Below are 143,224 nucleotides of genomic sequence, written 5' to 3'. Positions count from 1 at the left end.
CTGAAGGCAGCTAGAAGACCAAGAGCCTTTCTTGAGTCTTGGCTGCTACGTGTTTAGTATTCACAGCGTGTCTCTTAAAAATGTCCTGAGATCATTCATCAGGCACTGTGCTGTGTGCCTAGCTACTCTCCTCTGGGTGTGCGTGCGTGTGTGTGTGTGTGTGTGTGTGTGTGGTGTGTGTGTGTGTGTGTGTGTCTGCGCAGGACCCTCCCTCCATCTGCTGGCGAACACACATGCACACAAACCTTAACCTCCTTCCCCTCTCACCAAACCAACCTCATGCTCCAAGCGGACCTTTGCCCGCTGGCAGATCGCTCCCTTCCCGAGGTGGGCTCCAGGGCTGGGCCTGGGCTCCAAACAGCTCGCACTCCAGTGCTGAGGAGAGACGCTGCCGGCAGGAGCCGAGCCGAAACTCAAAGTGCGTGTAGATGTTGACAGCGTTGACCTGGAGCGGAGCTGCCGGAAAGGCAACCCCAGCGAAAGGCGAGCAAATGGGAGGCGAGGGGAGCTTGGGGAGGCAAGGTCAGGGGCCAGGGAATAGTGTCCCTAAGCGAGCGTTCCCGTCGCCCCTTCTCCGCAGTTCACTCCCCCACCCCCACCCCCGCACTTTCCCGGGTTCACTTCGGAAATTGGCTTGCCCGGTTAGCTGCCAGCAGTTCCCGGCAGAGCTCAAACCGAACAGTCAGGTTCAAGAAGTGAGGAAGCGCCGGGCTGGGTGGCTGGGTTGCTGGGTTGCTGGGTTGTGTCTTGGGAGATTCTTTCCCCAATTGTCAATTTTGTGCTTATTTTTAGTTGTGACCCTAGCCGGGAGCTGTGCCTTTAAGCCGCGTTCCCAATCGGGGAAACCGACGCCAGCACTCGAGGGTCGGGAGGCTCCTGAGAGGCCCCTCTTTTCTGCACTCCCCCTCCCCCGCCCCCGCCCCCTCCCCCGCCCCTTCTCCCCTCCCCGCCTCTTCTGTCCGGCCGCCTCGCGGCCAGCCGTCACCTTGCCGCCTGCCGCACTCCTGGAGCGAGAGAGCGACGAGCGAGCCACGGCGATGGTGCCGCCCGCGGCGCAGCCATGGAGCCCGCCCGAGGAGCCCGCGCGCGCCGCTGCCAGCCTGCCCGCAGCCCGCTGCCTGCGCGCCAGCTCCCCGTGTCCCGGGCCAGCTGCTGCCGCCCCGCCAGCCTCTGCCCGCCACGCCGCCCGGCGCCACTGAGCCCCACGCTCGTGCCGGGCTCGGGGACACGGGCGCCCTAGTCCCGCCGCCGCCGCCGCCGCCGCCGCCGCCGCCGCGCCGCCGCCGCCGACGAGGAGGAGGAGGAGGAGGAGGAGGAGGAAGAGGAGACGGAGGAGGAAGGTAAGAAGCGCGCTGCCTTGGGCGGGGGGGCGCCCGCGGGCTCAGCCCGGCCAGGGGTGGGTCGCGGCGGCAGCGTGCCGCTCCGGGTCGGCTCGGGGGCGACCGGCGCTTGGGAGCCCCCGGGAGTCGGGGTCAGGGCGGGGGGCGCGGAGTTTGGGCGGGGAGGGCCGGTTGCGCGCCCACTGCCCCGAGAGTCTCCAGCTTAGCAGGCTTGCCTTGGCCGCTGGGGGTGCAGGGTGAGGAGCCGAGTGCAAGGGAGTGCAGCGCGTTCATTATGGGGCCTTTGTGTGTGCGCCAGGGCCCTGGGCACAGTTGGGAGAGCTGGCGAGACTCGGGGCCTGGCTGCTGGGAGGTGGCCACTTAGCTGGGGTGCCCGGAGAAGCCCGAGCCCCAGGGCCGCCAGAAACAGCTGTCTGAAGCATGTGTGTGGTTCTTGGGGCCATGTTCACACGCGGACACGGACGCGCGCGCGCGCACACACGCACACACAGCCGCACCATATACCCGGGGCTCAGCTACAGTCACCCCCATCCAAAGACGAAACACACAGACACACAGAGAAACACACACACAGCTACACTTGCCCCTTCCACCAGGATGCTAATTAAGCAGTCACCCAAACATACACAGCTAGGCGCACCTCCTCCCCAATGCCGAAATACATGTACACACACACACACACATACATACACACACACACACACACACACACATTTCTACTCCCCAGCCTGGTGCTTTGGAGGTTGGAGAGTGTGTATGTGAGTGTGTGTGTGTGTGTGTGTGTGTGTGTGTGTGTGTTGTCTCAGAGTATCCCTGAGAAACTACATGACAGCTGCACATTACTGCAGATCCAATACCTGCTGCCCCCCTTCACACAAACACACAGCCAACCCCCACCCCAAGCTACTGTAGATACCTCCACCAGGGCCCTTGAGAACTCTATTCTGAGGGGGAAAAAGCGTTCCCAACTCTGATAGTTGTGCCCTTCCACGCCTGAGCTCCTGGGTCTCCTGCGCGCGCGCGCACACACACACACACACACACACACACACACACTGAATCCACTGAAGGGGCAAATGCTTGACAACCTTTCCCCAGAAGCAGGTGGCGCCCCTACCCTTGCAGCTGTCACCCAAGAGCCCTTGACCACACTGTACGCTGCGTCCTGTGGACCTGTCCCCTCCCACTGGCATCGGAGTCCAGCTGCAGAGCCCTGGAGTCCAACCGGTGGTCTCAGCATCCTGCAGCTCTTGTGGAGGGCGGGGCAGTCTCTGGACTTCTGCCCATTGGGGAAATTGTTATAAGACCAAGGCTCCCTTGGGGGCGTCCCTCTCAGAGGTGGAGGGTGGGGAATCTATGCTGACTCAGAGAGAAGCCCCAACTGAGTTTTCCCTGCTGGAAAGCTGGGGTGAAAGGCGCACTTTGGCCTGCGGTTCAGCAGCCCCCCCTCCCCGCCCCTGGGGCTTTCAGCTGGGAGACCCTGCCTCTCCCTCCCCTTCCTCTCCTGTCAAGCTCACTGCAGAAGCTGGGAGAATCCAGTTCCTGGCTTCCTCGGAGCTGAGAGAGGCTTCCCAGGAAGCCTTTGCTATTTTCACTGAGCAGAAGGCTCTCAGCTCTCCCTGGGGAGACCTCAACAAGACTTGGCCATGCCCAAGCAGACATGCCGGCTTCTACCCAATTTCATGGCTTATTATTGTTATTTTTTTTCATGTGAGAGAAGCATTTAAACCTCAGCAGTTTGGCATGAGTGAGGGTATCCCTGAGTTGAAATAAAACATAACGCGCGTGGAGGGGGCAGCAAGATTGGAGCAGGGAGGACTGGAGGAGTTGGCTGGTTTAGGTGGAGACACCGAGCCAGACTCCAGCCCTTGGTAAAGTCGTGACAGAGATGGATTCGACGTCAGAGCCCTGTCCCTGCACCCCTCCCATGGGCTGCTCCAGTCGCCTCTGGGTCCCCTCCCCCTCCCCCTTAGACTTTTAGGCGGGGCTTTGCTCCCTGCTCGGCAAATCTGAGGGCAGAATCCCTGCCTGGCCAAGATGTTAATATCTCATAATGTTTTACTGCCTTCACCTCTCAGGTAACATTTGCATTTTTGGAACAAGGCAGAGGAGTGGCTCCATTGGTGGGGCTGTCAAGCACCTGTGGCAGGACCCAGGCTAGAGCATTTGTGGACGGCGTCATCTACTGTCTCTGTCTGGCCCCGAGTTCTGCGTGATGTGTGTGTGGGAGTGGGGATGTGGGAAGGTGGGATGTAATTATGGAGGGCTTTGAGGCCCACGGAGAGAAGGTTTAAATTGACACGAGAGGCAATTGGGAGCCACTGCAGGATTCTGACAAGGGAGGGGATATGATCCAAGCGGGAGAGAAACACTCCTTGCTGCATGTGGAGGGATCCTCCTCTCTCTGCCACTGATACCCACCACCACAATTGCCTTGCAAGTGTGGGCTGATGGCCAACAGAGAGAGAAGAGGCCAGGCGAGGGTAGTGGGAGCCTCAGGCTCCTGGCTCCAAGCATTTTCCAGATCTGAAGTGTCTGCAGACTGGCAGGGCTAGCTGCCCTAAACCAGCAAGTGCCCTCATAAACACTAGCTGGTGATGCTGTTGGTGCTGTGGCTTCTGACAGTGCAATGGAGCTTCTGCCTCCCTGAAAGAGGGGGTTGGGGACTCCTAGGAGGCCACAGGCCACATTTTGAATGAGTCGGAGGACCTGCCCCACCAGTGAGTGGCACAGCCCCAGGGTCTTGGGAAGTGAGCTGTGTGGCCCGAATGGGGTATTTTGCCACCCATGAGATCTTTTGGGAGCAAGAGTGGGTTGAAAAAGTGCAATGGAAAGCCCTGGGATTGCTGACCACAGCAGCAAGCCGGGTAGGGCACGGGGGTGGGGTGAGGCAGTTGAAGTCCCAGGGTTTTTTGGGGGGTAGACTACAGGGGGGCTCAGCGGGGCATGGGCGGAGAAGAGGCATCGGTCTGGCACCGCCCACTGCCATAGTCCCCACCTCTACCCTTGGAGGGAGCATGGGTAGATGTGGGACAGGGTGGATGCTGGACAACAGAAGCACTCTGCTCTCCACCCCCCCCCCCCAGGAATGATTGGGCTTCGAGGAGCGCACTGGACAAGGCACCCTGAGAAGGTAGCACCAATGCAATAGAGAAAGGATCCCGTTCTTGTGGAGCCTCTAGGCTAGTTGAAACCATGAAAGACACACACAGACACACACACACAACTGGAGCAAATTGTGGGAAGGGAGGCTCATACAGATGAGCTTGGCTTATGGGGGTTCATGCCTTCACAAGGCCATAGCAATGATTTCTTTCTAGAGGGGCAGGGACAGTCCCCATCGATTCTGGATGAAGACCCTTAGCTTGGACAGGCCCCTGGGAGGAAGCTGCACCCGCGTTAGCTTCAGCAATGGACCAGCCTTTTGGCTATTAGCATTCGTAGCAGAAAACTCCGTTCTGGCTCTTCTCTCAAGGACTTCTGTTTTCCTTCTTACCATAAATTCAAAAAGAAAAAACATCCTCTTGCATTACCAGCAACCAAAATGAAGGACTCAAAATGGGCTTTACCTTTGCAGCTCTACTGAGAAGGGCCAGGGGCAGAGGGGAGGGAAGCATACCATCTCCCCTCCTATCCAGTGCCCCCTCAGCTGAGCTTTCAAGGAGAGGGCAGGGATCTTGGGGCTCCGTATTATTTCCCAGCAGCGTCCCCCTTTTTAAGGGCACTATCCTTACAATGGATGTGGCACACTAGCAACTTACTCCCCTGGGCAGTCAGAAAATGAGCTTGGAAATCAGAGTGTGTATATGACATGGGGGCAAGGGGAGGAAAAGAGAGACAGAAAGAGAGAGAGAGAGAAGAGGTTGCCTGTTATATGTAGGAGCCGCTGTGCCTGTTGGTGTTGATGAACTTGAGATGAGCAGGTCTCTCTGTATGCATGCCATAGCTAGTGACCTTTCCTGAGCCTCCGGTTCACTTTGGCATTAGCCACACTGCTAGCCATCCCTAGGTCTTTGAAGAGCTCTCTGCCTGGTTGTACTGTTTGTGTCTCCTTCCACCCCAGGGACCCCCTCCTTTTGTCTCGGTTTTGCTCCTTCTCCTCCTACCCCTCAAATCTGGGTGTCTTCCAGCTCCTCTTGCTTTCTACTTCCTCTGTTGCCAAGGACATCCAGCTGTGTCATAGCTTCTCGTCTCACCTCTCTACTGGCCATTCCCTCTTCTCTAGCCCAAACTTAACCCCTCTCTGATAGTTCAGCCTGAGATTTCCAGCTTCTTGCTGAATATTTCCCCTTGGATAGTCTGTTATTGTGTCAGACTCGACGTTCACAAACTCACTCGCTCTTATCTCTGTCACGCAAGCCTTCTAGTTGCCCAGATTAGAAACCTCAGAGCCATCCTACTCTACCCTGGTCCACCCCACCCCCGGCCACCATCTCATATCTATACTGTACTGGTCTCTTTCCATCCCAGTCTGTAATATCAACACCAGCCAGATTCATATTTCTAAATATCCTTTATTCATTATGCTTCTGACCAACATCTTCGAGGGGTAATTACCAGATGGCCTGTAGGATAAATTTCAGCTTCCTTAGCTTGACACTCAGGACTCCCCTTGAGTAGGCCTAATGCTGTATATTCTTAGACCTTCATTTCCCACTCTTTGTCCCCATCACAGATTCTCAAATTTTAATGTTTCTCAAAAATCACTTGCAGATTCCTAGTGAGAAATCTGCTTCGGTACAAACAATCCCACATGGACCCTCTACTCCAGCCAAATTTCTTTCCTCAGGGTCTCCTAAACCTGTCTCCTGTACATGTTTGGTCATCTGTGTTCTTGTTCATGCTATTCCACTCACCAGGTGTCCCCCCTCCTCTTTGCCCATGCTCCTCTCCTGTCCAGTACCACTATACCCATCCTTCAACGCCACATTCAAATTCACCTCCTCTGTCAAGTCTTCTAGACTGAAGTGATCTTTCTCTCCCCACTCTGAACTCATCCTGCATTTACTGGCTGTAAAATACATTTGGCAAGTACATCACTGATACGCCTTACTCTTATTGCTTGAATCATTAATTCATATATGCCTCACATACATATATAACTTCTCATATGCATTTGTCTTGTCTACATTATAAGCTCAATGAAAGAAAGAGCCTGGTGTTTTTTCTCTCTTTTTTAGCCCCATAGCACACAATGCCTCACACATGGTAGGTAATCAATAAACATTTGTTGGGTTGGACTGAATACTTGTTGGGTCATAGTAGACGGGGATTCTATCACGTATCCCCCCTGCATATCAGTTCAAGGAACATTTGCTGAGCACGTGTTGTGTGCAAGGTGCTGTACTGGTTGCCGGGGAGGATGTGAAGATGAAGGAAGTCCCTTGTCTTCCTCGGTCTCAGTCAGGTTTGCATTTACAGTGCCTAGTTTATATAAGAGGTCCTTGATAGATATTTGCTGAGTAAACAAGTAATGAGTAAGTGAAAGGATGAAGTTCAGACAGGAGTCACATGGGCCAGAACATAGAGTAGCCATGTCATAGAGAAGTGAGGTAGGAGAGAAAGATAAAGCTACAAAGGTAGACTGAGGTATGGTGGATTACTGTTGTTTTTGCTTTTTATCATGAACATCTCTCAAAGACATAGAGAAAATCTATAATAACCTATTATTCTCATTAAGTAATTATCAGGGCTTTGCCATACTTGCTTCCTTGATCCATTTTTCCTTTGCTTTGTTTTAAAACAAATTTTGAACATCAAAATTTACCCATTATTCTCATTAAGTAATTATCAGGGCTTTGCAATACTTGCTTCCTTGATCCATTTTTCCTTTGCTTTGTTTTAAAACAAATTTTGAACATCAATCATGTCATTTCACCCCTAAAACTTCTCTACGCATCTCTAAAACACAGACATTTTGGGGCACTTGGGTGGCTCAGTTAAGTGCCTGACTTCGGCTCAGGTCATGATCTCATGGTTCATAAGTTCAAACCCTGTGTCAGGCTCTGTGCTGACAGTTCAGAGCCCGGAGCCTGCTTCAGATTCTGTGCCTCTTTCTCTCTCTGCCCCTCCCCCACTCATGCTCTGTCTCTGTCTCTCTCTCTCTCTCAAAGAAAAATAAACATTAAAAAAATTCAAAACACATTTTCTCACATAACCACAGTGTCATTAACACATTGAACCAAAGCAACAATAATGCTTTTGTACTATCCATTATTCAGTCCATAATTAAATATCCTCAATTATCTCAAAATATGTTTTCACAGTTAGCTTGTTAGAATCAAGACCCCCCCCCAAAAAAAAAAATCCCTACACATTACGTTTGGTCATTATGTCTCTTAAGGACCTTTCAACAGTCCCTTCTCTGTGACTTGTTAGAGAAAGCAGGCTAGTTGTCCCATACCCTGTCTCACATTCTGGTCCCTTTGCTTCCTCTTGTTGTCGTTTAGCTTGTTCCGCTATTTTCTGTATCTCTTATAAGTGGAAATTAGTGCTAGGCTTGATTAGATTCAGGCTCATTTTTCTTGTCCCCCCCCCCCCCTTTGGCAAGTTGATTGAAAGGGGGCCATCCTGGAAGCATGAAGGGGGTAGAAATAGCTGGAAGGGGATAGAAAGAAGGATATGGGTAGATTGATTTTGGAGGTAGAAAAAAACCCAATTTACCTACTAATTGGATGAGTGATGAAGAAGCAAGAAGAGTCAAAGATGATTCTGAGGCTTGGGGCCTGTGTTGATGAGGAGAGTAATAATACCATTATACGTGAAGGATGGGTATTTAATGAGAGCAGCAGGAATCATGGTTAGATTAAGGGAGGACTTTTCTCACAGTAATAAGCCATCTTCTCTGTTGTTGTTGTTTTTTTCCAGGCAACACTACCTTTTCCAGAAAACTTTTGAGTAGTGGTATAGCTAGTTTGGCGCCCCCCAGAAGAAGTTCAGAAAGGGCCTTCTTAGTTTTTCTCAATGGCCAAATAATTTAATTTCCAGACCCAGAGCCTTGGGAAGGAGAATAATCTGTACACCAATGGACAGAGAGAAGGTAATGCTGGTACCACCCTTGCAGATTGGTCAGCTGTCCCATATCATCATGGATATCAGAGTCTCCAGTCTTGAGTGGAAGACTGAAGGATGCCAGAGCTTGGGATTTCTGTAGACCCTGACAATGGGCACAGCTCATGATCCAAGTGTTTCCTTAGGTACCCAGAAGCCTCTGTCCCACACCCACTTCTCCATCCACTATGTAGCCGTTAGCCTCTTAGACTCTCCATGGCCCGTGGCAACTGTGGTCCTGCCAAGGCCAAAGATTGCCCAGCAGCTCTGGGATATTCGCTGGGCTCTGAGAAAGACCTCAGCTTATTTAGTTGCCTCAGCAAGAACTCGCCATTGAATCAGATCAGGTGAGAATGGCTCTCAGCTCCATTCTGTCATATCCCCATTCATAAAAGCTCTCCCTCTTCCTTCCCCCAGCTCATCTTTCTTCCTGCTTTCTCTTTCTTCTCTCTCTCCCTGCTCTGTCTCTTCCAGCATACATGTATTCTCTCGAGTTAATCAAACACTGGCCCCTGCAGCCCATTGTGTCTCAGATTGATCACTTAAGCAGCATTATTGATCGCTCGGAAAGCCTTAGGAGGTGGGAGTGGCCTGAAAAATTAGAGATCCAACAGCTGATTGGCTGGCTAGGCCTCTCTGGGTGGCCTCAGCCCTTCAACTGCCTGGAATATCTTCTGAGAAAGGGGAGGGAATGGACAGAGAAGATCCTCAGAGGCCCTTAATTCATCTCATCCTTCCTTCATTTTGGAGTTAAGCCAAGAGAACAGGAGTCCATTGAGAACCCCTGGGTCTAGCCCAATGCCCATGTTATGATGAGAAGGGGAGAACAAAGGACCCTCTCTTTAGACATTCGTATGTTAATAGAAAAACCATACTTATTCATATGAAGCAACTAAGAATAATAAAAGTTGGGAAACAATTACATACTATGTTATGTGCTTTAAACTGTAAGCACTGTAGGGGTTCAGGACACAGAGAATGAACAGCATGGGCTGGAAAGGAGGGAGAAGGCTTCCCACAAGAGGTTGAACTTGGGTTAGGTTTTGAATAATGTGTGCGATTGAGGTCGTTGACTACAAAAGGAGCAGGCTTCCAAGGGAGAGGCATAGTTAGGGGGAAGACCGTGAGGAAGAAAGGACTTCTGGGTCAGGGGTACTTGGATTTGGAGGACCTTTGATGTCAGCATGGGGAGTTTGGACTTAGACCCTGGGGGGCTTGTGGACAATTAATGAGAAGTATTTTAGGATGGCTAGCCATGCAATAGGAAGCTGACTTGACTGGAGCAAGGAGGGATTGAGACCAGCTTGTAAAACACTACAGCACTCCAAGTGAGATGGAGTTAGAGTGATGGCAGTGGGCATGGAGAGGAGGGTCAAATCTAAAAGTCACTTCAGGCTTTCCCGTGGCTAGTAAACCACCAAGTAGATTGTCTTGACTTGTTTTGGCCTCACCTACTGCTGGTCCCCTTATGAACCTCTACTCACACTTCCTTTGCCCCAGTGCCCTCAGGTTTTTCACCTGGCAGAATTTTGGTGGAGCTAAGAACACCATGAGTTGATCAGTTAACCATCCCAGGTAAAGTAAATTTGCCTCCGGGGCCCTGAAGGAGTGAGCCATAGGGGATCTGGCTGCAGAATCGGGTTGAGATGGGGTGCTAAGTACTATACCCCCAACAGGGAGGTGGGAGGCAGGGGCTGTTTTAAGCTCCCAAGACCTCTGCAGGGCTGCTGAGAGCCAGGAGACACCTTTCAGCTTCCCTGGTAGAATCAGTTTGAAAACGCCTCTCAGCACTTGGGATGGTCCCGGCAGAGGTCACACCTGTGCCTGAGCATGGGGAGAGCTACCACAGCACTTAATGTCAGCTGGAGCCTTGCTGTTCCAGCTGGTAGGAGAGAAAGAAGCGAGGAGCCCACAGGTGGGTTGGAAGGTGATGGTAGAGGCCTCTGCCTGTTCATTTGCTTCCCTACCAGCTCTCCCCTCCCTGCCTAGGCCACCGAAGATCAGCCCTGGGCAGGTGTCTGGGCCGAGCCCCTCGTCCCTGGATTGGAAGAGAATTCAGAACTGCAGATAAAGGGATGTTTGTGGGATTGTAGCCCCCTTTCTCTTAACCGCTTCTCCTTGGGGGAGGGAATGATGTCTTGTAAAGATGGATGCATGCAGAGGAAGTCATCCCAGGCTGTGGTCTCCTAACTGCCAAGGGAGCTCAGCTCTGGGTTAGGACCACCCAAACGGGTCTCTCTTTGCTTCTGATCCAAACCCACTGGGAAAACAGAACAGATGGCTAGACTGGTGGATGAACACTCACACACGCACGCGTACACACACACACACACACACACACACACACACACACACTGAATAGTCTGTCGGCCAGTGGTTTCCGGCATTTCCCTGCTGGAGATTTTTGTTCTGATTTCTGATCAGTCTTGTGGTTGCTGGTTTGAGGGAGGGGTGACTGTTGGCAGGAGGGTGGTTGAAAAGTGGGCAGGTGTCCCAAGTGGAAGATACTCATGGAGGTGGGAGATTGGAAAGAGGGAATGCAAGTCACTGACTAGGGCAGTTGTCCTATTTATGGCCCTTTGTATGGAAAAGCCCATTAGAAGTGGCAAAAAGATGGCACGGTGGTGACAGCGGCGTGGGAGTCAACCAGTCAACCAAGACCTCTCAGGTCGGAAATCCTGGCTGCAGTGTGCGCTCACTGCTTCCCTCCCAAGCTTCATCTTTCATCTGTCATTTTCCTCTTCAGTAAGTGTTCTGTTTATCTTCCCACTTCTAACCCAGACCCAAGCAAGTCTGCTCCCCATGCTTTTCCATTTGACCCAGGGAGAAACTGAGGTACATAGATTATTTCTTAATGGGCCTTGCCTCTCATCCTGTCACAGGATGGCCAGAAGTCTGGACACTGTGAGCTGGGACTCTGGAAACCAGCCCACTCACTCAGGTAGGGGAGGGTGCTGTGTGTCATGCCAGCTGTGTTGCTAAGATCAGTGAAATCACCGAAAATGCAGATATGATTAATAAAGGGAGTGTTGTTTCCATATTCATCTCATCACCTACAGTCGAGCCGTAATCTTTCTAATACATAGGGAAATCACTCACTGACAGAGAAAAAGGAGGGGTTTTTTTTGTTTTTTTTTTTTAACAGGTCCACCAGCCTGCTGTTGCCACACAGTTTAGAGTCTGTCACCGGCAAAGCCCAAATTGGAATTGGCTGTTGGGTCTGCTGTTTTTCCTCCCCGCCCCCCACCCTCAGAGGCTGACACACTCAGTCTAAATACAGCTTGACCTGCTTTGGGATTCTGGGTGATCACTGGAGATGATGAAGGCTGGTCTTTAACCTGAGCTCCAGCTCCATTTCATTGTTACCTTTAAGGACATTTTCTCTGTGGAGTTTACCATCCCTTTAAATTGGCCACAGCTACAACCAAACTCAGGGTGTCTCCTCTGAATCTTACCCTCCACACAGATTGCCAGCCCTGAGCCCTTTCCGGCATCTCTGTCTTTATTAGTGACACCATCGTTCTTTCTAGAGCCGACAGGCTGAGTCTTGGAATCGGTCACCCCCTCCTCATGCCCATCAGTCACCGCCAGGTCTTGGCAGTCCATCTCTCACAAGTGCCTCATGAACCCATGCCTTCTTGACTATTCCCACTGCTGCCATCATAGCCCACACTCTGGTTCCCTCACGCCCGGACTCCTGCAGCAGCATCCCTCCACATGCTGCCTTCCCCTCCCCACCAAGTGATCCTTCAAGCTGCTGCCAAAGGAATCTCCTTAAGACATCTTTCATCATGTCACTTCCCTGCTCAAGAGCCTATAATAGCTCCCTTTTGCTTACAATATCAAATGGAAACTCCTCTCTCTGGTATCCGAGGCCTGCCTTCCACAACAGCTGAACTTCACCATGTATACATATGCTATATACAATCCTGTATATAATTTTATATATGTGTGTGCATGTGTGTTTACACACACACACACACACACACACACACACACACACACACATATATATATATATATATATATATATATATATATATAATCCCTCTGACCTATTTCTTCCTGACCCCCATTTCCATTAGTCTCCTTATCTCCTGCCCCACTTGTACCCCACTCAGAGCTCACTCCTCTCTCTGCATTCATCTTTCTGCTGTCCCCCTAGCCTGTAGTAGCCCCCTTTTTTCCATCTCTGCAAATCCTTCCATCACATCTCTAACAAGCTCAAGTCCAGCCTCTGCCGAGACGCCTTTCTTGATCATTCTAGCCCTCATCGGCTGCCCCTCTTTTTATAAGTTTTCCTTGATTATGAAACGGATACCTGCACATAGTGGAAAACTTCTAGAGTACAGAAAATATAGGGGAAAAAATAGTCACCCATGATTCCCCCTCTTTCATTTTGGAATCCAGACCTTTTTGCCACCACAATTTAGCCCTTGATTATACTGTGTCATGTTGCCTTGACTTCCTGTGCATTCCCCTTTGTCCTCAGCTAGGGAGTGAGCTCTTCAGGGGCCTCTGTGATCTGTGTGTCATGCAGGGCAGTGCCAGCCATGGCTCTGCTACTTCCTCTTCCAGGTGAGGAATGCAACCCAGACACAGAGCTGAGAGTTCAGGGTTCATCATGCCCTGCAATCCTGCTGCCTGATGACACAACCCTCTTGTGCGGTGCTGGTTTCTTTCTCTTCAGGAAGCCTCTGGCTTTGAGGTGACAGCTTTAATTTATCCTTGTGGCCAGAATGAGCTTCTCCTAACCTGTTGTTATTACCTTGCAAGACTCAATAATTGCCCCCTTTGCCCATTGTACCAAATTGAAATCTCTCATCCTGGCCTTCAAAAACCACCTGCCAGTTCACTTACCTTGACTTTCCCATCTGACTAACCTATCTCTCATGGCTTCCAGTTTCTGTAACAGACTCCCTTCACTTGAGCCAAGCCAGCCAGTGTGCTATAACCTCAAAACCTAACTCCCCTAACACCTGACAGTGGGTTATTTGCTACATATTACCCCCCAACTCCAGCCTCAGGCCCTATACAGCCTAGTCCCTCTACCTTGAGTCCTGTCCCTATTGCCTTGTTGCTGTCTGGCACTGAGGTCCACAATCCCATCGACACATGCTGCCACTGACCTCAGACTCAGGGTGCAGCCTTCTCCGTCCTTATGTAATCATTCTGTATTCAAATATTAATATGTGCTTGCTATTCTATTATCATATCAAAGCATTCCCCAGCCAGTTCTCGCCTGGGTTCTGTGAGCAGCATTAGGTAGAGCATGTACTCTGGAGCTGGCCTCACCACATACTGCAATTTCATGGTGTTGAAGACACGATTTTAACATTTTGGAAGTGAAATATTTCTTACAATCCATGGTGCATTGTAATTTAGTTGCCAGCATCTTTTCTGTCTCAGGGAAAACCCAGGGAAGTGTTGTCTCTAACATCTAGAGTCAATGAAATGAAGTAGTAGGTTACTCAGCCTCTCTGAGGCCCAGAGCCTTTACCTGCAAAATACTTAGACATCAGAGGGTTGTTGTGAGGATTCAAAGATAATATCTATATCGTACTTAGCACAGGGCCCCACACTTTGGTAGAGGCTCAATAAATGTCAGTAATTTTAATTTCCCAACTTTATAAACTATAAACCCCTCAAGGGCAGGGACATGTTTTTCCCTCTTCCAGCAGATGGTATGATGTGAAGGGTGGAAAAAGCTTCCTTTTCCAAAAATATCTTCTTTACTAGACTGCCAAACAGCTGAAATTTCAACATTAATCACTCCTTTGAGTTAAGGCATTATCTCCTGAAGACCTCTGTTAAAAATGCAAATATGTCACTTGGGAAGGTAACACATTAATTCATTAGCATTCATGATCCCATTTGTGCAGATGAGTTTATCAGATTAACTAGCTGGCACCAGGCAAAGCCGAGAGCCCTAGCAAGGGGGCTAGTGAGATACATGTCTGTGGGTGGGAGTGGAGGAGCCAGGGGACAGGCAGTCCAGAGTGTGGGGCCACCTCCCATATTCTGGTGCCTTTTGGGGTTTGTTGGCAAGACTGTGACTGCAATAAACAAGGAAGGAGCTCAGCGACAGGGACAGAAACACACTGTTGGGAGGACAGTCCTTACAAGGTCATCTGGTTCAGTCTGCCCCTGAAATTTGTAACTCTCATCAGCAAGGCATTCACTGCCTCCAAAGGGAGTCTGTTCCATTGTTGAGCTGTTCTAATTAGAACATTTTTTGAGATTGAGCTGAAAGCCCTCTCTTTCAGTGACTTCTTTCCTTCCTCTTCCTCTTGGCATATAGCTATCACATTTCCTTAAGTCTGTCTGTCTTTTTTTAAAGTTTATTTATTTATTTTGGGGGGGAGGGGCAGAGAGAGAGAGAGAGAGAGAGAGAGAGAGAGAGATCCCCAAGCAGGCTCCATGCTCAGCGAGGAGCCTGATGTGGGACTCAATCCCACGACTGCAAGATTACAACCTGAGCTGATTCGAAGAGACAGATGCTTAACTGACTGAGCCACCCAGGTACCCCCAGTCTGTATGTCTTTTGACTTTCAATTTATTTTACTTTTTTGGCTAAATCTGCTGTTGGGGAGGATATTTTTCTTCTACTCTGCAAAATTCTTCTAGCCGGTCTAAGAATTAAATTGACATGAGGCAGATTAACAGGAGAAAAAAACCCAAAGTTTAGTTACATGCACACAGAAACCTGGTAATGAAATTGAGACCTAAAGAAATAACCAAGGAAGGCAGTCTTTATACTTTTTAGACAAAGAAACAATAAATCTGTGAAGAATTGACAGGACAAAGAGAACTGATTTCCGGGAGCTTCAATCAGTAAGGAATTCTAAACAGAATTTGGGCTGGGGTAGTAAATTAGTAAAAAGTAACAAAGGCTGTTTCTACAGCCTTCTCAGCCCTGAATTCCCTGTCTCTGGTGATAAGGATGTCTCTTTACATCCTGATCCAGGGAGGGGACCTTTCACATGGGAGATTTATTTCCTTTCTGGAGACAAAGTGGAGGGTCAGAGTGTTCTTTTTGCACTGGCCGTTTCTTTAAGTAATCTTTACTTAAAATAATCAATATGCCAATGTGGCACATTTTTGGGCGGCCTGCCCTTGGCCCCTACACTTCCCAATTTGCTCAGTGATTCCTTGTATGGTGTGATTGCACAGCCGAGCTTCCTCGGAAGGGTCCATGAACCTCCTGGAGTTGGACGCAAAATGCTGGCTAAGTGTACCTGAGTACCTACATGTCTTCCCTCTGGCTCCGTAGCTTCCCGCAGTGGTCCTGGACCTAGAAGAGACCTTAGCCTACTGCCTTATAGTATCTCAGTCCCTTTGCTTTGGTAACGCTCCAGAGTTTGTGAGAATGCTTCTCAGGGGCCCTGCATGGGACCAAACACAGTTCTACTGTAACCAGCACAGAACACAGTGGACACGGCGCTTTTATGAATAGCTTGATAATGCACAGTTCTCATCTTTGGAGAGCACTCAGTTTAATGGATGAGAACATCTTGTTCCCAGGTAACTGACCCTCACCGGGGCTAAGTCCCTCCTTTCAAAGAAGCAGCTGGCTCCCTGCCCCTCAGTTTACCGTCTTGAAGAGCATCTTTATTTTTTTTTTCTCTCTCTCTCTCTCTTGGTAGCCTCCCTTCTAAGCAGGTAGAAAGGGGCTCCTCATTCCAGTTCTTTTTAATTTTTTTTAACGTTTATTCAGTTTTTGAGATACAGAGAGAGCATGAGCAGGGGAGAGGCAGAGAGGGAGAGGGAGACACAGAATCCAAAGCAGGCTCCAGGCTCTGAGCTGTCAGCACAGAGCCCGACTCGGGGCTTGAACTCACGAACTGTGAAATCATGACCTGAGCCAAAGTCGGATGCCTAACCGACTGAGCCACCCAGGCACCCCCTCATCCCAGTTCTTTTGGTAGGAGCCAGTGGGGCGGTCCCTTGTGGCGACCTGTCTGGTCAGGCCACTTAGTAGGCTAGCAGAGGAGCCGTGTGACTGAGCACAGCCCTCGAGTTGTCTCCACTGCCCCCATTTTCCCAGTCCTGTGCACTGTAAAGAAATGATTGGTTCACACATAAAAGAGAACCCAGAGAGAGCACTGAGGCTCACAACTAGCCCTTCTCGAGGCAGTGGGCCTACGAGGCTTTAAAGGATGGAGTTTCGGGTGACTGGTGGTGTCAGTAGAGAACAAGGGAACAAATGTCCAATGCTTTATGAAGGGCCAGCTCTTTTTTTTTCAATGTTTATTTATTTATTTTGAGAGAAAGAGAGTGTGTGCATAAGCAGGGGAGGAGCAGAGGGGGGGAGAGAGAGAGAGAGAGAGAGAGAGAGAGAGAGAGAGAGAATGAGAATCCTAAGCAGGCTTCCGCTGTCAGCACAGAGCCCAATGCAGAGCTCATGAACCATGAGATCATGACCTGAGCCAAATCAAGAGTTGGCCAGTTAACCGGCTGACTCACCCAGGAGTCCCAGGAAGGGCCAGGTCTTAAACATAAGTGTGTCAACATGAGAAATAGACATGTCTTTGGGGAGACAGTCCTCCCTCCATTCCTTCCATTCTAGTCCCCCACACACAGCCCCAAAAGGCTAAATATTAAAGATACTTGCGACTGTGTGGGATAGGAGCAAGCCAACTGATAAGTGGCAATCACCTGTAATGTGTGACATGAAACAGCCATAGCACCAGGGCCCTCTGGTCAAAAATTTCTCCCTTCTAGCCTTGATTATATATATATATATATATATATATATATATATATATATATATATATGTAAATATAGTACTTGATCCAAAGTCACCATCACTGCCTCCACTGACTCTAAGGGTGCCTACCTTCTCACCTTTTATGGTCACTCTTTTAAGTATAGGTATCAAAGCCTGTTGTGAAAATGCACATGTTATCTGAGATGGGAAATACATCAAATAAAACACTTGTCCTGCAAGCTGCTCTGAAGAAATAGAAAGAAAAGATTCTATGGCCGAATACATTTGAGAAGTGCCACATCCACCTCTTAGACCCTCACAGTGCACATTAGTGCATTAAAGGCTCTGAGAAGTCCCGCAGTAGAGAAACCTGCTGATACTGTTTAAGGTTTCCAGTATGTATTTGACCACAGATCACCATCCTTCTGTTTCCCCCTCAAATACAATCTATTAACATCCACACAACAGCTTGGGGGAACTCAGCGTTCAGCCATGACCCGCCGTTTCACACCTGGATACACAAATGACTCAGTGCTCCCAGGGTTCTGCAGAAATGGGACACGGATGAGGGAATATTGCTGTGGGGCAGCTGTACAAGACTCTTGGGGCAGGGAAACACACTTTGGGAACCTGGGCGAGGGCACCTAAAACTGCGGAGGAAAACAAGACAAGGGATGCTGGAGACCAGCTCCCCCCACCTAGCAGTTCTGCTACTGGCCAGCCCTGGTAGATTCTTTGCTTTCAGCTCTGAGCCAACAGTGAGCAGAGCGGAGCAGCTTTGGCCGGCCCAGGACCCTGCAGGGCCATGTGTGGTCATTGGCTTCTCAGCTGGGGCCTTTCCTGTTTCATTCCCTGCCTGCTGTCCTCTATTCCTTCCCCGGGCCTCTGGTGCAATTCAGCCTCTCAGTGTACGTGTTGATACATTTTACTTGGGTCTCGTTCTTTCCTCTTCCCTTCAATGGGACTGAGGAGGCTTTTGAGTTTTGTGACACTACAGGGAAGAATGAGAGCATGGGGTGGGTGGAAAGGCAAGGAAAAGAACATGCCTCTTCTATAGGACCTGGGGCAAAGTCTGTATTTTCTCCTCACCCCATGAGCAGGAAGGGGCATTTCTATAGCTGCTGCTGGGCCCTGGGGAGGTACCAAAGATACTTCTGGAGGCAGAGACTCCTACCTTTTGCCAAGAGAATCTAGGAGGAGATGAGGATCAGAAAGGCAGGGGGGTACATAAAGGCAGAGGCCATAAGGGTTAAAGAAGCTAGCTGCTATCTGGTAAAAGTGGCTTGGGTTGGGGAAGGATGGAGGGGGAACAGAGGGAGGGAGAGAGAGAGGGAAAGAGAGTGAGAGAGGGAGAAAGAAGAGAAAGTATACACACAATAGTGTGTGTGTGTGTGTGTGTGTGTGTGTGTGTGTGTGTGTGAAGGTAAATCTGGTGCAAAGATGGTTGAATCTTTCCTGACTGAGGAGGCCTAGGGGACACCCGGATACTTGGCAGGGGTGCATCAGGATCACAGAAGTGACTTGTCAGTAGGGAAAAGGGATAAGATCTCTATAGTGTGCTAGCTCTTTCATCATCAATGAAACCAAGGAGACAGAGCAGGGTCACTCCCCTCCATACAGGGTGCAAGAGTGTGAGTGTGTCCATTGGAATGCATGCACACCCGGTGGCCTCTGAGGACTAACCCTGCAAAAGGCCTCTCAGGCCTTTTCAAAAGGTTTGAACCCCCACAACTTCCCCCACCACCAAAAGCCAGGGAGGGGTTGCTGGTACTGATGATGCCCCCAGGACCTGATCTCACCTAGTTTCAATGCCTCTAATGCCAGCGAGTCAACCTCATCACTAGGCAGTTTATTCCGCTGCCTAACTGCATTAAGGTTAGGAAATGGGCTGTTTCCCTCTCACTTGATTCTATTTTTAGATATGAAGACCCCAGGCTTTCTCTGTCTCTGTCTCTGTCTGTGCCTCCTCTCCTCTCCCTCTCCCACACCAGATCACCGAGGCCTGCAGTGGCACTCTGTGTCCCTACTCACACAGATATCCCACTTTGGTTTGAAGCCTCAAAATGTCCCAACAAATCTTACAGTTTGGATGCCGAGTGCCACCTCGTGCTCCAGGACCAAATTTCCTTTTCTCTGACATATGTAGACTTCAGCTCTTGCCTGTCAGGGTAGCCCTTTCCATCTTCCCTTTGGATTTTGCTGTACCTTCTCCGCTGCAAAGACCCTCCCCTGACCAGAAACTGCTGAAGGAGAAAACCTACCAACTCCCCGCCCCCTCACCAGCCCCCCTCCACCGTCACCCCTTTGGAAAATTCAAGACTAAAACATTGTGCAGTAAAAAAGCCCTCACTCGCTCTTCATCCCCCCATCCCCAGCAGCCCAGCAAGGCATGGTAGTGTGGTTAATGGATGGAGCATGGGCCAGACGTCTGAACAATTTTACGCTACAAGTGCAGTCTCAGGATTTACTTGTATTCAGTGTAATTCCAGATGCCAAGGGAAGCTGAAGACTATGACTCGGGCCTTGCCCTCAGGACACTTGTTCACCAGCTAGGGAAAAACACACAAAGGAACTTGCAGGTGAAACATCCTTTTCATTCAACCAACAAATTTTCACGGAGTACCTCCTATGCGCTCAGTGCTGTTACAGGTGCTGGGGACACAATGGCAAACAGGACAGAAAAATATCCCTGCCCTCATGGAGCATAGGTTTCTGTGGGAACACATTTGAAAAGCAGAAAAATAGGGGCACCTGGGTGACTCAGTCGGTTAAGTGTCTGACTCTTGATCTCGGCCCAGGTCATGATCTCGTGGTTTGTAAGTTCGAGCCCCACATTGGGCTCTGTGCTGACAGCGTGGAGCTTGCTTGGTATTCTCTCTCTCCCCCTCTCTCTCTGCTCCTCCCCTACTCATGCTCTCTCTCTTCCTCAAAAAATAACTAAACTAAAAAGTGACAAGTAAATGATCACTATTTGTATTGATAAGTGCCAGGAAGAAAAGAAACAAGGGGCTGGGGTAGAGAGTCACAGCTACTTCAGTTGGGGCAGTCAGGAAAGGCTTCTCTGCAGAGGTGACATTTGAGCTGAGAATTGAATGGCTCGAGGACAGTCCACACCATGCTCCTCAGACAGAGAAATCACAGGGGCAGAAAGAAGTAGGGAAGGCTTTCAGAAGCAGATGGGGTTTTGCTGGGTAAAGCACATGGCACAGAGCCTTGACCACTACTTTGGGAGCATTGGTCTCGCTCTGGCAAAACCGAGACATGCATTTCCACTCAGGTAGAGGCTCCATGGTCTTCTTGAAATCTGAGATGGGCACTCTAAGAGGAAAGGCCTTTGAGATTTCTCCAGGGGATCTGGCTATAAAACCCTCTCTATGTCACACCTAGCAGTTCCCAACTAGAAACATCGAGTGTTGCCAGGTAGGACAAAGTCAAAATGATAGCTAACGGGTGAGGGGAAATCAGGGGATTATTGCAGCTAGAAGTAGAAGTTATGTGATGGAAAATAGTGAAAGGTATGTGGGCTGGGGCCAAATTGTGATAAGAGGACTTTGGACTTAATCCAGTAAGCAATAGGAGGCTGCTGTCAGTTTTTGAGCAAAGAAGTATAAGGAAGACGAAAGAAAGTCAAGGTCCTGACAACTTTTGGTAACCAGATGCCCTCCTGCCCAGGACATGTGGGCTCCCCTCAAGAAACATAGTCATGACCATGGGCTCAAATCCCAGTTCTGCCATTTACTGACTCTGAACTTGGACAGTTACTTACCTCCTCTGTGCCTCAGTTTCCTCCTCTGTAGAATGGAATTTTGCAAGGATCAAATGAGTAAATCATTATAAAATACTTAGACAGTGCCTGATATTTAGTTAGTACTCGGTAAACTTTAGCTACCATTATCCAAGGATGAAACTGGTATGAGGGGTTGCAGTCTAGACACTGTCATGAATCTGGAGTTATTTTTGGTCACAGTTTGATCATCTGGGGATTCTAAGAAGCTGTGAACGTTGCCTAGGCTCAGAACCAATGCATACAAAGTAAGTCGGTCCTCTGCCCCAATAATCTTTTCCATTGGCCTTCTACCAGCATCTAAAACCCCCCACTGTTCTTTAGTGGCAATCTGGAGACTCAAGCATGTTTAACTGAATTAAGGTATCCTCTTATCTGGCTGTTAAAAAAAAAAAAACTTGAATATTAGGTCATTGGTCATTGTCACCTGGGATAAAGCAGAGCTTTGAGGGAGTGGGACACAGGATGATACATTAGTTATCTTATTGCCACATAACAAATGATTCCCAAACGTAGCCATTTAAAACAACAAACATTTTGGGGCACCTGGGCGGCTCAGTAGGTTAAGCATTCGACTTCATGATCTCACAGTTCGTGAGTTCGAGCCGCGCCTCCGGCTCTGTGCTGACAGCTCAGAGCCTAAAGCCTGCTTGGGATTCTTTGTCTCCCTCTCTGCCCCTCCCACACTCACACTCTGTCTCTGTCTCTCAGAAATAAATAAATATTAAAAAAATTTAAAAAATAAAACAAACATTTTAACATCTTACGGTTTCTGTGGGTCAGGAGTCTGGGTGCATCTTACCTGTGTGGTTCTGGCTCAAGGCCACTCACGAGGTTGTGGTAAAGCTGCAGGTCAGGGCTGTGGTAACTAAAGACTCAACTGGGGTTGCAGGATTTGTCTCCAAAACTCATTCATGTGGTTGTTAGCAAGCCTTGCAAGTTTCAGCAGTTCCTCGCTGGGTCCTCTCCGTCAGGCTGCTCACAGCATGGCAGCTTGCTCCCTCCAGTGTGAGCAGAGAGAGAGAGAGAGAGAGAGAGAGAGAGAGAGCATGTGACCAAGAGCAGGCCAGCTCAAGGCAGAAGCCACAGTCTTTTTATAACCTTATCTTGGAAGTGAAGCCCCATAACTTCTTCCATACACTTTGCATTAGAAGTGAGCCACGAAGTCCATCTCAAGCTCAGGGGGAAGGGATCCAGAAGGATGTGAATATCGGGGGGTGAAGATTATTGGGACCATTTTAGAGGCCACCCACCACAGATGGATAAGAATTGATGGTACCTGGGGGAAAAAAAAGGCCCTAGTTAAATGGAAACTTGAATACCCTGGCTAATTGGGGGTCAGCATAAACAGTTACTGGACTTAGTGATAGCCAAAGAAACTGGGTACCAAAAAGTTCAAAGAGAAGAACCAGAAGGTAGAATGGATGGTAGCTGGGAGATGTTTGACCCACACCTGGAATTGCCAAATGTCCGAGACCCTCCTGTGATCCAGGCCCCAGTTTGTGCAAAGTTCTCAACCCCCCCCCCCCCCCACATTGCTCTTGCTTTCGAGGCCCAGCCCTGTGGGCGTGGCCAGGAAGAGAGGATGGAGCAGGGATGATGCCCAGGAAGCCCAGTGGCAGCAGAAGCAAGACAAGGGAATGCAGGTTCAGCAACTGCATTTGTTTGCAGTTGGGAAAGTTGTTAATTTTAGCTTCACACAAGGGGCAGAAGCAGGAGGGTTTGTCATTTCTGCTGAGCTAGTCCTTGGCTGCCTCCCACAGGCCACTGCCGCCGTGTCAGCTCCAAGCCTCTGTTTGCAGGCTGGTGCGCTTGGCTAGTAGTAACAAAGGGCTGTGTGGGCTGGGGGTGCCCTGGGGCCCGATGAGTTGGAGGCCTTGGGTAAGGGGGCCCAGCGAGCCCTGGGCAAAACAGTGCTGTGGGCTGGTCACTGCCTGCCTGCACCTCATCATCATTCCTTTTATCACCCCTGTTTTTCCCTTCCTTGCTCTACCACTTGCTGATTTTGTGACCCGGGGCAAGTCACTTTATTTCTCAGTGCCTCCATTTTCTTCTCCGCAAAATGGAGATAAATAGTCCTCAGCTTACAGGGTTGTCGTGAGGAATTGTGGGCTCATGTAGGTAAAGCACCAATAAATGGTGACTGTTATGACTTAGGTACCGAGCTCTGCCTCAGGGCACCCAGCCCAAAGGAGGCAGGTCTCTCCCAGCTCAGGACCCCACTTCCCAAACCAATCAGAATACCTCTCTGGGCATAAGTGGCTTCTTTTGCTGAGGGTTTTACATAGACTTACAAGCATTAGACACTCAAATGATCTCCAGTTTACATAAAACAGGGGCTCAGAGAGGTGAAGTGACTTGCTCAGGGGCACATAGCTAATAATAAGTGGCAGAGTTGGGACCATAACCCAGATCTGTCCTAGTTCCAGATCTGCCCTTTTTCTATCCTACTTGCATACAGTTGGTTGGCCCTAAGCACGATTTCAGGATGAGATAGGGGTAGACAGTGGGGCCAGAGGCTGGTTACGAAGGTAGAAGGCTTTGGGTCCCAATCGTACAACTTTCTGGAGTCTTACAAACTTGATTTTGTACTCTATTTCCACATGGCTGAGCCAGGGGTAGAGGTTCTGGTTTGTTTAATGACACTCTCCCACCCTCACCCCAACACACACACACACACACACACACACACACACGTGTTTTTCTACCAAATGGCTAATTTCCTCTTGATCACATTTCCAAAATGAGGAAACTCAGAAGCAGGTGTGGGTGTGAATGTTTGAGGACCTGTTCAGAACGCAAAGCTCTAAGAGCACAGCCGTCCTCCTGGAGATGCAGATACCCTCTCCTCGTTACCAAGGGAAACCTCGTTCCCCTGCAGCAGGAAGTGGGGGTCTGGGCTGGCCACAGCTTGCCCTGGCCTCACAGCTTAGGGCAGACTCACCCTCTCCTTCATGTGCGATAGCTGCAGAGAGAGAAGAGCTTGAAACCCTTGGAGCTTAAGGGTAAGGAATTAGCAATGGAGACACTTAAGTGAAGCTTGGTCTGGAGACAGGGAGGCCAGGTGAGGACTATGCAGATCTGAGAGGTCGAAAGAGGATAAAGAAGAAAAGGGACAAGGATTGAGAGAAAGGTAAGGGAAAGGGAAGAGAAAATCCAGGAAGAGAGGCGTGTAGGAGACATGAAGAAATGGAGGAAACAGGAGGGCAAACTCAGATCACAAAATGCAGAAATATCCTGAACAAGTGGCCTTCAGAATTACCACACAGCGGGGTGCCTGGGTGGCTCAGTCGGTTAAGTGTCTGGCTCTTGGTTTCGGCTCAGGTCATGATCTCAAGGTTCATGGGTTTGAGCCCCACGTCGGGCTCCTCGCTGACAGTGCTGACAGTTCAGAGCCTCTTGGGATTCTTTCTCCCTCTCTCTCTGCCCCCCCCCCCCAAATAAATAAATAAACTTTAAAAAAGAGTTGTCATACAGGAAGAATGTAGGGGCCACATAGTCTCCCTGGTAGTGGGTTTAGGAGGCTTGTCTGGAAGCTGCCTTTGTATATTTCTTGGGGGTACTCGCAGTGGGCTGGTGTTGTTAGAGATTCATGGGGGAAGGGTGGTTCCTCCCCCCCAGCCATCCCTTGGCACTGCTGCCGCCAACGAGCCACATTTATAAAGTACCTACTGTAGGGGTGCCTGGCTGGCTCAGTAGGTTGAGGGTCCGACTTTGACTCAGGTCATGATCTCACGGTTCAGGAGTTCAAGCCCCACATTGGGCTCTGTGCTGACAGCTCAGAGCCTGGAGCCTGCTTCGGATTCTGTGTCTCCCTCTCTCTCTGCCCCTCCCCTGCTTGTGCTCTGTCTCCCTCTCTTTCTCAAAAATAAACATTTTTTAAAAATTTTTAAAAATAAAGTGCCTACTGTGTGCCAGAGAAGAAGAGATGGAAGAAAATCAAACAGCAGGGAACAAAGGGAGAAAAGCTAAAGGGTCCCCGGAAGGCCACAACAGGTTGAACTTCCCTGAAGTGGGTAGAAGGGCAGGGGCGCTGGGGGCTTTCTGCTCAGCAGCCTGAAGAGGTCAGGTTGACTAAATGAAGGGCCGGTATGGGAGTGGGGGAGGAGCAGAGAGAGAGGGAGACACAGAATCTGAAACAGGCTCCAGGCTCTGAGCTGTCAGCATAGAGTTCGATGCAGGGCTCGAACTCACAAACCGTGAGATCATGACCTGAGCTGAAGTCGGATGCTTACCAACTGAGCCACCCAGGCGCCCCCAGAATCTTATTTTAGAGGACTATAAGGCCCACCTCCACCGGCAGCATGACTAGCTGTGAATTTAGAGTAAGGACACTAAATGCGTCTGAATATATATATATGTGTGTGTGTGTGTGTGTGTGTGTGTGTGTGTGTGTGTGTGTGTGTATATATATATATATATATATATATATACATATGCAGGTACATTCCCAGAGAGGAACCGTTTCTCTCCCAGTGCACAGACGCAGTGCACACGCGTGAATAACACACATGGCATGTGCAAGCGTGATTATGCTGTCTGCTGTCCAGAGGTGGCAGTGGGTCTTCCCTGGGCCTGTGAAGGCCACTTAATCCCAGCTCTCTTTCCACCCTGAGCTCCCTTCAAGTGAGTGCTCTGCCCTGCTCCGTGGAAGAGGGACCCTGGGTGGGAATGTGTTTTTGTTTTCTGTGGTTCCTTCTTTCCTCTGCCCCAACCTTAGCCTGAGCTGCTATTCCCTCAACAACTTCCAAAGGGTGAAGCAATCATTGATTGGTTCGAAAAGAATCTCTGAGCCAATGAAATGAAGGCTCAGCCATTGTTTCCAGATGCCTAAAAGAGAATTATCCAGAGATGGAGCAAAAACCTCGGTTGACCAGAATATTTGGGGATGCGCAGATAACAACTGTTTTCTAGTGGGTCAAGGGCTTTCATTTCAATGCGCTGTGGAAATCCTCTCTCATGTCTGAGGCCTCTTTCTTGCCTTAGGATGTAAGGACCAGTGAAATGGATTCTGTGTTTGTTTGATGCCTTGCTTTCTAAATATCAGCTCCAATGTTTAGGATCACAGGAAGATGGTATGGTAGAGCAGTCAGAACACTGGATTCTAGAAGTCAGGGGTCATGGGTTCCACGTTGCAGGGGAAAATGTGTACTGAACACAGACCATCCCCCTAGAAATGACTTACTTGAATTATTCCCTCATGCAAGCTGAGTTCATTATCCTTTGCCTCTTTCTCAAAACAGCTGAGTGAAGAAAGAAATGTATATGATCAATTGATGGATCGAAAGATTGGACCTTTGTTGGCTGAAATTTTATCACTTGTCCCTTTTCTTCCTTTACCAGAATGGCGACCCCTGAGGACACACTGTGTTCTATCCCAAGCCATTCAAACCCCTTAGCTCCCAGTTTCACTGCAAGCACTTCACCGATGCTTACTCATGTTCAACAAGCTGCCAGTGTTGATGCCTTCACTGGTCCACAATGGGGCCAAGCTGCAGGTTCAGATAGTATCCCTGCCTTGAGACCTCTGAATGAGCACAGGGCCTGGTGTTCAGTGAGTGCTTACTACGTGGTAACTGTTGGTTCTGGTATCATTATTCTTTGGGGGAAGACAGGAGGAACTAACACAGTTCCATTGTGGCTGCTAGAGTTGTATGCATAATCATAGCAAGGGGAATCTCAGAGCTGGAAGAGTCCTTCCAGATGAGGAAATGAAGGTCAGAGCCTCCTAAATGAAGCAGTATGCCAGGGGTAAGTTTAGACTTCAGAGCAGGTAGGAGAGAGGGAAGCTGAGAGGCAAAAGTTGAAGTCCGAGGGCTGGGTTCAGTCCCCTCCCCCACCTCTTTCCCATCTGCTTGATAGCGGGGATTACTTCACCTGGTTAGGCTGAGGGTTTGGGACAGAGGAGGGACTGGCCTCAGGGTCAGGAGTCCAGGCCTAGGTGACTTGGGGGAACTTGGGCCCTTGAGAAAGGAGAGCCTGGATGAGTGGGGCTCCCGTGCTAGAAGGATAATCAGAGGGCATCTAGCCAAGGACTGGGACAGGGGGTGAGAGCAGTGGCATCCATAGCCTACTCCCCAACTTTGCCCTAGGATATCTGAGATAGAGGATGCTGGCCTTGCCCCAGGGAATCCCTTTGGAGCCCCAGGAAAGAGGAAGAGCCAGCTGAGTGCCCCAGGGTGGGCGTCCTGGCTGGTGATTCTGCAGACAGAGCTGAACTTATGGTTTTGCTGGGGGGTGGGGTGTGGGCAGCACCTACTGCAGAGAGAACTGTGGAGAGAGAGGCCAGGCAACCGGCTCACCCAGGATAGGACTGTCATGTAGAAATATTCCCATCTGGATAGTTCTAGAGAAGCAAGTCTGGGTAATGATAAACTATGAATTTTATGCATGAGCTGAACATTGAAAAACTTCAGCCCCAAGCTCCGGGCTAGCATCTGAGCCAAATCCCACTCGCACAGCATTTAATCAGCTTCCTGACAGATCCCAGTAAAAGGGAGATGAATTTACGAGATTGATTAGCTAATACCCAAGTGTTATGCTTACTCTGTGATCCAGGAGCACCAGGCTGGGGCCTCTAGACTTTCTGTTGCTCAGATTCTGCAGCTGCTTTCATGGCAGGTGGGCCTGGACCTGCTCCCCTGGGGAGGGGACTGAGCTGAGCTGTTCCTGCTCTCAGGCTTTCTCCTCAGCCTTTGAGGCCCCCCTGCCCCTCCCCCACCAACCTAGGATGCATCTGGGCCTTGGGAAAGAACTAGTCTCCTCGCTGCTCTCCACCCCCTATATAGTGGCCTCCACCTCCTGCCAAGGATACCTCTCCTGGTCCCTACCAGTCCAAAGCATGCCTGCAGTCTCACCTTCTCTGAGAAGCCTTCCCTGGCTATCAAAGCCCTCAGTGACCTTTCTCTTCTTCCAAAGACTCAGTATTGTGTAAACCACATGTAATCACAGACCATGGTTAGAGCTACACCAGAATTTGGCTGGTCCCATCCATTCCCACTTGTAAATGCTAGATTTATTTAACCACAAAAGTCATACATGCTCATTATAACAAGTCAAAAACACAGGGAGGCTTAAAGGAAAAAAAAAAACCCTAGGATCCCAATATTACCAGTGCCTCCGTACTGTCTCTTTGCTCATACAGACATCCATGCACAGCTCCTTCATTTTACCTGTAAGGAAACTGAGGCCCAGAGAGGCGAGGTCATTTTTTCACCAACCACAGCTGGTGAGCGGTCAGCCACGGGAGTGAGAACCCAGGTGTCCAGGCTCCCAGTTCCCAGGCCAGTGATGTTGTGGTTTAGCTGCCTCCTAAGAGAGTCATGTCTCCCCATGAATTGTAAACTCAACTAAGAATAAGGGGGAAAAAAGTGTTCTCTCTCGCATTTCCCACAACACCTCACAGTTTCGAGCATCTGGTCTAGGGTGTTTACTAAATGTTTGTCTCCTCGTTTTAAATCCTTTCTGAAACAAGACACAGTATAAATAAAGAAAAAGAAAATGTTTGACTCAGTGCCTGGTTGCGCTAGACTGCAAAGCCGAGTCATGCAATCATACAGAAATTGATTGTTAAGCTGGCTGGGAAAAAAAACAGCCAAAAACTCAAGTGATTGGTGACCACTTGCAGATATCTGGAGACAGAGACAAATATGGAGATTGGGGAGCTCAAATGTTTGAGGGCCTTGTGCTCCAAGCTGAGCTAACAGAGCTGAGAACCTGGTTTGGAGGTGGGTGGGAGCGGTGCTGCAGGTGTAGAAGAAGGCCCCTCAACACCCCACTTTTCTTTGGCACCTGTCACACCCAGCGCCAATGGCTGTGCTGGATGCTGTGGTCCTGCAAGTGCTGATGAAGGCACCCACTGGCTGCAGCCAAGGACTTAAGCCTCCTTTCCTGTTATGGCCTTTTCACTCTGTGGAGTCATTAATGGGATTTGCATGGATTAATTCGGTAGAGTTGTGTATTGCTGATCAGGTGTGAGGGTAGAAAAGGCCAGGCTGGAATTGAGGCTCCAGCCCACAGGCATGTGTCCCCCTGCCCTGGGGAGCTCGGGAGGGGTTGCTTGTGGCCTGTGGCACATCAACTGATCTGGAGGCAGAACCCTTTGGAAAATGATAAATACTAATTGAATTTCAGAGCTGAAACAAATTTACAAGATCATCTAATAAGGTTATTAATATCTCACATTTATACAGCACTTCATAGTTTATGAAGTGACTAGATGTGACTCATGCCCCTCATTTTACATGTAGAAACCTTTGTTTATTTAAGAAGACCCTGACAACTGGGTAGTAGATTAATTGTCTTCATTGTGAGAATGGCATTGTGGATATATTGGAATGTTCTAATTTTTAGGAGGTGAATGATGGAAGTATTCAGGGGTGAAGCGTCATGATGTTTGAAGCTTTAAAATGATACAACATTTGAAAAGATACGAATAGGGGCTGGGGAGGATGGGGAGTTAGTATTTAGTGGGTACAGAGATTCTGTTTGGGGTGATGAAAAGTTTGGGATGATAAAGATGGATATTGGTGGTGGACATTGGTGAATGTACTTCATGCCACTGAATTGTACACTTAAAAATGGTTAAAATGGTGGGGTGCCTCGGTGACTCAGTTGGTTAAGCGTCTGACTTCAGCTCAGGTCATGATCTCACAGTTTGTGAATTTGAGTCCTGCATCAGGCTCTGTGCTGACAGCTCAGAGCCTGGAGCCTGCTTCAGATTCTGTGTCTCCCTCTCTCTCTGCCCCTCCCCAACTTGAGCACACACTCTAAAATAAGTGAATATTAAAAAACAGTTAAAATGGTAATTTTATGTTATAATTTGCCACGATAAAAAAATGTATAAACATACCCACAGAGTTAAAGCAAAAATATTAACAAATGTTGATTCTAGGTGTTGAATGTGAAGGTGATTATTGTATTGTTTTTAAGGCTACTTTAGCAGCTCTGTATATTTGAACATATTCATAATAGAGCATAGGGAATAAAAGAAACTCTTCATATGAGCAGGCTTATGGAGAAATGGACACATGGCTGTCTATATTAGCCAAAGATTGTACCAAAGATGAGGCATGGGCCCAAAGGGCATGTGGGAGATTGGAACACATGATGGAAAGGAGGCAACGGATGGAGTGTTGTGTGGTTAGCCACTAATGGTCAGTTGACAGGTAAGATGGTGGAGCTGAGCCAGCTGTCTACTCAGGATGTTACCTGGGGTGGGTTATAGGAAAGTTGTTACATGAAGGGACCTTCGGTTGCAACATGAGACAGCTTACAGTTAGGGGTATCTCAAGAGCTCCATGTTATTCTGGGGCTGACTGACCAGTTTGTGCCTCATACTCCTGTGGCCCATGGTGATGGTCAGGAGACCTCCATGATGGAATGAAGAAGAGAAATAGAAGTTGCTGAAAATGTCATCAGTTTGTTTGGGTTGGCTTTGTGCCACCCAGCTGCAATCTCGAAATCTCATCAACTGCACATCCTCTAGGTGAGGGTCAGAAGGGCTCTCTGTAAGGTGGCCCGTAAGGGCTTGGTGCTTCAGGGTTTGGTGAGAGGAGTAATCAAAAGGAAGGACCTTGTGATTCAGTCACCCAGCCCTACCTACATGTGTTCTATTCCTCATTTGAGCCTTTGCTGATGAGAGGGAAGAGGAGGCTCTGCCCCAGTTCTGCGGCCCTCCAGATGTTCTTGTCTGAAGTATGAAGGTGCCATACATCTCACTGCTGGCAGGGCCTAAGGATCATTTCAGAACTCAACAGAGCCCTTAGGGTGAGGATTGCCCCCCTGAAACCACGTGATGAGCTGTAATTTGTGGGGATCACTTTGTCTCTGCTATTGCCTTGCTGGACCTGCCCAGATTCAGCCCCACCAGGGCCTCATCCCTCTTCAACAGACAGAAGAGCTTTGACTGACCCTCCCAGGGCACAAGGGAAAGGAACAGGGACTTAATTTGTATTTTCCTTTGGCCAGCATTTGCCTGGTGTCTACATCAATCACCATAAAGGATAAATGCCACCAAGAGAATGGAGCAAGCCACGGAGAGCAAGAGCAAGGAAGTGAGAGAGGGAGAGAGAGAGAGAATGAGCAAGAGGGTGAGCACACATGAGCCTGAGCAAGTAGTGGGGCCTAAGGTGGGGGGTGGGGGTGGGGAGCAAGCTGGTCTGGAAAAGAACAGGTTGGAATGAATCCTTGGTGAGCTCTCACTTCCTCTCCTGAGTCTCTGGGGCTTCAGCCTTTGGAAAATTGGATCTACTTCCATGTCATGTTTGATAGCCATATTCCAAACTAATGGAGCCTGGGACTAAAAGAAATCAGGCTGTGAGCAAGGCCGATGCGGTGTCGTCAGAACAAATGAATGTAACGCAGGTGGGAGATTGGATAGATGAGGATAGGGTAAAATGTTAGAGATTATTTACTAGTTCAATTTCCTTCCTAATTTTACACCTAAGGAAATGGAGACTCGGCAAGGGGAAGGGACTTACCCAAGGTCACCCAGTTCATTAGTCCAGGTAGAGCCCCTGAGTCCTAAGCCAGTCCTTTTTTATGGATCATAACACATTGTGCTGGCAAGCAAAAACCCCATGAGCCGAGAGTTCTTTTTCTCTCAAACATCTTTGCGAGGTGGCACTGACAGAAACCCAGTCTTGGAAGAGGCTTGCCCCTCCTCCCTCCCTGTCTTACCCAGCAAGGTGGCCATGCTCTGGAGTCAGGCCAAGCTCCAGTAGGTCCTCACTGTGTCTCCAGACTGCTCCCCCTCCCTCTCCTTTGTCAGCAGAGGCTTACTGGAAAGGCTGCTCTGAAATGAAGACAATGTCAGTGAAGTGCTTGTTAGTAAGTAGCCGCTGGCAGACTACAGACTGGGCCATCCCCCTTGGTCTCCATCTGAGGCTCTTGATCTGTGCTGTATCTGGACCAGCTCCTCTTACCTGTGACGCTGAGCACAGGGGTCACCAGCTAATGCCCTGGGCCCTGTATTTTTTTCCTACCCCAACTTTCAGAGCGGCATGGTCCTTCATTGGGTTGGTGGAGAGGCAGAGCCAGGGAGCAAACCTTGGGGCAGAAGTGATACAGGCTTTTCAGAGTCACAGAACCTCAGATGGGAAGGGACCTTGATCTGTCCCCAAGGTATATATAGGGAAACTGAGGATCACTGTCACCCTAATATAGCCCAGTTTCCACTTGAGAGCACAGCATGAGGGAACAGGGTCCGTAAAGAGTTTCCTTACATAGGACTAGTGATGCCAGTGGGCAGGGCAGTTAAGTGGGAGGTTAAGTGGGGGCTTTTGGGGAGGGGGGTCCAAGGGACAGGTTGGGAGATACAAAAAACATGAGTATTATGTTCATGCCAGAATAAATCACAGTAAAATCAAAAAGTCGCAAAGTCCTTGATGGGCAGAAGGACCTGGAAAATAACTCCCTCAGAAAGGAAAAGACATCTCCACCTCAACCTCACAGTGGGCTTCCTGCTGGTCTGGTTCCACAAGCTGGGTTTACCTACCATCATACCTGTCCAGAGACCCAGCCCTTTCTTTGCTTCTAAGCCAATGAGGATGGAATGGAGTCAAGGCTTTCAGCAGCTCAGTCTCCCTGTACTTCAGTGTGAAGAAGGAGGAGAGTTATTTGCTGCAGTAAGGGCTACCAAACACAGTTGTGCAGGTTGCAAACTACATAAAGGTGTTTAGCCAAGGAGGTAAGTAGTGGCAGAAATCCAGCCCAGCTCTGCTCCTCAAACCATGTGCCGTGGTGCAGGACTGAGTCCACTTGGATGAAGGGGTAGGTTTTTCATCTAACAAAGCCATACTCTTCACGGGGCTGCATTCACCGAGAAGGAGTAGCTTTTTCTAACCTTTTTATACAAAGGCACAGAATAACTACTTGTGGCTCAGGCTGCCATCATCCATGGGCTCCTGTGCTCCATGGTGACCCATCCTTAGACTCCTAGGCTTCCCCACTGAGGTTCTCTCCCTCCCTGCATACCTCCTCATCCCAGACTTTTTGTTCTTGCCAGCCACCTTCTGAGCATGAGGGCGGGAACTCCAGTAAGGTAGGTCTCTTGGAGCCTGGGGCCCACCCCACGAAGACTTGCAGGTTTTGGAGCTCTCTCAGCCCTGTATTTTCTGCCCCTATGCTCTGCCCACCTGTTTGGCTCACCATCCATATCTTGGATGTCTGCTCCCTTCCTGGTAGCCTGGTGCCAACTGTTTGTCTGAATCGTGACACTGACTGCTGTGTCCCCTGTTTTCTGTGTCCTGCCCTCCCAGCTGCCCCTCTGTAGTCAGCTGTCAAAGCTAGAACACATACCCTAGGCTGGGTAGGGGCCATGATGCAGGGGCGGACGGGGTTGGCGGGGGGGGGGGGGGGACAGAGGACTCGCCTGGAGCACAGCAGCTTGTTCTAGCTCCCTGCCTGCTGGTCTAGATGGAAGCCTGCTGTTGGTGCTTTTCACTGCAAAGGAACACACATGCAGGGTAGGCAGGGAGGATGCCAGCAGGGGGAGGGGGTGGAGGGAGGGCTCTCAGCCAGAGAGTTCCATCATGTCCACCTAGTGCCGTGTCAAGACCCCACCAGCCACCTGAGCGTGTTCTCCTTGGGCTTCAGGGGAAAGGCTGTGGCAGGGCCAAGAACAGGCTCTGAACACGCCTCTGAGGCGTGAGGAGGAAGGGGGGGGCAGGTTGGTCCTTGGGATCAGAATAGCTCCCTCTGGCTAGGCTTAAAGTGTCCCCTCCCCCCTCCTGGACCACACAGGCCCAAGGCTTCCAAATGAACTCACTGGGCCTTCCCAGAGGCCAGTGGATTACGGTGCCAGATGGGCCTGAAACAAACCGCCCAGCAGAGTGCTGCTGGGGAAGAAAGGGGCCTCAGGTCAGGACCAGCACTGGGCCAGCCAGACGGGAGGTGACAGGGAGGGAGGCAGGTTCCCCGAAGCCTGTCCACTCTAAGAGGGAGGCCAGCATCTTCTCGGCTGAGCCCCTTCAAGTGAGGACTAGCAAAAGCCCTTGAATCAAGAAGAATGTGGATGAGACAGCTAAGCGGTTTCCCTCTCTGCCTCCCCCCTCCTCTCCAAATCCCAGAGCTGGAAGGAGCCAGACAGTGGAAGAAGGGGTGGGGAAAGAAAGCGTAGGGCTTGCCATCAATCTCCTGCCCCACAAGCTGCATGGTCATGGGCATCGCTGGCTCCAGCTGGCTCCCCTGGGTGGGAGGAGGGGGGGCAGGGAGCCAGGTGTGGGTCCTGGCCAGGAAGATCCCGGGGGGATGGAGACACGGAGCAGTGGCAGTCGGGTTCTGGGTCTTAGAGCCAGGACCAGGGCCAGGTCAGAAGGCTGGGATGCCCATCCAGGGGTACCAAGAGACCCGTCAAACCAGGGCGAGTCCACCTCTGAATGGATACTGGACAGGAGCCAGGCTTCGTAGAGTCCTCTCTATGGTTCCTCTGCTGCTTCTCTGGTTTCCCAGTGCCTGCTTCAGCAACTCCCCTCCAGTGCCGGGACTTCTCACAGCTCAGTCCGCTCCCCAGAGGTGGGTGCAAATCCCAAAGGATATTGTTAGCTAATTTCAAAGGCCAAAGATCTGGTCATGCCAAGATGCGAGGGTTATAAAGAGGAGGGAACCCCAGATCAGTTAGCTCGCAGTCGGAAATGCCTACTTCCCGGTTCTTTGAACTCTCTTGGAAAGAACCACACAGCCTGGGAGAATGTTGCAATTTAGTCATGCCAGTGGTCTAAGCCAACCAAGTAATTTGGTGAGGGGGAAGGAAAGGGGAAGGCACCCTGCAATTGGAAGAGTTTCTGAGAAATGCCATGGAGCTTGGGTTCCCCTGCTGGTGAGGCAGTTCTTTTTCAGGAATGTGATCTGCAGAGACTGGGTGGGTCTCTGCAGGGGCTTCACTGCAGGAACTTTTCAGTTGGGGTTTTCTTGGTGGGGGTGGGGGGGGATGGGGGGGGGCTAGGCAGGGAAGATGGGGAATGCAGGAGAGAAGGTTGAGACAGAGAAGAGAGTTCCCAAACAAGCGTCTACCAGCCCTGGAGAAAGTTCCTGAACCAGATTCAATGTTTAGTCCCGCTCAGATGTAGTGGCTACTTAAATTTTGTTCAGTAGCTTAGAAAATCTACAGGCTCCTTCTAAATTTAATTGGTTTACTAGGTTTTAAAAAAGTACCCTAGTTGTGTGTTCAGTAAGCAAAGAATCCAAATTCTGTGAAGGAAGGGGTTCAGCAGATTAACAAGTCTCCTTCTGATTTAGAGTTTGTAGCCTGTTCAATTCAAGCTCCTACCCCCGGGGGAGCCATGACCACTGCCAACAGGTAGCCCCTGGGACCTCAGGGTCTTTGAAAGCCTCGACTTATCTCAAGCTGTTGTTCCAGTATGGAGGGCAGAGGTGGAGGGAGGGGCACAGAGGAAAGAGAACAATTCCTCCTTGATTGTATCTTGCTTAATGGTTTTCCCACCAAAGAGCACTCATTTGTCACATTTAGCTTCAGGAGGTATGACAGGATGATCCACCCCTCAGGCCGGGGCCTATAAAACCCAGGAATTGGCACCTGCAATCTACCATTCTCTACCTTTACCTTCTCTGGCTCCAGCTAAACTGCCCCTGAAATGCTGACTCCTGCTTCGTCCATGATGGAGTGAGCTTTTAACAGGGTAGCATGGCCTGTAAAGCTTCTTTTATTCAGAGCTGCATAAAATGTTGGAGGTAGTAGAGAGCTAGAAGGGCCAGTGGAGGAGGAGGGGGGAAGACACTGGTGGCTGGATGTGAGAAGAGCCCCATGAGGCTGCAATAGGCCGGGACCTTCCCTGGGTGCCATCTCCAGTCACACCCAAAGAATGGGCCTGGCCAGTCCAGATAGTTCTCAGATGTGGATCTCCAGTAATCAGCTGCATGGGTAACCATCTACCCACGTGATGTGCTTTGAAAGCCTCCACAGCTCCCTTCCAACCACACAAGACGTCCTCCCTGCTTTGCCATCATCCCTGAAAATTATTAACTGTGTGTCAGGTCACTGTCCTCCGAAGACCCTTGTTAAGATGTACATTTGTTTTTTTGTTTTTGTTTTTGTCCTTTTCTGGTCTGAGAGAAGTTTTCATATATCAGATTCATTGGCTCCTACCTGTCAAAAGCAGGTTTACAAATAAACGGAATCCAGGGCAAACGACACCTGAAGGGAAGGGGAATGAGGATATGTTCGCAACAAGGTGGAGCATAATGAGCTGGGTTGGGAGTTATAATTGCTCAGCCAGGGAGAGAGGACTGGGCGGCCCAGGGAAGAAAGCAGACAACTGGCACCCGTTATCCCTGTAATCTGGGTGTCCATGTGTTCTCCCATGCCCTGAAGAGGGAAATAAGATTCCTTCAAGATCCATGCCCTTCCATATCTCCGCATCCCTGGGGAAGGCTTCCCTTCTGGTTCCTCCAACCCTAGGCTGCAAGCACCCAGTTCTCTTGAAGGAGTTCCATCTATACCAGTGGAACAACCTACACCTTGGTTGCTCATTCAGAATCACTTGGGGAGCTTTTAGAAGCTTTGATGCCAGACCCTTCCACAAACTAGTGAGGGGAGGCCCCTGGGGCATCTCAGAGAATCTCGTGTGATTCTAATAGGCAGCCAGCATTAGGAGTGCTGGCTTAGACATTCCACTTGTTGCATCTTGTCATGCCAACCAAAATGTGGAGCTTGCCCTCTTCCTTAATTCTCCCTTCCCCCCACAAATAACCATTCTCCCAAGTAATTGTGGGTAGAAGGGCTTTAGGGGGACAGGGAGTTCACTCACAGCAGCACAGACAATGTAAAATGTGAGGTCAGGGATCCCAGACCTAAGGAATCCTTGGTCATTTTCCCAGCCAGACTCTACCCTCTCATCCTGTTCCCGTTCCCCTCTCTTGCCTCTGTTTACTCCTCTCCTGTCTGTTCCCTCACAACCCAAAGTTCTGTTCATTTTCACCACACAGCGTTATGCTTTCTCCTCTGTTGCCTTGGCGCCTGCCTACCCAGGCTGTCAAGGCAAGCCACTTATCAAAATCTTTCCCTAAAGACAGTCGCAGTTCTCCCCTTAAGAGGGATGCTAGTGCCAGCCGGTGAGATGGTTGAAATTTCTCCCAAGATCCACATGGTTTTGTCAAGGACCCCGGATGGCCTCATCAGTCTAGCCCCACGGGCTCAGAGAACTATCACAGAAGCAAGCTCTGCTATTTCCATCCAAAGAAGCAGGGCCCACATCTTGCAGGGGAGGCCAGAAGTTGGCAAAGCATTTGAAGAGTGGCTGTCTGTGTATCCACTTGAGGGAGTCTTTGTGTACTTGTGGGCGTCCAGCCCTTATGGCTAATATTCAAATTTGGCCCGTTTGCAGACTCACAGGACTTTCCCAAGTGCAGAGAAAAGCATCCCTGATGTATGACCTAAAAGAATATATACTGTCACTACAAAAACACTTTGAGACAAACATATGACATTTTATTCAGTGGACATTTACTGGACATCATTACCTGCCAGCCACTGGGCTTAGGTGCTTTGGATTTGGTGGTGACCTAAACCCATGTGCCTGGTACTTATAGTCTAGTGAGTTCTAGTAATTTCTTCTTTGAGCTCCTCTTTTTGAACTAAAAGGCAGTATTTAAATTTTTTTAAATGTTTATCTATCTTTGAGAGAGACAGACAGAGCACGAGCCAGGGAGGGGCAGAGAGGAGACACAGAATGCAAAGCAGGCTCCAGGCTCTGAGCTGTCAGCACAGAGCCAGATGTGGGGCTTGAATTTATGGACCGCGAGATCATGACCTGAGCCAAAGTCAACCGACTGAGCCACCCAGGCACTCCTAAAAGGCACTATTCAAAAAATAAACCAACAAACCAACCAAACACTAGGCTCTGAGTCAGGAGTTTCTATGCACTGGAAATTGTCCTCAGCAAACAGGTGGCTTTCTGTATATGGGCCTGAACACATTATTTCCTTTTTATGTATGTGATATGTTAATGTTTAAAAGGCACTTCGTGTGTGTGTAAGCCTTTGATAGGCCTGTCTGTGATTCCCAGACTGGACTGTGAGGGTACCTTGACTCCTGAAACTTTGCTTCCCAGGGCTTGGTCAAGTTCTCAGACACTGGATCACTAGCTAGCTGGCTAACACCTGTCAGTGCTTAGGATACCCCAGGCACCAAGCTCATCATTTCACATGCATCATCTCATTCTGTCCTGACAATGGTGAGGTAACTAGAGTCCTCATCCCCATTTTACAACTGGGAAGACTGCTGCTCACATCTGACTTGGTAGCAGAGCTGGAATTCAAACCCAGGACTGTTTGACCCCAAAGCCTTTCAAAACTCACTGCCTCCTGGTGCTAACCGCCAAAGCAGGGAAAGCAAGCTCCCTCATCATCAATAACAACCTCATCATCATGATCATTGTCATCCTGTCATCATATCAGTGATCATTTTTCAAACACCTTCTTTGTGCCAAGCGCTGCTTTTAACAATAATAAAAAGAAACAATATTAACTGCAGTTCGTAGTTATTGAGTTCTTGGGGCACCTGGGTGGCTCAGTCGGTTGAGCATCTGACTTTGGCTCAGGTCATGATCTTGAGGTCCATAAGTTCGAGCCCCATGTCGGACTCTGTGCTGATGGCACATTTAATTTTTTTAATGTTTATTTATTTTTGAGAGAGAGAGAGCAAGAGACAGAGCGTGAGTGGGGGAGGGGTAGAGAGAGAGGGAGACACAGAATCTGAAGCAGGCTCCAGGTTCTGAGCCATCAGCACAGAACCCAACGAGGGGCTCGAACTCACAAGCCGTGAGATCATGTCCTGAGCCCAAGTCAGATGCCCAACCGACTAAGCCACCCAGGTGCCTGCGCCCCCCCCCCCCAATTTTTAAAAAATCGCTATTGAGTTCTTATTATGTGTCAGGCACTGTCCTAACCATCCCCTAATCTTTTCTCGCCATATTGCAGTGAGATTAATCCCATTCTTAGCCCTATTTTAGCAAAGAGAAAACTGAGGTTTTTCAGCTAGTGTTGTAGCAGAGCAAGGGTGTGGGTACGCTGACTCTGTCTGATTGCAGAACCTGAGCTCCTGTGCAGTACAGCCTCCCACGTCAGGGGGTACCTGCCTTTCCTGTGTTTTCCAGTTTGGGAGCACTGTCTGCCACTGGCTTCTGATAATTGGAGAGCTCTCTCAGATCCATCTGCCAACTGGGGGTAGGGACTCTTGGAGTAGCAGATCACTATGAGCATGAGCAGACACCCTTCTACATGAGCCGACACCCCAGACCCTTCAATCAGGTAGCCAATGCCATGAGCATGAGAAATCTGCCCAGAGAGGGCCTCCCGGCCAAACACTTTGTACAGCAGAACTTTGGGGAAAATACGTAGCAGAGGCCTTTGTGTTTTCTCCTCCTCATTCTACCAGGTCTGATTTTACACAGTGTTTATTTTCTCCTCGTTGCACCTCCAGGGCAACCTGCCCACTAGCATCTCTTGTTGATGCCTCCTTCTTCCTCCTTGCCTCAGCTAACCCCTGAGTCCCTTACCTCCTGTCTACTCTCAGTGTTATTTTCTTATCACCCCATTTCATTCCCCTTTTGAAAATACCTTTCCCTCTCTGCTCCAAATCTCCCCGTTTTTTCCTGCTTTCATTTCAGCTCAAGCCACATGAAGGTTGTAAAGCATTTTGGAAAAGAGTGGGTATGGAAGGATGGCAAATAGAGCTTTATGGCATTTTGCTCTCGTTGAGCTCGGAGCCTGAAAACCAACAGCAATTCATAGCCCTGGCATTCCTTTGTCTGTGCAGGGCTATTAAGTAGCCCTAGATGAGGTCTGTGGCCATGACCCACAATGTATACTTCTCAGATGATGCAAAGTCACTCCAGGTAGAGCACTATTAGCTTGAGCAGCACTTCCCAAATCGGCTGCCACAGTACCCTGTGTGTGAAGATTAATAGGTACCATGGAGAGAAAAAGGGTTTCTGAGTACAAATGAGTTTGACAAATGCTGGGTTTGATAAGCTGAACTTTACTACAGGGTTTCTCAGAGCCCTTAACATACTAGTGGGAATCATGAGTCCCCAAGAGGACATTTAGAATCTTGCCACCCAAAGTATGGTCCAAGGATTGCAGCATCGGCATCACCTGGGAGCTTGCTGGAAATGTACAGTCTCAGACCTCTGTCCCACACTTTCCAAGTTCCAATCGGCATCCTTAGATCACAATCCTTAAATTTTGAGAAGTGCTGATTCCAAGTACCCTCCATTTCTCAACGTTTTTTTGTCAGTAGAACACTTTTTGGGGCCTCTTCTGTGACTTGTGTTCCCCACAACATACTTTGAGGGAGAGACTAAGGCTAGAAAGGCCTTCATAGGAATTTCTCACTGTCTAGAGACTGCACAGAAAGACATTAGCCAAAACAGCATTTAGAAATTGGGGAGCTGATTCATTATATGGTACCCAAAGACTCATTTTACAGGAGTTTTCGGGTCTTCCAAGCCTTGTGTTACCAGAAAGTCTTCCCATGACCCCAATTAACTCATTTCCCCAATTAACTCATTTCCTGGGGGCATTTTAAAGCAGTACCACAGTTCTGCTGGTTTGTTCTGTTCTCTGGCCCAGATCAACATATTCGTTTCTGAAACCCAGCAGCTCAGGATCCGAACCTCTAAAGAATGCTGCATGGTTGGTCCCCTGCTATAGAACATTAGAAAGGCAATTGTATAAAAGCTGGGCAACTTTTTGGTCTGGTGTATTATGTTCACTTAAGCTGCCATTGTTAATATTTTATAAGAAAACTCTCATTTTTTTTTCCATTCACATGTGTGATTTTCAAGTGTATTCCTGCATGGCGTTCATAAACGTGATTTTTATTAAGTCTCGGGGCTCCATTTTTTTTTTCTCCTCGGAGAAACACATCTCCAATTTTATGTTAAAAGTTAAATGGAAAATAGTCTTTGATATGTGAAAATTTGATTTGCAAGAAATTTGTCCAGGAGGCAACCATACTGTAGAGCAAGGTGCTGCCATGCCCAAGCTCTGGTTGGTGGCCCCCAGGGCAAAGCTCCCAGCAGTTGGCAGTCGGCAGTCAGCACCTTGTCAGTGACCACTCTCCATGGCTGGCCAAGACTGTCTGCCCAGAGTGCAGGAAGAGGTGATGTGAGCAGCAGGATGGCATGTAGGGATGTGTGGGAGTGGAGAAGACATACACCATTAGGCCCCTCAGGCTGGAGGGCCTGTGACCCCAGAGGTTTTGCACTCTGGGTTTGAAACCATCACTCTGATCTCCCCCGCCCTCCTGCCCGGGGCAGAAGCAACAGAGTAAGAGGGAATTGGACTCGGAAACACCTCTCTATGCTGGTTCAGAAGATCCGAGGCTTCATCTGAATTTCCCAGTTGCTCAGTGATGCTGGGAGCGCTACTGTTTAGAGCCCCCATCGGTTTAAAGATAAATGCAGACCCACCCAGAAAAGGTACCCATTGATGCCAGTGTTCATCCCAACCTCCCTCACGTTACAAATGCCCATTTGTGGGTTAAAAATGTAGGACACTCCCCACGATAGTGATTCTACTTGATTTTTTTTTCTCTTTACTGATGATCTATCATTGATATATTCAAGAATTTTCTTTGCAAGAAACCCATAGGCCTTTTAAGGAAAGGCACACAGATTGTTCTCTATACTATATGCCTGGGTGTGAATGAATAATCGCAGCTACCATTTCCTGAGTGTTTACTACGTGCCAGGCACTCAGCTCAGCATTTTACATGCAGTATCTCATTTAATCCTCATAAAACCTTACTTCTCCATTAAAAAAAATCTTTTTGGGGGCGCCTTGGTAGCTCAGTCGGTTAAGCATCTGACTTCAGCTCAGGTCATGATTTCATGGTTTGTGAGTTCGAGCCCCGTGTCAGGCTCTGTGCTGACAATTCAGAGCCTGGAGCCTACTTCGGATTCTGTGTCTCCTTCTCTGTCTGCCCTTCCTCTGCTCATGCTCTGTCTCTGTCTCTCAAAAATAAATAAATGTTAAAATTTTTTTAAAAATAAAAAAATATATATTTTTTATTTTAGAGAGAGAGCTATAGAGAGAGTATGCATGAGGGAGAGGTGCAGAGGGAAAGAGAAAGATAATCCTTTTTTATTTTTATTTGTTTAGTAAAAAATGTTTTTTAAATGTTTATTTTTGAGAGAGAGACAGAGTTTGAGCAGGGGAGGGGCAGAGAGAGAGGGAGACACAGAATCCACAGCAGGCTCCAGACTCTGAGCTGTCAGCACAGAGCCTGATGTGAGACTTGAACTCATGAACCTCGAAATCATGACCTGAGCCAAAGTCAGGTGCTTAATTGACTGAGCCACCCAGGCGCCCTAAGAGAGAGAATCTTAAGCAGGCTTTGTGCTCAGCATGGAGCCTGATATGGGGCTCAATCCTATGACCCTAGGATCATGACCTGAGCTGAAATCAAGAGTTGGACGTTCAACCGACTGAGTTACCCAGGCACCCCTCCATTTTAAAAATAAGGCAATTGAGGCTTGGAGAAGTAGGTGACTTACCCCAAAAAAGTCACAGCTAGTAAGAGGTGGAACCATGAGGCCAGCCCAGATCTGGGGGGCTCCCAAGTTGTGTTCTTTATTCCTCAGGCTGGGGGACTCGCTTTGATGGCAGGGAGTATTGGAAAGGCTTTGAATTCTGAGGGGGCAAATGGGCTTCTAAAGAAGCAAAATGACCAGGGAGTTGAGGAGTGGCAGAATGTGCATTTGCCTCATAATTTTGCCTAGAGCTAGCCCTGCAAGCTGACCAAGGTTAAGGTGGCCCTCATAAACCACCCAGAGATCTAATGACAGAGCCCACTCCTGGATCCACCTCTACACACACAGCTATTCATTTGTATTCTCACAGACAAACTTCCAGCAGCACTGGACCTCCTTCACAGTCCTTGGTCACTCCAGACACACTCTGTCCCTAGGCCTTACACATGTTTTTCCTTGTGCCTAACAGATTCTTCCCCCAGATAGCTATAGAGCTCCCTCCCTCTCTTCCTTCAAGTCTTTGCTCGGTTGAAGAGCACTGAGGAGTCCCCTGATAACCCTCTTTAATGTTGCAAACACTCATCCAGAAACTGTATCCCCTTACTTTCTTCATTTTTCTCCAAAGCACTTATCATTCCCTAAAATATCAATAATTTCACCTGTTTGTCTGTGTATTGTCATTGGAATACAGGCTCCATGAGGATGGGAATTTGTATCTATTTTGTTCACTACAGTATCCCTGGTGTCTGGAAACCATGTCTAGCACATAGTAGGAGCTCAATAAATATCTGTTGAATGAATGATGAAATATGCAGATAGCTTTAAACATGGCTTCCCACCTGTATTGTATCTACAGAGATACATAGATTCTTTGAGATAAAACCAAAGGTGAGGTGCCTGGGTGGCACAGTCAGTTAAGCATCAGACTCTTGATTTCAGCTCAGGTCATGATCTTGGGGTCATGAGACTGAGCCCCATGTCGGGCTCCACGATGAACATATAGCCTGCTTGGGATTCTCTTCCTCCCTCCCCCTCTGCTGCGCCCCCCACTTCTCTCAAAAATAAAATTAAAAAGTTAAAAAATTAAAAAAATAATGAAATAAAATAAAACCAAAGGTGAACATATAAGAGAATGAGTACCTTTGTAGGTGAGAGGACACAAAATGCCCATGGTTCTCAATCTGGCTGAAATCAAGGAACCATATGGTGGACCTCTCTTGACATCAGTTTTACTTACTCTTTGTATCCATTGATTGAGAAACACAGAATGACCACAAACTAATATAAATGTATGATATTTTAAAATGGATTTTGTTAATCATTGTGACACCTGCCTAATGTTTGGAATATAGCAATACATACATGTGTGAGATGTTTTAGGATAGTGCTTAAATGTCTAGTCTCTGGCACCTGTCAGCCAGGGTTTGATTTCTGGTGTTGCCACTTATTACCTCTGTGATATTGAGCAAGTTGCTTAAGCCTTTGTTTTAGTGTCCTTGTCTGCAAAGCAGGGCTAGTGATATACCAAGTTCATAGAGTTATTACAAAGATTCAATGAGATACTGCATGTCAAGCTCATGTAAAGAGTCTGCCACGTAGTAAATGCTCCTCAAATGGGAACTGTCATCATCATTGTCGTTGTCGTCATCATCATCATCGTCATTATCATCATTATCATCATTGGCTATTGATTGACATAGCCACAGGTGATGCTTCATAGTGTACGGATATGCATCCCCCCTGCAGTGCTCTGCAGTCTCCAGGGTCCTGGATCCATAGTTCTGGGAGCCGGTATGGTAGACACTAAGTGGTTTTGACAGTCAAAGAAGAAGGGTTGACCACTGGGTGAATAGGGGCATAGGCATGGTGAGACTGGGAAGGTAGACAAGAGGGAGGGTGTCCATCTTGGAATGGTGACTCAATGCACACATTCAGAGAGGAAGCCAGCAGCTGCACAGGAAGCCTTTCAACACTTCTGAAATCCCAACTTAGCTAAAGGTTGCTCAGGAAAACAGACAAAGATAGTTATTACCGAATTGCCCTGTAAGTTTAAAGTGTTTTGTCATCTCTGAGTGTTAGCTCTTGGAGAGTGGTGAGGCTGTTCTGTTCTTCACCCTATTTGGCCTTGCATTCCAGAGAATTCTGAGTTCCAGATAGTAGCCCATTAGTGGCAGATTGGGTCTAGGTGACCGGAGCCTTTTCTCTGTGATATTTCTCTGCTCATCTGCCACCCCCAGATGGGGACTCCAGAAAGCTGTTTCTGAGACAATCTGTGGGGCTGCAGCACTAACAGCAACCAACTGTGGGTAGCTGAGCTGAGAGTGGTGGGTAACCAGTGAGTACAGGTACTGTCCGCCATGGTGCTGGATTGCTATGCCCTACAGAGCTGGAAGAACAGGGCAGATTAATCAGGGGGTCCAGTGAGGCCTGGTGGTTCAAGGGATCAAAAAGAAGAAAGTCAGGGATGGAGCTCAATGTGGGGAGTGGGGTGAGGAGAAGTGGTCACCCCCTGAAGCTAAACATGATTAGACAGGAACCAGTCCACCCATGGAGAGAGCATGCAAGCTGTGCCCATAGGCTGACTGATTTGATGAGAGTTGAGTACCGTCTGTGATTTTTTGCTCAAAATGGGCAATTGAGCCAATTAAACCTTCCCAGGGAAGAATAGGGAACCCCAGCTTTCGGTTTTATTTTAGGAAGCTGATCTTTCTGGAAAGACAAAAAACCCCAGTGGCACTTGGCAACATGTCACAGGGAGGCCTCTTCTTCTTGACCTTCAGGTGGGAAGCTCCAACTCTTGTGCAAGTCAGGAATTTTTGTTCTCAAACCAAGGATCTTAAAAAGATAGCTCTGTCAGTCTTGTATGAATTGGCTGGGGCCCCTTTCTCATTTCTCCTGGAAGCCTTGACTTCATTCTTGTCATCATGCAAGTGGACAATTTGAACCTGTCCAGCCCTTTCCTGGACCTTATGGGGAGTTCTGCTTTGGGGTGTTATTTGCATAGACAAATACAAACCGGCATCTGTCAGTTTAGCACCTCAAGCCAACGAGCCGGAGCGGCGATGGGCAACCTTCTGGGCAAATACCCTGGATATTGGATTCAAAAATGATAGTGTCAAATTGGGGCTAATTTGCATAGGCTTATCAGGTTAATTACTACAATGTCTCCAGGAACTTGAAAATCCTTGAATTCTTATGCAACCAGAATGCTCAGAGTCTGTTGCTATGAAACTTGGAGTGTAAATTACCATGAATACCATTAATCTGTTCACCAGGAGGTTAATTTGCAATTTGTTGGCAAATCACATGTGGGTCTTATAGCAAGAGTGTGGGTGGTGTTTTTGTGCCAACGTGTGGCCCTGTCTGTGTCTCTGGGGGTGCGTGCACGTGTGCCTGTGTGTGCGCATGTGGCATTGGGACCGGCACTCTGTGAGAACTCACATCCTAGGTTTTCTCACTGCTTGCTAGGTCTTAGTGGGCTCTTCTGGAACATCCTGGGTCCTAGGGCATGTGCTTTCAGGGTTGGAGGGCTGTTGTGCCGAGCAGTCTTTGACCCAGTGCCAGCTTACAAGACATTACCTCCTCCTGAGACAGGATCGCAAAGGTATCCATTAATGCTTTAAAATCATCTGGCTTTTCTGAAAGATGCTCTTTCCCCTTAATGGCTCTCAAGTTGTTTTTGTGCGCAGGCAAGTTACTCCTGGCAAAGGAACTCAGATCATGTAGAGGCACCAGGGCAGGGACATTGCACTGGGGTAGGACATGGTGACAGGGACCACATCGGGTGGGCGTGGAAGGAGAAGACTGCTGAGCAGAGCCAGGAGGTTTCCATGGCTGTGCCCAGTTACTGTGAATGGGGGAAGAGGCAGGGTGGATGATACAAAACTTACCCCAGTTGTACTGGCCCGCTCCCCCACGAAAGACCCGTACTTACAACAAAGTGAGAAAAATCCCCTCCTGACTTAGGCAACAGGCTGTGAGGTGTGACTGAAGGGGCACTGGAATCCCTCTCACCTGGAAATACCTCCCAGCTAGCCTCCTGGGGCTGGAAATCCCCTGGGGCTGGAAATCCCCTTTGGACAGAGTTATCAGATATTCAAATATGCTGCCTGGGAAGAAAGACCTAGTGGGACAGCGGGGCCTGAAGGGAATAAGGATGTGAAATATCTCAGTTTTGATGCTCAGGACGGATCTGCCCAGGAAGTGCCCAATGCTTTGGGGACACCCTGAACAGCCTTGGGGATGGAAGCCTGTTAGTCCATCACAGTGAGAGGCTATTCAAAGGAACAAGGGCATGCTGAAAGTTGGGGAAGGCTCTAAAAACAGCACATCCACCTACCCCACAGGTGAACCTTATAATAATCCTGGGGAGGGCATAGAGAATTTGTGATGTGGGTTTGAAGAACTCAGTGGCTGGGGCGAGGCAGGGGGCGGTGCACACAGAAGCAGATTTAGGAGGTCTACAGGGAGCCAGAGAGCCCCAGAAAATGTGGCTGCGATGATGTCCTCTTGAAACTTTCACTTTCCAACATCCCCGTCAATCAGCATTTCCTGAGTACCTATACTTGTGCTGGACACTGGGAATACAGTGGGCAAGATATATGCCTTGCCCTGCCCCCCAGCAAGCTCACATTCTAAGGGAGGGTAGACTTTTAAATCAGCTCTGTCTGGGAAGGCAGATCAGGCTCAGAGAGGGTGTCCCAGAAAAGGTGACTTGAGCTGAGGCCAGAAAGATGTGTAAGCGGTTGCCAGGTAGACAAGGTGGTGGAGGGCATTCTGGGTAAAGAAAGAGCAAGTGTGGAACTATGAAAGAACTTTGTGCAGTCCCCACAAGCAGGGTAAGACTGCTTTCTCCCTAGAGAAGGAAATACCATCTTCCTTAATAAAATGTCACCCATAACTTCCACGATTGGCCCTAGAAGGAGACCTTTTCAGCAGGGAAGAAGCATCCATAAGATTCACCTTCCCCTGTAACATTGACCCATCACAGGGGTCTTTTAATACTCCACGGTATTGTTCAGACCAGGTTGAAACTTTTCAGACAAAACCATATATTAAATTTTTTAATGTTTATTTTTGAGAGAGACAGACAGACAGACAGACAGAGACAGAGTGCTAGTGCGGAAGGGGCAGAGAGAGAGAGGGAGACATAGAATCTGAAGCAGGCTCCAGGCTCTGAGCTGTCAGCACAGAACCCAACCTGGAGCTCAAACTGACAAGCTGTGAGATTATGACCTGAGCTGAAGTCGGATGTTCAACCGACTGAGCCACCCAGGTGCCCCCAAAACCATATATTAAAGGCTAGGGGATGACAAAAGGGATGCCAACATTTGTTGAGCACTTTCTCTGAGCCAGGTGTTATTCTAAATGTATATGTACACATATACTCATTTAATCCTAATAATAACTCCACAAGGTAGGCATGGTACTATTATTACCATTATGCCCATTTCACAGATAAGGGCCAGAAAGCTAGTCTAGACAGTTTGCCCTAGAAAGTATCATTCAGTCATCTTTGACTGCCCAGGCCCCTGGACCTTCCTCTCAGCCAACCTCCATGGGCCAGAGGCCACCTATAGTCCCAGCCACCTACAAGTGCCCTCCCAAATAAGTGCCTGGCCTTCCCTCCTCTCACATTGAAGAGGCAGTGGAGAGGAATGGGGTGAAGGGATCATATGCTCAGATGCCTCCTGGGCCAGACACAAAGGAGTGAATGTATTCACTAGGGCAAGATCAGATGTGTGCCCAAGAAATGTTTCGTTCTCCTCTTTATTATTCTGTTAATAAAAACAGCACCACAGCCGGACAAGAATGATTTTGAATGGCAACTGACACCTGGCCCCCTGGCTAGGGTACAGAAGCAGTGGTGGGGACATGGGGTGACCTGGAGAGATCCCATCCCTCATCCAGAAGAGGCACTTCTACTTAGCTCCAGCTGATCATGGCCAGGTGGGACTTTAAAGGCCCAGGGATGCCAGATAGCCAGAAATCCAGATTCTTACATGGAATCTGAGGATTTTTAAATGTTAGCAATGAATCAAAAATTTTTTTTGAAAACACCATGCAGGCCAAACAAAACACACTTGCAGCCAGGTGACCTTGTGGCAAGTAACTTGACCTCTGGACCCTGGACTCTCTAATATGTAAAATAGGGGTAATACCACTGCCTATGCCATGGGGTGAGTATGAAGATTAAGTGAGGTAATATAAGTGAAATACCTGTTGGGATGATTATTATTCCTTGGGAGTTCCAGTCTTTTACCTGAGGAATATCTCTTTCTAGGTGATTGACAGGAAAGTCTCTGTCCTTCACCTCCAGAGAGGCTCCCTGCCTTACTCAGGGAATTTAGCTCCACCCTTGCTGGCAGAAGATTCTAAGGCTATGCTTAAAACACAGTGATTGGCCAATGTGTATACATATGGGGAGGGGGACGCATTTCTTTATTTCTACCCTTTAACACAGCATACTGGGTGCTGACTGATTTACCAAGCCATTCCAGGCCTGGGGAGGGGCTGAGAAGGTGTATAGAATGATTTCCTTCAGGCAGAAAGGAGGCAACTGAGGCAGGGAAGCTAGGCCATTGTTCACATGCCAGCCTACCTTCAGTTCTTTCTGCGGATACCCAAGGTTCTTAAGAAAGCTCTTGGCTGCTAAAGCTTTTACAACCTCATCTTCCTTTCAAGCTGTGACTCTCCCCCTTGGATGCAAATTAGAAACACTTGAGCAGCTTTAAAAAAAATACTGATGCGGAGGCCTGACCTTCAGAGACTCTGAGACCCCTCACACAATCTTAAGCAAAACTGTATATGGGCGTGTGTGCACATGTGCACTTTTCTGGGGACTTGGTTGGGGCCTCAGAGGGCAGTGTCCACAATGAATGGCATAAACGTGTGGGGTACTATGGGGAACAGCCATGACCTTCTCAGCCATCGCACAGTATCCATCCAGGTAGACTGGCCTTCTCACCTCTGGGAGCCCCAGTTTCTTCTCTGGTCCCACGGGGCTCAGTAATCAACACCTTCTGTGTTTCCTCAGTGGTTGTGAGGATGTACCGAACCACTAAAGCATGTACAAGAAAGGCCTTTGAAAAAGCCTAACCCACTCTCCACAGGGGAGGGCCCGTTATTACAAGGTTAAGGAGGGTGTGGGTGGAGAGGTAACAGAGGCAGCGGGAAGCAGCAGTACACATCGAGAAAAGGCCACACACATTAACAAAGCAGCTCCAAATGCGAGCAAATTAATAGAGGGCCCAGCAAGAACAGAACATTCGCACCGCAGGGGCAGAGCACCCATTGGAGCAGCTAGGCCTTGGCAGGGGGAAGGAAGAAGAATGGCACAGGGAGGGGAGACAGGGGCCAAGTGAGGGGGGGTTTCAGTGGTAGGGAGGCTTGCTCTGGCTAAGAGAAGAGAAGGGGTCAGCCACGGAGGGGAAGAAAATGTGGTGAGTACCCCAAGTAGGCCTGGGGAGCAGGCAGGGGCATCTGAGAGTGTCTGGTGAAGGGAAACCAGTGATGGGTACAGAATCAGTGCCCCCTTCAGGTAATAGTAGGAGGAAGGGTCCCTCCAACCTCAATACATTTGGCTTCATCCTATGGTAACTGGATCCAAGACCACAAGGCAGAGAGGGTCACCAGGGAAGCTGCTACTAACTATAGGGCCAGACCCTCCACTTCTTGCTGCTTTTTCTTTCTTCTCTGGAACAACCAGGACCCACCTGACTCAGAGGCAAGGAGTGGAGCATATGTCAATTCAGGAAGCCCTTGACAAATCTTCATAGAGAAATGGTCTGGAAAGGGGGAGGGACATTGGACTAAACCAAAATCCTGGCTGGGTGGCTCAGTCAGTTGAGCGTCTGACTTTGGCTCAGGTCGTGATCTTGTGGTTCGTGGGTTCAAGCCCCACATCAGGCTCACCCCTGTCAGCCTGTCAGCGCAGAGCCTGCTTCAGATAGTCTGTCTCCCTCTCTCTCTGACCCTCCCCCACTTGCGCACGCATGCTCATTCACGCGCGCACTCTCTCTCTCTCAAAATAAATAGTAATGAGAAAAATATTGTATTGCCTGTATGGCTCAGGCACTGACCAGGAAGGATGAACAGCCCCTAGAACTAGAGCAGCATTCTAGAGGGCCCCTACCAACCAGGCATTAACCCTCTGGTTGCTGGATCAGAAGGAGGTGGGGACAGTTGGAAGGCACTGCAGGGGGCAGGGGATGGGGAGTTGAGGCAGCAGCTGTTTAATGATCATTAAGTCACGAATGTAAAATCTGAGTAAGTGTGATGGTGGTACAGGTGTTCACTGGTAATGTCAGCCCTGATCCTGGGGCAGCTGGAATCAGTCCTAGAGGTCATAGGGGATTAACATGCAGAGAGCTACTGCTGGGGATTTGAGGGTTCCTGTCTGCAAGCTGGGGTGGGGGCAGTGAACAAATTCTCCCTTTGTCCCCCAGCCAAGGTGGGTCAGACGCTGGCTGCATTGTTGAATAGCAGTGCCTGGGTCATGCCCATAGTGGCAACCCTTCATACCTGTCTAGCTTCCATGCATACGCAATGCCATGCCCGATGTTCTCGAATGAGGGCCCATTCTGGAGGAAACATCAGTCTATTTCAGTGCTATTTAGCCTAGAATCTGAGCCTGACAGAATAGGAAGGGACACTAAAATCTGCTCTCTTTCAACTTAAGGATAAAGTGAGATCTAGAGAGGGAAAGTGTAGGGCCATACATCTAATTAGCTCCAGAGCTGGGATGAGCAGCAAGATGTCCCTGCTCCCAGCCTGGTGTATTTTCTATTGCTTTCTTTGCTATTATTCCAAGTCTTCATTATCGTCAAGGGAAGATGCCAGAATATCCTCAGGGCCAACCATACCCATAGGTAAACATGATGTGATCAAATAGGTCTCCTCAATTGCCTGTCACTGTGCCTGAAATTTCACCATCGGTGATTCTTTCCTTTGGATCTTGAAGCTTTCCAGTCTTTCTGGGGGATATAGGTGTGGGATTTATTGACAGTCCCGGAGAGAAAGACTTTGTAAATTTAACTCAGGTTATATAGCTCAGGGAGAGCAGCAGCAGGTGGCGGGGGCGGGGGGGGGGGGTGGTGGGGAGGGGAGGAGGGAGAAGATGCAGGCTGAGGTAGACATGGGGACTCAGGGCGAGGATCTGAATCCAGGGCCCAGGCCACCCTGAGTGGGGCAGAGGAGTATTTGATACACCCACACCCAAAGCATCCATCAGCCTGGCTTGGGTGCCCAAGGAGTCATTTTCCCGGGAGACAGTACTGTAACCCGAGGGGCCTGAATCACTGGCCCACTCTGGGGAGAAGGACAGGTGAGTAAGGATAACATCAGGCTGTCTGGAGTGGCCGCGGGGGGCACTTTATTAAGAGGGGCAGCCTGGGCGAGATGGATGTGACAAGGGAATCTATGAAGACATTGAGAGGAGCCTCAGCTGCAAGAGGGATGGGCTCCAAGACTGCCAAGGGAAGTTAGGTGTGGAGTCTGCCTGTTTGGCGCCTACCCCCCCCCCCCCCAGGGACCTGCTGAAGGTGCCCTGGCCCAAGGCTAGGCTCCTTTCTGTTGCTGCCTCTGACTTCCATTCTGGTTTGGCTCCAGAGCTGTGCAATGCAGCCCTAGGCTTGGCCAGCCATGGTGCCCATGTCCCCCATCAGTTGTAGCACTTAATTATCAAAGGGGCTTCAGGGTGACAGTCTGGTGGGAAGGAGGGAGAGGAAGGAAAGAGGCTAGCATATTTGTCTGGAAAGGGTTTGCCTGGCAAGACCCTGTGTTTCCTTTAAGTATGTGTTTACTTGGGGGTAGCAAGAGGTAGGGGAAAGTGCTTCCGGAACTTTGGTGATTAGCATAGTGTTGTAATTTAGATTGTAGGTCTATTTGGGGTGCAGGGCTTACTGGGGTGTGCTGAGACAGCTGAAGACCCTCCCAGAGACTTCACTAGTTCTGTTGTAGATCTCAGCCAGCCAGGCAAAGCCAGAACCCCTAACATCCCCCCAAAGAGAGTATCTGCCACCCTCAAGGCCACCTTCTGCTGTCTGATATAAGTCTCTTGCTTCCTAAAGGGGTGTTGCTGGAGGCCTCAAGTGGTTTCCACCCAGACATGTACAGTGCCGGGTTCGGTGGGCTCTGGTGGTGGGCGGGGGGAAGGGGGGATGCTAGGGTTGCCAGGAATTAGAGACCCAGAGCCAAGACTGTCCCCTGGGACCACTCAAGTCCCCCCAAACAATCTCCCTGGCTTAAGGCCAGGCCATCACTAACCTGAGTGTCATGGGCACTGCTGAGGGAAGATGATATTTCACAGAGCAGAGACTCCTGCCCAGGTGAGGATCGGTGATTCAGGGAAGATGGAATTCAGTGCAATGAATTTGGGAAAGTCAGCCAGGAATTCTTCTAAGCTTTACTTCCCAGCAGCCCCCCTCCCACCTCGGAGATGGACTAATCCCTGACATTTGTCTGGTGGCTTTATACTTTTCAAAGCTCCTTCACATCCATTTTGTCCACTGAGCCTCACAAACACCCCCATGAATTAGGGCAGGAAGGTGTTATTATCCCTGTTTGACCAACAAGAAAACTGAGGCCTCAAAAGGATACATGACTCATCCAGGGTCACACAGCTATTTAGCCAAAGGGCTGGGACTTAAAATATGTTTCCTAACTTGCAGTACTGTGTGCTTTCCACTTCCCATGTGTGCGGACGCCCCCACAGAATCATGGAAGTGCCCAGCACCCAGCATGGTGCCTGGCACATGATAGATGCTAATAAATATTTGCTGAACGAATGACTGAATGGATAAAGCAGGAACAAGGCAGGGGGGAATACAAACTGCTCATTTTTTAATGATCAGAATGGAAGGGAAGGAATACTGGGTTGTTTCATCGTTTTGACCAGAAAGGAAGGAGTAAGAGATCTTTCCCATTTCACAGATGTCATTGTCAAGGCAGGAAGATAAGGGTAGCTCCCATAGGGAAGCCACAAAGCTTAATCTCCCCACAGGCTGCTTTCTACTCACACTTCATACATTTTTTTAATGTTTATTTATTTTTTGAGAGAGACAGAAAAAGAGCGCGAGTTGGGGAGGGGCAGAGAGGGAGACACAGAATCCCAAGCAGGCTCCAGGCTCCAAGAGCTGTCAGCACAGAGCTCCAATGCACCAACCCACCAACCATGAGATCATGACCTGAGCCAAAGTCAGACGCTTAACCCTCTGAGCCACACAGGTGTCCTTCTACTTACACTTTAAAGAGGAATGAGTGTTCTTTCCTGCTTTGTCAAAGATTAGTTCGCCATACGTTTGTGGGTCTAGTTCTGGGGTTTCTATTCTATTCCATTGGTCTATGTGTCTGTTTTTGTGCCAATACCATGCTGTCTTGATGATGACAGCTTTGTAGTAGAGGCTAAAGTCTGGGATTGTGATGCCTCCTGCTTTGGTCTTCTTCTTCAAAATTACTTTGGCTATTCGGGGCCTTTTGTGGTTCCGTATGAATTTTAGAATTGCTTGTTCTGGCTTCGAGAAGAATGCTGGTGCAATTTTGATTGGGATTGCATTGAATATGTAGATAGCTTTGGGTAGTATTGACATTTTGACAATATTTATTCTTCCAATCCATGAGCAGGGAATGTCTTTCCATTTCTTTATATCTTCTACAATTACCTTCATAAGCTTTCTATAGTTTTCAGCATACAGATCTTTTACATCTTTGGTTAGATTTATTCCTAGGTATTTTATGCTTCTTGGTGCAATTGCAGTCTCTTTAACAAATGGTGCTGGGAGAACTGGACAGCAACATGCAGAAGAATGAAACTAGACCACTTTCTCACACCATTCACAAAAATAAACTCAAAATGGATAAAGGACCTGAATGTGAGACAGGAAACCGTCAAAACCCTAGAGGAGAAAGCAGGAAAAGACCTCTCTGACCTCAGCCATAGCAATTTCTTACTCGACACATCCCCAAAGGCAAGGGAATTAAAAGCAAAAATGAATTACTGGGACCTTATGAAGATAAAAAGCTTCTGCACAGCAAAGGAAACAACCAACAAAACTAAAAGGCAACCAACGGAATGGGAAAAGATATTTGCAAATGACATATCGGACAAAGGGCTAGTATCCAAAATCTATAAAGAGCTCACCAAACTCCACACCCGAAAAACAAATAACCCAGTGAAGAAATGGGCAGAAAACATGAATAGACACTTCTCTAAAGAAGACATCCGGATGGCCAACAGGCACATGAAAAGATGCTCAACATCGCTCCTTATCAGGGAAATAGAAATCAAAACCACACTCAGATTATCACCTCACGCCAGTCAGAGTGGCCAAAATGAACAAATCAGGAGACTATAGATGCTGGAGAGGATGTGGAGAAATGAGAACCCTCTTGCACTGTTGGTGGGAATGCAAATTGGTGCAGCCACTCTGGAAAGCAGTGTGGATGTTCCTCAGAAAATTAAAAATAGACCTACCCTATGACCCAGCAATAGCACTGCTAGGAATTTACCCAAGGGATACAGGAGTACTGATGCATAGGGGCACTTGTACTCCAATGTTTATAGCAGCACTCTCAACAATAGCCAAATTGTGGAAAGAGCCTAAATGTCCATCAACTGATGAATGGGTAAAGAAATTTTGGTTTATATACACAATGGAGTACTACATGGCAATGAGAAAGAACGAAATATGGCCCTTTGTAGCAACATGGATGGAACTGGAGAGTGTGATGCTAAGTGAAATAAGCCATATAGAGAAAGACAGATACCATATGTTTTCACTCTTATGTGGATCCTGAGAAACTTAACAGAAACCCATGGGGAGGGGAAGGGAAAAAAAAAAGAGGTTAGAGTGGGAGAGAGCCAAAGCATAAGAGACTGTTAAAAACTGAGAACAAACTGAGGGTTGATGGGGGTTGGGAGGGAGGGGAGGGTGGGTGATGGGTATTGAGGAGGGCATCTTTTGGGATGAGCACTGGGTGTTGTATGGAAACCAATTTGACAATAAATTTCATATATTGAAAAAATAAAATAAAATAAAATAAAAATAAAGAGGAATGAGTGGTGTGGACCCTGACTCCAGGACCAGGAAGGAGTCAGATCAGCCCTATAGGAATATCACCCTCCCCACCCTGTCCCTGTGAGCCTCTTCTCTCCCCATGTCCCCGCCAGAGGCTCCCTGAGGTTCTGCTGTGGGAGGGGTCTCTGAGCTCCTTTAGGGCCTCTGCACCTCCCCCCACTTGATCCTTCTAGCATAACACAGACAGACGTCACAGGCTCAGTGCCTGCCTCCTGTGTGGCACCTGGACCAAGACTAATCTTCTGTACCTTCTTGTGTGTCCCACAAGGCCTGGCACATAGTAGGTGAATGGTCTGGGGTAAAGAGGGATGGCCACTCCATGGCACTAGGCACTGCAGTCAGTATCCAGCCTCCTGAGGTCCCCATCTCCACCCTCATCAGCAAACTGGCCTGGAGTTGCCACTCGTCCCCAGTGCTGTCAGAGAAATGGGGACACGGGAGGTGGAGACGCGGGTATTCAAATGTTGCTTTGCAGCAGCACGAAGTGGCTCCTGAGGCTGGCAGCAGCGGAATCTGAGATCCCACTGGGGTCGAAGCCGGGCCCCACCACTTACTGCTTAGCCCGCGTATCTGGGATGATTTGCTTTGCTTCCCTGGACGTCGGTTTTAATTTCTGTCAGCTGGGGAGGATGCTGGGGTAAGAGAATGGATGTGAAGCCCGGGGACCGGCACCGAGTGCTCGCTGGATTATCCGCACGGCCCCTCCCCGGCTCCCCCGCGGGGGCCCGGCCAGGGGGGACGGGAGGCGGGGGCTCCTCCGCGGCCGACTGTGGGGCGGGCGCGAGGCAGCAGACGCCGTGTTTACCAGCGGCCTCGCTAGTTCGCCACCTCAGCCGCGGCTCTGGGGCCGAGCCAGTCGCCTCCTTCTTTAAGATTCTGGTCACAGCAGGGGCTGGGTTTCTAAGGCAGTCGTGATCTTTCTCTTTCTACAGACACCGCTGTCGCTCCGGTCGGCGCGGGGCACAGCCGGGGGCAGCGCGAAGGGGAGACGGCGACGGGGTTCCCGGGGCCGGGCAGCAGCCCAACCCCGGCCTGGAGAGGGCTCCGACAGTAAGTACGGCGCTCCGAGCGGCCGGGGGTCGGGCTCGCCTGGGAGGAGGCCAGAAAGCGGGGCACCCGGCCGCCGAGGCTGGAGTCTGGGGGATTTGGGAGGTCGGCAGCCGAGTGCCTGCCCCGCGCCCCCCCGCACCCCCGGCCCCCGCCCCCGACCCCTCCGAGTGACTCCGCGCGGTGCGGGCACGGGCCCCTGGGCCTGGGTGCGCGCCCCCTCGGCGCCCGCAGTCGGTGGACGGAGTTGGCGCGTCGGGAGCCGACCTCCGTCCGCCCGGCTGGGAGCCCCGAGCCCCCAAGGAGCCATTCCGGGCGTCGGGCCGCCGCGGGCCCCTTCGCCACACCGCCCGCGAGGGAACTGGAAGACGAGATGCGCGGGGCTGAGGGTTTGGATGCCGTGGAAAAGTGGCGGCGTGAGCGGGAAGTTTTCCGCTGGAGCGGCGGGGAGCAAGGAGGGAGAGCAGGAGCAGGGAGAGCGGGAAGCCGGGAGGCAGTCGTTGGCGAGGGGAGACAGAGGTGACCCCTCCTGGGGCCCGGGCCCTACCCTCCCCGCCGCCCGCTACGCCCATCCCCCACCCCCTGGGCGAGGAGCCCCAGCTCCCGGGCTTCGAGACGCCTGCACCCCCCCACACACAACCCCCACCCCGGGCCCCAGCTTCCCCAGGGCCCAGCCGCCCTGGCTTGCCTGCCCTGCTGCCCTGGAATGGTCTCAGCGTTCACGCAGCATCGCGGGACTTAGAAACAAGACCACCCTATCAGATGGTGCATTACTTGTAGAAACCTTAGCAAATCGGGAAATGCCGGGGCATACCTGTCACTTTCTTTTCCTGAGCTGTGTAAAATTCAAGGGCGGGGGAGGGAGGGGCGGATGGCTGAGATCACAAAGGTGAGTTCATCCTAAGTCACTTAGCCTCCTGCTCAGAAAAGACCCCCATCTCCCTTCTGCTCCTCTGCCCCCAGTCACTCTCCTTTGCTGAGAGCACTGATGATCACAGTAGGCACATTGCTTTTGTGCCAAGCATTGGGCTAACAAGCTTTTAGGTAGCAGTAAGAGTCTGTGTACAAGAAGAACAGTAGCTGGCACTCACTTGGGGCTTTCTGTGTGCCTAGCACATGTAGTATATTTAATCTTCACAACAAAGCTGCGAGGTAGATCCTCACATTAGCACCATTTTACAGATGAGGAAATTGAAGTGATGGAAACTGAGAGATGGACAAGCCCAAGGTCCCACAGCAGGGGAGAAGCAGAGATGGGATCTCCACCCCCCCCCCCCCCCCCGCTGTTAGCCATGAGAAATGTTGTGAGAAATTGGCTTTAATGAAGTTGTGGAATGGTTTGTTTTCCCTACAGAAAAAGCTTGTTTATTCTGTAGATCGGAAGTTAGAGCCCAAGGTCCAAACGGACTTGAACCACCTTCATTACATTCTGTGGAGAAAGGCAAACCCAGTGGGCTGTAACAGGACAGTGGGTCCTGTTAGTAAGTGCCTAAATAGAACAAAGATCATAATCATTGCTAATAGCCATTATCGATGGAGCACTCACTTTGTATATTTAATCTTCACAGAGATACTTTTAAGTAGGTACTATCATGAGCCCCATTTTACAGATGAGGGAACTGAGACTCAGGAGATTGAGTAACCTGTCACAGAATTGGGATTCCAGCCCACACCCCAGGCTGGAGCTAACCTTTGGCAGGTTTGTTCAAGAGGCAGACGTTCCCTCATCACCTACCTGAGCTGGGCCCCTTGAGCTGTGCCCTCCCCAGCCAGTTGCCCAGAGCTCTGCACCGTTGTTCCCTCCTTTCCTCAGCCCCCGTTTGCATGAACAAAGGGATCGTACAAGTTGTAGAAGAAAGGGCTTCCCAGAAAATATGCAGCATTCTGTGTGGATTTGGGTTTTGTTGTTGTACTAAGTGCCATGCCTGCAACATCAAGAAGTTGTTCTGCTTTATAAGTTTTATTAATTAGACAAGTGTCTGGTCTGCTGGCTTGGAGTTGTTAATCCAACATTATGGCTCTATCTGAGTACCTCTGCTAGGAATTATTTTCTGAAAAGTTTTTAGAGCCTTGCTTGCAATGCTGAGCAAAGCCATCTTTCCACCTCCTGGGGAAGGAGAGGGGGCTTGTGTCTTGGCCAGGATTTCAGTAGTAAGAAATACTGCTAACGCTTGAGTAATCTTATTGCTGTCCTATTGATAGTCAGCCCTCCTACCCCCAGGATGGTCCCCTTGGGGTGAACAGAATGTGGCCGGGTCCCAAGGGGAGGGGCTCTTCTGCTTCACATGTGGCCCTGCGGGGGGACCCCACCACTGGCCCTGGCCCTGGCCCAATAAATAGAGCTGGCTTCAGTGGGCCCTCTTCAGTATGGCCATACTAGGGCATGTGAGCTTTGTGATTTTGGTCTCCATTACTGTGGATGCATCTCAGTGCATCTGCTGGCAAGCTACCCTTCCCTTTTTTTTCTCTGTTGTGAGAGGGGGGCCTTCCATGTGTAGCTTTTGGGCAGTGTGTAGATGTATGGCTGGTAACCCCAGCGCTGGGCTGTGTCTCTAGTCATCAGTGTGGCCTCCCTGAGTGCAGCGCCACATCTCCGAGGCCACGTGAAAGGAGCCAGTAGGTAGCGCAAGTCCTCTGCCCTCATTCCTGCAACCAGAAATTGAAGATTCCCTTCAGTTTTGCCTGAATTTGTTCCATTATTTCTTCTTTTCATTGCAGAGGCTTAAACACCTAGAGGTTTCCCCCGTTCCTATTATTCGTTTGCTGTCACACTTGACATTCCTTTCCTGGAAGGTCCTTCGCCTTGACCATCTGCGGACTCCTATTCACCTTCACCACTCAGCTTAGTTGGGGGGGCGGGGAGGGGCGTCTGCTGGAAGTCATGGGGGTGGTGGGGAATGGGCCCTCCTCCGGAGCTCTCATAACATCCTCTGCTGCCCCTTGTGGTTCCAGGTGACACATGGTTTCATGTTTGTTCACACACCTGCTCCCACCTCAGACCACAGACTCTCTGAAAGGGAGAGATGGGGCCTGTTTTATCTTCATATCGCCAGTACCCAGCACCATGTCTGGCACATAGGAGGTACCTGGTAAATTTTTGTTGCATATATGAATAAATGCATGAATGAATGCATCTAAATTCTGGTGGAGGGAGCCCGTGACTCAAGCAAGGGTCTCTGCTATTGTTCCCCTTACAAGCAAGGAGATAGGAGCGAACTAGCATTATTCTACAATCAAGTCCCAGCTCTGCAGATTTTAATCACTGAAAAAAATACAAATACACTGTAATGCCAAAACTTGAATGCTTGGGGAAGGGCTTTTATGGTTAATAGAATGTTCTGGGTAACTGAGGGTTAGGCAAAAAAGCTATACACGCGCGCGCGCGCACACACACACACACACACACACACGCCTTTTTTCCTTACCCTTCTTGGTTCTTTCTAAAATGCCTGGGTCTGGTTTTCTACCTTAGTGAGTCAAGTCTGGGGTCCATCGTTGAATCTGTGTTGCTGAGGAGGGAGCCTGCAAGTTCTCAGGATCCCCTAGGATTTTGTCTCCCCCAAGTCTGGTTGGAGAGTAGGGTGCGATCTCCTTACCACCCCCACCTCCACCCAGAGACAAGCCCACAAGCCCTTAGAAGTTTGCAAATTTACTGCCCTTCACCTCCAGGAAACAGACGGCACCCCCTCACCAAACTAACAACACAGGTGAGGTGCAGAGTGTTTGCGTGCTAACTCATGCTGTCTGATATAGTAACTCAGCACTTGCCCTTGCCCTTGGCTTTTATTCTTAGGTAGAGAGTCCACCAACCTCCCTCTCCCTTTTCTGATTCCATGAGAGCTTCCTTTTCTTTTTTTAATGTTTATTTATTTTTGAGAGAGAAAGAGAGAGAGAGAGAGAGAGAGAACACACACACACACACACACACACACACACACACACACATGGGGGAGGGGCAGAGAGAGAGGGGGACAGAGGATCCGACTGCTGACAGCAGTGAGCCTGATGCAGGGCTCAAACTCATGAACTGTGAGATCACGACCCAAGCCAAAGTCAGATGCTCAACTGACTGAGCCACCCAGGTGCCCCAGGATCTTCCTTTTCTTTAGGAAAGACCTTATAATTTGTTCTTCTCTCTCAGCAGAAAGATGCAATCAGGCAGGAGAGAAGGGGTCTCAGCCTGAAGCTGTATTTGGCATCTCTGGACACCTCCAGAGAGGGTGATATGATTTTATCAGTCCTCTGCTCACATAACCTCTTTTGTGGAGTTGCTCTTGGCCTGATTTCTGCACTGCCCCCACCTGGGTACTCCTGGATGGACATCTTGAAGATAGAGCACAGGGAGGAAGCCGAGGATTGCTCCTGTCTTCTCCCTCACCAAAGGTCAGCCTGGTGCCTGCTGGGCATGGTGCCTGAGCTTCAGGTTCCACCTGCATCGTGTCAGGCAAGGAGGGGGCAGATGGGCATCTCGGCAAAGCCATGGGATAGATATGCCTTTCTCTCTCCAGGAATGTCTAGACTGGCCTGCCCATCTCCTCATAAGCTCCCCAAGGGGCCACTGGGGAGAAGACCTCTTGCCCCAGCAGAACCAGACATGAGAGAGAGGAAGAGGGAGAGTAAACCTCTCAACTTCCCGCTTCCTAGCTAACCTCTCCTGGCACCCCCTCCCTCACTCAGGCTGTTATCTCCGTGCCCCTGCCATAACCCCCCTGCTCCCTTCTGTCTCCAGGCCTGCTCTCAGTGCCCTCCCTCTGGACTGGCCCAAATATGGCCCCTCCTCTAGAAAACCTTCCCCTGCTGCTTCTGGAAGTCAGCAGAGGGTGGACAAGGGTGAAGTAAATAACTTCCAAGGTCCCTGCCAACTCTGAGATTCGGCTGTTTGACCAGAGTCAAGAGCTGGGGGCATCCTAAGATGGTGGCCCAGGCTGTCAATGCCTGACAGCCTCACGGATAGGAGGGAGACTGCACAGCCAGCCAGCCGAGTAGGCCCTTGTTTGGCTTCAGGAGGCTTTGCTGGGAGCCCTGTATAGCCAGAGCCTGCCAGGCAGCCCCCAGAGGGGTGCTATTTGAGCCCTGGATCTTTGGCTGCTAAAGGCAGCTACTTGTTGGGATGTTTCCAGCAGCTCCTGCCCACACCTGCTCCCCCTATCCAGCCTCCAAGCATTGTTTACAGTTCAGTCCTTGGCAGACTAGAGGCTAGGATCCAAGAGGAGAGAGAGATCTGGGTGGCCAGGGACCCTCTCCTGGCTTAGCATTCTGTGCCAGAGCACTGAAACCCAGCCTGGCCTCCGAGAGATGTGTTCACTGAGGGGAAGAATTCAGGCCTGCTGCTCCCTTCCATGCCAACTCCACTTTTCCCATTATGACCATTCCCTCCCAGCTTAAGGAATTCTCTCCCCTCCCTATTTTCTCCTCTTGATCTCATTCTCTTTCCCAAGAAGAATACAGCCTCTGGTGGCTGGGGGATCAACCCAGGTCAGGATGGCACCCCAGGTGTCTTCCTCAGGCTGTTTCAGATGTGCCCTTGCTCACCACGTCCCTATCTGTGAAATGGGGAGGGCCATCGTGGTGTCAGTATGGCATAACCACAGTGCCCCTTCCCAAAGAGCTTGACCACCCCAAGTCCCATATCAGAAGGCTCTGATTGGCATGTGACCCTTTTGCAGCTGCAGGAGACTGAAGGCAGAGCTGGGAGTGGCCCAAGGGCATTTAGAGAGCAGGTGAGGCATTGGAGTGGCCCCCAAAGAGCTAATATAAGTTGGTGGAGTTGGTGGCCATGGGTTCTCTGTTGGCCTCATCTTCCTCAAGCCTGTCCTTTGTCCTTCACTGTCTCTGAGGCCCTCCTCTTGTCTCACATCTCTACTTCTGTGTTTTTCTCTGCCTCTTGTCATGCCCCCACCCCAGCTCTGTCTGGCCCCCTTTCCCACTCAGCTATCTTCCCCTCCATTCCTCTCTCTCTCCCCCTCTGGCTTGATCTCTGCCTCTGCCTCCCTCGAGAAATACTTGGTGTGGTACATGGAAGGTGGGATCAGGGGTGCCCAGGGCTCTCTGGAGTGATGTGACCCCTCCTTTAAGCTTCCGTGAATATTTTCTTGCTCCTGTTCGCCCTCCCTGCCTCTGCCAGTGACAAGTGAGCAGGGGCTAAAATACAAGGATCTCCTTGCTAACTCCCACAGCTCAGTGGCAGCAGCTTCAGACCTTGTGACCCACAGTGCCATATGGCATCAGCCTCACATCTGGTACAGTCCTCACATCTGTCACTGGGCTAGCAGCCCCAGAAGGAAGGGTTTATGAGGGTATCTAGGCCCATTAGACAACATGTCTGAGTCTATTGGATGTGTAGCCCCTGAGGGGAGAAGTAAGGAGGAGCAGGGGGGTGGCTTCCCAGAGGGTCCTCTGCAGCATCTGCTCAGAGGCATCATCTGAGCATTGGTCTTTTGTGAGGTGACTCCAGGCTTCCAGGTATTTGTGGAAGGACAGATAGCCTCTGGCTCTCTACCTTCCCCCTGTGACCTGCTAGAACAGGTGACAGGTGTTCTCCATCCCAGCCCACTGGGGAACAGCAACTGTTTGGACAACCAGAAAATGAATCCAGACACAAGCAGGTTTTCTAGAAGATGCCTCTTCAGGCTCAGCTGAGGAGGAAGTTGCAGGGCCATGAAGAACTGGATGGTAATAGGGAGGCAGCCCTCAGAAAATAACCAGATCTGGGGTGCCTGGGTGGTTCAGTAGGTTAAGCATCTGACTTCGGCTCAGGTCATGATCTCAAGGCTCATGAGTTCGAGCCCCAGGTCGGGCTCCTCACTGGCAGCACTGAGCTCGGTTGGGATTCTCTCTCTGTCTCTCTGTCTCTCTCTGTCTCTGTCTCTGTCACTCTCTCTCTCTCTCTCTGCACCTCCCCATTTCTGCTCTCTCTCAAATAAACTTTAAAAAAAAAACCGGATCTTCTACCCAGTAGGAGACTGCTAGGAGTGGGAAGGGCTATCCAAAGCCATCCTGTCCGACCTCCAGGCCCCTGGCTGTTCTGAAAGAATTATTTGCCCTTTAAAGAAACATTCTTTTCCTGAGAAGGAATAAATGTTAGATTTCTCACCCTCATACCCCTAAAAGGACTGGAGCCATGCCAGCTTCCATTTCTTCTTAGATCGTAGCTCTCCTATACTTTTCCATTCACTCCATTTGCTCCCCACCTTTGTATTTGGCCAGAGATGTTGAGGGGTTTCTCCCACCAGCCAGACTCCCCATCCAGAAACCTGTCTTTCACAGGCTGAGACAGAACCAGTAGGCATTTGATAATGAATTGCATGGAGTGGCCTAGGGATCATAATTTGTATGCCTCAGAATCACTCCTACCCAGGCATCCATCAATCCATTTAGAAAATATTTATTAATCACCTGCAATGTGCCAGGTACCATACTAGGTGGTAGAAATGCCATGTTGAACAAAAGAGACACAGTCAATACTCTTATGGAGTTTCTAGACAAATAATCACATAAATGAATATATATCATGATGAGACTCCTGAGGGAAATAAACAGGCTGTAGTGATGGGGATGACCAAGGCAGAGTTCTCAGGGAAGGCTTCTGGCCTCTGTGAGGAGGCGATACTTAAGTAGGGACCTGAAGGGTGAAAGATCAACCATGTGGAGAATGGGAAAAGAATTTTCCAGGTGAAAAAGGAATGCCAAGTGGGAGGGCCTTGAGGTGGCAGAGAACTTGATGTGTTCAGAAATGGAAAAAAACACCAGTGGGGCCAGATTGTACCAGGCAAGAGTAAGAATAGCTTAAGAAGGGTTTGGCAAGGAGGACAGGAGGAGATCACACAGGGTCTCTCGCAGGCCATGAAGGAAGAATTTGGATGGTATTCACTTGTAGTGGGAGACATGTGCAGGGTTTTGAGCAGGAGGAGAGCAGCAGGATCTGATTTGGACTTTGCATTATCTATAGAGACCAGACTGAAGTGGAGGCAACTGTGGCCTCAGGGAGACCAGGACGGAGGCGTCTGCAGCAATCCAGGGGACGGATGATAGTCACTTGAACAGGGTGATAGCCGTGGAGATGGAGAGTGTTGGTCAGATTGAGAAGGAACAGCGACCAAGACTTACCAAGGGATTTGCTGTTGGGGGTGGGAGGGGGAGTGGTGATGGAAAGGGAGGGACAGGACTCAAGAATGACTCCAAGGTTTCTGGCTCGAGTTATTAAAGAGATGATGGTGCCATGTACTGAGATGGGGAAAGCTGAGAGAGGCCTAGACTGGGTGGGGGGGGGGGCTGCAGGAAGGGGAGTCAAGAGTTCAGTTTTGGACATGTTAAGTTTGAGAACTCTGTGAGACATAAAAGCAGAGATGACAGAACAGATCATTGGAATATAAGAATTTGGGAGCTCACAGAAGAGGTGTGAGTAGAATACAAATTTGGGATTGTGTGCATACAGGTTGTATTTAAAGCCAGGGGACTGAGGAGGGGCGCCTGTGTGGCTCAGTCAGTTAAGCATCTGACTTCGGCTCAGGTCATGATCTCGCAGTTCATGAGTTCAGGCCCCACATTGGGCTCTGTGCTGACAGCTTGGAGCCTGGAGCCTGCTTCAGATTCTGTGTCTCCCTCTCTCTCTGCCCCTCTACTGCTTGTTCTCTCTCTCTCTCTCTCTCTCTCTCTCTCTCTCTCTCTCTCTCAAAAAAAAAAAAATAAAGATTAAAAAAATTTTTTTAAAAGCCAGGGGACTGAGGAGACCACCTGGAAAGAGAGCAGAGAAGGGAAGGCCTGAGACTGAGTTGGGAAGAATGGCAATATCTAGTGATTCAGTAGCGGAGGAAAAGCCCACCAAAGAGACGAAGAAAAAAAAGTGGGCAGAGAGGTTGTTGGAGACTCAGGAGACCATCACAGAAGTCAAGAGAGAGTACTTCAAGGGAATGGCCAACTCTGTCCAAAGCCAATGAGAGGTTGAGTAAGATAAAAACTGAGAGTTGACCTTGAAGGCCATTGATGACCCTAACAAGAGCAACTCTATGGAGTGATGGATGTGGAAGCCAGATTATAATGGATTGAGGAGCAAGGGGAAGATGTCAAAGTGGAGACAATATGTGTGGAAAACTCTTGAGCAGTTTTTCTGTGATAGGGAGCAGGACAAAGGGACAGTGTAAGAGGACTGTGGCATGGAGGGAGGTGGTTTCAGTTTTTTCTCTTAAGGATGGGCTATTTCCATCAGCATGCTAGCATGATTCTAGAGAGGCGGAGAGATTGATGAGTTACGGAAGAGATTGAATGACCAAAGGAGCAAAATCCTTGAGAAGATGAGAGGGGATGGTACCAGAGCATAAATGAAGAGATGTGCCATTAGTAGAAGAAAAGAAACATACTCCATTTTAATTGGAGGAGAAAAGGAATAAGGGGTACAACTGTAGGCGGGGTGGAGTATAGACTCGGTGACGGTAAGATGAGGGATGGAGCTCTCACTTGATGGTTTGTGTTTCCTCAATCACGTACGGACAAGGTCATCAGCTGAGGCATGTTGGGACCAATGGAGAGATGCAGAAGATTGAGCAAAGAGGAGGAATTATGAAATAATCACTTTAGAGAGTGAGAAAGTGGTGGCCAGACAGTACTGTGGGCCCACACCAGGTTTGAGACCGTGAATATAAAGTGAAAGCCTTGGACTCCACCATGTGTTTTTTTCTCCAACTGACTTCAGGTACTTGGATGCAGGCACAGAGAATGCATATGGTTGAGGTCATTGAGGAATGAGGTTTTGCATGGCAAGAATAGTGAAAGACAAGGAAATAAGGGAGTTAAAGGCAGGTGCAAGAGAATGGTCATAATGGTAAACCAGGAGCTCTAATTTGGACATGAAGGGAAACAAAGATAAGAGGGAGCTTCAAGGACAGTAAGAAAGTAAATATGGGAGGGGTGCCTGGGTGGCTTAGTCAGTTAAGCTCAGGTCATGATCTCGAGGGTTCATGGATTCAAGCAGCGCATCAGGCTCCGTGCTGACAGTACAGAGCTGGCTTGGGATTCTCTGTCTCCCTCTCTCTCTGCCCCTCCCCGATTCTTGCTGTCTCTGTCTCTCTCAAAATAAATAAAGAAACTTAAGGGGGAAAAAAAAGAAAGTAAATAGGAGAAAGGTTTCAGGAAAGCGTCTCTGAGGAGGTGACATTTAAGCTGAGACCTGAATGGAACACAAAGAATGGAAGAAGAGATTTCTAGGAAAAGGGAATCCCAAGTGGGAAGTGAACAAGTGATCATGACGCTTCTAGTTATTTCTGCAGTGGGAGTCCCGTGGGAGGTAAACAGCCAGGATAAATGGGATAGGAGCAAATGGCAGGTTGGCGAGGGAGACTGGGGAGGTGGTGCAGTATCTGATGACCACCCAAAGTCTAGGTGTGACGATAGAGCGAGGAACCGAGTGAAGTGGGGGAAGCAGTTGCTGAAGGCCTCCCCATAGCCATGTGTATGTTCAATTCACTAACAATGATATCAAGAGTATGCAGTGGGCACAGCCATTTGGATGGTGGTTATCAAAAAAGAAAAACAGAAAATACTAACAAGTGTTGACAGGGATGTGGGGAAATCAGATTTTGCATTGTGGTTAAGAACGTAAAATGGTGCAAAGCACCTGGGTGGCTCAGGCATCTGACTCTTGATCTTGGCTCAGGTCATGATTTCATGGTTTGTGAGTTCGAGCCCCATGTTGGGCTGTGCACTGGCAGCTTGGAGCCTGCTTGGGATTCTCTCCTCCCCTGCTTTCTCTCTCTCTCTCTCTCTCTCTCTCTCTCTCTCTCTCTGTGTGTGTGTGTGTGTGTGTGTGTGTGTGTGTGCGTGTCTTCAAAAATAAACATTAAAAAATCTTTTAAAAAACAATGTAAAATGGTGCAGTCACTGTAGAAAATGATAGAGCAATTCCTTTAAAAAAATTCAACATAGAATTACCATATGACCCAGCAATTCCACTTGTAGGTATATACCCAAAAGACAGGAAGGCAAGGACTCAAACAGATAACTATGCACTCATGCTCACTGGCAGCTTTATTCATAATAGCCAAAAGGTGGAAACAACCCAACTGTCCATTGACACATAAATAAGATGTACCACACACATACACATGGAGTATTATTTAAACTTTAAAAGGAAGAGAATTCCAACCCATGCTCTCATACAGATGAATTTTGAAGACATTATGCTAGGTGAGATAAGCCAATTAGAAAGGGCCAAATGTTGTAGGAGTCCACTTACATGGCTTCCTAAAACAGGCAAATCCATAGATACAGAAAGTAAAATGGTAGTTGCTAGGTTCTGACGGGGAGAGGGGAATGGGGAGTTGGTGTTTACTGGGTCCAGAGTTTCACTCTGGCATGATGAGAAAGTTCTGGAGATAGATGGTGGGGATGGTTGCACAACAATGTGATAAAATTGATGCCACTGAACTGTATGCTTAAAAATGATTAAAATGGTCAATTTCATGTATATCTTACCACAATAAAATAAGAATTGGAGTAGATGGGAAGATCACACGTGACCAGGAACCGAAGTCCTCAGTGAATGTGGGGGGACTATGCGGGAAGTTGTAGATAGCAATGGCGGGGCAGAAAAGGTGGTAGGGGTGGGTGGCAGGCATGTTCCTCAAAGGAGCAGGATTTTTTGCAAAAGGAAAGAGGAGTAGTGGCTCACAGGTGGCATTGGCAAGCACGGAGGACACCTACCCCACATGCAGGTCTTGAAGGTCTTGAGTTTTGAGCATGAAAAAAAAAAAACCCAGCTTCCATTTGAGAGGGCTGGTGGGCAAGTGATGTCCTCAAGGAATAAATCAGACCTTCATTGGGAGAGGAGGTGAAGGGTACTTTCAGAGAAGAAATTGACAACATCGGAGAATTTGCTGTGCTCCAGAGGGCAAAATGGAAGGGTTGGAAGGGAGAAGAGTGGCATTAGTGTACAAATAGACCACTGTGGGGAGGAGAGTCTGGGTTCTGAGGGGTTACCAGAGGTGAGTGGACATCTTTCTGGTGATGACCGAAATTAACAGGCACGTGGGGCCTTATGAGCTGAGTCTCCTGTAGGGGAGGGTGGACTCAGAGGTGTATGGGGAGTCAGTTCTGAGGCCTGGGTCTCCACAATGTGTCCCCTCTGATGAGGTGACTCAAGGGAGGCTGCTTTGACAAGACAGCATAGGGATGCATCTCCATTCACTTGCATAGAAGCAGTCTGCTGAAGCCTCCCACCCTGTCTCCTCGTTGCCTGCTGGGCATCTGCTCAGTCCACAGGTTCTTGGCAGAAATGGTGTAGGAGGGGCACTTGGGTGGGTCAGTAGGTTGAGCTGACTGTTGATTTCGGCTCAGGTCATGAACTCAAGGTTCATGGGTTTGAGCCCCTGTGTCAAATCCCACATCCCTGTTTGGGATTCTTTCGCTCCCTGTCTCTCTGGCCCTTACCCACATGCATGTGCATGCTCTCTCTCTCTCTCAAAATAAATAAATAAACTTAAAAAAAAGAAAAGAAAAGAAACGATGTAGGAAGATTAGCCCTGGAGTCCCACAGACGTGGGTTAACATTGTGGTCCCACCACAGTGTGTACAGGTATATGTACTGGAACAAGTTGCTTAATCTCTCCTCCTAAATCTCAGTTTCCTTGTCTGTAAAGTGGCAGTAATACTGCCTCCTTAGAGGTTGTTGGACAGTGCCTGGTGCATAGTGAGTCCTCAGTAAATGGCGGCTGTTGTTGTTTTCTGCACTGTCCGCTCTTTCTTCGTGTTCCTCGCCTTAGTCCCAGATGTCTCGCGTACTCAGGCTGTCCTTCTGCTGACCAAACTCTTCAGTAGGGCTAAGTAGTGCCTAATCTATCCAGATCTTTCTCTCCTTTTCCCTAATGCAACCTTACTTGTCTTACTTCATATCCATTTAGAGCCTTCCCTATTTTCTTCTGGGATAAATTGGATTCAGCCAGTGAGTCCTTTGTTGGCATGACTTTATGTGTCCAAGAAAGCATTTGTATTCTAACTGGGGCCTTCAATGCCATAACCCAATGGAATAAAAGCACCTCAGTCCTCCCTCCTGATTGTGGCCTTCCCATTGTCTGAGAATAGTGATCTTTAAGATCCTTGTTTCTCCAAGTGTGGTCTGTGGACCGACAGCATGGGCACCACCCTGGAATTTGCTAGAATCTCAGACCCTACTCCAGACCTACTGCATCAGAATCATTCTGGCAATGCCCCTAGGTGATTCGTATGCACATTCGAATTTGAGCAGCATTGCTGGAGTAAGAAGCAGCTAGCCAAAGCAAGGCCTCCTTTACAAGAAGAGTTTGTGTCCAAGCTCCTTACAAGAGGACTCCCAGAGCAGCTGCTTCAGAGCCCCAGGGATGGGGCTCCCATCCTCAACACCAGGAATAGATGGCATCTCCTGGGGACCCAGCTGCCATGCTGGATCTCTGGAGCGTCTGGGAGAGTCAGGCTCCTGTGATTGGAATCAGACAGCTAATTGGCCCCACAAGGCTCCAAATCCTACCAGTTGTGAGGGGAGGGACAAGACTTTCCAAGGAGCCAACCAAACAAAGAAAAGGGAGCTAAAGGCAAGGAGGGATGGAGAACTAAAAGCTGATGCCTGGGAATCTAGCTGTTACATTTCTATCTTCCTGCCCAGAAGTGTCAGGCAAAGAGCATTAGCTCAGAATCAATCCATTTTCTCAGTTCTCTTGTCCTTTAGCCATGTCCTGCCTAGCAACAGTTGACAGTAGGAACTCCAGCTACCAGTCTCTCTCTGGATGGCAGGAGGGATCTGTTTAGCCCACAGAGGAACTGGTGTCAGGGTGTCCACAGAGAGCCAAGTCAGCTGATAGTTGGACCAGGAAAAGAGCTGCCTGGGAAATGAGGAGACAGAGTCCATCGTGGGGTGGCCTCTTGCCGGCAAGAAGTTGCTGGGGGAAGGGCCTGGGTTTGGTGTGAAGCCGGTGAAGTTTATCTGCAGCTCCCTTCCCCTTGCTCCTCCAGCCACCCCGAAAGAGGCTACCAGTAATATCACCACCTCTACATCTGCGTGATGCGTTTAACCTTCCAAAGTGCTTCTGTAGCCATTATCTCATTTCATTCTCCCAGCAACGCTGAGTGAACAGGATCAGAGACATGTTAATTAGGACGTGGGCGGGCCTTCCAGACTCAGCCAGGACATGGGGTGCTGCTGGTCACGGGCTTGGGCCAGCCCTGTGGTGAAGACTGAACAGCCAGAGGGTCCAGAACCCTGAGTGGCTGTGGGTGGGGGTGCCAGGATTGTGGGCCCCCTCCGAGAGATTTGGCTCCAGCTGGGCTGCTAATGTGCTTAGCCTCCATGGGTCACTTAGCCTGGAGGCTGGGATGGAGGAGGAGCAGTCACCAAGCCTATTTGGCAAGATAGTTAGAGACTGGGAGGAGATAATGGATGTGAAAGCACCTTTTCTCAGATGAGGTAATGGGTGTAAAAATGAAAAGAACCACTTGGCTATAAAGTGTCATTATTGTTAGGCAGAAGAGAAAGGCGAGGCTTTTACCCAGGTCACTGGAGTGGGGTGCAGGGACACCTTTAGAGGCCTTGGGCACAAAGGGATCAGAATAAAGGCATTGCATGTGCAGGGGCAAACAACAGAACATAGCAGGTCCCAGAAACAAAGCTGGGGCGGGGGAGGGCCACAAGCTCTGGCTGCTTCATCATTTTGCTCAGGGTTGCCCTGTTTGAGGGACCAAAACCCAAACATCTTTCAAAGGTAAATTGCCTTTTTCCCCCCAGGAGGGAAGTCACGTGCTCCGTGGACAGCTGAGCTCCTCTCATCTGTCACTGGTTGCCTGCATTGTCACTCCCAAGTCTCCAGGCACTTAGCAAATTTCAGAGAGACTGAGCTCTAGTCACTGAAAGATGCAAACCCCAGGAGGGAAGGGACAACTTCCATTTGCATTGTAAAATGGCCTTCTGGGCTGTTAACGGAGGTGTGTCTTCCCTGACCAGAGACACTTGGGAAGGCGCAGGTGAGGAAAGGGCTGCTTGCAGATTCAGGGGAGGATCTAGTTAGGGACAGTTAGCCCAGCTCAGTTAGGGACAGCCTGGGGACGAATGTGTTTTAGACATACCCAGAGACACTTCTGCGGCTGTGGGAGAAGCTGTTGGGTTCCTTGGGGAAACATGGAGGTGCCTGTGGACAGAGCTCGGCATCTTGTCTCCCTTCCCATCACTGCCCTTTCCTGGCCATCCAGCACACTTCCTGCCTCCTCCATGGGGCTCTCTGTGGCTTCTCTACCCCCTTCTCTGAACACACATGTTAGACCTTAATTATGGACTTTCTATGGTATTCTCAGTTACCACTCTAATTGTTCAGAGTTCATCTCTCTTTCCTCCCCACGCTAGATTGGAAGCTCTTTGAGGGCAGAAGAGATCTGTAACTCCTGTGTCCCTCGAAGCTCTGAGTAGGCACTCAATAAATACTTGTTGATGGATTCACATGAGTCAAAACAGTAAAGCAAAAACACTTGTGTCACAAAAGGCTCTTAGCTTATTGGTTCCTCTGGTTCCAGGAGTGTTTATCTGCATCATTATTGGCTGTGCCTCTGGCCCAATGGGAGACTAAAGTGTGCCCAGCTTCAGAAAAAGAAAAAGGCAGCAAAACTGAGGCTGCAGTGGCCAGGGGGCCCTGAGCTCAGGACAGTGTACCGAGCACTTCCACTTGTGCCTGGATCTTTCTGGCAAGTGTCCCTGCTCCCCACCCCACAGGCTGCACAGCCCCACAGGCTCTCATCCTCTGGCCTGCCCTAGCTGTTGTTCATGTCAGAAATGAGCCGGTGTCACCCCCAAGAAGAAGCTCGTTCAGTGCCAATGAGATTGGAGACAGGAAGCAAAGGGCTCATTTCGGAAGCAGCCCCAGGGGTGAGGCAAGATGGCAGCCGCAGAAAGATGTTCTCTGGCTCCCTTCAAGGCCGAGCTCCTGCCTGCCACCAGGAGCAGAAATGAGAGAGGTACCAGCCTGAGGCCACCCTCATCAAGGCCCTGTCCTTCAGGGGTGCTTATCTAGGATACCGGCCAGCCATGTTCCAGCTTCTGAATGACTTTCCATTGAAAAATGACCACTTGTCTTACCAGCATGAGAGGGAAGGAGCCAGTTTCTGAATTTACCTTCAGGAGGCCTGACCTCATCCTGACCAGCCCCTTCTGCCTCCATAAGGGGTACCCCGACAGACACACCCCAAGCCAGCTTGGGTGCAGCCAGTGTTGATGTGACTGGACTTAAGTAAGCCATGGTCTGTCTTCCTTCCTGAGTTCTTCTATGAGAGAGACAAAGGTCCCAAGACTGTGAATTTTCCTTTTGTGCAATTACTCTAAATCTCCCACACCCTGATAAATAGTCCTCAAGTCTCAGTATCGAATTTGTGTCCTGATAAACAACCAACTCACTTGAAACCATTTGCAACTGAGGAATTTGGTATTCCTAGCCTGCCAACAATCCCCCTCATGGTGTCAGAACCTCCCACTTCTTTTACAAACCGTATACTAGTTTGATTAATTATCTCTTGCCCTTCTGTATCTTGTTCAGAAGGGCCCTGCCTGGAATCTGAATTTTTGAGCATACACACAGTGGGACTAGGGAACTCAATCCCATTTGTTAGACCAGAAAGCCTGGGGGCTGAGCGGTGCCGAGGCAGGGAGGTAAGGTTTTGAGTCTCTTGACTCTGTTGTCTTCTATTCCACCTCCACCTGCCCTGCCTGTTGGCCATTCTTCCCCTTTTTACCTCCTTCCCTGCGCCTGGCACCCAGTGCCCTCTCACAAGCTCCATGGTCCCCATGCCCTCACCCCTCAGGGCTCTTCACTCAAAGACTGTGCTCAGACCCATCTTTGCTTGCAGTCCGCCTCACCCTGGCCCTTGCTGTAGAACCTTCCTGAAGTCCTTGTGAAATTTTCCTAAGCTTCAACGACTTCATTTGTGGGCATCGGGAGAGCCATCTGCAGTCTCTCACAGGTATTGGGGCGGCGATTTTTCTTCTCCCGGCTCATTGGGGTTCTCTCTGGCAGCCACAATACACAGCTCCCCTGCTTGCCCATAGGAGCCATTTTCCAGTTGTCCCATTAACTGAAATAAGTTGGCATTATGTACAATTGTGTACAGTGATGGTCCTCAGCATTAGCTCATTTGTTTGTGTATGCCATCTAAATAGTTTATTCTTATATATGGTCTAAGGGATATTAAAGTTTATAATTGCACAAGGACTTCATGAAGGTGTATTCTGAAATGACTTTGCTTCCCTTCCCCACTTACTTGCCTGTTTGGTGGTCCCTTCCTCAAGGTTTTGGTTTCCCTTCGGGAGTTACTAGCCAACTTAGTGGGCAATGCTGGTTAACTTTCATAATAACATATTTGCATTTATGCTCCTTCTAGAGAGTCCCCATATGTTGGAGGAAAGGGCTGACTCTAATGTCAAGTTCTGTGCCAACAGCTTTTTTCTGTTGGCTCTGGCCCTGTAGACAGTGGCTTTTCCTTTCTAGACGTGTCTTTCTTCAGCCTGAGATATGAGGCCGCCATTGCCTCTGCTGGTTCCAGAGGACGCAGGAAGCTAAACGTGTGAACTCTCAGATGCCATGGCCAGCACCCTAACCAGTGTCCCTCCCAGCTGGCTCTGAGGCTTAGTCGCCTTTGCGTCTTGTTTTGCTCCCATCTTCCCCTTCCCTCAGTCATGTGATGCAGGAAGAGAGCGCAAATGATATGGAATGTGAGCAGCTGCCAGCCGAGACACTGCGACAAGTGACCATTCACCGAGACCCTATATATGGCTTTGGCTTCGTGGCTGGCAGTGAGCGGCCTGTGGTGGTGCGGTCTGTGAGGCCAGGTAGGTGTTCTTCAGAGTGTCCCCCTGGCCCTGGATCCTATCCCCCAGCACCCACTCATCTTCCCAAAGAGCAGAGCTCCCCAGCTCACTGTTGTATTCCCCAGGAATTCACAAAGAGTGGGCAAAGACTTGCCAACTAATAACCGTGTGAGGGAGCTGGGCTTTGAGAGTGATTGACGCAAGCCATGGAGGCTGCCTGGGGCCTAGACAGAGGCCACAGTTGATGGTTTAGTAGGGTAGGACCTCATTCTTAATAAAGCCTCCCTTTGCATAGAACCTTTGTAAAAGAGCCAGACTGCCTTTGGATGAGAAATACCTATTCAAGTGAATTCAACAAGTATTTATAAATTGCCTACTCTAAGCACAGCAAGACTATAGGGAAAGTATAGGACACAGTTCATGTCCCCAAGAATCTAGCCATCAGGCTGTGGAGACTGCTACACAGTCATGAAAAAGGTCAGCCCTTGAAGACTGGAATCAGGATACAGGCCATAGGTGGGAGAGAAGGGGAGAGGAGAGTGAAATCTCCAAATACCACAGTGGCAGTAACAGCAGCCACCATTGATTAAGAACCCATTTTGTGCTTTCATCATTTTGCTTAATCCTCACAGCCAAGCCTGCAAGGTAAGTAGTCATTCCCATTTTGCAAATGAGGAAACTGAGGCATAGAGGAAAGGAAATGACCTGTCCAGGGGCACTCGCGGAGGAAACAGCAGAGTCAGGACTTGACCCTGGGCCTGTCTGATGCCACACGGGAGAAGCAGGGCTTGAATGGGACCATATGGGGCAAAACAAGGGAAAGCCCCACCTGAACTGTGGAATCCTGCCATCATGAATGAGATGGGAAATGGCCCAAGCACTGTTTTGTTCCACATCTGCTAGGCATTGACAGAAAAGACAGAAAGAAGCTTTATTCCTGGCTTGCTGGGCCTGAGGCTTTGGATGTTTACAACAGTTTCTCGCTCAGTCAAGAGGAGCAGCCGGAGTACAAACTGGTCTAGCAGAAATTTGATGAATTTTGCAATCCTCAAAGGAAAAGAAAAAGATTTTTGTAAGCTCCCTTTTCAACTAGAGGGCATAGAGAAAAAAATAAAAAGTAAACAATTCAGTACAGGAGTTCGTGGCTGACCTAAGGCTCCCAAGTCAGTCATGCAGTTTGGTGGAAAGGCTTTTGAGTCTCTGATCAGAAATCAAATCTGTCCTGGGTAGGAGGAATCAGAAAAAAAAAACTGAGTAACAGACCACCAGGAGCCCCTGCTTTTAACTTCAAAGGAGATGGGATTTACAGGGCTGAAGGAAGCCCCTAAGCCTAGAAAAGGCAGTCGGCTTCAAGCCGTATGAAAATGAAGAGGCAGAGTTGGAGGAGTGGAGAGAAGGAAAGCCACAGGCAAGAGCCACAGAAAGTCATGGGGTTGGCAGGCACAGTTCTCTAAAGATGTGGGCTGATTTAGAGAGCTGTTTCTAAACAGCTCCGGTGGCTCCGGTGGCTCTCACACACAGAGGACTTTTTGGTTCTGTACTTGAGATGATAAGATACAAGACAAGGAGCATCCTATAGAGAAACAATCACTATTGAGCAAGCCAACAAACCATCCATGAGAGCAGGAGAGTTGAGTTCCATGAGGACCTCTTCCATTAAAAGGAGGGAAGGGAGGGAGGGAGGAATAAGTGGCCTCTACGAAAAGACTGGCATTTTGTCAGAAGTAGGTAGAAGGAATGAAATGAGTTGAAGGGATCTCCCCTTTGGAGGATAATAACTCCCATTTATCGAATTCTTACCAACATCGATCAACAGTTTTTTAAGCGCTGTACATTCATCATCTCCTTCATCCTCCCAACGTTCTTGTGATGTGTAGTCACTGTTATTTTCCCATTTTACAAATGAGGAAAGAGAGACTCACAGAGATTAAATGTCTCGTGCAAGGTCACACAGCCAGTGAATTGCAGATTTGGAATTGGAGTTCGGATTGGACTGGCTGCACCACCCTGTTCCCTGCTCTTGAAGCCACTGTGCCATCAGGAGACTTGGCCTAGTGGGTTGAGGGCCAGTGCAGCTGGAGTGGTGAGTTTGCTCGTCGAGCCACATAGCCACCCTCAGCACACAGCCCCATGCTCCTGAGCCATTGGGCCATGCTCAAGTGACAGAGTTGTTTTGTATGTTCATGCTTCTGGAATTTGCACAGCACACTTCTTTGTAGAGAGAGGGAACAGTTGGGATTCTGCCCTTTGCAGCAGACACAAACAAGAGTCAAGGCTGGTTTGAGAGTGGGACACATCAGTAAATATTTCTTTTGGGTTTGAGTGGGGCTAGGCCTGACTTCTCATTCCAGCTGAATCTCTGAAAAGCTTTTCTCCTTGATCTTGGCTAAACACCAGAGGCAATGCACCCTGTGGCACCCCTCTACCCCCCACCCTTTACTCCAACCAAGGAGGTAGGGCCCTTAGACAAGTCTGGCTTCTTAACCTCGGCAGTAGAGATGGGAAGGAGAGAAAGCAAATTTCTGACTACCTGTGATTTAGGGTCTGTGCTTGTTCCCTTATTTACTAAAGAGCAGCATCTCTCAGAGATGAAAGAAAATAAACCCTTTGGGGGTCTTTTAGTCCATCCCCCTCTCTTCAGGCAGGTGAATGCCTAAATCATTCCAGACCAGTGAGTATGAATGTTGCTCAGGTAAGAAGATTCCTTCTCATACCTCCCTTCACCTATACCAGTGTCGGTAGCCTGGACGTCATTCCTCAGGCCTCAGCTGATCCCTCCTGGTGAAAGGGAAATCCGTGTCCCTCTTTAGAACCAGGCCAAGAAAGCACATTTATTAACCTTGTCTGAGGGCCAGGCCTGGGCTTGGGACCTTCTGCTAGCACACCACTCCCAGCCACAGGAGGTCCACGCTATACTTGTTCTTCAGTCTTCTGCCCTGTGTCTGGCACAGGCAGCAGTGGCATGAACAATACCCCTACCACCAGCCATTGCAGCGCGTGCTGTTTCCTACATGCTTCAGGACCCGCTTCAGCTCCTTCAGGCACTGGCGACTCCCACCCAGACCTGCGCTTTCCCAGCAGTGGCTCCAAGCCCTCATGCCTCTCTCCTCTCCTCTGCAGGAGGCCCCTCTGAGGACAAGCTCCTGGCTGGTGACCAGATTGTGGCTATTAATGAGGAGGACGTGAGTGAAGCCCCCAGGGAGAGGTTCATAGAACTTATCAGGTAACAGGGGCCTCTTGGGCCTTGGCAGGTAGCTGAGCACTGACCCCTCCCCTGTCCCACCGGTGGAATATGGGCTCCCACAGTCCTCTGGCCCTGAGAGGGAAGCTCTTCAGGCAGAGAAGCCCTAGCCAGAAGCCCTGCAAGAGCTTCCTGCAAGAGCTCACCTGCAAGAGCTCACCTCACGTCCCTCCACCTTACCACAGCCCTCACCCGAACCCCTTGGTGTTTGATTTACTGTGCAGTGGGACAGACCAGTTGAGCAATGAGAACCAAACAAGCCATTAAAAGAACATTCTGAGATAAGCACAGTGTGAGCAAGACATTGTTTCTCACCTTTCCATGCCCTCCCCAAAGGAAAAGAAAATCTGAATCTCTGGCCGATGGATTTGGGAAGGGAACCTCGCATTGTGTATTTTGCTCACTCTGTGTGTGACCTGTTAGTGCCCTCCACAGATGGGGGCAAGTGAGAGAGAGAAAAGAGTACCAGGGGGACCACAACCATCTGTACATGGGAGTGATCATGTTGGCGTTTCCCCTTCCTCACCCCTACACATACCATACATGCATACCATGCATACCACACCACACATGCACACACACACACACACACACACATACACACACACACAAACCATGAACACTACATACCATATACACATACCCTACACGAACCATGCATACCACATGCCACACACACCATGCACACCACATACCATGCACACACACCATGCATAACACAAACCATACACACACACCTTACACCACCATGCACACCACATATCACACACACACCCTACACAAACCATGGACTCTACATACCGCACACACCATGCACATCATATACCACATACCACACACACACCATACATAACACATACCACACACACATCCCACACACAAGCCATGCCTACCACATGACACACACACACACACACACACACACACACACACACACACCAGGCACACCATGTACCACACACACAAACCATGCACACTACATACAACACACACACCGTGCATACCACATACCACACACACATCCCACACACAAACCATGCATACCACATAACACACACACACATACACACACTGTACACACTCCCCTACCTTATACTCCCACCACATGCACACATACACACCACCCACATGCCCCCTTGCATAGATGTATTTATAAGGAATAAAAGGATAGAGGTGTTCTAAAGGATACCTTAAAGGATAAAGGCTCTAAATTGCATGGGTTGTCTTCATTTTTGGTGACCTTGGCTGTCTCCTCCCAAATGGAACCATGTGCCTCCCCCCACCTCTCTCTGTGCCTTGTGTAGTCTACTCTATGTCTGCCTCCATCTCCTTCAAGCCCTCCTGGTTTAGAATGTTTTTTGTCCCACTCATCTTTCTTGTTCGCCAGAGCCCCTCCCTCCCCTTCAAAGGCGGACCTAGCACTTGTATATGGGACAACACCCTCTCACAAGCTCTGGAGGCACTTGGAATACCCCCTCCTGAAGTCCAGAGCAGGCCTTCCTTGACAGGCTCCCCTCCAGCTCATATCTTGGAATACATCTGGTCTCTAATGACATTTAGTTTGTCTCTTCTCCAAGTTCAGTTGTCCATTGCATCCCCCCGCCCCATTCCACCCTTCACCCTCCACCACCACACCAAAATTGGGTAAGTCCTTTCAACCCCATGAGGACATGTTGGGGTTCTTTCAGCCTGGCCCTCCAGAAGTCCTTGCTTTGCTTCCAATGAATATCTTTGCACCCTAGAACAGGCAGCCCCATTTTGTGAAGGAGTCCAGAGCTCCTTTGGGATCAAGACAGAGCTCACTTATTTGATGACCTCGGGAGCTAGCAGATTTTTATTATTTCATTCCTTCAATGAATATTTGTTAACAAGTGTCTGCTCTGCACCAGGCACTGTTCTAGGCACTGAATACACAGCAATGAATAAGATAAAAATCCCATTGGAGTTTACACGCTAGTGGAAGGAGATATACCTTAACAATAAACATGATAAATGTGTAATTGTACAGTATGCTGGAAATTGGTGAAGGTTATTGAAAAGTAGAAAGTGGATCAGGGCAAACAGGATCCGGTAGTGCTGGGCACATGGATGCTGATGCCTGGCCAGAGGGCACCTGGGTGGCCCAGCCGGTTAAGTGTCCAACTTCCGCTCAGGTCATGATCTCATAGTTTGTGGGTTCAAGCACCCTGTCGGGCTGTCTGCTGTCAGCTCAGAGCCTGGAGCCTGCTTCAGATTCTGTGTCTCCCTCTCTCTCTACCCCTCCCCCACGTGCGCTCTGTCTCTCTCTCTCTCTCTTTCTCAAAAATAAATAAACATTTAAAAGAATTAAAAAATTAAATAGCCTTGCCAGTGAGAAGGTAAAAACTGAAGAAATATTTTAAGGAGTGAGGGTGTCAGAGAGAGAAGAGCCAGTGCAAAGGCCCTGAGGCAGGAGTGTATCTGGCGTGTTTGGGGAACAGGGGAGAAGCCACTATAGGAAGTGGGGTAAAGAGGGGTAGAGTTGTAGCCACTGTAAGGACTTTGGCTTTGTTCCCCCATGAAATGGGGAAATGTGGCAGGGGCTGGGGCAGACCCATCACATAATCCAACTTACACTCTGCCCTACCCTGTTCAAGAGACCGATTTTTCTGTGGTGTTTTCTGGAACACAACTCCTTCCTTCTCCCCGGAGTTCCTCAGACCCTGGAGTTGATCCATGCCTGGACTCTGCCTCTCCAAGTTCCAAGTCCTTGCATGGGGAGGGGGGCTTGGCCTTTCTTGAATACCTAGAACCAAGTGGTCTTGACTCTGCTTCTTGAATACCTTTTTCCCCCAGAAACATATGAAAAAGCCCAGCAAGGAGAGGGGACATTCCTTCAAGGCAAACTCTTTCCATTTCTTCCAGCTATTTTGAAGGATTATGTATTCCCGGGAGAGAATTTTCATACCTCATGGACTGTCTGATCATTGGCATAAGGAAGAGTTTCAAATTCTTCACCCTTTTGAATATTTGCTATCTGGAGAGTCTTGCTTCCATCTCTTGCTCCCTGGCTCTTAGTTTTTGGTCCTTCAATTAACACAATTCTGCTGAGTATGAGTCAAGATAACCAAATGACCTCCTTTGGGTTTTTCCTTTGAATTTCTCCTCTTGCTTAAATACCAAATTGCCAATAATCATGGTACATGGTTCCCGGGACTCAGACTGTGTGCCCTTTGAGTTCCATAATTCAGGCCTTTAGTTTTCCTTGAGAATTTTCTACAGCTAAAATTGCTCCTAAAGTTTGGGGATTTCTACAGAGAGAATATGAGAAGGAATATAAAAAGAAGGCCTGAAAAATGAAAGCCCCAGAGATAATGGTAATACCATCTACAGATGCCTGCGTGAGCCTATATGGATAGTTTACATCGGCCGCCACAAATGATGGGAGGCAAGGCAGCCAGGCAGAAAATCAGAGCGCCCTCTGGCCTAATCCATATCCCTAAATGCAGCCCAGGGGAAAATTCTGGTGTTGCTTCTTGTGCCAGATGAATACCTGGTGCATGATACACTGCTCTCCTGTTCCTTCTTCTCTCTGTAGGAGCGCTAAGGAATTCATCGTTCTTACAGTTCTGAACACTCATCAGGTGAGTGAGCCTCTTTGCCATCTGCCCTTCCTCCTGATTGAGATGAGAGAATCCCATATTGGAAAGTGACAGTGATGGGAGGGCGGGTGGAGGGACATCCCAGAATCAACATGTTGTGAGCCGGAGATTTAGGAGTGACCTGAAAGCATACCTTCTGAACATCTTATCTACTTTCACATTCAAGGCTTGAATTCTGAAAGGTCACACAGTGCTATGTTCTGCCCTGTGCCTTGTGCTTTACCTCACTTAGGCCGCTCACTGCCCCCCAGTCCCAGACAGATTTTCTCCCTCTTTTTTGGCTGTGTCCCATCAAAATTTACCTGTCCAGTGTCCAACCCCCATGAAGTCCTTGCCTGTGGTGGGTGCTAGCTAGCTAGCCTCATCCATCCATCCATCCATCCATCCATGCATCCATACCCGTATTTACTAAACGGCCTACAATGTATGAGACACAGCACTGAATGTGGGGAATTTAATATGAAGTTGGTGGGAAAGTACAGTTGGACAAACAGGTTCATCTTTGTCCTGGCACAGTCACTAACTGGCTGTGTGACCTTGGGTGGGTCAGTTTCCTTTTCTGAACCTGTTTCCCCATCTACAGATTGAGGGGTTTAGACTAGAACAGTGTTTTCCAAACTCGACTGATCATAATAGTCACAGGAGTGCTTATTAAAAGTAAAAATCCCAAGCCCCTCTCCTCAAGAGTTGGATGTAGAAGGCCCAGTGTCCATTCTTAGGTTACATTCTTACAGTAATCTTAACTTAAATGCACAGACCCGGGTGTAAAACTCTTATATGCAAAACTCAGAGCCTTTCTTCCACCTCCAGGCCTAGTTGTCCCTTCTCAGTCCCCCAACACTCCCCTGCCCTCCAGCACTGATGTCCCACCCCCATGGCCACAGGAGAGGTCACACCTGTTGGGGTGGGGGGCATGAAATCAGGAGAACCTTCACAGAGGAAGCTGCATCTGATATGGACCTCTAGAGATTGGGGCAGGATTCCCCAGGAAGAGACAGAGGGAAAGAGTTTCCAGAGACAACGTTTCTGTGCAAAGACAGGGATGGTGCGCAGGCGCAGAGCATGGGCTCATGTGTTGGAGAGAGTTCAAATCAAGCTCTGGCTCCAACTGCCTCTCCCCATGGCCCCCAGCCATCTTCTGTGTCAGTGTGAACTTCACACACACACATTTATGCATGCACGTTCATATTCTCTCTCTCTCTCCCCTGCCCCATACATGCTCCCTGGCAAATAGGCCTTTCTCAATTGCAATTCTCCTGTATCTCTGGGCAGACATGTTCTACCCCTCAGTGGATGTAACTGATAGACCCCTTCCTCCCTACCTTACTGCACAGGTACAATTGCCTGGTGGGCAGTGGGCAGTCATTCCCCACTCTCCAGTCTCCTGTCATGAAATGGCTACAAGTTCTCCCCAAAAACTATGCTTGTTGTGTTTTATCTCTCTGGTTAGGGACCCATTGTGGGTTACTTTGTTAGTTCGATCTCCTCAAATGCCATCTCCTTATAGAAGCCTTCCTTGACTACCCTTTTTAAGGTAGCATTGACCTGTGACTATCTGCTGATACTGCATAATTTTTTTCATCAGTACTAAAATATTATATTTTTTAACTTTTTATTTGGGAATAATTGTAGATTCACAGGAAGTCATGAAGCCAGTACAGACATCCCTGTGTACCTTTGACCCTATTTCTCCCAAGGGTTGCATCTTACATAACTAAAATACCATATCAAAACTGGGACATTGACACCAATACAACGTGTGTGTATGGTTCAGTGTCAGTCTGTCTGTTGGTTCATGTATCCACCAGCACAGTCAAGATACTGGACATTCCTATCACTAAAAGGACCCCTCACACTGCCCTTTTACAGCCAAACCCACTCACCCCCACCAACCCCAATCCCCATCAACCACTAATCTGTTCTCCATATCTGTAATTATATCATTTCAAAAATACTATATAGGGGTGCCTGGGTGGCTCAGTCGGTTTAGCGTCTGGCTCTTGATTTCAGCTAAGGTCATGATCTCACAGTCATAAGATCAAGTCTCGCGTCGGGCTCCGCACTGGGTGTGGAGCCTGCTTAAGATCCTCTCTCTCTCTCTCTCTCTCTCTCTCTGTCTCTGTCTCTGTCTCTCTGTCTCTGTCTCTGTCTCTCTCTCTCTCTCTCTCTCTCCCTCTGCCTCTCTGCCCCTCTGCCCCCCTGCCCCTCTCCCCCACTCACACTCTCCTCGCTAAAATAAAATGAAAATTAAAAATATTATGTAAGTGGGATAATATAGTATTTAATCATTGGGATTGGCTTTCTTAACTCAGCACAATGCCCTTGAGATTCATCCAAGTCATTGCCAGTGTCAGTAGTGCGTTCCTTTTTATTGCTGAGTAGTAGTCCATGGTGTGGATGTCCCACAGGTTGTTTAGTCATCCATCCAATGAAGGACATCTGGGCTATTTCCAGTTTGCAGCTAATACTAATAAAGCTGCTATAAACATCCATGTACAGGTTTTTTTTGTGAGCATAAGTTTTTATTTCTCTGGGACAGATGCCCAAAAGTGTGACTGCTGGGTTGATACATTAAGTGTATGTTTATTAGTAAGCTGCCAAACTATTTTCTGGAGTGGCTGTACCATTTTACATTCCCATTAAATATCATGTGTGTGTGTGTATATATATATATATATATATATATATATATATATATATATATGTGTGTGTGTGTGTGTGTGTGTGTGTGTGTGTATGATATATATCTTGTTAGAATGTTGGCTCCTCAAGGATAGGGACTGTGTTTTGTTCACTGTCGTATCCCCCAGCACCCGGAACCTGCCAAAGAAGGAATAAGGGAAACCCAGCTTCCAGCCATCACAGCAGCCTAAACTAAACTCAAGTGTCCAACCTTTGGTGCAGAATGAAGAGCCTAACACTCCCTCCACCTCTGTTCCATCTCTCATCCCAGTGCTCCTAACACCCCTTTGCCCTCTAGTTCTCATGTCCCCACTGTCCTATCCCATGGCCTCTTTGCTATGACCAGGCTGCTTTCCTTCTCCTCCTGGTACATATCTTAGTTCTTACTACCCTGCAGGCTTCTGTCCTCGTACTAGTCTGCACCTCTTCTGGTACATGTCTGTTTCCTTTAAGACCTGGCTTGAGACCTTTCCAAACACCTTTGCCTGACTAACCTCAATGAGAGTCTCATTTGTTCATCCATTCAGCAAGCATTTATTGAATGTCTACTGTTCCAGATGCTCTTCTAAACTGGGAACATAGCAGTACATGGGAAAGAAGTGGTTCCTACCCTCATAGAGCTTACACTCTAGTATTGGCCTCGTGCTTTCTAAACCCTTAGAGCAGAGACATGAGCACATACACACAGCGGTGATAGTCAAAACAATTAACCTGTACAGTAGGAGCCATTCGATCAGAATGTAAGCCAGCCAGAGTCTTGGAGACCTCCTAACTGCGCCAGGCATTAACTGTTCAGTTGACCATTTGTAAAGAGGTCCCAGGGGAGAGGTCAGGTGGCACCCAGGAAGCTTAGGGCAGTGGTTACTTACCAATCAGTGTGAAAGAAACCCTGAATATTTTACAACAGGTATGGCCATACCAGTGTATCCCAACTGAAGGTCAGCCTTACGTATGTGTACAATCAACCCTCATTATTTGCAGATTCTGTATTTGCAAATTCACCTACTCCTTCTAATGTATTTGTAACCCTAGAATCAATACCCACAGTGCTTTCCTGGTCATTTGCAGACATGTGAAGAACATGAAAACATTTGAGTCTCCCAATGCACACATTTCCAGTTGAGGTCAAATAAGGCAACGCACTGCCATCTTGTTTCAGCTGTCACACAGAGGTATCCAGAATATAGAGATGGCAGGGAGCAGTGCAATGTAGTGCAAGAAGCTCAGTCTGTAGAACAGTTGGATGGGATTTGAATCCTAACTCTGGCACCTGTTAGTGGGGCGGCCTCAGGCAAGTCACTTAACACTTCAGAACCTCATTTTCTCCTAGTGAAATAAAGAAAATAGAAGCTACCAGGATGAGTTGTTTTTAGAATTATAAATCATAACCTATGTGAGGTACACACACACACACACACACACACACACACACACACACGCATATTTCCCCTAAGGAGCAACTGTTCAGTATTCATTAGTTCAGTGTTCGAGGTGAGTTTATAAAACGTAACTACCATGAGTCACAAAAATGGACTGAGAAAGAGAATCTTCTCTCTCAAGTTATAATAAAAGTTTATTGACAACCCCCAGCATATGTTCAGCGTGGTAGCCCCTGCATCACAGAACATAGTACTGAGTCCACAGTACTCAACGTCTTATGGTTGCGTGGAGACTGCTGCCTCTTACCAAACTCTCATCTTGTTCAAGCTTGATTCCCACTTCTTCTAGGAGACAGTTTCCCAGTAGGTCCAGCATGTGGCCCAGGAATCGTTATACCTCTAAGGTTCCTTCCAACTTGTACATTCCTTGGCTGATGAGGGTGGTTCTTGACTCTGGCTATACATTAGAACCACCTGAGAGGCTCTTAAAACTATTGATGCTCGGGGCACCTGGGTGGCTCGGTCGGTTGGGCGTCTGACTTCGGCTCAGGTCACGATCTCGCGGTCCATGAGTTCGAGGCCCGCGTCGGGCTCTGTGCTGACAGCTCAGAACCTGCAGCCTGTTTCAGATTCTGTGTCTCCCTCTCTCTGACCTTCCCCCATTCATGCTCTGTCTCTCTCTGTCTCAAAAATGAATAAATGTTAAAAAATTAAAAAAAAACTATTGATGCTCAGCTTCTAGCTCTTACCAATTGAATTAGAAGCTTTGGGGATGGGACCCAGGTTTTTGTCTTTTGAAAAGGCTTCTGAAATGATTCTTATGTAGCCAAGGTACATATCAAGAACTACTGATGTAATAAGAACTCTTTCAGATGACATTTTTCTTTTAATGAAGTGACTTTTATGATGGCAGACCATGGGGGTATTTGAGGGGAGTGGTCACAGCGGTCCATTCCCAGGGCCCCTCAAACTGTACTGCATTAGATAGCCACTTATTAAGCCTATATGTATTTAAGGGTGTTCCTTAATCTTCAAGTGACCAACTATCCCCATGATTGACTAAATATGTATTAATTTTGGTACCCTTAGACCTTAGCACATGGTGTGTCCTCAATAAATATTTTAAAAGTACTTTGTTGTGACCTAGATAAAGAAAGTAGACAGTCCCTTCAAATGAAACTCTAGTGTTATGGTACTGAAGACTTCCCTGTACCCAACAAGCCAGGATCCCGTTTGCTTGGGGCCACATGCCCAGAAAAAAAGGCCAAAATAATGGGCACCTACTGCAGAAGAACTGGTTTTCCACAGAGCTTCTTGAGGTATAATGCTTAGCAGATGGTAGGTCCTCAAACCATATTTGCTAAAATTGTTGAACTAATTCATTATGAACTTTAGCAGTCAACTACTAGCTCTTATTCTGTGCCTACTCTATGCTTGGTGCTAGGGGTAGACATAGTAATATAAAATTCCATCTCTTCTTTTACAACCTGGTTGAGGAGGTGAACGCTGGCAGTATGGATTACCAAGGAGTACTATAGGAAATCCAGGGAGGGGACTGAAGGAATCGGGGAAGAATTCAAGACCAAGGCAGAATTTGAGCTGGGCTTTAGAGATGGCATTTAGCTAAGCAGGGGGGATGCTACAGGGCAGGCAAAAGTGGGAAACAGCACAATGTGCCCAGGGAACTGGGGGCAGAACCACCTGACGAGGCCATCGATGGGGAATAAGGGTCATGTGTGGCTTGCAGGGGACTTTGGAAGCTGGAGAAAGGCCATGTTCACCTCCAGGCACCAAGTGCAGGAAGGAAGACCCTGGGTCCCTTATCAGTAGTCCAGTGAAACCAGGATGGCCCTCCATTGTCCCAGACTCCCACAGTGCTATGGGAAGTGCTTCTAAGTAGGCTCAGGTGAAAGGAGCCAATGAGCCAGCAGAAAGGAGAATTGAGAGGCTGTCAGACCTTCGGGAACCTCTCAAAATCAAAGTAGGGCCCTATCGTACACCAAGATGTTGGGCCATATACCTGACTTTGAACACAACCCTGAAATCTGTATTAATAGAGCCATGAAATTAAAAAATAGTCAAATCGTCACCAGCTGCTGAATGAAGTCCTGGGGGAGAGGCAGACTCTCTCCTCTATTGCTTATTCCACCAAGCTGCTGGCTTCATATTTGCTTCGAGGGGCTTCACAGTGGCCCCAGAGGTGCTTAGTAATTCTAGTCCCACGTTTCAAGCCAAAATTCATTTTAGCCAGCAAGGGTGCCTGTTGCAAAATGACACTCCCGACTGCTTGAAGGAAAAATGGGGTCAGTGAAGAGCTCAGATGTCCCAGCTTTAAGGTACTCAATTAATCTATGCTTAATGGGTTAGGACATTTTCAACAATATAAATTCTGTGCCTTATGTTCTTAGAGATTCCAACTTTTTAAGTCTGGTGTGGGCCTAGAAATCTGTGGTTTAGCAAGCACTCCCCAGTGATTCTTATCGTCAGGAAAGTTTTAGAAACAGTGGGTGAGTGCATGCTAATGAGTTAGTGCAGGAATCAGCAAACTTTCTGTAAAGGGCTGTATAGTAAATATTGTAAGCTTTGTAGACCATACATGATAGTTGCAAAAGCAACCACAGACAGTAATACATAAGTGAAGATCACAGCTGTATTCCAATAAAGTTTTATTTACAAAAACAGGTGGTGGGCAGGATTTGGCCCATGCAGGCTATAGTCTGCTGACCCCTGAATTATGTTCATTACTCCTCCCTGGTACCACATTGGCATTTTGATCAGGGCCTTCCCCATTCTCAATATTTTCTTAAGTTTTTATTTATTTATTTTAAGAGAGAGGGAGAGAGTCAGCAGGGGAGGGACAGAGAGGGAGAGAGAATCCCAAGCAGGCTCCACACTGTCAGCACAGAGCCCAATGTGGGGCTCATACTCACAAACCATGAGATCATCACCTGGGCTGAAATCAAGAGTTGGACGCCCAACCAACTGAGCCACCCAGGCACCCCCCTAACTCTTAATATTTAAATTCAAAGGAGTGACCCTAGCATTAAGATCTTCAGTCCCTGTAGCTGAGCTTCGAAGATGTTTGGAGCAGGGAGACCTTTGAGAGCACCTGCAAGGTGTATCACACTGCAAGGCAGACGTCACCTGTGTTGAAGCATAAGGCTAGCTGTGACTCTGTGACATGTAGCAGAGCCCAGCTGGCAATGAGTGAGTCACCATCAGTAATCAAGGCTGAAGACTGAGAATAGGATGGATTCTTAGAGACTGACAGGACAAGGGTCAATAAAAAATGAGGCACGAACAAGCTGAAAATAGCTCTACCACAGACACCGGAAATGATTATAATCCCTGAAAAGAATGGGCCATTCCACTTCCTCCTTCATGATTTTGCTCCTATAAATATATAAGTCTTTTGTTTATAGTGGTATCTGTAGGACAGGATCCAATCTGGGACTTTTGGTAAAGACCTCAAGGAGTCATTCCCTCACCATAGGTGAAGACACAGAAGGGTACCAGTTGCGGTTCTTCATATGCTCAAAAGTCAAACCAGAGCCACTGGATGAAAGATCCTGCAGTCGCTCTGTAAAACAGTGTGGAGGTTCCTCAAAAAACTAAAAATAGAACTACCCTATGACCCAGCAATAGTACTACTAGGAGTTTACCCCCGGGATACAGGAGTGCTGATGCATAGGGGCACTTGTACCCCAATGTTTAGAGCAGCACTTTCAACAATAGCCAAATTATGGAAAGAGCCTAAATGTCCATCAACTGATGAATGGATAAAGAAGATGTGGTTTATATATACAATGGAAGACTACTTGGCAATGAGAAAGAATGAAATCATGCCATTTGCAGCAATGTGGATGGAACTGGAAGGTATGCTGAGTGAAATAAGTCAGAGAAGGACAGCTATCATATGTTTTCACTCATATGTGGATCTTGAGAAACATAACAGAAGACCATGGGGGAAGGGAAGGGGAAAAAATAGTTACAGAGAGGGAGGTGGGCAAACCACAAGAGACTCTTAAGTACAGAGAACAAACTGAGAGTGTATGGGGGAGAGAGGGGAAAATGGGTGAATGGCATTGAGGAAGGCACTTGTTGGGCTGAGCACTGGGTGTTGTATGTAACCCAATTTGACAATAAATTATATTCATTAAAAAAAAGGAAAGGATACCCAGCTTCAGCTGGCTGTGGGGAATAATCGCCAACCCAAGACTCGGGAAATCTGGGTTCTAGTTTCAGCTCTACTACCAAATTATTTTGGTACTTGCAGTAAACCATATCCTCTTCCCAGGCCTCCGCTTCACGTGTGAAAATGAAGGGTGGACCACATGGCCCATTCAGGCCTCTGGAGATGCCTCGTTCCACACTGCACAAAGGCATGCCATCACAGATGATTATAGAGAAAGGAGGACGTGACTGTCGGGTAGAAACAAAGATTTCACCTGCCTCCCGTCTGTGGCACCTCAGGTGGAAATTTGGACTGCTGTGGAGTCTCCCTGAACATAGCCACAGATCTTTCTCTCTTGCCCCTTCTCTTTTGCTCCTGCTGCAGCCTGCAGCCCCTGCCCAGGATTTAAGCACTAAGCTATGCAACACACAAAGGCATTTCTTGACTCCCATGAACAATCAATACTGTAATCACCTTCTGCAACGATCTCCAGCCCTGGATTTTGTTGTGCTATATCGTCTGCTGCCAACAAACTATGTCTGTGCCTCAAGACGGGAAGCCTAAGGTTCCTTTAGCTCAGTGGTTCGTGCAACCTTAGCTGCATTTTGAAATCATTGGAAATTAAAAAAAAAAATTACCAATACCTGGACCTCATCCCCAGGAATTTGATGTCATTGGTCTAGGGTGGGGCCCGGGCATTAGGGGTTTTAAAAGCCATTCCACTATTTCTGCCACACAGCCAGGACCAAGACCCACTGCCTGAGGTCCTACTGGACTTGGGTTGAACAGGTGGCCTTCTGCAAACTGCCCTCTGTGGGGAATGAGATTGCTGGCTCAGGAAGAGAACACAGCTGAGACAAGGGCCCAAGACCTGATAAGGACATTTGTTTCTGGTGTGTCTTTATCTTAGGGTCCCGCCCTCCTGTGGCTGCTCTGGTAAATGAAATTCAAATGCAGCGTAAATGGCAGAAAATAGCTTCATGTATTGCCTTACCAGCTGGCAGGGCCCTTCAGAAGGGATTCTTGATTGTGGAACACACAGGCTCCATGACCGAGCTGGTAGGGGAGGTGGTTTGAAGGAGCCCCAAACCTGATTCCTACCATGGTCTTCCTCATCTTAGTAAGTGGCAACTCCATTCTTCTAGTTGATTCCTCTCTTTTTTCTCACCTCCCACATCCAATCCGTCAACATATCGTCTTGGTTCTATCTTCAGAATCTATCCAAAATTAACTCACTTTTCATAAGCTCCATTATTACTACCCTAGCCCTAGCCTCCATCCCATTTTAGCTGTATTATTACAGGACACACTGAACTAGTCTCACTACTTTGGGTGTAACCCTCCAGTGGAGTGAAATCCAAAGTTCTCGCCATGGCTGACCAGGCCCTACATGACCCAGTGCTCAACTGCCTCTCTGAGCATACCCCTCCACCTCCACCCCCATCATTCTGCTCCGGCCACACTGGACTCCCTTGCTGTTCCTCATGCACCCCAATCCCACCTCTGAGCCTATAATATTCTTTCTGCCCAGGAGGCTTTTTCTCCACATATCCTTATGGCTGGCTCTTTTTCTCCACATATTCTCATGGCTGGCTCTCCCTCACTTGCTTCGGGTCTCTGCTTCAACATCACCTCCTGTGTGAGGTCTTCCCTGCACATCCTGACTAAAATAATACCCCCATCACTCCTACCATCACTCATACAGTCTCTTGTATAGTCCTTCACCCTGCTTGATTTTTCCTCACAGTCCTTATTTGCTACCTAAAAGATATTCATTTGTTTATTGTCAGTCTGTTCCTGCTAGATGGATGTTCTTTGAGGCCAGGGAGCTTTGTGTTGTTCACTGCTGAACCCCTCATCACCTGGAACAGTGCCTGGCACATAGTCGGTCCTCCCTAAACTTGTCACATGAATGATTAAAGGCTCCTGAAGACATGAGGGTTCCCCTCATGTAGACTCGTGCATTTCCTTGAATCATTTTCTATAATCTCCTTCCTAGGGGCAGGGCATATCTGGGAGATGAATAAGGTCATTTCTGTAAATCCTTCGAGATGCTCGTATTCAGATGTGATAAAAACCACCATTTAGGTATATCTCACGTTAAGCAAACCAAACATATAATAATTCAATGGATGTTATTGCTAAAGGATTTTGGCAAACTCCACTAGGCCCAGAGTGTTAATAATGGGATTCAATCTACCCAAATTCAATTCATGCCCAGCTTTTTCAGAACACACCAATCATAGAAGGAAGCACTTAGCACATCGCCTTGCACCTAGTAGGGAATCAATACGTATTTATTGACTTATTGATCAGTAAGGCAAAGCATGCCCGTACTGAGACATCTTAACTCCAGGCAAAGGTCAGGTTTTTCCCAGGGATAGAGAACTCATCAGCCCTCTGTTCTTTTTCCAGTCCCCCAAATCTGCCTTCATCAGCGCTGCAAAGAAGGCCAGGCTGAGATCGAATCCTGCGAAGGTCCGATTTTCTGAGCAGGTGGCAGTTGGAGAAACAGAGGCAGTAAGTGCAGCTTTTCAGCTCCCTGTCCTTGGCCCTTGGCTAGAATCAGCCTGACCGCGGAGGTCTGGCTTTGGAGCAGGTACTCGAGAGTGGGCGGCATTATGAAAGGGCTGGAGGGGAGAGGGAGGACCACAGGGCTCCAGGCTGGTTGTAAGATAGGAGAACGTGGCATCCAGAAGAGCCCTGGGCACTGTGGGATGAAGGAACCTGTATCACTTCACTCAGGCCCCTCATGGTGCTTAGAGAAATTGCTGTCCCTGGCATGATAGCTTCCACTCAGAACAAGTGCTCCACAAACATCTTCGGGCTATTTAATAGAAGCCAGAAAGAGGTGGTGGTTTTCTGAAGATCTGGAGCAAGAGTGCCTGGTGTAATTGAGCTGTCTTCGCATTAAAGTAATCCTGCAATGGCACGTCTTGACTAGTGAAGCAGCCTATGGGAAATGATACAGACTCTCATTGTCACGAAGCTTTTTTTTTTTTAAGATTTATTTATTTTTGAGAGAGAGAGCATGTAAGCAGGGAAGGGCAGAGTGGGGGGGACAGAAATCTGATGCAGGCTCTGTGCTGACAGCAGCTGGCCGACGCAAGATCATGCCCTGAGCCGAAGTTGGATGCTCAGCTGACTGAACCACCCACGTGCCCCCCCATCACAAAACTTTTATTAGGCACCTGCTGTGTGCCCAGTACCACATGGCATGGAAAATGAACATCTGTTCCCTGCCACTGGATACCAGTGGGTGATGTTGGGGCAGGGCGGGGGACAAGTAGTTCAGATTGAGATACATAGAATCCCCCATTGGGTGGTATGGTTTCAAGGAACAGGTGATGCTTGACAGCCCATGCTATGTAGCTGCCCAACTGGGAGAGTCTTGGCCAGCCTGCAGTCTTTCTCACTGCTGTATGGGGTTTACATGAGCCGAGCTGTCTGCTCCAGATAAGCAAATGAGAAGAGGTGGATGGAGAGCAGAGAGATATGTGTTAAGCAGTCATGGATTATGGCCAGAGCCACCCAGGAGTCTGCAGAAGTCGGTGATATCCAGGTGCGGGTGGACAGAGCCAGAGCTAACAGGCATTTGTGTGCTTTTGCAGGCTTTTGCAGGCAGGGCTCTCAGGGGGCCTGTGGCATTTATGTACGGAGGCACAGCTGCACTTGAGAAAAGCCAGCAGGCCCAGCCTGAGTGGGGAAATCAGTGGGGCGCCAGGCACTTCTGTAGTTCTTTGAAGCAGTGCCACTCAGAAGATGGGATAGAGGATACAAGTGTCTTCCATGTCCTTTTCCCCAACACTCATCCCCAGACTCAGCCTAGGCCTTCTTCCATCCCTGTTCAAGGAAGGCTGAAAAGCCTGGGAGCCTACAGGGTCCCACTGGGTAAGCCGTCAAGTAATTGGAGGCTGGACTCCATATCAGTCGTAGCAGAAGAGGTTAAAAAGAAGTGGGGGGTGGTGAGCAGAGAGACGAGGCAACAGTATCTAGTCCCTACAGACCACAATGAAGAACACCCTTAGGTCCGAGCCACAAAAGAGACATTTGTGCCCTGAACCCTTGAAAACCCAGAGCCAACGCAAATTGGATTTGCAAAGCACAGACTATCCCATCTCAGCATTACAGAGTAATCAATCAAGACCTGGCTACCCAATGAAAACCTCCCTACCACCTCCCCCTTTTTCCTCCCATCTCTTCCTCTCCCTTCCACTCTCCCCTCCCCACTCTCTCCTTGCTACACTATGACCCCCCTCTCCATAAGTCTCAGCTATCCACAGGTAGGATCAAGCCCCCACTCCAGACCAACCTGAAAGCAAAGGCCCTGGAGTAGCTAGGACCCACCCAGGGTTACTTCTGTCGCTCCTGGACCGACCACCAGGCACAGTTTGGGGCTCTTGTCTGAGAGAGAGAGAGAGAGAGAGAGAGAGAGAGACATCAATCTTCCCACTCTGCTGTACTCAGGAAATTACCTGATGTCACAACAACCCCTACCTCCCACGCCACCAGTATGGACCCTAGCAGCCTCACCATTGGTTGGGACCTAGGGAACTCCAGGCCCAGGTGACTCTGGGCTGTCCTATCATCCCTTTGCCTTGGTGTTCCAGGGCTTTAGTAAGCAGCCAGAGCAAAAATAAATCCCGTGGGCGTTCCTAGCCAACGCTATTTTTAAGCAAAATCAATTAAGTAATTATCTGAGTCCAACCCCAGTGTGCTAAATAAAACCTGCCACTGCCGACTGTCATCAGCCTGGGGATCCAGGGCCTCAGGGCTTGGTAGGAGCAAGGCATCTCAGGATCAGTGAGAGAACCAGGGAGTCACACTTTCCCAACTTTATACCCCATCACTTCCTACCACGATTTGACTCCTGGCCCCCCACCACCACCAATCATACCCTGACCCAGGAGGACTTGCTTGATCATTTTTCCATGCTGTCCATGACGGTCCCTAGGTCTGGACTGTCCCTCTTCTAGCCTCTCTTAATAGTCTACACCTACCATCTCCTTTGAAATCAAAATCTAAGTCGCCTCACCTAGGAAACTTTAACTATCTTATACCTGTTGGTTTGTTTTCGGTTTTACAATTGTTCTCTAATGGATTCGTGTGGGTGTTCACAAGAGTGTAAGACCAGACCCAGCCCTCTATTTCTGCCTGGGTCTCATGGGGCTTAGCATAGTGCTGGGCATATACTAGAGGCTCAATGAATGCCCACTGAATTAAGGAATCCAACCATCTTATGCAGCTTTTCAGTTCCTATAGAACTGGTGATGGCCCCGGGAAATGGTTGGGTTCTCCAGATGATTCTAATCATTCAAGTAAGCACATATTAAGCACCTATTACTCATATATTCAGCAGCCATTCATTGAGCACCAACTGTATGCCAGGAACTCTGCTCAATGTCGGAATTACAAAGATTGAATAGGACATGGATGTGCTCTAAGTTCACCATTTGTGAGAGACCAACATTCTTCAAAAATATGCTAAGAACATTGAGAGAAGTATGTATACGTTGCTGTAGGAACACGTGGGAATACCAGGTCCAAGCACCTGAAGAGTTGGGACAAGACTTTACAGAATTTGTATTTAAGCCAAGTTTTGAAGGATGAGTAGGAGTTTGCCAAGGAGGGAAAGGGAAAGGCAGAGAGAACAGTCTTTATTTAACAAATATTGAGGGGCGCCTGAGTGGCTCAGTTGGTTAAGCTTCTGACTTAGGCTCAGGTCACGATATCACAGTTCATGGGTTCAAGCCCTGCATCGGGCTCTGTGCTGGCAGCTCGGAGCCTGCTTGGGATTCTTTCTCTCTATACCTCTGTCTCTACCCTTCTGCTGCTCGCACACACTCTCCATCTCAAAATAAATAAACTTTAAAAATAAACAAAAAAACCCCACCACAAATATTTATTTACCTTTTAGCACTCTACAAATAAACACCTGGGCCAAGAAAACTTTTGCTAAGAAGATATCAGGTGTTCAAAAATGGGCTTTGGGGCACCTGGTGGGTCAGTTGCTTGAGCATCTGACTTTGGCTCAGGTCATGATCCATGGTGCATGAGTTCGAACCCCACATTGGGTTCACTGCTGTCAGTCTGTCAGCACAGAGCCCACTTCAGATCCTGTGTCCCCATCTCTCTGACCCTCTCCCACTTGCACTGCCCCCAAATAAATAAATATTAAAAAAAGCGGCTTTACCAGAGGTTCTCAATCAAGGTCAATACTTCCCACTCTCACAGAGCTTTTGGAAATGTCTAAGGATGTTTTGGGTTATCCTGACAATTTGGCATGCTATTGGCATTTAGTGTCTCATGGTCAGAGATGCTAAGTACCCTGCAGGGAGTGACACAGTCCCTGAACGATGAATTGTCAGACGTAAGGAGGTGTGAAAGAGCAGGATGGGTACCTGCACCAGCGAGACATGACTCTGGAGAAATAGGCAGGTCCAGGTCAGAAAGGACGTAGAAGATCATGGGGGACAGGGAAGGGCAGAACAAAGGCATGGATGTTGAAGTGACCTCAGTGTGTGAAGAGTCTGGCAGAAAGGGAAGTGTCAGGATATAAGAGCAGGCCAGTGAGGGGGGCTCCTAAGGAGGCCTTCCATCTGGTCTTTAGTGATGGTCTCTATGGACCAAGCACCACTCAAAGCTGTGGAACTGGGAGCCATGGTAGAATGGGGTGGGCTGTGACATCAAATGAAAGGTAAACTTTTGATATGGCCCAGTGTCTTCTTGGAACATTTGGTTCTGGTCTGCATGTGACATGATCATTGATCTGTTCTCTCCTCTGTCCCTCTGTCCTTCCGTATCTTTGGCTCCCCGTCTCCTTCTCTCACTCCCTTCTCTTCCTACTTATACCCCTCCTCTGGCTTCCCTCTGCCTTCTAAATGAGCCCCTCTTCTTGGCCTTTCCCTGCCTATTCACAGAAAATGATGAAGAAAGAAGCTCTTCTCCTCATCCCCAACGTCCTGAAGGTTTTCTTAGAAAATGGGCAGATCAAATCATTCACGTTTGATGGCCGGACCACTGTTAAGGTACATACAGAGTGTCCTGTCTTGGGTCAACATTTGCCCTCTCTGGAGCACACAGAGCTGCTGGTTCCTGGGTTTATCTGAGTCTGCACAGAGTTGCGTCTGGAGCAAGGTGGCCTTTGAGCTTCAGCTTCTGGGAGGACCAGTCTGCAAGAACACACAGCCCTCAGATGAGGGTGTTGGGGGAGGGGAGAATTTGAGTGCCCAGCTGTGTGTGTGTGTGTGTGTGTGTGTGTGTGTGTGCACATGTACGCACATATGCGCAGAAGCATGGGTGCATGTGTGTGTACACACCTACTAGTGGATTGCTTTGTGTCCACCGGGCCCTTCAAGACTCTTAGGAGCTAAGAAGTTTGAAGATGATTAAACCATTTATAAAGCGAAAGTGATTTATATTGCTACAATAACATCTACACACATTTACACACAGAAATCAACAAACACAATCTCTTGGGAGATTAGCTTAGCCATGCTTTGCTTTTTAAATAAGAACCAGATCTTAAGCACTGAACCAAGATTTGAAACGTCCAGCCATAGGCCCCTTGGCTCTTCCTTTCATAGGAAGAAAAATTACTGAGCTGTGATTCTTAAGAGCTCAGCCAGCCATCTAAAAGTTGTAGCGATTCCCTTAGTGCTGAGGAGCAAAGGCAATGAAACGATTAACCCCCAGGTTCAACTCTTATCTGGGACAGAAATAACCACCTCCTGCTTTTTCTGGACTCCTTCCAGAAAGATAATGCCATCCCCAGAATGAATTTCCATACAACCAATGGAATAGCATCTGCCCAGAAAACCCACCTTGGCTCACAGGTGTCCCGAGGTCCCCATGCTGAGGCCAAGACAATTCTATAAACAAAGAAACCCCGGGGCCAAGAAACTTCCCTGAGAGGAATTATCAGGTGGTCAGAATTGGCACTTCTCTCCCAGACAGCTTTTGGGAATATCTGAGGGGATGTGGGGTCGTCCCATGATTTGGTGTGCTGCTGGCATTGAGTGTCTCTGGGTCAGAGATGCTAAGTGTCTTGCAGGGAGTGAGGCAGTCCCTAAAGATGAAGAATTGTCCTGCCCAAAGTGCCGGCAGCACCCAAGTCACAAAACACTGGGCCTAACCCGTGTTGATGGAACTGGAGTCTCTTTGAAAGGCTTCAGCCTGGTTGGTTCCCTGAAAGCATAGGACTGAAACATACTTCTTAGGGTCTCCTGGGATGGTCTCTTGCCCATTGAAGGTCTCAGCATATGGGAGGGACATTGAAATACAACTAGGCCACTGAGGGGTGTCCAGATGCCCCGCATCCAGATGTGGATATCTCTCTGTGTTGGAATCCTTCTTGGTGTTCATTCATGGGTCGGTATGCCCTTTGGAGACCTGCCTCTGCACTGAACATTTACTCCTCTTTTTTCCCCCTTGGAGGCTTCTTCGAGCATTCTCCTACCTCACAATGACACCGCTGTTGTTGCTTCCAGGTAGTCCCAGCCTTCGAGGCCAGCAGTGTCCCCTGGCTTGTGATCTCACCCTGACCTCAGGGAAGGTACACTGGCTATTCATTGGAACTTGGACAGGCTGCCAAGCCATTTGTCCCTGAGAGGTACCTGGGTGAATTAACAGCCTGGCATGGGAGCTGTTACACTTCTAACACCAGTTGGCAGTCGCCAGCTTGGCCATCCACAATCCCAAATGCAGCCAAACTGCAAAGAAAACCCCATTTGTCCCTGCCAGAGCTCCAGCAACACTGGCGCCTCTGTGACTGCTTGTATGATACAAAGAGATACTCTCAAGTACCCACCAGTTTCCAGCCTAACATCTGAATAGCAAAGCATCATTTCCTGTTCACTGAGGGGCTTGTTTGGCAACCCCGGCTGTAAGGGAGCTTCACGTTCCCAAGCCTGCTTCCTTCTGGCCTTTGGGGGGCTGAGCCGTGCTGACTCCACGAACACGCATACTGAAGCCCTGTGGTGTGCTGAAGTCCCAGCAAATAGATGGCAGAAGTCTCAAAACTGACATTTGGGCAGCCCCCAAGGATATGTTTCCAGACATCCTAATATTAAAAGTAGGGTAGCAGAGCAGACAGAGCCCAGAAGGAGTCAGATTTATGACTGTACACAAGACACGTGACATAGTTTCTCTGCGTGGACACATTTCTCAAGTTGCCAAATTGATCGTCTCTGAAAGCCAGCAACAATCAAAAATGAACATCCTGCCAGTAACTCGAGTCATTCAATTTAGATTATGAATCCAGAAATATTCTACTTTTTAATCACATAATTGTGGCTCATGGTCTTGTTAATTCTTAAGTAAAGAGTTGATAAACAAACTACAGTGAACATTCTGACTTATGTAAGGTGAGGGAAGAACCAGCACAGTGTCTTCCTTATTCAATGGCTTGCTTAGTAAGCACTCAGAAAATGTGTTGTTGAATGGAAGGAGAAAAGGAGGGAGGGAGGGACATGAGCTTCTTTTGTCATATGCCTGGCTGGGCCAAGTTCAGAAACACCTTCCTCTACCCCCTGCACCCTTTGGTGTTCCCCAGGGCCCAAGTACTCATGGGTCACTCTCCTTATCCTGGAGAACGCGTGGGCCACTATAAAGGCCTGTGTCTCTGGCCACTTCCCTAGCCTTAGCCCCCTCCCCAGGACCATCTTTCTTGGTGCTCCATCTCCCTCTTCCATGTTTGGTGCTGAGAGTGGCTTAGAACTGGAATGTATCTCCCTCTCAAGGCTCTTCTTTTCTCTTCCACAGGATGTGATTGTGACATTACAGGACCGTCTTTCCCTGAGGTACATTGAGCACTTTGCTCTTGTCCTTGAGTATGCCGGGCCAGAACAGAACCACAAGTTCCTGCTTCTCCAGGACAAGCAACCCCTGGCTTATGTAAGTAACTCCTTTAGCCTGGCTTGAGAACTTTGCATGTGGCCTCTACTAGAGAAGAGGACTCCAGGCACTCTCTTTCTGGAAAATTCAAAACAATTTGCTCAGCCGGATCCCAGAAGTTACGGTTCACAGTGAGGTCTATACTAACCACATCCAGCAGGCTTTCAATGATATTCCTCATGACATAAGAAGGGCATGAAGATTGTTAGTCCTGGTCTCTAGTGGGGAAGGTGTGAGGTGGTGGGTCACTGCAGGGCTCCCGGAATGCTAACATGAACAGCAGTGTCAACCATCCTGTGTCCTGGAAGCCCTGCCTCAGAGGAAACTTGGCCTTCAGATGAAGGCTTTAATATGAAAAGGTCAACAAGTGGAGCGTACTGAGACCACTAAGGCCAGGACAAGTGTGGGCTGAGAATGGGCTGAGTGGGGCCCAGAATGGGCAGCATGTCACCCACATCAACTTCCAAGGCAGAGTAGGAGAGAGAGAAAGAGAGACTGGGGAAGCTGGCTAGCACTTCACCAACGGCAAATCACCAAGAAGAGTCAGAGAGGCCAACCAGGGCCAACCAGTGTTCCCAGAGAGGGAGGGAAGGAATTGGAGAGGGACAGTTGGGGAGGAAATGCCTACATGGAAGCATAGTAAAAATCAAAATCAGACACACACAAAAATGAAAGGATTTTATGAAAGAGAAATTCTTCAAGTTTAGCTCTCAGCCAAATGCAGTCCAGAGACTCCTCCTACATTCCCACCTGTGAAGGGAAGATTAGTAGCTTGGAAGGGGGGCCTAAGCACCTCCAGCCTCTCAAGAGGCGTTTTGAATCCAATTGGTCTCTTTTGCCAAATGGGATTTTAAACTTTTTTATTACAAAAAAAAATCTCAAACATACACATAAGTAGAAGGAATTGTATAATGAATCCTCGTTACCCAAGGCAGCTTCAGCAATTACCAATATATTACCAACTTGTTTCACCTGTACCTCCAAATGGGATTTTAAATCTTTGGTTTGGCTTTTAATCAGCAATGTACCCTGCTTGCAGCTGAGCCACTCTGCAAGGTAAAGGCATTGGCCCCACAGTGAGAAAAGAGAGAAGTTCCCAGGAACCCTCTCTTCCCACCTCTTGTCTTGGGCCTTAGACCCAATTGTTGATGAAGGCCATGTCCTGGTTAAGTGATTCAAAAATTCTAGTCCCCTTGGACCAGAGGGGTGGGCAAGACCTTTCCTCTGAGGATAATTGCAAAGGGCCAGGTGGGAGACCATGATAAGCAGCACCCAACCTCCATCCCAAGCCCCACGTTGAGGAGTCACCCTGCTGGCTCTCTTTGCTACAGCTACTGATTCCCAGGTGTCTTTTTCTCCCACCTCTCATCCTGGTGTTCAGGTCGTACAGCGGACACACTATCAAGGAATGAAATGCCTCTTCCGAATAAGCTTCTTTCCCAAAGACCCTGTGGAACTGTTGCGCCGGGATCCTGCTGCTTTTGAGTACCTGTACATCCAGGTAGAATCTGATTGGGGATAAACAGACAGACAGACCAGTGGACTAACAAGCAGTCAGGCTGTTCTGCCATCACTGTGAAGTCGCTATGTAACTTATTCCAACCTCCAGGTAGCCCTGAAGGCCCTTTCCTTTTCTGCTACCATCGTAGGCCATGGCCAAGTTGTTTAGCCTGGTGACTGGAGCCGGCTGTGGCTCAAGTCCTGTCTCTCTGTCTAGACAGATCTCATCAGTTTTTCAGGAGCAAGCAACCCAAGGAATTCTGTCAACATCACAGGATCCCAAGGTTTACTGAGCTCATTTGGGTAACAGGGTGGCCCAACCCCCAATGCCTAGCTCCATTAAGGAGATGATTCCGAATTCAGTTCATCCAGAAACATTTGCTGAACACTGACTCTGGAGCAGGCCCTGTGCTAGGTGCTGCCAATCAAGGTAAACAATAAATTGTCCTAGCTCTCTGGATCTCATAGACAGACATACGCACAAGTAAATCTAAAACAGTGGGACAGTCCTGTAATGATGGCAGGGTGCAGTGTCAGTCGGAGCAGCCAGGAGGAGGCAGTTTGCCAACTCTTCTTGGATGGAGGATAGTGGAGGCTTCACAGAGGAAGCAATACATGCATGCTCTTAGCCTTGAAGGACGAGTAGAAGTTTGCTGTGTACAGACGTGGAGTGGAGGGGGCACATTCTAGGCAAAGGGACTTGCAGCTATAAAGTCTTGGTGGCATGAAACAGCATGCTCTGATGAGACAACTATGAGTAACTTATTTACCTGGAGTTCAGAATGTGAGGTAAGGAGCAATAAGAAATGAAATGGGAGAGACGGGAAGCAGATGGTGAAGGGCTTGACACGTCGTGACAGGCACAGGCTTCAAAGTGATTTAGACCTGTGTTTTAACAAGCTCTCCAAGGGATTCTGATGCCCATTGGAGTTTGGGAACCACTGTTTTAGGGTAGTGGGTCTTCACTGTAGCTGCACATTAGAATTATCTGGGAAGGTTTGGAAAAAAGAAAAAGTTCTGCTCCACCCAAGACCAAATCAAAACATTAATATTTTCTAAATCCCTCAAGTGATTTGAATGTGTAGCCAGGGTAAAGAAATTCTGCTGTAGGGTGGGGGTACAGAAATGTTGAAGGGAGAGTAACCTAGTCAGATGAGCAAATTTGAAAGGTTACATAGTGCTAAGGAAGTACACCAGCTAGGGAGCTATTACGGTTATCCAGAGGAGAGATGATGGGGACCAGAACCAGGGCAGTGATGGATGGGGTGGGGTGGGATTCAAGATATAATTAAAAGGGAAAATCAATGGTCTTAGACTCAATGAGTGTCTAGTGGAGGTGGTATCATTCTCCAAGTTAAGGAATACAGGTAGAGTGGGTTTGGGAAAAAGAGGAGTTCATTTTGGGGATGTATTGAGTTTTAGGTGCCCATGGAACATACAGAGTGCTTGATGAGAAGAGAAAAGTAGGCTCAAAACTCATCTCTGATGATGTCTGTGATAGCGACACCTGCAGATGTGCTGTGAAACATCATCGTTGCCCTTCTAGCTATCTAAAATGTTGGGAACATTTCTCAAACAACCTTGGGCTCCCAAACCAGTGCTCTAGGGGGCGATGAGTTGTGGTTCCTCTATGAATTTTATAAGGTTAGTTGTCATTTCTTTTGGCCTTAAATTTCTTCTCCTGGGAGTCATTTTTAATTCCAATGATTTTGGAATCTAGTGTCAAGACCATGTCCACCCTCTCTCTCCCCTTCGTGATAATATGGACTTCACCTGTAATTCCTTCTTTTTTATATTGAACAGCCTTATGGAAGTCTCATTGATATACAAACTGCACATATTTTTAACAATTTTTTTAATGTTTATTTATTTTTGAGACAGAGAGAGACAGAGCATGAGCGGAGGAGGGGTAGAGAGAGAGAGGGAAACACAGAATCCGAAGCAGACTCCAGGCTCTGAGCTGTCAGCACAGAGTCCGACGCGGGGCTCGAACTCACGAGCTGTGAGATCATGACCTGAGCCGAAGTCAGACACCCAACCGACTGAGCCACCCAGGCTCCCCTAAACTGCACATATTTAAAATAACAACTTGATAGTTTTTGACATATGTTTATATCTATGAAACCATCATCACAATCAAGATATTGAACATATCTGTTGCCCCCAAAAGTTTGCTCAGGCTTTTGTGTAATTCACCACCCCCTATTCCCAGGCAACCACTGACCTGATTTCTGTCACTATAGATTGCCTTGCATTTTCTAGAGTTTTATATAAATGAGATCATACAGTCTGTACATTTATTTTGGTCTGGCTTCTTTCACCAAGTATGATTTTGAGACCTATCCTTATTTTTGTGTGTACCATGACCCCATTCCTGTTCATTGTTGAGTGGTATTCCACAGTATGGATGTACCAAAATGTTTTTATCAGTTCACCTGCTGATGGACATTGGGGTTGTTTCCAGGTTTTGGCTACTACAAACAAAGCTTCTACAAACATTCATGCACAAGTCTTTGTATGGCACATGCTCCCTTTTTTCTTGGGCAAATACCTAAGAATGGAATGGTTTGATCGTACAGCAGATCTGTCTCTCTTTAATTTTTTTTAAAAAGAAACTCCAATACTGTTTTCCCAAGTGGTGGTACCATTTTCTACATTCCCACCAGCCATGTATGAGAGTTCCAGTTTCTCCACATCCTCATCAGCACTTGGTATTGTTGGTATTGTTTTTAGGCATTTAAAAAAATTTTTTTTAAGTTTATTGATTATTGAGAGACAGAGCATGAGCAGGGGAGGGGCAGAGAGAGGAGGAGACACAGAATCCGAAGCAGGCTCCAGGCTCTGAGCTGTCAGCACAGAGCCCGACGTGGGGCTCAAACTCACAAACTGTGAGATCATGACCTGAGCTGAAGTCGGACACTTAACCGACTGAGCCACCCAGGTGCCCCAGTTTTTAGGCATTTTAATAGTATGCAGTGGCATCTCGGTGGTATCTCAACTTGCACTTTCCCAGTGACTAGTGATGTTGAACATCTTTTTGTGTGCTTGTTTGCCAACACGCATCTTTTTTACTGAAGTGTCTTTTCAAATCTTTTGCCTGCTTTTTTACTGGACTTATTTGTCTTCTCATTAGTGAGTTATGAGACTTCCTCATATATCCTGGATATGAGTTGCTTGTTGGATATGTTTTTTCTCCCAGTCTGTGGCTTCTCTTTTCAGTCTCTAAACAGTGTCTTTCACAGAGCAAGTGTTTGTATTTTGATGAAGTCCAATTTCTCAATTTGTTCTCTGACAGATAATGCTTTTATGGATCATGCTCGTGATGTCATATCTATAAAATCTCAAGGTCACAGAGATTTTCTCCTATTTTTTTTCTAGAAGTTTTATCATTTTAGTTTTTACATTTAGGTCTGTGGTCCATGTTGACATAATTTTTTTAGGCAGTACAAGTTAGTGATCAAATTTTTTCTTTTTTTCTTTTTTTTGTATTATGGATATATCCAGCTGTGACTGGACCATTTGTTAAAAAGACTGTTATTTTCCACTGTAGTACCTTTGCACCTTTGTCAAAAAGCACTTGTCTATATATGTGTGGGTCTGTTTCAGAACTCTTTATTGATCTACTTGTCTATTTTTATGCCGACATCACACTCTTGATTATTGTAGCTCTATGAATCTTAAAATCAGGTAGTGTTTATCTTCTAGCTTTGTTCTCAAAGAAGAACACTCTTTGGTCATTCTAGGTCCTTTGCATTGAATTTTAGAATTAACTTGTCAATTTCTACCAAAAATCTGCTGTGATTTTAATTGAGATCATATTGAATCTATAGATCAGATTGGGGAGAATTGACATCTTACTGGGTCTTCTGACCCATGAACAAAGTATATTTCTATATTTATTTGGGTCTTCTTTAATTTTTCTCATCAGTATTTTCTAGTTTTCAGTGTACATGTCTTTCACTTATTTTTACAGATTTATCCCTAATTATATCATATTTTTGATGCTACTGTAAATGGTTTTGACTTTTAATTTGAATTTCCAATTGTTTGTCATTAGCATGTAGAAATGCAATTGGTTTATATATGTTGCTCTTATATCCTGCAACCTTGCTAACTTGTTAGTTTTAATAGGTATTTTATAGATTCCATTGGATTTTCTACATAAATGATCATGGATGAAGCATTCCTTTTCCACTCTCTCCTATGCTGTAGTGCTACCACTGTGGCTCCCTAGTACCTTAGTTCATCCTGGTTTAACCTCAACAAAATGAGCAACTGGTCTAATCAAGGCTGAATCATCAATAGCTAGGACTCTAATTCTCAGGGTTTGGGGGCTGTCATACCCTTATCCAGTAGCTCCAGGGGACCCCCTTTAGGATAACATAGGGAAGAGTGACTCATTGTTGCTTTTGACCTTCAGACCCCAAGGAATGGAATATCTGTCCCATCCCTGCAATCCATGTCTCATCCTGGGCTTTTGGGTTAGAGCCCTATGGAGAACTCTTCCCAGGGTCTCTCTTTATTACCATCTGAGCTAGTAGAGGATCCCTGTATGACTGGGGAATGCATTTAGGCCTCCAAGAGAAGGCAGGAAGGCCTCTTATAACAGGAGGAAGGAAAGAGAGTGGTGCCATGTGTCACTTTTGCAGTGACCTAGGTGTTCTGCCCATTTGTGCCTAGCCATTGTATGTATCTATCATTGAGAAGCCTGTCCAGTATCTGGTGGATGAGGCAAATAGTGTCCCCGAGACTTAAGGTCCCTCTGTTGCCTTTTCCCCAAGGGCAGAAACCTCCTCCTCCCCTTTACCTAGGATGTCTTACTTGACACCATGATTTTTTTCTGGGACTCAAGGGAGTAGATCAGGGGCAAGGTGGGGGGGAAGGGAACATCTTTTTAAACTGATAGGTTTGGACTGCCCTCTCCTGCAGAGTCGGAATGATGTTATCCGAGAACGCTTTGGAATGGACCCCAAGCCGGAGATGCTTTTGGGTCTTGCTGCCCTCCACATCTATATCACCGTCTCAGCCACTCGACCTAGTCAGAAGATCTCGCTCAAGAATGTGGAGTGAGTTCTGCCAGGGCCCTTCAGGAAGGTGGCAAATCACTGTAGAGGGAGAAAGTGCAATGGTTGAGCTGTGCTATGCTTTTCTGGAACAGAGAGCCTGGGGTGGGAGTGAGAATTGGAATTCCTCACACCTAGACTGTGATGCCTTTGAGCTATAGCTTCTGCTAGAGATCTATGGCCAATGTGATTCTCCTGCCCCCATCTCTCTTTTTCTCGCAGGCTCCTTCCCTCCCTCTGACTCTTAGATCCAATTCCTGCCTTGCTATCTTGCTTTCTCTGCCCCACTTTATGTCTCTCTCACTAATTTCTTGCTTTTCTTCTGCTTTTAGGAAGGAATGGGGTCTGGAACCCTTTCTTCCCCCCTCCCTCCTACAGGGCATCAAAGAGAAGAACTTCCGGAAATCTCTCTCTCAGCAACTGAAGGCCCACCAGACACATCCTTCCAGCGGCACCAAGGTACCCAGTGTCATCCATTGGGTGCCCTCCTCAGGCCCTAGTGAATGTGGGGGTCTCCTGTGTGGTTTCCCAGCAGGCCTGGCCTCCTGGGGACCCTCCCCACTGTTTTTTTTTTTTTTTTTTTTTTTTTTTTTTAATTTTTTTTTTTTTAACATTTATTTATTTTTGAGACAGAGAGAGACAGAGCATGAACGGGGGAGGGTCAGAGAGAGAGGGAGACACAGAATCTGAAACGGGCTCCAGGCTCTGAGCAGTCAGCACAGAGCCCGATGCGGGGCTCGAACTCACATACCGCGAGATCGTGACCTGAGCCGAAGTCGGACGCTTAACCAACTGAGCCACCCAGGCGCCCCACCCCACTGTTTTTGAGTTGGGTGCACAGACAGCTTGGCTGGATATGGGCAATGATTATGGAGAGGGATTTTCCCCAAACCTGAGCCACTTCCAGAGACAGCTCAGGGGCAAGTCACTGAGAGAGCCCAGGATCCTCAAGGCAAAGGGACCAGGATGCAGGAGGAGGCAATTCTCGGATCATTCCACCCATTTAGTCAGTGCTGATTGAGCACCTGCTGTGTGGACAGCACTGGACACTGGGGAGGCACGTTTTCCACGGAAATGACTGCTCCATTCCTCATTAGCTTTCTAATTCATCAGTCCTGCCATAGGGAATTCTGGGAGATGGAAGCACAGCCTGGTACAACAAGGCCTGACCTGGAGAATGGGTAACTGGGCAGCCTATGGAAGGCTCACATCACTGCCCTGCTCTCCTACACATTCTCAAATGCCCTCTGAGGGACTCCCACCCCCTGCCCCTCTAGACCTGAAGGTCCCAGGCCCTTCCCAGTCTGCTGGTGCTTCCTGCCCAGGAGGCTGGAGGGTGGTGAAAGGCACTAGAATCAGCACACAGATGTAGACACAGGACACAGTCGCCCCCATATATTCTACCCATTCTGGATTCCTTGTATCACCAACTAGCTTCTCTTTTAAGATGCAAATTTCCCTAGAGAGTTAAGCCATTCCTACCTTGCTGTGCATATTTAATCAAATCGTTTTTTTCTTCCCAGAGGGAGAACATCAGTGCTCCCAGCCATCTCCTCAGCAAACATTTTTTTTTGAGGACCCCCACTACTTGGGCTGGAGACAGAAAGATGAAGAAGGCCTGCCTGCTCTCCGCCCTCAAGTCAGGCACAGGCTAGTGGGGAAACACAACAGTCACAGCACAGTGCGACAGTCAGTCACAACATGATGCAACAGGCGTGGGGGCCCTGGAAACACGGAGGAGGAGGAACACCCAGCCCAGACTTAGGGAGGTGAAAAGGCCAGAAATGGGTGCATTTGATGCCAGAGCTGGGTCTTGACAGATAGGGGTTTGTCTAGATGAGGGGGAGGTAGGGGGGAGGAAGACTTTCCCAGGCAGGCAGATAGATCCATCTGTACCAAGCCCCAGGGATATAAGAGAACATTGTGCATGGAAAGAAATGCAAATAGTTCAGCAATAAGCAAGTACAGAGAGTGCAAGGAAACATGCCTGGGGAGGGGGACAAGAGAGAAGGCCAGAGAAGCTGGCAGGAGCCAGTTGTGTGCTGGAGCACCTTGTATGCCATGGGGAAGGGCTGTACTTCATCTTGGGGTCATCAGGGAGCCACTGAAGGATTTAAGCAGGCAGCTGATCTGATGACACTTATGTTTTAGGCTTCTGCCCTTAACAGCAGTGTGGAGGGGTCGAGTGATTGGAGTATGGATAGTCTGGAAAGGAAGTTAGGAGGTACAATCAAGGTGATCTGATGGCTGGTGGTCCTGAGGTGAGAGGACGAGGGAGGAGCCCAGTGTGACACAGGTTTCTGGCTCTAATGCCTGGAGGAAGCTGGTACCACTGATAGAGACTTTTCTATGAGGGAATGGCAGAGGAAAGACCCCTGGCTGGGGATGGCAAGTACCAAGGTGGCAATAGGGGATCTCAGGACAGAGATATAGATGAGGCAGGGTGTCAAGAGTTAGGGAGAGGTGTTAGGATTATCGCAAGAACAAAACGAGTAAGCTGGGTTTTGAAGGCCCAAGGATCAGGAGGTAGGAGAAAGGTTTAGACAGGGAGACGGGATACTAGAGTTGTCCAAACTGGAACCTTCCAGCAGTTTTTCCGAGGGTGTCCTCACACTCCCAGTGTGGCTTGCTGACTAGTCTGACTAGTGCCTGTCCTAAGATGTTGACTCTCCTTCCTGAGAACACAAGTTTACTTTTCCTGTGCAACTCAGGCTTCTTATGTTTCTGGATGGGTTGTTTCCACAGGGCTCTGCAATTCAGGCAAAGCTCCAGTATCTTCGAATTCTGAATGAACTTCCGACCTTCACGGGCGTTTTGTTCAACACTGTGGGCCTGGTCAGTGAGGGCAGTGGTCGGGAGGGAACCCCTCGTGTGCACTTGTGCTTGGGTCGGGGGCAGGAGAGACTCCACTACAGCTTTAGGGTGGCATTCTCTGTCAGCAAATACTTCCAAAGACCTTCCTGCCTCTTCCTCCTCTTTCTCCCTCTCCCTTCCCATGGTATTCTGGTCCTGCCTCTGGTAAAATGGTAAAGTAGGAGGCCATATTTGTTTACGATATCCCTCCATGACCCTTCTGCATCCCCTTTCCTCAATTTCAGGGGTCAGCAAACCTCCTGCATAAAGAGCTAGTTAGTACCTATTTTAGGCTTTGCAGGCCACCCAGGTCTCTGTCCCAACTATTTAGCCACCATTGTAGTGCAAATAGAGCCATAGACAGTGCATAAACAAATGAGCATGGCTGTATTCCAATATCTCTTTATGGGCACTGAAATTTGATTTTCATGTGATTTTCACATGGTACAAAATATGGTTCTTTTGAGTTTTTTCCAACCATTTAAAAATGTAAAACGCATTCTTAGTTTCTGGACCATACAAACACTGGCGGTGGGCCTGATGTGCCCCCCCCCCCCCAGGCTTTCTGAGTCTGTGTACTTCCCCCTACCTGCCCAGGGCCCCCACTGCAGTAACACCCCTCTCTATAGCGGGGCACAGCTGGTACCCCCCCAACCTGTGGCCCAGGCTAATTCACCCTAGTGAGCTGTGGTGAAAGGAAATTCAAATCATTTTGCGGACTGGATCCAGGTGCTTGTCATGCTCTGGGGAACATGCTGTCATGTTTGTGGGGCACACTGCCTGGAAAACTGCTTATCAAAGTGTCTAGAGCAGACGTAAAGAGGTTCCTTGGGGTGATGCTAATTCCAGGGAATGGGCCAGCAGAGGGCCGAGGCTTGATGGTGCCCAGCATCCTGTCAGGACCACTTAAGGGAGTCCAGCCCACCAGGTGCAGAGGTAGACATTTACATACTTGGATTTGCAGATCCCTGAAAGCCTACTGCCCCCTCCCTCTACACCCCCCACCCCCTCACATCGCCTCTGCCACTGGGGCCATTCCGCCATTCCTTTGGGTTAAGACTGCTGGAGTGCCAGTTAAAAGGCAAGTAGCTTCTTAGGGAAGCTACACTCCCCACCCCAACCCTGATATTAAGCACCCAATCAACTCCTTAACACCTTAGGCAGAGTGAATGGCAGTTTTGCTTTTGGCATTAGGTGGGAAGCGCGAGTTTAAGTGGCTCTTGGGTAGGGAGGTAAAGAGGAAAACAGGATACCACCTGTTCAGGTAGAGCACTGGGTGGGGGGGATTGCGAGTGACCTGTAGCAGCAAATGGAAAGTCCCTGGAGATTGGTAGGAAGAAGATGCTGCAGAGCTTTAAAAGCAAAGCTCACAATTTTGCTAGAGCCAGCCTTGCCACTGACCACCTCACTCAGCCTATTGTGGAGGCTAAGGTGTCCATTTAGACCAGTGACCTGGGGCCCTGCCCTGGGGACAGAAGCATCCCAGACCATTTTCCCCTTGAGGTTGTCCTCCTGTCCTGGCACTAAGCCTCAGATATTTCCAGACCTCCCAGCAGAACCAGTTCAATGCCTGTTTTCTATTTCCTCCCGCCTCATCGGCCGGCCGCCTCCTCTGCCCTCCTTTCGGTGAATGCTGCCCTCCATGCTTGGGTATCAGGATGAGAAGCAGTCAGCCACCACTCTTCTGGTGGGACCCCGTCACGGCATCAGCCATGTTATCGACCTCAAAACCAACCTCACCACTGTGCTGTCCGAGTTCAGCAAGATCAGTAAGATCCAGCTGTTCCGGGAGAACCAGGGCGTGGCCCGGGTGGAGACCAGCATCATGGATGCCAAGGTAAGCCCAGCTTTGAGGAGCTACTTCTCTCCAGGGACAGGCCTTAGGAACACAGGAAGAAGTAAAGAGCACTTGAGCCTTTTCAGTGAGAGCCGGTGATTCTAAAGTGGTTCAGATCCAGGGTCCCTTTAGGCTCATCTTTCTTTCCTTTCTCAACCCTGTGGGACATGCTATCTTGACCACACATTAGGGTCAGCCAGTGCTGGAGAAGGCTGGGAAGTGTCAGATCAACCCACAAGAGGTCTTCAGCAGAGGGCAGGGGAATTGAACTCAGAGCTACCCCCAGGCTGTAGCTTCCCAATCTTTCTTGTGTCACAGCACACATAGAAAATGATATTCATGTGGAACAGTGGGATAAATAGTCCAGCCCACAGACTCTGGCCTCTCTGGGCCCTGCCTGGCCTCCCCAGAGGCTGAAGAGATATGCGCACACCAGTTGGGGAGCCCTGCCATAGGCATACACACTTGCAATCATGGAGGAGGAGGTATCTGAATATATGGCGAGACCCAAGGAAGCCTGGGAAGATGGGGAACAGGCCGAGCCTCACCCACATCTTACCTCCCGAAGTTCAGCTCTTCTGGAATCTTAGAACTTTTCTCATAGATCAGCTCCTTCAGACTGGCAAGGAACTGTTACCTGTGCAGAGTCTGGCCGCCGTGGTCAGCCACCCCCTCCATGGCTCTCATGTTGAACACCCAGTAACCAGTGGGCGGGGGGTGGGGGCAGGCCTGCCTGCCAGCTGGCGGAAGCTATTAGAAGAGGTGCAATTTTCCTTTCTTAAAGGATTTCCCACAGGGAGATGTTGTTAGCGATTAAGAGATGGAGTGTTTGCTGTTTCTAAAAGAGCAAATTATTTATTTTTGTCTTTGTGAAATCCAGAAAACTTTACTATGTTAATTTTTCCACCTGTGATTCCTAGTATTCCCATTGGTTTAGGAACCTGCCTGGAGCTGATATCTAATTGGCTTGTGGCCACTTCCTCAACCAATGATCTCTGCCCTCCTCCGATGTTGTTGGGTAAAAAAGCAAATGGACAGATAGGGAAGGGACAGGAAGGAACAGAAGACATGCAGGGTAGATGTGGCTTCCTGAGAAATTTAAGGACTTTAAAAGAGAGAAATAGCTTTCCAAATGAGTTGTCTTCTATGTTGTAAAAGTGATTGTCAACATTGGCTGCATAATAGAATTTCCTTGAGAGCTTTTTAAAAATTCAGATGCCTGAGTCCTGTTTCCAGAGACTGTGATTGAATTAATCAGGGTGCAGCCTGGGCATCAGGATTTATCTACTTTTCAGTTCCCCAAGTGATTCTGTAGGATAGCTGGATTTGAGAACCACTGACCTCTGGGTCCAAAGCTCTGGGGGGCACCAGGCTGAGCAGGGCCAGTGGATATTGCCTGAGTGAGGAGCACTGTTCTCATTTCTAGGAGTGATCCAGCCACAGGTCTGGGCCTGAATGCTGCCCAGGAGAGACCACACTCTTACTGGGGAGACTAGACTCACAAAGACACATGACCTGCCTTAATAACACAACATCAGAACATGTATGGAGCTCTGGAATCAGACAGACCAGGTTCAAATCCCAGCTCTACCCTACCAAGCTGTGTGGCCTTCAAAAAGTGTCTTAACCTCTCTGAACACTGATTTCCTCAACTACAACATGGAATGCCTATCTCCAAAGGCTGTCGTTCAGGAGTAAGCGAGAAAACGTAGGTAAAAAGTCTTAGCACATTGCCTGATACATAGTAAGTACTCAACCTGTTATTTTTTTCAAAAGCAAAACAGCAATGAAGAAAAGTTAATAGGAAGTAAATTTTGCAGGTAAGTATGGTGTGGAACATGGAACAAAAGAATAGGAAGGGGTTAACCAGAACTGGCTTCCCACAAGAGAGTGTTTTAAGCTGGATCTTGAAGTGATAGGCATGGATTAGCAGAGAGAAGTGGGATGTGTTCACAGGCAGAGAGCAAGCATGGAAATAAGCAAGCCATATGTGCAGGTGGATAAGCATAGTTGCTTGGCTGGAGAGGAGGATAAAGAGAAAAAAGATTGGCGAGATTGGGGGTGGGCAGACCAAGCTGGGTAAAAGCTTCGAAAAGGCAAGGCTAGTGTGAAGCCAGGGAGGTGAGGAGGGGATCATGGCACTAGTGCCAAGGCGAAATGATAAGGTCAGGGCCTGAGCTGGAGGGACAGCAATGAAAAAGAGTGAATGTGAAACATACAGAATCACTAAGCGTGTGCATCCATATGCCCACACATGTTCCTCTCTTGCACATGAAATGCACCTGTCTTATTATACCTAACCCTTATTGCCTGCTCCCTGTATCCTGAGTACACTGAAGACCGGGGTTATGCACGTGGCATGCAGCACACAGAGGGTCCAAATCATGGGTGAAAGGAGAGGTGAGAGACCACATTATGGGATAAATGGGGCATCACGTTGGTGAATGGAGTGGGGCTAGGAGAAGGTTGCACTTTGCTGAGTGGGAAACAGCAAATGGATAGGTAGATGATGCAAGCGCCAGGTGTTGGATAGTTCAGGTATGCCCTCCTTTAAGCAGGTAGATACAATGCATATGAAAAAAACACAGGAGAATTATCCATTTTGCATTGGAATGTTTCTGCTAGGCAGAACAATGGCCCCCTCCCAAACATGCCCATGCCCTATTCCCCAGAACCTGTGAATATGCCTTGTTATATTAGGGGGGGGGGGAAGTGGGTTAGGGTTGCAGGTGGAATTAATCATCTGACCTCAAGAGAGGGAGATTAGTCTGGATTATCCAGGTGGGCCCAGTGTAATCACAAGGGTCCTTATAAGTAGAAGAGGGAGGTAGAAGAGAAGGTCAGAGTGATGTGATGTGATGTGATGTGATGTGATGTGATGTGATGTGATGTGATGTGATGTGATGTGATGTGATTGATGTCATGTCATGTCATGTCATGTCATGTCATGTCATGTGAGAAGGGCTCAGCCCAACCTTGTTGGCCTTAAAGATGGATGAGAGAGCCATGAGCCAAGGAATACGGGTGGCCTCCAGAAGCTAGAAAAGGCAAGGAAACCCATTCCCTCCTAGAGCCTCCAGAAGGGATGCAGCCCTGTCTACCCTTGATTTTTAACCCAGTGACCCTCGAGTCTGATTTCTGACCTCCAGAACTGTAAGAGAACAGATGTGTATTGTTTAAGCCACTGAGTTTGGGTTGATTTGTTACAGAAGCAACAGGAAACTAACATAAAGGTGAGATTCCTTCAAGTAGGGAACCCTCATACCCTGCATTAAAGATACAGTTTGACTGATAAATGTTCTGCCCACACCCAAGTTTTGTTAAGATCAGATGCATCTGTAATCAGAGATGTCTGCTATGTGTATCACTACAGGTCAGTACCCTATGAAATAGACAGGATGGTATTTATACTTTTCGCAGATAAATCAGCATAGGTATGGTCGACAATATGGTGATGGGAGAAAAAGAGGAAGATTGAGGGAGAAAAAAGATCCAGGCTTCCATTTGACAGTCAGTAAGAACTTACCTTTGCTAAGAAGCATGCTAAACCCAATAGGAGATACAAACATGAAATGAAAAGAAGAATATGGCTCCTTGCCCTCAAGAAGCTTTCTGTGCTGTAGGAGAGAAAGAAGTGTGCTAATACATGGCATACCAAAGAAGGTACCATTAGAAGAGGTACCAAGAGCGTATCAGAGTACAGAGGAGGGAAAAATTAAATCTGGCTCAGGGATTAAGGAAGCTTCCTGGAGGCACTCCATATCAGCAATACCTATGGTTACTGAGTGGTGCCTCTCTCCATATATGTGAACAAAGGGCAGGATTTGGGGGGACAGGGTCTGGGAAGCTTCCTACTGGAGAATGGCTTCCCTGGGCTCAGTAGGAGTCTATCCTTAGGGTCAGTGTCATGATGGAGCCAGCTCAAACAGGTGTATCCCTCCCAACTCTGCATTCAGTAACATCACATCGATAAATTGGAAGTGGCCATGGCTTGAGTATATACACTAGGGAAACAGGCCAACACTACAAAACAGGACTTCACTGAACTGGTTGTTTAACGCTTACCAGTACGCCACTGCATAAGGTATACTGAAGAATATGGAAGTTAGAAACCAGACTTGGCTCATTTCCTCCTAGATATGCTGCTCTGTTCTGGGAATATTCTTGAAGGGCCCAGTGAAACTAAGATTATTCACTCAAAGCAGTGGTTCTCAGCTCTGACTGCATGTTAGAATCATGTATGGAGATTTAAAAACCACTGGTGCCTGGGTCCCTCCTCTCAGACCATTTAAACCAGAATTTTGGCCGGGGGGGGGGGTGAGGCTGGGGTATAAAGGTTTTTCAAGCTTCCCAGGTAATTGTAGTGTGTGCCTGCTTGAGAACCACTGCCTTAAAGTGATATTCTGCCTAGGGGCACCTGGGTATCTCAGTCGGTTAAGCGTCCGACTCTTGGTTTCAGCTCAGGTCATGATCTCATGGTTTGTGAGTTTGAGTCTGGCATTGGGCTCTGTGCTGATAGTATGGAACCTGTTTGGGATTCTCTCTCTCTGCCTGTCTCTTTCTCTCTCTCTCTCTTCCAAAAATAAACTTTTTAAAAAAGTGATATTCTGCCTTGCCTCCAAATTGGCTGGTGATGCCCAATTAGCCTTCCCCAGGGCCAGGGAGGCAAGAACCCTAATGTACTAGTCCCTTGGGATTCAAGGACCATCACCTCATTCCCTTGCCCTTCTGTATCACTGGATTCCCATCTTTTTCCTGTTTTCAGAGATGCTACAGTGAGCTGAGGCCACCCCAAGGCCAGTCCCCTCCCTAGTCGGCATCCCGAAGTGGCCTTTGAGCTCCCAGCACACCCTGAGCACCTGAGGAAGAAGATGGGGCTGGAACATATCAAATTAAACCCTGTTCTACCTTCTCCTGGCTGGCCATGCCTCCAACTCCATCCTCCTTTTCCCCTTTAGCATTTGAAGATGGCCTGGGCACATTTCGTTAGCTTTCACTCTGCTTACTTGCTCTTAGTGGGGTGAACAAGAGGCAATATGCAAATATCTTTCTCCAAAAGACAGTAGTCTGGGACTGAGGCACCACTGGGCCATTACTATACCCCATTACCACAAAAGCACATAAGGGGGAAAGAAACCATCAAAGGAATGTCTCAAGGGATCTGTCGTGGCCCAGTGTGTCTCCCATTCTCGTGTTTGAACTTTATGGCTCTAGCGCTGTCTGTAGGGACAAGTATTACATTAGATGTCATGATCATTAAAATCCTATTTAAAACAAAATGTTTTTGAAGGTTTCTAAGAAAACCCATCCAACCTCTTTGCTTGCCTGCCTTTGGTTTGATTTTTACCCCTGCTGGCAAAAAGCGCATCTGTGCTCCTTTGACAAGCTGCCTTTGGCCCATGCTGGGGCCCAGTTGGCTTGTGTGGGCATGCAGAGGACTGACTCCTGATGTGCGGTGCTGAGCCAGCTAGGGATGTGCTTGGACCTCTCTGCATAAGATTGTGCCTTCGTGCTGTTTCATTATCCACACCAGGCTATATTTGGGGTGAGAAATAGGGAGGGAACCCGAAATGAAATCAGACAGGTAAGTCAGTCAGCCAGTTAGTCACTCTGTCTCTGATCTGTCCATTAGCCAGGCAGCCGGGCAGCTAACCAGTCAGGATGTCAGACATTCTGCCTGTCTTGCAGCCAATTTGTCAGCCAGGGCATCAGTGAGTCAGACTGCTCTGCAGCCAGCTTGACTGTCTGTCTGTCCATCAGTCAGTCAAGCCCATCAGCCTGTACTTTGGTCAAATGGAATGTCGTCCTCTCCTCAAAGAAGCTCTCTCCAGCTTCAGAAGCCAAATGAGTCACACGAGCACACGTTCACACCCACCCACCCACAACACACACCGATCTAGGACATTCTCTGTTCTGATAACTGTCTGTACTTTTCCTTCAAAGCGCTCACCACACCTTCCAATCCTATTCATCTGTATGGTTATTTGGTTTGTGTCTTATTTCCTGTTAGATTATAAGCTCCATGAGGGCAGGACTTGTGTGGGCCCTGTGCTGGCATGAATGGCTGCATCTATCCGTGGGCCATGCCGTCCATGAGTCATCCAACCAGCAGGTAGCAGTTTGCTGGGTGGGCAGAGTGGGCCATGGGGGCATTTCAGCCAGAGAGAACAGCATGGGTTAAGATATGAAAGTGGTAAAAGAACATGTCATCTCTGGAAAACTGTAAATAATGTGTCATTGCTGGAGCATAAAGAACAGGACAGGGATGGGAGGAGGGCACAGGCAGAGCTAGTGGGAGATATGCTTGGAGCTGTAGATTGAGTCCAGGTCCTAAAGGGTTTTGTGTAACACTAGAAGGCAGTAGGTTTTATGTGAAGAGATACTGAAAATTTTAAGGGAGAGTCATGTTTTAAGTTTATTTATTTATTTTGAGAGAGAGAGAGAAGGCACAAGCAGGGGAGGGGCAGAAAGAGAGGAAGAGAGAGAATCCCAACCAGGCTGCACGCTGTCAGCGGGGAGCCTAGGCAGGGCTCGAACCCACAAACTGTGAGATCTTGACCTGAGTCAAAACCAAGAGTCAGATGCTTACCCAACTGAGCCACCCAGGCACCCCGGGAGAGTCGTGTTTTAGAAACCCAGGCAGCGATATGGAGGTGAAGTGGAGTGAAGTGGGTAGAGACTGGAGGCAGGAAGGCCAATCAGGAGGCTACTGGAAGCCCTGAGGTTAGTGTGTCCCCACCTTTTCCATATCATGAGAAGTGCCACAATTTGTATGGCCTACTAGAACAAACTGATGAAGCAGCTTGTGGCCAGAGGCAACAGGACCCAGAGGCCGAGGGCTCAGGATCCCAGCACACTTGTCACCCATTCACAGATACCTCGAGAAGTTTGGGTATTAGAGGAAAATGATGCAGGCTTGAAATAAAGCTGTGCAGCAGGAGTGGCCATGATGTCTGTGAACACTCTTGAGGCAAGCCTAGTGAGTCTTGGGCCCTCATAGCAATGTTGGTAGCAGCTGTCCACACCCAGACCTCTGTGTATCCTTTTGTCATTAGTGGCAGGGGACAAGGCACTCTCCCCCTCCCCCATTCCATTCCCCTTCTGTCTCTTCTTTGTTGTACACAAGGCTGACCATTCTGTTGTGACCAAGAAATGTCCATTAACTAGAAATACAAACACTCCTTCTGTCCCTTCTTAATAATGACCTGAAGGGTATGTTAACTAACTGAAGTTAAAATAAAAACTTTTTAAAAAATGACCCAAAGGTAACATCTCATGCCTGGTCCCTTTCTCACTGGAGAAAGGAGTCAGTTGATCCTCAGTGTACAGATGGTTCCTTTTCTTCCTGATGGCATTGAGTGAGCTCTCTAGGAGCATCATTAACTCATTGCCTGTGGGGTAAAATCCAAATGCCTTATCGTGGCATGCAGTGTAATTGGATGTAAAATAACTAAACAATTCAAGATAGGGTTCAACTCAGCACAAGACTGTGTGATACAGACATAGCAGTGTAGGAGCAGTGAGATAGGAAAAGAGTTCAAGAGGGAAATAGGCTGGAGATGGTGATCTGGGGGAGGCTGTACAAGAAGAGCAAGCCAAAGAGAGAGATGGAGATGGTCAGCAATTACAGAACCAGAACCCAGCATCACGGAAGCAGAAACGGAGGGAATTTCCAAAGGAGAAGGGCATCACTGTTGGCAAATGAAATAGGAGGTGTGAAAATGAAAATGAACAATTGTATTTAGCTAGAAAGAAGCTTCACTCCTAGATCAAACTAAACATGACCCACTACTCATTTCTGTACATAAAGTTTTCTTAGGACCCTGTCACACCCACTGTTTAGCTCATGGATTATCTATGGCTATTTTCACACTATAATAGCCAAGTTATTGCAACAGAGTATATGGCCTACAAGGCCTAAAGTATCCTAAAGTATTTGCTGTCTAGCCCTTTACAGAAAAAATTTGCCAACCGCTGGTCTGTATAAACTACAAAATATTCAACTTAAGCTCTATGTCAGGATCCTGAGAGACAGCAAAGAAAACTTGTGCAACTTTATTTAAGAGGTGAGCTGGTTTGGATTCAGAATTGTGCCCCAAGTGATGATCCAGGCAAAGAAGGCTATTCCAGTTGTGACCAAGTTCAACTAAGTCTTCTGTGATTTTCCTTTTTATGGCCACCTAATCACCTCTCATCTGGACTGTTGCTGTAGCTACCTTACTGGTCAGAGAAGGGATTCACTCCATCCTAATTCTCTTAGCTCTTAATGCCTGGTCTGGGAACCCCCAAAAATCAAGGTGAGTCATGGCCCCATGGCTCCCTCTCCAGCCAGTCTTTCTCCCCTATCCCAGCAGAATGCCCCCATGACTGACTTCAGTCTGACCCAAACTTATTTTCAAGCCACACTTTCAAAATCATAATACAGATATTGGGAGGGTTTCTTAAAAAGGTATTAATTTTTTTTGGTTATGTCTCTTTTTTTTTTGATATTTCAGTGCAAAATCTCTGAAACAGTCAACCAGTTAGCCCCAGGATTTAATTTGACTGATTGAAGGACAAAAACAAAAGTCAACAGAGTATGCTAGTATTTCCCAAAGTAGGTTACAAAAAAAAAAAAAAAAAAAAAAAAACTACAACCCTACCACCATAAGATCTTCTATGAAAATAGATGGTTTTGGTCAAATAATTTGGAAATGTTGAAATCCTAAAACCCCCCCTCTTGACATTTTGTAGTGCATGTTCCTATTTGAAAGGGACTGAGCTCTCTGCATAGCTTTGTTTGACCCAGTGTTTCACACATGTGCTTGACCAAGGAACTGTTTTAGGGAACACCAGCTAGCATCTTGAGGACACCTTAGGAAAGAGGGGAGAAGGGCACCTGTGTGACTCAGTTGGTTTAGCATCAGATTCGATTTCTGCTCAGCTCAGGATCTCACAGTCATGAGATCGGGCTCCACCCTGAGCATGGAGCCTGCTTGAGATTCTCTCTGCCCCTCTCCCCTGTGTAATCTCTCTCTCATGTGTGCTTTCTCTCTAAAATTTAAAAAAAAATAAGGAAGAGAAAGGAGATCTGAGCAGGGCTGCAAACCAGAAAGGCCTGAGCCCCGAAGGTACACTGCTGCACAGAATGTCCCTGTCTGGAAAATTATTCTGGGCAGAGAGGGTTATAGAGATGAGCTAGAGATAGTTTGTGCATTCAGGAACTTTCCATCAGGGATGTTCCCCAGTCTAGCCAGGACTCCCAGGTTCACCCCACCTCCCCTAGCTGGCCCACATATCTGCCAAGCCCCAACAAACACAAATACAGCCACGCAACAGACACATGATATTACATAATTTTAGGTTTTTTTCAGTAAAGGTAGTTCATTAAATGTGTAATTAAAGGCTGATTTAATTTCGATACCTGGGTATGAGTTTAGTATAAATAGATTCTCAAATCAGAAGAAATGATCTGTCAGTCCACACACCTTGATTTTGGGCTCAGAAAGTAGGATTCCCATACCTCTGCCAGTCATCTTTTCTTCAATGTTATTCTCCCAGACCTGCATCTGCCCCGCTCCTTCCCACACCCTCATGTTACTTCTTATCTCTCCTGCAGCCTCTGGTGCTGCTGATGGAGTGGCCTGAAGCCACCAACTTTGCCTGCCTGATTGCCGGGTACTGCCGTCTCCTGCTGGACTCCAGGAAGATGGTCTTCTCCAAGCCTGCCAGCCAGCCTCTTCCACCTCCAATGATCAAGGCAGGTAGGGTTCAGCCTCAGTTTTCAGTATGCCAGAGGCCCTTTGCACCCTGGACACATGGAGGGAGGAGCTTTGCTGCCTTAGGGCTCACCCCATTCCACCAGCACCCAGTTTCCCAGAAGTGAGCGCTATACCACTGGGTCCCCCCTGGCACAAGCCAGTGGGAAAGACAGCTGGCCTTCAGATGGGCCTGTCCCACAAAGGATGCCTGTGACAACACATTGCGATTGAGTCAGTGAATGAAGGTAAGACAAAAATAGCGAATAAGGAATAAACAGGACGAATCAGAGAATCGCACTGGATCTAAGGCACAGCTTTAGAGGTACAGTGATCTAGGGAGAGATGCATGGGTGTTCTGGTTTAGGGAAAGTGGAGGTTGAAAGTGAAGATAAAATCTTTCTTTTGTTCACCATAGTGGGGGGTCGACAGAGCTGCCCAAAGTTAAGAGGCCATGGGAGACTGGGGTAGGAAATTCCATGCAGGTGCAGAGTACAGTCCAGCAGGAGGCTTAGAGATATGAGGGGATGACCATTAAGAACAAGGTCAAGTACAGCCTCCAAACACAAGGCTTCCCAGTTAGACAACTCACTGCAGCCACCCCTCGGAGCTGTCCTGGGGATAGCACAAGCAGGGGCCTTGGGAAAGATCAGCCCAGTCCAGATAATTCTCCCTGGACCCAAAGCGGCAGGAGAAACAGGTGCTTCACATATTAGACCTAAGGCTCACGTAGATGTGGTAGGCACTCCTCCAACCCTGGCACCCAAACGTCATGGTGGAAGCTGAGACTGACCACCTAGCAGTCACCCTCCTCACATGCCAAAGCCTCTCCATCCACTTGCCTTGCAGTTGGCCATTTCTTCTCTGCCCAGAACTGCAGTGTTCTCACATCTCATCTAGATGAAGGAGTTTTAGGGAGTAGAAGCCCACTCCCCATGGATGCCCCAGCTCCCAGAGAGCTGTGTAACCCCCCACACCATGTCACCTCATCGTTTCTTGTTTGCAAACATCATGACAAGCCCTTGTTGACATCTTATAACATTATCCACGGGACTTAGAAGGCAATCCCCCAAACATAGACTGGGTAAAGGATGGGTGACCCCAAGGCATAGAAGGAGGCTCCACATGGAGAAGCAAAGGGACTGACTAGGAATAAGAAGGAGCCAGGAGGCCATGTTGCAGCATGTCCCCAGGGAGAATAGCTCTGAAGTGAACAGCTATACGTATCACCAAGCCTGTGGATGGCCAAGTGATGGCAAAACCAGTGTTAGTGTTGTCCATGTCACCTGGCATCACTCCCAAGTAAATTATACCTTTGGCTGAGCTGGTTAGGGGGAGAGAGAGGGAGAAGGGAAGGCGGAAGAAGGGGCCCTTTGGGGGAACCACTTTCAGAAGGTCCCAGAGATGACTCTGTAGTCCCACCTGCCTTCCAGAGGGTTCTGTCACCCCATCAGCCAACGCTGTCCTTCAGTATTTCTCTTTCCACAGGGATAGTGGCACCAAGTGAGGGCGCAGGGTTCCTGTTCCCCCTCAGTCTCACTGAACATACCCTGGGATGCATCCCTGTGGCTTTGCCAAAGGCCAGTCAATTTCATTGGATTCTCTGGAAGGTGTTGCAGCCTGGAAAGAAGGCTTCTACAAGTGCTAGGCATGGCTTTAGAGCCCCTCCCTGATTCCTGAGCTTCCCCCTTGTGGCCTGCAGCATGATGGCGGCTCAGCTACCTCTAACACAGTGCCTTTCGCCACGCAGGAGCTGGATGGACCACCATGGTATTCCCTTGTTTGTACCGCTTCACCTCCCCAGGGGTGTGGGTCCATGCCTGGGCCCAGTACTTGGCCTTTTGAACTGTTATGTGCTGGGTTGATAACAACCGCCAAGTACTCTGCTTGTAGAGGGCTGGTGTGCGCATCTGACCCCGTGGCCCCAAGAAAGGGAAAGGGGGGACTGTGAGTGCACACTGGGGAGCCCTCCACCCAGGTTACAGTGCCAGGCCATCAGTTCCTGGTACAACGTTGAGATATGTTTCCTCCACGGGCCCTCACTTTCACCCCAGAAAAGAAGCCCCAGTGCCCAGTTGTCATTTAGCAAAGGGCTATAGGAAACAGGCACCCTGCCAACCTCATCTGGGCTTTTTCCTCAGGGCCAAAGCCCCAGCTCACTTAGGGCCTGATCTCTCTGTCCAGATCTGTATTCTTGGCCCACTGCTGGATAGGCTTAAAGGCTTGTTTAACCAGCAACTCAAAAGAGAAAGCATCACCTCTCACTTGGAGGCCCAGAAAAAAAGGAACATGGGGACATGGAAGGGAAGGAATTACCTCTTGGGCTTTATCAGTAGTTTCCCCAAAGTACGTATTTCACTCATTCACCCAAAGACTATTTCTCAGTTACTCATTATATACCAGGTCCTTGCCCTCACAGAGCTTACAGTCTAGTGCGGGGAATACAGACGGATGATTAAACTGATATTATCAATAGAGTAAGTGCCTTTGGATTTACATAGGGGAAACTCCACAGCCACAACAGAACAGCACCTGGGCTTAAAGACACAGCTTAGAGAAAGTCTCAGGCAAATGCCAGTTCTCACCTGTATTGGGCCGTTGGGAGATCCAGGGGCAACCATCTCTCTCCAGCCTCGAGCTCCCCCGTATCATGGGGAAATCCAGGAAAATAAGGCTTCAGGGCCCCCGTTGGAGCCACAGTCACAGATTTTTCCCCCATGGTTAGAAAGCAGTGTGGTCTGGTATAGTAAATGTTCTGAAACACACCCACACATATATAGACAAGTGCTTTTTGACAAAGGTGCAAAGGTAGTACAGTGGAGAAAGGACAGTCAAAGCTGGTTGACTCAGTGTTGCACTGACTCTATGCATGTATGCATGCGTACACACACACTGCATATATTTATGTGTATGTGTATGTGTGTATACACACTGCATACATTTTTTAACATAGCTCCAGTTGGATCACCATCCTGTTCTTTGCAAGCATTTTTTTAAAAGTCAATCTTCTGAGTGGCTGAGTACAGAGAGCTAGACTAGGACATCCCCCTTGGGGAAAGCTGATGAGCAATTTACAGCAGATTTGCAATCTGAGAGGCATGCTGTTCTAACCATCAGCCAAGCGCACCTGGCTCTGCTTGCATTTCTAACCTTCTGTCTGGAGGAGGTCTGGGCTTTTCCAGACATATTTTCTCCTCCGCATGGCCCTGTGCTGCTCCTTGGATCTGGAAATCACAGTCATTGTCAGCCTGGTGTTGGGAGATGTGTTAGACCTACAGCCTTTGTCAGAGAGGAGCCACCACCTACTTATTGGACATGCCCCTGGGAGCCACCTCTGATGTCAGCTTATTGCCAGGCTGGCTATGCTGACTGTTCAGCTGGCTCATAGGAAGTTAGCACCTGGTGCATGGCCAGGACCTGTGGACAGTGCCTGAGAGTAGAAACCACCTGAACTGCTACTTCATGCTAGTGGCTTAGCACTGCCCTAGAGCGCTTCTTCACCAAGGCTCAGAGGGTCATTACATATTATTCCCCCAGCCGATCCAGAGTTCCCTGGATACAGCTACTAGGGCCTGAATTGAACCCACTCAACATAATTACATTGACTCTATATTTAAAGGGGCAACATGGTCTATGGAAATCAGAAAGGGCTTAGAACCTGAAGGTATAGAGACTTGGGTTCTAGCCCCCGCTCTGCTATATCTTAGCTGTGTGGCCATGAACAAATTCCATAAACGGAGTCTGTTTCTTCATCTGCAACCTGAAGATAACAGTACCTAACTCAGTAGAGATTTGACAGGAGTATGTGAGAGAAGACTCACAAATTTCTTTTAAGCACAGAGCACATTTTTGGCTCTTTTTATAACAATTGAGAGTTCACTTTGTGCCCAGCACTGTGCTTTTTTTTTTTTTTAAAGAATATAAACAGCTTCATTGAGAAATAATTTCCAAGCCAGAAAATTCACCCATTTAAACTTCACAACTCAGTGTTTTTGAGTATGTTTAATATACTTACAGGACTTTGTACCCATTACCACAATTTAATTTTAGAACTTTTGACCCCTCCTAAAACAAACTCTGTACCCGTAACACTCATCCCCTAGTCCCTTCCTAATCACCACCCAGCCTTAAGCAGCCATGCATGAACTGGTTTTCTGGGTCTATAGCTTTGCCTATCATGGACATTTTGGATAAAAAGAATACTACAATATATAGTCTTCATGTGGTTTGCTTTTTTCATTTAGCATAATGTTTTCAAGGGTCATTCGTGTTGTAGCATATATCAGTATTTGTTTCTTTTTATAGCCAAATATTCCGTTGTGCAGATAGACCACATTATGTGTATCCATTCGTCAGTTGGTGGGCATTTGGGTTTCCTTCATTGTGGCTATTATGAATAATAATGTTATAAACCTTTATGCATGAGTTTTTATGGACGCATATGTTCTTGTTTCTCTTTGGCACACAACTAGGAGTGGAATTGCTTGTCAAATGGTAACTCTATGTTTAACTTTGAGAAACTGCCAAAGTGTTTCCCAAAAGGACTGCACCATTTTACATTACCATCCACAGTGTTGGTGGATACAATTTCACCATATCCTCACCAACACTTGTTATTGTCCATCTTTTTTTTTATATATCCATTGTAGTGGATGTGAAAAGGTATCTCGTGGTTTTGATTTGCATTATCATAGCTGATGGTGTTGAATATCTTTTCATGTATTTATTAGCCATTTGTATATCTTCTTTCATGAGCTATCTATTCACATCCTTTGCTCATTTTTAAACTGGGCTATTTGACCATAAACATGAGGGTTTATTTCTAGACTCACAATTCTATTCCATTGATCTACGTGTTTATTCTTAAGTCAGTACCACACTGTCTTGATTACCATTGCTTTGTATTAAGTTTTGCAATCAGGAAGTGTGGGTCTGCCTACCTTGTTCTTTTTTAAGATTGTTTTAGTTATTCCGTGTCCTTTGTGATTCCATATGAACTTTTGAATTACCTTGTCAATTACTACAAAAAGTCCATTGGGATTCTTATAAGGGGCTGTGTTGAATCTGTAGATCAGTTTGGGAAGTACTTTCATGTTGACAATATTGAGTCTTCCAATCCATGAGTATAGACTGTCTTTTCATTTATTTAAACCTTCTTTAATTTCTTTCAGAAATGTTTGCAGTTTCCATTGTACAAGTCCTGCACTTCTTTTGTTAAATTTATACCTATTTTATTCTTTTTGGTGCTGTTATAAATAGAATTGTTTCCTAATTTCATTACCAGATTGTTCATTGCTACTATATAACAATACAGTTAATTTTTGTTCTGTCCTTTATCATGCAACCTTGCTGAGCTTATTAGCTCTAATAATTTGTGGATTCCTTGGGATTTTATCCACAGAAGATCATGTCATCTGCATATAGAGATAGTTTTACTTTTCCTTTCTGATCTGGATGCCTCATATTTCATTTTATTGTCTAATTATCCTGGCTAAGCCTTCTTGTACAGTGTTGAATAGAAGGGTTAAAACAGAAGTCCTGGACTTTTTATGATGTTAGGGGGAAAGCTTTCAGTGTTTTACCACCAGGTATGATGTTTGCCATGGGTTTTTCATAGATAATCTTTATGATGTTGAGGAAGTTCCCTTTTATTTCTAGCTTTTTGAGTTTTCTCATGAAAGGGTGGTATCTTTTGCCAAATTATTTTTCTGAGTCTATTGAGATGATCATGTGGTTTTTGTCCTCTATTCTATTAACATGATGTATCACATTAATTGATTTTTGGATGTTAAACCAACCTTGAATTCGTGCAATAAATCCCATTTCGTCATGGTGTATAATGCTTTTTATATGTTGCTGGATTCAGATTGCTACTATTTTGTTGAGGAACTTTGTATCTGTATTTACAAGAAATATTGCTCTGTAGTTTTCTTGTGATGTTTTGTCTGGTTTTGATACCAGGGTAATATTGATGTTAGAGAATGAGTTGTGAAGTGTTCCCCCCTCTTCTGTGTGTGTGTGTGTGTGTGTGTGTGTGTGTGTGTGTGTGTGTTTTGGAAGGGTTTTGAAGAATTTGTAGAAATTCTTTGAGCATTTGGGAAAATTTGCCAGTGAAGCCATTATTTTTAGTAGGGGTGGGATGAATACCTTGTTTTCAAGTTTAATTTATTTATTTTTAGAGTATGAGCAGAGGAGGGGCAGAGAAAGAGGGAGAATATCAAGCAGGCTCTGGGCTGTCAGCACAGAGCCCATATGGAGCTCAAACTCATGGAACTGTGAGATAATAACCTGAGCTGAAATCAGGAGTCAGACACTTAACTGACTAAGCCACCCAGGCGCCCTAGGGTAGATACTTTTAATTACTAACTCAATTTTTCTTGTTATTGGCCTATTCGGGTTTCCTGTCTTCCTGAGTCAGTTTTGATCATATATTTCTAGGTATTTGTCCATTTCATTTAGGTTATCTAATGTTTTTGGTATAAGCTTACTTAAAATATTCTTTTATAATTAAGTCCATATCTGTAGAATCAGCAGTGATCGTCCTCTTATTCCTGATTTTAGTAATTTGAATCTTCTCTTTTTTTTGCTCGGTCTTTACAGCTAAATGTTTGTCAATTTTATTGATCTTTTCAAAGAACCAACTTTTAGTTTCATCAATTTTCACAATTGTTTTTCTGTCCTCTAAACTTTACTGTTTCTTTCCTTCTGCTTGCTTTGGGTTTGGTTTGCTTCTCATTTGCAAGTTTCTTAAGGTGGAAGGTTAGGCTATGGATGTGAAATCTCTTCCTTTTTAATGTATGTGTTTATAACTATAAATGTGTCTCTAAACAGTAATTTAGCTAGATCCCATGAGTTTGGGTATGTTGTATCTTCATTTTCATTCATCTCAAAATATTTTCCAATTTACCTTGTGATTTCTTCTTTGACCCATTGTTTATTTAGGGATGTTTTATTTAATGTCCACATATTTGTGAGTTTCCCAAAGTGCATTCTATTATTGATTTCTAATTCCATTGTGCCCCCCCCAACACATACTTTGTATGATTTCCTTTCTTTTAAATTTATTGAAGCTTATTTTGTGACCTAACATATGGCCTGTCTTGGAGAATGTTCTAGGTGCACTTGAGAAGAATGTATATTCTGCTGTTGTTAGGTGGCATGTTCTGTAGATTTTTTTTGCTATGTCTGTTATGCCCAGAATTCGTGACCTCCAAAGACCACCAGGGAGCCAAGTCCGATGCAAGAGCAAAGAGCCTTTATTCGAGCTAACTCGAGCTCAATCCCCTACCTGCATCGATGCAGCGGTGAGATACCAGAGAGAGAAAACGAGTTTCAAAAGCACAAAGGTTTTATAGGGGTCTAGGGGCAGTTGGTGAGGTAATGGCTGTGGCCTCAGCCGATTGGCTGGGGAAGGGGCGTGGCCTCGGCCGATTGGCTGGGGAAGGGTCGGAGTCCTGTTACGCAGGTCGCTGGGCGTGTTTTGATCGGGAAGTTTGAATGGGTGAGTGGGAGGTTACCCGAGGGGAGGAGGCGTGGTCTGAGGTTTCTGTGATTTTCCCGGGAAGGGGGCATGTCGGGGACATAGTCACTCAAGGTGGAGGACACAGAACAAGATGGAGTCGGCCGGCGTAGGTCTGCTCTTTCATTCCCCCCTTATCATGTAGCTTGCGGGCCCAATCATGGGACCGGCTGCATTTCTATTTTGTACTGAGTACGGAGGACCGTTAGTTGGACGGCCCCCACACAGTCCCTGAGCTGGTGTCTATGATCTGCCAGGTAATGTTTTGGGGGGCATGGGGACCGGCAGCATGAGCAATGACAAGCAGAGTTAACAGAGTTACCAATATTAGGTGGGTCAAATGCGCTGTAGCTTGAGCTTGAGCGGGTTATGTTGGTCCTGATTGACAGCCCATCGCGTGACAAAGTCCTTCCGGATCAAGGAGGGGTCCGCTGGCCGAACGTGGGTGTGATGGACCCAGGTCACGATGCCGTCTACTTTGAGAGCGGTGGGGGTTGTCAGTACCACGATGTAGGGTCCCTTCCAGCGCGGCTCGAGGGTCTCTCGGTGGTGTCTCTTGACGTAGACCCAGTCTCCCGGCCTGTACTGATGAGGTGTCGGGGTTGGGCCAGCCTCATAGATGGCACAGAGGCATGGCCAAATGTCCTCGTGCGCCTTCTGGAGCCCTCTCAAGGAAAGAAAAAGTTCTTGATCTTTAAACTTAGCAAGAAGGTTGGGAATAATAGGGGGTGGCCTGCCAAACATGATCTTGTAGGGAGTAAAACCCAGAGTGTAAGGAGTGTTTCTAACCTGGTAAAGGGCATACGGTAGGAGAGTCACCCAGTCCCCGCCAGTCTCCATGGTTAATTTGGTAAGGGTCTCTTTTAGGGTTCTATTCATTCTTTCTACCTGTCCTGAGCTCTGGGGCCTATAAGCACAATGTAATTTCCAGTTTTCCCCCACTGCCTTGGCTACTGCTACTGCCTGTGTTACCTGTGAGATAAAAGCTGGTCCACTGTCTGATCCTACCATGGCAGGAAAACCATACCTGGGTAAGATGTCTTCTAGTAGCTTCTTAGCCACCGTCTGAGCCGTTTCATGCTTGGTTGGGTATGCCTCCACCCAGCCAGAGAAGGTGTCTCTAAATACTAAAAGATATTTATAACCATACTTTCTTGGTTTGACTTCAGTGAAGTCGACTTCCCATTGGGCTCCCGGTCTGGTGCCTCTGAGCCTGGTTCCTTTTTTATTTGATGTGGCTCTCACGTTGGTGAGTTGGCAGGTCTTGCAGGCAGATACAACTTGCTCTATTTTGGTGTCCTGTTGGTGAATCTTGATTCTGGCATGTCGGATTAAGTCTTTTAATTTTTGAGCCCCCATGTGAGTAGACCGATGCATGTGCTCTAATATTGAGACTCCGAGCCGGTCTGGCAGCACGAGCTCCTTGTTAGGTGTATACCACCATCCCTTTATCTCCTGGGCCATGGGGAGTTTCTTGATCTGCTATAACTCCTCCTGGGAGTATTTGGGCTGGTCTGGTAAAAGTGGGTCTCCTGGGTCCGGCAGTTGTATGGTCATGGTGGGAACTGAAGTTAAGGGCTACTGCCTTGGCTGCCTGGTCAGCCTTTTGATTACCTCTAGCTACTGGGTTATCAGCTTTCTGGTGCCCTTGGCAGTGGATAACGGCTAGCTTGGTAGGAAGCCATAAGGCCGTAAGCAGGTTAAGTATCTCCTGCTTATTTTTTGTAGTCCGTCCTTCTGCCGTCAGTAACCCCCTCTCCTGATAAATTGCCCCATGAATATGAGCTGTGGCAAACGCATAACGGCTGTCTGTGTAGATGTTAAGCCATTTTCCAGCTCCCAGCATCAGCGCCCTGGTGAGGGCTATGAGCTCTGCTCACTGGGCTGACGTTCCGGAGGGTAGAACCTCCGCCCATACAGTGTCCGTTTCGGTGACCACCACTGCACCCGCATACCTGTGTCCGTCTTGCACAAAGCTTCTGCCATCAGTGAACCAAGTAGCCTCGGCATCAGGGAGGGGCCGGTCGGTCAGGTCCTTCTGGAATCCATGTACTTGTTCCAGGATTCCCGCACAGTCATGTAGTAGAGCACCTAGGTCAGGGTCGGGCAGCAGGGTTGCAGGATTGAGGGCTGCACTGGGGTGGAACCACACTCGTGGAGGGTTGAGTAGGAGGCTCTGGTAATGAGTCATACGTGTGTTGCTCATCCATCTATCAGGAGGCTGTTTCAGGACCCCTGTAATGGTGTGTGGGGGCGTGATCCAGATCTCCTGTCCTAGGGTAAGTTTGTCTGCGTCCTTGTCTAGGCGTGCTGTCGCCGCAATAATTTTTAGGCATGGCGGCCAGCCGGCAGCCACTGGGTCTAGTTTCTTGGACAGGTAAGCCACCGGGAGGTTCCAGGGGCCTAAGGCTTGAGTTAGAACCCCTTTTGCTATTCCCTTATGTTCGTCTACAAAGAGGTGGAAGGGCTTCGTAATGTCTGGTAGGCCCAGGGCTGGGGCACTTAGGAGGGCCTTTTTTAACCGATTAAAGGCAATTTCTTCTTTTTCAGTCCATTTAAATGTTTTCCCCTCTTTGGTAGCTTCATATAGGGGCCTGGCAATTTCAGCAAAACCTGGAACCCAGAGGCGGCAGTAGCCGGCTGATCCTAGGAATTCCCTCACTTCTCTTCGGGAGGTGGGAGTAGGGATCTTTAGGACAGTTTCTTTTCTGGCATCTGATAACCGCCGCTGTCCGCCCTCCAGGATATATCCCAGGTAACTTACCTTCTCCCTGCATATCTGAGCCTTCTTCGAGGATGCCCGGTACCCTAAGGCCCCCAGGGTAGCCAGCAGGTCCTGGGTCCCTCGCTCACAGTCTTTGGCCTTGTCGGCAGCAATCAGGATGTCATCTACGTACTGTGGGAGGGTGAGGCCAGGGTGCTCCCTTCTGTACTCACCCAGGTCCTCATGTAGTGCCTCATCGAAGATGGTGGGCGAATTTTTGAATCCCTGAGGTAGCTGTGTCCAGGTGAGTTGCCCACTTTGGCCCTCCTCCGGATCATTCCACTCGAAGGCGAACAAGGGTTGGCTCTGGGGTGCAGGCGGCAGACTGAAGAAGGCATCCTTTAAATCTAGTACAGTATACCAGACCCTGGAGGGCGCCAAGGAGCTCAAGAGAGTATATGGGTTGGGAACAGTTGGGTGTATGTCCGTGACCCTCTTATTTACTTCCCGGAGGTCTTGTACAGGTCGGTAGTCATTTGTGTGAGGCTTTTTGACCGGCAGTAGGGGGGTGTTCCCAGGAGACTGGCAAGGAACTAGTACCCCTAGGCTTTGTAGTCTCCGGATGTGTGGCTGGATCCCCTTCCGGGCCTCCTGAGACATGGGGTATTGTTTGATCCTTACCAGACTTTCTCCTGGCTTGAGCTCGACCAGGACCAGGGTCCTGTGAGTGGCTAGTCCTATCCCCCCCCCCCCCCCGTCTCTGCCCAAACCGAGGGGAATTCTTGAAGCCATCTGTCTATATTATCCTCTCTCGGGAGCGCCTCCTGGTGGAGGCGGTATTCATCCTCCAGTTTCATGGTCAGGACCTGGATAGGGTGGCCCTTGCCATCGGTGACCTGAGGCCCCCCTTGTCTGAAAGTTATCTGAGCTCCAATCTTGGTCAGTAAGTCCTGTCCTAACAGTGGGTAGGGGCATTCTGGTATTACCATAAAGGAGTGGGAAGTGGGATACCCGGCCCGTCCCCAAATCTATTGTTCTTCGGGTAGTCCATGAATACTGGCTCATACCAGTTGCCCCTTGTACCCAGGACTTCTTGCTGGCTAGTTTTCCTTGTGGGGTGCAGAGGACCGAATGTTGTGCTCTGGTGTCGACGAGAAAGTCAACAGGGGTCCCCTCCACTTTAAGAGTTACCCTCGGTTCGGGGAGAGGGTCCAAACCCCGACTCCCCTAATCACTCAGTTCATCTAGCTCTAGGACTTTTACTGGATCAGTCTTGCTTCCCTTCCCGCCGGCCCTTTTCGGACAATCTTGGGCCCAATGCCCTATCTCCTTGCAGTATGCACACTGATATTTCTGCAGCCTCTGCTTCCCCCCCTTGGTGTTTCCTTTACCTTTTCTTGCGTCGTCTGCCAGTTGCCGGAGGCGGCGGTCTCGTTCCTCGGGGAAGTCAGCAGTGGTAGCTAGTAGTATTCTGGCCAGGTCTCGAGTCTGCTTACTGCTGGCAGCCGCCATGGCGCGAGCCTGCTTGTCCTCAGGAGGCTCCCGGTTATTATATACCTTTTCGTCTACCACCAGTAAGTCCTGCAGACTTTTTTCTCCTAGTCTATCTATTTTCTGTAATTTTCTCTTAATGTCTATGGCCGATTGGTTTACAAAGGCCATGATAACAGCTGCCTTGCTTTCCAGAGGCTCTGGATCCATGGGGGTATAGGTACGGAATGCCTCCATGATCCATTCTAAAAAGGCAGCCGGAGGTTCATCTTTTCCCTGTTGTACATTTCCTACCTTGGCCAAATTGGTTGGCTTTCTAGCGGCCATTCGGAGACCCCCCATTAGAGTCTGGCAGTAGACCCGGAGCCTCTCCTTACCTTCTGCCGTGTTGAAATCCCACTGGGGCCAAGTTAAGGGGAAGGAGGCATCTATCTGAGCCTGGTTGGTGGTGGGATTCCCGTCTGTGCCCGGAACTAGTTTTCAGGCCTCATTGAGGATTCTTTCTCTTTCTTCAGTCGTGAACAGGACCTGCAAAAGCTGCTGGCAATCGTCCCACGTGGGCTGATGAGTAAAAAGAATAGAGTCTAATAAATCAATAAGCCCTGCCGGTTTCTCGGAAAACTTAGGATTCTGAGCTTTCCAATTGTAGAGGTCACTAGTGGCAAAAGGCCAATAGTGATGGGGCTGATTCCCCTCCGCGTCTGGGGGTCCGGTGGCTCGCAGGGGCAGAATAGTGGAGTTGGCGACAGAGGCCGATTGCTCCCTCTGAGCCCTTTGTCTGGTAAAGGGCGGGCTTCCCACTGGAGCGTTTCCGCCTCCTGCTCTCGGAACAGCGTCTGCCTCCCCCAGAGGGGGAGGATGGTGTTCTTCCGGCATCCTAGGGGGGTTATATGGGGGAGGAAAAATTAATTCTTCTTCAGTCCCCCCCTGTAGGACAGGGTAGAGGGGTGTTGAAAGCTGGGTAAGACTTTTCTTGTTTTCCTTCTTCTCTGTCCCCTGCAAAGCAAGAATGTGTTTTGGCTCCGGAGGGAGTGGGGCTAGGAAGGGCTTAAGCCAAGAGGGTGGGTCTTCTACAAGGTCCTGCCAAGTGATAATGTAAGGGAGCTGATCAGGATGACCCGTCTTAGGCCGAGAGATGATACCCCTGACTCGGTCGATGGTAGGGAGGTCGAAGGTCCCCTCTGGTGGCCATCCGACATTGAAAGCTGGCCACTCACTAGAACAAAAAACCTGCCACCGACCCTTTCGGACTTCCACACTGAGGTTGTTAGCTCTTCCCCTCACATCCTTAAAGTGATCAATCATAATACTTAGAGGAGTAGTCTGAGTCTGTCCCATAATGTCCGTCCAGTAAGTCCACAGAACAAAACAGAGAAACACAGAAACAGACAAACAGAGGACCCCTAGAAAGTCTTCCAACTCCATGGAAGCAAAACTGAAAGCTAGACGACGGCCTTGCGCCGACCGGCGGGAGTGACCTGCCTCGTCTCAGACCTTTGAGGGGATTCCACGTCCTTCCAAAACCGATGAGGGGATTCCACGTCCCTCCAAAACCAAAAGCTAGACGACGGCCTCATGCCGACCGGCGGGAGCGCCCGCGCCATCTCAGACCTTTGAGGGGATTCCACATCCCTCCAGAAGGGAGAATCGGAACGTCTTCCGAAACTCCCCGCCCGTGGTCCTCCAGTGCGTCCACTTAGACCACGCCGGGCACTACCAGAATTTCAGAAAGGAGCTCATACAGAAAAGACAGAACGAACAGACACTAACTGTGGCCAGTCAGGCTCTCCGGGTCGGGGGTCCCTCGGGGGTCTTGAGGATCCAGGACGAGCCCCCAAATGTTATGCCCAGAATTCCTGATCCCCAAAGACCACCAGGGAGCCTAGTCCGATGCAAGAGCAAAGAGCCTTTATTCGAGCTAGCTCGAGCTCAATCCCCTACCTGCACCGACGCAGCGGTGAGATACCAGAGAGAGAAAACGAGTTTCAAAAGCACAAAGGTTTTATAGGGCTCTAGGGGCAGTTGGTGAGGTAATGGCTGTGGCCTCAGCCGATTGGCTGGGGAAGGGGCGTGGCCTCGGCCGATTGGCTGGGGAAGGGTCGGAGTCCTGTTACGCAGGTCGCTGGGCGTGTTTTGATCGGGAAGTTTGAATGGGTGAGTGGGAGGTTACCCGAGGGGAGGAGGCGTGGTCTGAGGTTTCTGTGATTTTCCCGGAAAGGGGGCATGTGGGGGACCTAGTCACTCAAGGTAGAGGACACAGAACAAGATGGAGTCAGCCGGCGTAGGTCCGGTCTTTCATGTCTACTTAGTTTATAGTTTTCCGGGTCCTTTACTTCCTTGTCGATCTTCTGTTTAGTTGTTCTACTCATTATTGAAGGTGGGGTATTGAAGTGTCCAGTTATTGCTGTTGAATTTCTCATTTTGATTCAGTCAGGTTTTGCTTCATGTGTTTTGGGGCTCTGTTGTGAGATGCCAGCACCACACTTTTGTGACGGTTGTGAACTCTAGTAAACAGCAATACTGACACACGGACCCTGTCAAACTGGAAATGGAAAGGCATTTTGAAGGTTTCTTTTCTAGCATCTCGACCACCACAATGAAGGATAGGGCAATGGTTAAAACCATGGGCTTTATAGTCCCGCAGACCTGGGCTCAAATCCAGGCCGCATTTAGGACTCAGGTGACCTTAGATAAGTCACATAACCAAATGGATCAGTTTCTTGCTCTATAAACGGGGATAGTGACAGCACCTGCCTTGCTGGCTTGCTGTGAGGATTAAATGGAATCGTGTGTGATGATTTTATCTGAAGTTAGTGCTTGCTTGCCATCTGCCTCTCTATCTGCCAATGACAAAATGAATTGGCATTGTCTGAGTACATTCTCACAGATAACATGGGGAAGGGCCCCCAAAACAGTCTGAGAGAAAGAAGCCATTTAGAGAAAAAGCATTCGCCATGGATAATTCTCAGATGTGCACACCTACCATCATTAAAAGCTGTTGACTAGAACATTTTACCCCACATATATGTAGCAGGCAGGCTGGCCCTGCGTGAATACAGAGAAGTAATGTGTTTGGAGGAATCATAAGAATGCTCCCCCCACCCTGCTCCCACAGATGCACATCCCCACATATTTCCCAAATACTTCACACGTTCAGAGAAGCCCCAGAACACTACTAGTAGAGCTTTATTCTTTTCGGGTCCTTCCTTGACATTCCTCTTTGAAATGCAAATTTCAGGCATTGTGTGCGGGCATCTTCCCACTAAGGCAGTAGTAACTTGTCGGATGGATGTATTTCCTTCCTGCTAGAAGAGATCCAACATAACACAGGAGGAACAGAACACTGGGTTTGCAGGGGCAGGGGGGAGGAAGGGGTGGAAAGGCTCTGGGAAAGGTGGGGACGGGGGCAGAGACACTTCTGGGGGGGACATAAAACAAATTACACTTCTTTAAGTATGGTTACAGCTGACTTTCAGACCAGACACACCCGTGTTAAGTAAGAGTCCAGCAGGATCCAGATACCAAGGTGCTCAGCCCTTCCCCGGTCACCCCATGCCAGTTTCCATTTCAGAGGCGATGGGGCTGTTAGCAGCCCAGGCCACTCGATTCTACTCACTCTACTCTCAGGGGTGGCAGCAATGTGGCTGCCCCTTTCCCTAATCTCTAGCAGCCAAGTAATGCTCTCTGTCACTACCTGCCATCCAGTTGCACACCAGAAAACACCAAGGGAGCTCAGCCACTGTCCTCAGCACCACAGCTCATCTGTTGATTCTCTTTCTGGGTTTAGATTACATGCACAGCGCCTACCGCCCTGTCACTGGGGGCCACCTGGGGAAAAAGGAGAGTAGTTATGTGGGCAGCGTGGGCACCAGCCCCAGGAAGTCGAGCCGCTGCACGCCCCCACCTGCCGACTCTGAGCTTGTCAGCTTTTGCTACCTCCACATGCGGGAACAAAGGAAGGAGCAGGAAAGCCGGACGGATGTCAATGAGAACTTAATTTTCTTTGAGGAGAGCAGGCCCCGGACCAAGTCTGACCCCACATCCAAAAGCTCTGGCCAAGGTTACGAAGTAATCCCTGATGACTTTGATGCCGCCAGCCTAGACCATGAGCCTTGTGCCAGCAGGGCCCGGTCCTACACCTTGGACAATTCCCTTGGGGCTGAAGCCCTGAATTTCTACTGTGACTCTTGCAAAGCCAAACTCCAGGAGCAGCTGGGCCCTCCCAAAGGTGGGAGGCCTGGCTCCTCTCATGACAATATGGTAGACTTGATGTCCCTTCCACCCCCCGGGAGCGAGGAGGAAGAGGAGGAGGAAGATGAGAGCACTTTGCTGTTGCCTGCCATTGCTGCCCCACCTCCTGGTTTCAGAGACAACAGTTCTGATGAGGATGACCCCAAGCGCCGGGCGGTCCAGAGCCAGGAGCAAGGACGCCACCTGCGTGGGCTCCTGTACGATGAGATTCCAGTGACACTGATTGACAGCGTGCAGACCCGGACAGTCCGAGATCATGCCCAGGAGCTAGATGATGCCCTGGTGTCCACTCTGCAGGCTCTGGAAGCCCTGGCAGCCTCAGAGGATGGACCACACCCCCCACCCCCACAGACTGCAGGTAATAGCCCGTTCCTCCTCCCTCTTGCCTCCCTTTCCTTCTCCTGACCAAGCAGGGCCATGAGGTGATATTGCTTCTTCCCAAGCAGAGGTTAAAGTCATCGTGGTGTGCCAGGGCAGTGCATGGCCAGAGGTAACACAGATAGGGTCAGGCGATCAACAATGCTGCATCAGGGGCCGGCTGCTCGGCTCCAGCTAGAGCTCTGGCTCTCACCATTCCATCTCTGGAAATGTCTTTCAGATGACCCCAGGGATTGGGGCTGTGATAGCTATGGAGCCAGGCCAGGATAGAGGATCAGAGCAAAATTGTGAGAGATCTAGAAGACAGTTCCCTTGCACATGACTGGAAGAAAAACAAAATGACCAACTAATCACCTAGTGACCCAGGATCAGGGGAGCCAGAAGCCATCACTGCTCAGGGCTGAGGTCTTGATCTTGCCTAAGAGCATGAGCTCCCAGTCAGATGCACCCAAGTTCTGGCTTCTTCACTCACTTTCAGTGTGACCTTCGGCAAGGCACCTTACCCTCTCTGAGCCTCACTTTTGTCATTTCAAATGGGCTTGGTAACAACAGCCATATCATGTAAGGTTTGTTGTGGGCATTAAATGAGATCATTCATGCAAAACACTGCCTAGCATATAAGCATCAATCCATAAGTAGTAGCTGTTATTAGTAATTATTTGGTGGGAGAGCCATGCGACACGCATGCCAGTCCTTCTTATGGACACACGTACAATGCTTCTTGTAGACCAGCATGCATGTCAGACATGCACCCATATTCACAATGCACACCTCCATACACACACACCTTCAAAAAAAGAAAAAAAACAGGTAAATGCCACAGCGACAGAAAAGGCCCAGGGAGGAATAAAGCACAAGAGAAGGCATGTGAGGCGGGGGGAGGTGTGCACAGAGAAGATGAAGAGATTGGGGTCAGAGGCAGCCTGGCTGACCAGGGAGAGTACCAACCCCTACATTTTCTGTATGCAAGGGCATCATCCTTGGTGTTGGGCAGCTCCCATGTGTTTAGCCCCCCCGGGGCCAGCATGTCTCTTGGCTCCCGAGTCTGGTGATCCAAGCCCTCACTGCTCCCAGACTAGAAGCCCCTATGGTCGCTAGAGAGAGGACAAGTGCAGGCCAAAGGGCCTCAGCTGCAAGGACTGGCCAAATGACAAGGGCAGATAGAGAGGGACGTGGCTTTGCCAGCCCTCTTCAGGACAATTAACAAACATTTCCTAGCTATTGAATCTAAAAATAGTGATGATTAGCATGTTGTTCTGCATGTGATGTGCATGTTAATTTGCCTTTAGACTGCCCAGCAGATATTCTCGGTGCCCCTTTTGTTGCTTTTTCAGATTCCCGCCCTTCATAAGCTCACTCCCAGCTTGCCTCCCTTTGCCCCTCCCCTTTACTCCTCCCACCCTCGGCCCAGTACCGTCCTCCCACTGCCTCCTCCCTGCCCCCTGCCACCTCCCCCAGGTCTGACTGGCTTTCCCCAGCTTGAGATGCTGCTAGCTGCCCTTGGCCCCCACAGACTTTCTACATATGGCTGGAAAAAGGACTCGATTGGACTAAGTGCAGCAAGCCCTCTCCCTGTCCCTCCAGGTCTGATTGTGCTGGCCACAATCACCCCTGAATCATCGCTGGACTCAGGCCACGAAACCAACTCTTCCGAGCTCACAGACATGTCAGAGATGATGTCGGCCATGAAGCAGCACCAGAACACCACCTACTTCCTGGCCCAGCACCTCAACAAGGATAGCCTCCTGGCTCGCAAGGACCTGCCCTTCCGGATCCAGAGCTGTTCAGCCCAGGCTGTACTCACGGCCCCTTACTCTCTCGGGCGCCCAGATCCCAACCCATCCCTGCAGCCAGCGGTGACAGGCCAGAGTCCGGGCCCCCCTGGTGCTCGGAGGAAGCTGCCCCAGGTGGAGTCGCAACCACAGCGAGAGCGAACTTACGCCCTGGCAGTGCACCCAGCATTGTCCCCACAGCTTGGTGAGCAGAAGAATCTGAGCCTGCTGTCCCCAGTTCCTGAAGACAAAGGGCCTGGCCACACTAGGGCAGGCCTGGAGATGTCACTGAGGGCTGCCACGCCATCCCTCAGTGACGAGCAGGTCTCTGAGCTAAGGGAGAATCTTCCCAAAGAAGTCAGGTTGAGCCCCAAGCTTATCCTCGACCCAAAAGGCAGTGTGACCCCAGCTATCATCTCAGCTGCCCTACAGCAGGTGGTTCACACTAAGAGCCTCCCTGCCCCTGGTGGGGCCCTGGGGAACCCTCCCAGCAGTGGGGAGAGAACGCTGGAGGCCAGCATGGGGAGGCCAGAAGTTAGCATGATGAGCAGTAGTGCCAGTAAGAATCTGAAGTTCAAAATGAGCCCCAGTGCTCCAGAGACGTCATGGAATTCCCAGCAGCAGCTGAGCCCAGAGGTCTCCTCTGGCTCCAGGGTGCCTGCAGGCAGCCGGGGTGACAGCCTGCATCTCTCCCCACAAGAGGACAGGCTACCTGTTCAGAGTGTCCCACCTAAAAGCTACCTTTCCCGAGCGAGTCGAGAGTCACTGAGCAAGCCATGCATAGGGGAGGTGGCAGGCAAGGCTGGGCCCGAGGCTGCTAAGCCTGCCCTGCACAAGCCGGGCACCATCTCCAGCCAGGGGGAGAAGGGGCATTTGGAGAGCATGCCCCAAAGCAGCAAGATCGAGGAGACCAGCCTGGTGCCCCGAGCCGGCTATGCCATGGCTCTACAGAGCCCCAGCTGCCAGCTGCGAGGCCACAGCCCCAGCAGCCAGTCCCGAGGCCAGAGCCCCAGCTGCCACCCTCGAGGCCAGAGCCCACTGAGGCCCCAGGCTGCCAGCCGGCAGGTGAGCACCATGCCCTCCAGGAAGCTCGAAACAACCCTGGATGGAGCCCACTCGGCCCCTGAGGGCCCCGCAAAGCCCAAATCATCCCGAGGGCCCTTCCGGCTCCGCAGTTTATTCTCTGCCACCTTTCCGACTCGCCAGAAGAAGGAGACCGACGAGCGGCAGGCCCAGCTGCAGAAGGTGAAGCAGTATGAGCTAGAGTTCCTAGAGGAACTTCTAAAGCCGCCGAGCCAGGGGGAGCTGCCAGGCACCGAGTACCTGCAACCCCCAGCCCCAGGCCGCTGCAGCTGCCAGCTGCGCAGCAGCCCAGTGCAGCAGGGGCCTGGCATGTCCCGTGAGCAGAGGCGCAGCTGTGACTGCAAGCGCATCTGCCGGGGGGGCCGGCCCCAGGCCCCCCAGACGCCAGTGCCTGGCCTCCGGGGAAGGGAGAGGGACAGGGTCACCCAGACCCAGAGGCAGCCAGAGGCTGGCCCAGGCCTGAGCCTCAGCAGCCCCACCACTGTCGGGCGCATCCGCTCCACCAGCCTGGAATCCCGAGAGTGCCGATCGGACCCCGAGACCGGTGTGTCCTGCCTGACCACGTGTGCCTCGGGGGGTGAGTGCCTGGGAGCTCCCAACTACAGGAAACTGATGCGCCGCTACAGTATCAGTGAACTGGACCAGGGTGACAGGGCCTCTCTGACCTCGGACATCTATCCACACCCACCCCTGGGCATGCTGCCCAGGGAGGCCAAGGAGGTAGAGGCAGGCCTCCCCTTAGGCCTGGGTCCCAAAAACAAGTCACTGGAGTCACCGACCCTGGGAGACCCCTCATACGTCCAGGTCGCCCCTGAGACCAAAGGCCCCAGACAGATGGCAGTATTCTCACTGCCAGAAGAGGTGTACCAGAAGCCTGCCGATCTGGACGAGGACAGTGAGGGCAGCAAGTGCTGCTCTATCCGCTACTGCTTCTATTACCGCAAGTGCGATATGGCAGATGATGCCAGTGACGGCAAGGACGAGCTCTCCTACTCCATCCCAATGAAGATTCTGCCTGGCATGAAGCTGGATGAGCAGGTGGTGCCCGTGGTGAGCAGGACCCTGCAGGTGCTAGATGCTGCCACCTGCAGCAGCAGCAGCCCCGAGGCCGCCCGCACCCAAGAGATTGACCTCCGGGTGTCCACCTTCGAGGGGAGCCTGGCCAAGATCAATGCCCTGCGGGCCCATGCCTACGGCCTGCCTGATGGTTTCCTGGCTGCCCGGCTGGACACCAATGAGCTGCTAACGGTCCTGCGGCAGTGCGTGGCCAGCCCCGAGGCCCGCGCCCCTAAGCCCTACGTCTCTCAGATCTCTGAGTACAAGCTCGAGCTGGCTCTCAAGTTCAAGGAGCTCCGGGCCTCCTGCCGCCGCGTGGCCAACGTGGACAAGAGCCCGACCCACATGCTGGCAGCCATCACGGGCAGCTTCCAGGTGCTGAGCAGCCTCATCGAGACCTTTGTGCGGCTGGTGTTCATCGTGCGCTCCGAGGCCCAGCGCCAAGAGCTGCTGGCCAAGGTCGAAGAGGTGGTGAGGAACTACACCTTCCTACTGCGTGCTGCTGAGGAGTCCACCACCCGGAACCTTAACCAGCAGCAGCAGCAGCAGCAACAGCAGCAGCAGCAGCAACAGCAGCAGCAGCAGCAGCAGCAGCAGGCAGCAGCTATAGGGGCGGCCACAGGGCACCCACCGGGCTCCCCAACGTCAGCGACTGTTATGAGCACATTCACCCGCTCCTTAAAAACCCTTATCAAGTAGGGCATCCGCCCAGGCCTGCCCCTCCTTTCCCCAACCACAGCCCCAGGTTTAAGCTTTGTGGTCTTTGCATCTTGTGGTGAGTGTATGTGTCCACTGGGCCAGTCAGGGTCCGAGAGCCTTCAGTCTTTGGGGAGCGGAAACTCCCCGGATTGAGGCTGTCCCTGAGGGCTCCGGGCAGCTGCCACCCTGGGTATCCTCACCCCTTCCCTGGCCTCTGGTCGTCACTGTGAGGGCCAAGGCCCCTCGTCACTCTGCCTGCCTGCTGCAGAGCTGTATTTTATCTCTTCTTTAGGGCTGACAGGTGACATCAGGCTCACCTTCCTGCTCCATTTTGGGGCCCCGGGGAGCCAGGGCCTGAAGCAGGCAGGCCCACAGGCCTTGAGCTCCTCCTGGCATCTGCTCCCTTCTGGGGAGCAGTGGCAGTAGCACCAGGGCACAGCGCCCAGCGGAGGGGAAAGGGCACTCGGCCCAGATGTGCCCGCCCACCCTGGGCTCACACTCACTTGGCAGAAGCCACCCTAGAGGGCCTGTGCTCAGGTGGCAGGTCTGCAGAAAACAGCCACACAGGCTGTTTGTAGCCAGCCCAAGAGGCTGGCAGGCTTGGGAGCCCTCGCCCCCAGGCCCAGTAGCTCCACACCAGCCATCCCCAAAGTGCCCTGTCCCTCACTAATGGACAGGGTGGCTCAGTCCACTAGGGAGCAAGCATCTGGGTTCACCCCACTTGTTCTGGGTAAGGTACCTGGTGAAAATGTCTGCCCTGGGGAGACCCAGTGCAGGCCTCGGAGCCTGCCCGGCCTAGCCCGGCCCAGCACAGGGGCTGTTGCCACAAGCGTGGGGTTCCTCTCTCAACATCTACCAGACGGACTGTCCTTAGGAGTTTGACTTAGCTACGGATTGGGGATGGGGGGGTGGGGGGAGGGGGGTGGGGGGAGGGGGGGTGTCGATGACTATATCTTAAACTTCTGGAAGCTAGCGTGATATGTTAATCCTGAGTATATGCTTTTGGCTGTGTATTGACCCTGTGGATTTGTCTCTCTAAGAAAAGAAGCTGAGCGCCTTACCTGGTGCAGTCCTGCACCTCTCTCTCTCTCTCTCTCTCTCTCTCTCTCTCTGTCTCTCTGTCTGTCTCTCCGGAGTCATCTGGAAGGGAATTCACACTGTTTAGCATCCTCCTTGACACACATCTGCTGCCACCACCCACCTCCCCCTCCCCCACAACCTTCCTGGGAGTGAAGACACGGAGTCCCTACCAAAGGTCCCCCTGTAGGGAACAAAGAAAGCCAATGTTTCTTCTGTATAGATTGCTTCTTGTCCACCTCTCCATACCTCCCGTTTGCCACACGCTCGTGCCCTGTGTCTGCCTCTCTTTCATCGTTATGTGAGAGGTCGGTGTGAAATCTCTCATTCTTACGTGAGTTTTATAAAGATGTACACTGTGCTTAACCCCTGCCCAGCGCAATAAAGTCCCCTCCCCCCCACCACCGAGTGGTAATTTCTCCTGGCAAGGATGAGGGGAACTCCTTCTGCAGGAGCCAGCACCCCCCTTCCTTGTTTTTCCTCCCACAGGACCAAGTTGTTTAATGGGCCAGAGATGCAGCCAGTGGGGAACCCCTTTCCCTCTGTGACCACTGCAAGCCTGAGCGCTGTTGTGGTCTTCCTCTTCTCCCAACTTCTTGATCCTGCACCTTTGCCACTCAGGCCCTGCCTGTGTCATTTCACCGCCATCCTTCACCTCTCCCTCAGCCTCATGGAGAGGACACATTTTCTAATGTCTGTATATAGTATATATACTACATAAAATATATAAATTATATATATATATACTAATTTATGTCTTGTTTTTCAAACAAGAATGATTAAATCTATTCATCTTACTATCCCACTATGTCTTTGCAGTGCCTCTTTGTGGGTGTCCTTGTGTCATTGAATTCCTTGTTGGTAGCGCACCCCCACTCGCTGAGAGCTCTCCCTAGCTTCTGCTCCCTT

The 143,224-nt window shown here is 48.9% G+C and overlaps 1 protein-coding gene across 3 annotated transcripts; it reads left to right on the top strand.

Annotated features, from left to right (window-relative positions):
• Nucleotides 1-56,236: 56,236 nt before the first annotated feature.
• FRMPD3 (FERM and PDZ domain containing 3) lies at nt 56,237-142,136 on the top strand. 3 transcript variants are annotated; one of them, XM_081793730.1, is made up of 15 exons: nt 56,237-56,505; nt 74,172-74,326; nt 77,426-77,528; nt 81,103-81,148; nt 91,817-91,921; nt 96,322-96,429; nt 99,164-99,295; nt 100,677-100,796; nt 105,725-105,861; nt 106,191-106,317; nt 108,604-108,693; nt 110,369-110,548; nt 120,147-120,291; nt 135,787-136,608; nt 138,213-142,136. In XM_081793730.1, the coding sequence occupies exons 2-15, from the start codon at nt 74,179-74,181 to the stop codon at nt 141,236-141,238; spliced, it is 5,289 nt and encodes a 1,762-aa protein (XP_081649856.1). In that variant the 5' UTR covers nt 56,237-56,505; nt 74,172-74,178; the 3' UTR covers nt 141,239-142,136. The 3 variants fall into 3 exon arrangements, with proteins under 3 accessions (XP_081649856.1, XP_081649857.1, XP_081649858.1); XM_081793732.1 differs by lacking the exon at nt 74,172-74,326 and having other exon boundaries at nt 56,334-56,505; XM_081793731.1 differs by lacking the exons at nt 74,172-74,326; nt 81,103-81,148 and having other exon boundaries at nt 56,238-56,505.
• Nucleotides 142,137-143,224: the final 1,088 nt, after the last annotated feature.

The sequence above is a fragment of the Panthera onca genome, chromosome X (assembly GCF_046562875.1).
Source record: "Panthera onca isolate mPanOnc1 chromosome X, mPanOnc1 haplotype 2, whole genome shotgun sequence".
NCBI classification, from domain to species: domain Eukaryota; kingdom Metazoa; phylum Chordata; class Mammalia; order Carnivora; family Felidae; genus Panthera; species Panthera onca.
Note: the sequence above shows the minus strand (reverse complement) of the source record. Positions and strands in the feature narration are given on the sequence as shown.

Coding starts and splice junctions, on each gene's coding strand:
- FRMPD3 (XM_081793730.1), top strand. CDS start 74,179: ATGCAGGAAGAGAGCGCAAATGATATGGAATGTGAGCAGCTGCCAGCC. Junction 100,797..105,724: donor TTGAGTACCTGTACATCCAG/GTAGAATCTGAT, acceptor CCTCTCCTGCAG/AGTCGGAATGATGTTATCCG. Junction 108,694..110,368: donor TGTTCAACACTGTGGGCCTG/GTCAGTGAGGGC, acceptor CTTGGGTATCAG/GATGAGAAGCAGTCAGCCAC.